At 37.0% G+C, this 115596-nt stretch overlaps 2 protein-coding genes across 3 annotated transcripts; one reads left to right on the top strand and one right to left on the bottom strand.

Annotated features, from left to right (window-relative positions):
- Positions 1-6532: 6532 nt before the first annotated feature.
- On the top strand, positions 6533-6975 carry LOC103110829 (cystatin-B). Its single transcript, XM_007520031.3, is given in 1 exon segment — positions 6533-6975. A coding segment is annotated over 1 exon segment (297 nt). The 5' UTR covers positions 6533-6584; the 3' UTR covers positions 6882-6975.
- Positions 6976-10357: 3382 nt separating this feature from the next.
- Positions 10358-96410, bottom strand: HBS1L (HBS1 like translational GTPase). Of its 2 annotated transcripts, XM_007520032.3 has the most exons (18): positions 96206-96391; positions 90206-90271; positions 87448-87561; positions 82302-82496; positions 45201-45309; positions 37109-37368; positions 36478-36643; positions 32776-32893; positions 31321-31467; positions 28552-28626; positions 27871-27988; positions 26933-27001; positions 23211-23315; positions 21690-21780; positions 20767-20875; positions 14919-15019; positions 12125-12269; positions 10358-11015 (listed from the first exon to the last, which is right to left on the bottom strand). In XM_007520032.3, the coding sequence occupies exons 1-18, from the start codon at positions 96246-96248 to the stop codon at positions 11004-11006; spliced, it is 2043 nt and encodes a 680-aa protein (XP_007520094.1). In that variant the 5' UTR covers positions 96249-96391; the 3' UTR covers positions 10358-11003. The 2 variants fall into 2 exon arrangements, with proteins under 2 accessions (XP_007520094.1, XP_007520095.1); XM_007520033.3 differs by lacking the exons at positions 10358-11015; positions 12125-12269; positions 14919-15019; ... (9 more) ...; positions 37109-37368; positions 45201-45309 and adding an exon at positions 70677-79133 and having other exon boundaries at positions 96206-96410.
- Positions 96411-115596: the final 19186 nt, after the last annotated feature.

Raw genomic sequence — 115596 nt, 5'->3', positions numbered from 1 at the left:
CTTTTCCAAGTTACTATTTTTCTTTTATGGTAGCCATTTCTATTGTAATAATGTATTCTGTTGAGCACCTCTTCTTATATATTTTCTAAACATACCACATATAAACAAAAGTAAACATATCTAGACAAATACAACCATTCAGGAAAACAAAATTAGGGTGGATATTTCAAAATGTAATTAAAAATAGTTAAATAAATGGAAGACCAAAAGAGCGACTCAGATATTTGTTTTTTTATTTCTAATTTATACTAGTGATTAGTAGCTATTAGGTTAGAAAATAATAGGGGTATAATTTGGTACAACTCCCTCCACCAAAGATCTGTGTTCCCAACTTCCACCAAGAGTAATCATAATTCCCAAGGTCATAGATTTAGGTTGATTATACTTATATTTTTTTCACTTTTCAAGTTCATGTGTTTCAATTCTCTACATCCACATATGAGTGGAATCATCCCACTGCTGTCTTCCACTTCCTTTATTCAGCATAGTTACCACCAGTTTCATTTTGTCCCAAAGGACACAATCTATTCTTTTTAATTGTTAAGTTGTACTCTAATGCATGTATACTCTCTAATGAGGTATGTGTTTGTGTGTGTGTGTGTGTGTGTTTGTGCGTATGTGTGTGTGTGTGTATTTATAAGACTCCAATGAACCCCCCCCCCCCCCAGTATTTGCCATTTGGGCAAAGATGGATGACCCAGTGTGGAAGCTGATGTCCATCTTTATTTACTTCTAAGACCTCACCTTCACATTCCTTTCTAAGCTGCACCTACACCTATTACAACTTCCTCAGATGTTCTTCAAATCTCTTCCCTCTCATAGGACAAAAACAAAGATTCTTAGTCACAAAAGATCTGGAGTTCAGAGCTCTCTGATCATCTTCTTACATGTTCCCCCTCTTGAACCAAAATTCTTTTTGAAGTGCAGAAAGAAGGAATTCTAGCTTCTGTAATTGCTTCTTTCTTGGACATGGAAATCGACCCGTTGATCCATATTCCCAGCCTGTCTCTATCTTTCTCTAGTAGGGTAGGGCTCTGGAGGACAAGATCATCTTCACAGTGAAGTTAGGATGGGATCATATTAGCATCTAGAACTTAGTGGTTAAAAGGCAGTAAGGTATAAAGTAGGACAAAATACTTAATAAACAGGGAACAGAGAGTACAATGAGAGCTGGAGAGCCTATGGGAGAAGGGACTCTAGAGTGGAGAGAAGCTAGGATGTCTACTTTGGGTGTGTTCCTAAGAGCCCAGAACTTTAGTAATCCTTGCTTGAGTGTATTAGCTAACATCAAAGTGGGTTAGAAATATTACCTGGGAGGATGATGTCAGGATCGGAAATATTTCTTGGACACTTTTACAGTGTTTCTTCTAAAGATTGGGAAGTGGTGACAATAATGGTGCCCTCCCACATGAGATTAAAAGATGGAAGAATGAACCTTACTTACTCTCTTGTACAGTTAGTTCAATAGATAACAAGTATGAAGGTGGTGAAGTCGGTGTAGGAGAGGAAGATGTCTAGGGCTAAGTAATAAATACCTGGTTGAAGAATTTGTGGTGCCTCCTTAGGCCATCCTACTAGGATGCCAAGGTTTTTAGGTCTAAGTCTAGTCACAGAGGACTATTAAGCAGTTTTACTGTAAAGGATAAGAACTGTCCCTAACTTGAGGAGACATGAACACATGTATGCAATACCATAGGCCGTAGCCTCTCTCTAGGATCCGTAACTTTGTTGCAACCTAGACATTTACAAATACAGACAACAATTTTTTCCACTTTATTTGGGAGTTAATAGTTTACAGTATAGTTGTTGACACATAGATACAACTCCTCCATGATAAAAGTCTCCAAGATGCTCTCTCACCCAACCTAGGGCCTTTTCCATCATCATGTGCCATGACCCTAGAGTCCCTCCATCCTATTCCTTTCCCAGAGTCCTTTGCATTGGCACCATACAGCCACTAACATTTTTGAGACGGGAACAAAAAGGAGATGGTCTAGCAAAAACCTTGAAGCCAAGAGGTCCTTTCTCCTGCCCCCAGTTTGAACTGCCACTTATGGAGGCCTGTGCTGGGCTGCTGCTGACGAGACCAAAAGCAGCTGGGAATCTGGAGCAGGAGCTGAAGGCTGTTGCTGGAGAGACGCTGACAAACTGAATAGCATTATCTTCCACCACCACCACCCCCACTTCACTCGTTTTCAGGCTTTCCCTAGTGTGCCCCCTGGCAGTGAGCCAGTTTACAGGGCAATGTGAAGAATGCAGTTTGCCAAGACTGCTCTGGTTCCCCAAGCAAAGTACCACACAGGGAGCTGGGAGTCAGCAGATGACGAGTAAAACAACCTGGTAGAAGCTCACTCTTCACCCACCCAAGCATTTCGTACTCAAAAAGAATATATCTTTCTTTCCCCCTCCCAAGCGAATGAGGAAAAGGCCAATTCTATGGCTGAAGTAACTGAAACTCAAGTTATTTTTCAGGATTTGTCTGTTTATATAGTTAGTAACCCAAAGGATTCTATTTAGCTGAGATATTTTTTTAAAGAAAGAAATTTTAGGGAGTCAGGCGGTAGTGCAGTGAGTTAAGGGCATATGGCGCCAAGCGCAAGGACTGGCACAAGGATCCCGGTTTGAGCCTCCGGCTCCCCACCTGCAGAGGGGTTGCTTCACAAGCAGTGAAGCAGGTCTGCAGGTGTCTTTCTCTCCCCCTCTCTGTCTTCCCCTCCTCTCTCAATTTCTCTCTGTCCTATCATCAGTAACAACAATAATAATTACAACAGTAAAACAAGGGCAACAAAAGGAGGGAAAATAACTGATTTTAAAAAATAAATAAAATAAAATAAAATAAAATAAAAGGAATTTCATGGGGCTAGGTGGTGGCTCACACAACAGTGCACACATGTTCCCATGCATGAGGATCCAAATTCAAGTCTTAGTCACTCCCCCCACAGGTAAGGGAGAGAGGTTTCACCAGCAGTGGAGCAGTGCTGTAGGTATCTGCCTTTGTCTCTTCCCCCACCGTCCCAAACACATTTCTGTCTCTCACCCTCTATTAGAAAGGAAGGTCTCCATTTTGTAGATAACTAATAGGCCTATTTTAGTTGTATTTCAAAGGGCCCATCCATGACTATACTAGTTTTTCTTTTTTTTTCCTGAGCCTGACATCTGATATGCAGGTGGACCCAAGTTATTGTCTGGGGAGATGATGTCATGGTTGGAAAAAGGAGCAGAAAGCTGCATCAGGGAAGAGAGTAGCCCCAAATATGGGAAAGGTGTATAAATATTGTTGACTGTAAACACCATCGATTTGATCAGGGGCCCCAAACCTAGATATAGACCAGGTCCCATAAGATAGGGCATATGTACATATGTATCTATAAGTTAGGACAAAATATATACCTGAAAGCACAGCATATCTTTCTAAGACTTCCTCAGTCTTCAGTCAGATCTAATTTAATAAAGGGGAAGATTTTGAGGATGAGCTCTCATAAGAAGAGTTTAACTTAAACAATGGTCTTTTCTTATTGTCCAAGAGATTTAAAAGAATTTTTTTTCAAGCATATCTGGGATAGAGGAGAACATGGGCTTCTCAGTATGAAATTCACCAAAATGATTACACAATTTTTGTTTGTTTCTTCATGTTGGGAAGGAGGCATGTCTATTGCCAACACACATACTAACATCTGAGATTAAAAACATAACATCTGAGATTAAAAACAAAGGACAGATGCAGAGATAAACATAAAGGAACAAGCTGTAGGCAGATTTCAGAAGTATACATGTACTCATAATGCCATGAAAATTAGATAGGATCTCCATAAAATGTGGGATCCAAGGGTAACATAAAATTTTCCAAAGAAGGGGGTCAGGTGGTAGCACAGCGTGTTAAGTGCACATAGCACGAAGTGCAAGGACTGGCATAGGGATCCCTGTTTGGGCCCCCAGCACCCCACCTGCAGTGTATGTGGGGAGGTCACTTCACAGGTGGTGAAGCAAGTCTGTAGGTATCTATTTTTTATCTCCCCCTCTCTGTCTCCATCCCCCATTTCTCTGTCCTGTCCAACAATGACAGCAATGACAACAGCAATAAAAAAATGAAGAAATATGAGAATATGGAAGAGCCTCATAGTTGTATTCATTTAATCAAATATTCATTTAAACCTTACTGTACAGTAAGGAGTTGTTATAGAAGAATGAATGAAAAAATTTTTTTTCCAAAGAGAGGCTTCAAATCTTGAAGTAACTTCTTGAAGGTTGAATTTATAAAGTCTTGCTAGAAAATGAGTCAGGCAGGGGCCGGGTGGTGGCACACCTGGTTGAGTGCAAATGTCAGAAAATGAGTCAGGCACATTCCAGTTCATTAAGTGATTAAGACAGTGCAGACATCCAAGTCAGGTCACCCTCCAACAGAGAAAGTCAGAGGCATCTTTGTTTTAATAGGTGAAATGTTAATAAGGGCTGATTGAATGGTAGTAGCCCACATAATTTCTTTAGATGATTGTGGCTATATGTAAGAATATGATTTTCTTTGGGAAACTCCTATCTACAGTTGGATCTACTGAGCTTTTTTTTTTTTTTTTTTTTAATAACTTAGCCCTTCAATAGTATTTAGGTTGTTACATTCTTACAAGAAATAAGATCTGTAACTATATTCTCTTGACATGTTTATTATACTTTATTCAAATCCTTTTTTGTTTATAGGATTTATGTGGCAGTGTGGTGAGAATTCCTCCCCTGGAATTGTGTGTCCTTTTTTATTTCTAATAAAAATTCATCCTGCATTTTGATGCCATTTAGTACTTTTTTTTCCTTTTTTATTTTTTATCTTTATTTACTGGACAGACAACTGGAAATTGAAAGGAAGGGGGAAGCAGAGAAGAAGAGAAACACAGACACACCTTAAGCACTGCTTCACATCTTGTAAAGCTTTCCCCCTAAAGGTGGGGACAGGGGGCTTGAACCCGGGTCCTTGTGCATTGTAACATGCACTAACCAGGCGTGCCACCACCCAGTCCTACATTTTTTTTGCACCTATTCATTTTAACTATTGATAAAAAGTGATTATCCCAGTTAATCGAGTTTTATTGTTTGCCTATTCTAAATTCCAAGTCCAATATTAATACAGCTATTCTTAATTTTGAGAGGCATTATAATGAATATACCTTTATGCAGGACTTAAATTCAAATTTTAATCATGATTATGTAAATTACTAATCTTCATTAATCTCTCTGAACTTCAATTTTCTTTTTTTTTAATATTTATTTTTATTTATTTATTCCCTTTTGTTGCCCTTGTTGTTTTATTGTTGTAGTTATTATTGTTGTCATTGTTGTTGGATAGGACAGAGAGAAATGGAGAGAGGAGGGGGAAGACAGAGAGAGGGAGAGAAAGATAGACACCTGCAGACCTGTTTCACCACTTGTGAAGTGACACCCCTGCAGGTGGGGAGCCAGGGCTTGAACCAGGATCCTTATGGGGGTCCTTGTGCTTAGCGCCACCTGCGCTTAACCCGCTGCGCTACAGCCCGACTCCCAACTTCAATTTTCTATGGTCTGAGGTTATTCATGTCTGCCTCATAGTCTAGAAATGTCATATTAAATAAACTACTATGCAAAAAATTCTCTGGTACATGGTACTTTGACAATGTTTTACTTCCTTGATGTTTTTGTGCCCTTTACTGCTTCCCAAATCTGTGACTTTATTTCATATATTTTGTAAAGAGTACACTATTAGCTCTGCAATTTAAGCCTATCTTTTTTTTTTTTTTTTTGGTCATAAACTAAATATTTATTTCTAGTCATTTTCTTTTCTTTTTTTTTTTTTTACTTCATTGGGGAATTTTTATTTATTTATTTATTTAAGAAAGGAGACATTAACAAAACCGTAGGATAGGAGGGGTACAACTCCACACAGTTCCCACTACCAGGTCTCCATATCCCATCCCCTGATAGCTTTCCCATTCTCTATCCCTCTGGGAGTATGGACCAAGGGTCTCTGTGGGTTGCAGAAGGTGGAAGGTCTGGCTTCCGTAATTGCTTCCCTGCTGACCATGAGTGTTGACTGGTCAACCTATACTCCCAGTCTGCCTCTTTCCCTAGTAGGTTGGGTCTCTGGGGAAGCAGAGCTCCAGTACACAAGAGTCTGCAGAGAGTACCCCCCAACACTTCATCTGCACTAGTCCAGCCTTTAGGTCCATGATTGTTCAACAATTTGTTTGGCTTTGTATGTTAAGCCTATCTTTTTAAGGAGAAAAAAAACCAACTTTTTTTTTTTTCTCCAATTTCTGCTTTTATCACCATTTGGCTATTTTGTTGTTCTTCTGATTCTTTTTATTTATTTATTTATTTATTTGCTTTGCTCTGTAGACTAAGTTTGCTGTTGTTACATACATTCTATTAGTGGATACCCTAAATACCTCTGAAACATTGTTTTATGTAATTATCAGAAAAAACAATCAAAATAATAAGTGAACTTCCTCTTAAGAATTATAATCTTGGTCGCCATGTGACCGTCACGTGACGGGCTGCTACTTAGGGCACCAGTTCCCTGCACCGCAGACAGACCGCCCTGTGCCTCACCACCCGCCGCCAGGATGACGTGCGAGGGGACCTCCGACACCCGGCCTGCCACCGAGGAGACCCAGGCCCTGGCCGACCAGGTGAAGACCCAGCTGGAGGAGAAAGAGAACAAGAAGTTCAGCATGTTTTAGGCCACTGAGTTCAAGACCCAGCTGGTGGCCGGGACCAACTACTTCATCAAGGTGCAAGTGGGCACCGAGGAGTTCTTGCACCTGCGCGTGTTCCAGAGCCTCCCGCACGAGAACAAGCCCCCTGCCCTGCACAGCTACCAGACGGGCAAGGCCAGACACGAGGAGCTGACATACTTCTAGACCCGCGCCCCTCGCTCCTCTGCACCTCCCCCAGCACCCCCTGTCCTCCCAAAGGTGGTCCTGTTCCTTCCAAAATACAGATTTCTTACGTCTTTGCAAAAAAAAAAAAAAAAAAAAAGAATTATAATCTTTCCTATTCCCTCACTTTATGCCTCTATTTTGAGATATGAGTGACTTCCCTATTTGATTTACACTATACATATTTACTATTCAGATTTGCCTAGATGGAAAAAGAAAAAGGGAGGGAGATTCTGAGAGTTAAAGTTGGCACTAAAAGTCATGTCCAAATGCTCTCCTTTGAGCATGAAAAGTTCCTAACTTTCTGACATCAGACAAGAGCACTCTAGAGTAGCCCTAGTGAAATCAAATACTCTGGTGAGCTCTGAGCACACAAAAGCATCTGCCAAGTTTGAAACCTTATTGACCACAAAATGACTAGACATCCCCATCTTATGGTTAATAGGAGTAACTGCTGCTTTTGCCTTATTTCACTAGGTAAAAATTAAGACACCTATTTATTACTTTCACTTTTGACTGTACCTAATGCTGAAAAAAAAAAAGCACTCATTCGAGCCTTCTTCAAAATTGCCCACATGAGTTCAAATTCTGCAAAAGGGTCCCCTTTCTACCTTACCAAGAAGTGCCAGTACTTAAAATTCTAAGTGCTAAAAAGACTGAACTATCTAGCTGTTGGGCTCAGGGAAAAATTAGTTGTACCTAAGCCAGAGATGAGCAATGCTCTGGTTAAAAAAAAAAAAAATTACTCAAATCATGGGCCCCTTGGAATATACAAATATATAGACTTCCTAGCTTCTTCCAACTTGAAGACCCAAATCTCATCTGCTACATTCTAACCTTTTGGTTCCTGATTATTAAACAATTTGTTCTGCTTTATATCTTAATGCTTTTCAGCCACCAAATTGCAGTTGCTACCATGATGCCAACCTGACTTCCTTGGGCAGACCTCACCAAAGTGTCCTGGAATCCCACCTCCCCAGAGCCCTATCCCTCTAGAGAAAGATAGAAGCAGGCTGGGAGTATGGATTGACCTGTCAACACCCATGTCCAGCGGGGAAGTAATTACAGAAGCCAGACTTTCCACCCTCTGCACCCCATGAATATCTTTGGTTCATACTCCCAGAGGCATAAAGAATAGGGAACCTTCTGGTGGTGGGAATTGTACCCCTATTATCCCCCAATCTTATAAATCATTATTAAATCACTAATAATAAGACTGAACTATTACAGTATAAGAAGGAATACATAAACCCCCTCATTTCTATCCTGCTACTACTAAAATTCATAATTCTCTGATGGTCTTATAAACTGAGTGTTTCTTGTTTTGGCTCACCCTATCCCTAAATCCATTACCTGCTGCTGTACAACACCCTGAATTTTCAGCTTCCACAATTCTCAACTATGTGCTCTGGGTGATTTTCACTTCACATCCTATTCCGAGGCTGCCCCAAGGAAGAAATTAAACTCAATTATAGTAGATGAGATGCTTCTGATTTTTGGAAAAGGCACACTCTTTTGTCATAGCCTTGCCATGGGCATGAGGTCTGAGAGTTTTAGCCAGCATTGTGAGAGCTGCTCACTCAAAGTCAGGCTACTGCTAGTCTTGCTTGTTTAAAATTTTTTATTAGTGATATAATAATGATTAGCAATATTGTAAGATAGCAGTACAATTCCATACAATTCCCACCACCAGAGTTCTGTGTCCCATCCCTTTCATTGGAAGCTTCCCTATTCTTTATCCCTCTAGGAATATGAACAAAAATTCTTTATGGGGCGCAGAAGGTGGGAGTTCTGGCTTCTGTAATTGTTTCTCCACTGGGCATGGACATTGGCAGATAGATCCATATCCCCAGCCTGTTTCTGTCTTTGTCTAGTGGGGTAGACTTTGGGACACATAGGTGAGGTCGTCTGAGTTAGATTTATGTCCCATGTATCTATTAAGCTATTGTTTTAGTGTTATATATAAAAATTCTTCTGGGAGTCGGGCAGTAGCACAGTGGATTAAGCACAGGCAGTGCAAAGCGCAAGGACCAGCCTAAGGATCCCGGTTCAAGCTTCACAAGCGGTGAAGCCGATCTGCAGGTGTCTAGCAGGTGTCTTTCTCTCCCCTCCCCCCCATCTTCCCCTTCTCTTTCCATTTCTCTCTGTCCTAACCAATGACAACATTAATAACGACAATAATAACTACAACAATAAAACAAGGGCAACAAAAGGGAATGTTTTTTAAAAAGCCTTCCTTACCTTAATAACTTTACTGTGAAGTGATAAGTACACAAATACTTTTTAGTAAGCCAATGCATTATAGAAATATATTCACTTTATGCTCATTTTCATATGATCATACATATGGTCAGCATACGGATGATGTTTGTATGCTTTACCATGTAAATGTTACTCATAAATTAAGAAGAAATGGGCCAGCAAAATAACTCACCTGGAGAGTGTACCTGCCGTGTTATACATACAATCCAGGTTTGAGCCTAGAATCCAGTGCACTGGAAGAAGCTTTGGTGCTGTGGTATCTTTCCCTCTCTCCCTGTCTCTTGCCTCTGACTCTCTCTTTTCCAGTTGCTTTTCTTTTCCTTTTTTAAAAAATATTCCTTTATTCCCTTTTGTTGCCCTTGTTGTTTTATTGTTGTGGTTACTCTCAATGTCGTAGTTGTTTGCTGTTGGATAGGACAGAGAGAAATGGAGAGAGGAGAGCAAGACAGAGGGGGGGAGAGAAAGGTAGACACCTGCAGACCTGCTTCACCACCTGTGAAGGACTCCTCTGCAGGTGGGGAGCTGGGGCTTGAACCGGGATACCTGCACCGGACCTTGCGCTTTGCACCACATGCTCTTAATCCACTGCGCTACCACCCGACTCCCTCCAGTTGCTTTTCTTTACCTGAAAAAGTCAACCTGGAGCAACGAAACCCCAACAACAAAGAAGGAAGGAAGGAAGGAAGGAAGGAAGGAAGGAAGGAAGGAAGGAAGGAAGGAAGGAAGGAAGGGAGGAAGGGAGGGAGGGAGGGAAGGCTCTTATATGTAATATGATAAGTCACCAATATACACATTACAACATCTCCCAACTAAAAAAATAAGTTTATCATAATTGTCTATATGTCAAAAAATTATCTATCAGTTCAGAGGCCCCATATTAGTTGAGAACATCTACTCTAAAATTTCTCCTAGTCAGGAGGAAATTCAAGAAATATTAAATAAACCTTTGAGTTTGTTAAATTTTTAAAGAAAACATGAATCTTATAAAGGATTTATAGTGAGTATGGTATGCAAGATCAAGCCATCAAATATGTCCTAAGAATGTCATTAGGGTAAAAAAAACCAAGAATTCATAAGAAAGAGCAGGAAAACTCTTAAGTGAAAAATATTCCACAAAACTCCCAACCTATATTTAGTGAGAATCACTAAGGGGGAAAGAAAAACCACACACTAAGGGGGAAAGAAAACCACACACATTTTGCTGTTATGCTCAAACTAAGGCATTTTATTAATTGGTTTTAAATCTTAAAGAAAACTTGATTGTGAAGAAACATTTTCCACTAATTCCAAACTAAGCTTTCAAAAATTTACTTATTGAAGAAAGAACATTCTTATGCATACAAGAAAATGCCCTTAATTCAGTACATCTTAGAATACCAAAAAAAAAAAAAAGCTCAATTCAAACATAAACTACCTCAACAAGCCAATTTAATTTACTCTTTTTTCTTAATGTGCAGTATTTTGAAAATCAAAAAGAGAAAACTGTAAACATTTTGTGATTTGGCTGAAAGTAGAATTCATTTCATGATGAATCCATGTCTCCTAATAAATATTTCTGATATTTTCCATAAAACTCGGTAAAGTAAATCCATTTAATAACATTTCAAGGGGAAAGTTGGGTTTTTATGAAAGTGCAATATTAGCCTTTCTTTGCCAGTTGGCAACTGGAAATTTTTGCAGGAGTGGTATTATTAATACTTCTTTGTAGCTGATAACTTTAATCTTCTTTCTTATTAAAAACAAACAAGTATATATTGTTCCTTTATCTGAGTAACTGGACTCTTTAAATACAGAAGTTAAATATTTCATAAACTTAAAAAAACATGGTGGAATTCAGACCCATCATTCCTTTATCTGTAAAGAAAAAAAAAGTTATAATAAGAACAAATATAAAATGACAGTGAAACAATTACATCAGAAAAACATTTTTCCTTTTTCCTGTTAACATTTTCTCTTTCTACTTATAGACTAAAGATTTACACTCTTCAGATTATTTTCTAATGGAAACAATTTAAGTTTTAGAATAATTTTTTTCATCATTTAAGGATTTCTTATTAAAGCAGGAATTTTGTAATCCAAATTATGTTTCCTTGCTCAGTTATCAATTCTGTTATTTAAAACAAAACCAACATTCCGAGCTGTTCTGTCAGGGTCTATATAACATTAATGAGGATTTTTTTTTTTTTTACTAGTGTGTGTGTGTGTGTGTGTGTGTGTGTGTGTATGCATGTTTAAATCAGTAAGTATTCTAGCATTGTTTGCTAGGTCTAGCATTTGCTCAGTATATAAAATTCAAAGTTTCATTTCCCCTTTTTTTTTAAAAAAATGATTTTATATTTTGCAATCTTCCCCTCCCCACAATATTTAAGTTTTTTAGTATTTAGATTCTTTAAATCTCAGCTATACTTACATAAACAAACTTATTAAACATAATAAGTATGTTTCAAATACATTAGCAGTTTTTTAAATCAACTTAAAAAGTCTTTCTTTATGAATGAGAGAAAAACAAAGCACCAGAACTACGTACGGCACATGTGATGCTGGGAATAGAACGTGGGACCTCAAGCTTGAGAGTTCAATGTTTTAGCTACTGTGCCACCTCCCAAGTTGCCATGAATCAGTTTTTATGCAACTAATAATTTAAAGAAAAATTTTAGTCTGTTAAATAAAATTGCTACCCCCCATCTTCATCTGACACTTAAAGTCTGTATTATCATGATCTGGCTCTATTTTCTTCAGAGAATTTCCTTTAGTTTTGAGCAGTATTAGTGATGGAGAAGACACTGTAAGTTTCACTATGAGGCATCCTAAGACCAAACATTTCTTCCCATCATTTTAAAAAAAAAAAAAAAAAACAGTAAAATTTTTAAATCTTATTCTAAACCATAACCCTGTTGCCCTTATGTCATGAAAATTTCAGTAATCATTAGGAAGTAGAAAGAGAAAGGAGATCATAAAAGTACCTCAGTGACTACACCTGCAGCTATTGTTGAACCACTGTAACGCAGCATGAACCTCCCCAGCTCTTTAAAGTCTTTGTAGAGCTCAAGTGCAATCGGTCTTTGTGTCTGTAGTTCTACCAATGCATTCTGGCCTTTAGTCAACAATCTGTCAAGAAAAAAGAAAGAAATGTATATTCAACAGAGATGAATAATTGCAATGCCATAAAAATAGTTTTTTTCATAATCAGCTGGGTAAGCTAGAAGAAATAAAATCATTTAAGAAACTTTATCTAGTTCCTAGTTTTTATCAACTTCCCGAACACAACTTTCTACACCTTGAAGGATGCTGTAAAAAAAATGCTTAAGGTCCCTCCACCAAAACTTTCCTTCTCATCCCTTCATGAAATCAAATATTCATCTCATACAAAGAATGATCCATGTGCATTTCGCAAGCGTAATGAAATGCCCTAAGTTTTCCCCCAGTTAAATCCAAATTGGTGAATTGTGGTAGGAAGCTGTTTTTAAAATGGATAACCACCTAACTGCCTACCCGGTACTCTAAATCTCTCTCCCTCCCTTATCTATTTTCTCTCAAAGCAGTTCTATAAAAGATATTCACCTCTAAACAAAATCACATAAGATTATTCCATAATAACTGCTTATAGAGAAAGAAGGGTATAGATGGGACTAACTGTACACAGTTTTAAACAAATGAGAAAACAAAAGTCCTTGTGTATGGGTCCCATGAAGACTTACTTAAAAGACCAAAAAGGAATCATTTCAAAAATGTCTTCGAAATTACTGTTGATGTGAAGGAATGGGGACAGCAACTGTCAATTTTCTTTTTAAAAGCTTAGTTTACCCAGAGCCCTGCCCCATTAGGGAAAAGAAAGAGACAGGCTGGGAATATGAATAGACCTGACAATGCCCATGTTCAGTGAAGAAGCAATTACAGAAGCCAGACCTTCTACCTTCCGCACCCCATAATGACCCTGGGTCCATACTCCCAGAGGGATAGGGAAGCTATCAAGGGAGGAGATGGGATACGGAGCTCTGGGATTGAGCACTGTGTGGAAATGTACCCCTCTTATCCTATAGTCTTTTCAATATTTACATTTTATAAATAATTTTTAAAAAAAATTTTAGTTTAGATAGACCAAATAAGCCAAACAAATTTCTTCCAAAACTTCCAAATACTAGAGAGCTTTGGCCCAACAACCCACTACTCAAGAAGAAGTATGTTTATAATTTGCACTCTGGTTTCTAGAAAGTGAAATTCCACATAAAGGAATCCAATTTACAGTGTGTCTAAAGTAGAAATAAAGGCCAAATGGCACCAATGCATACAAAATAACTTTGCTACAGAGAGGATAAATGGAAAAACTAACATTAGTAGATATTAAGATCCAGAATCACTGAGCTAGGACTCTCAAGCAGGAGCAGAGAGGGGAGACTAGTTATGACTAGTCCACTGCGAGTGAGGATTCTCCAAAGTAAGGGCAGGGAGATATCACAGTGGTAGCTCACAGGACTTGCATGTGACAGATTCTATGTACTACCAGAAGCCAGAGCTAAATGGAACTTTGATGAAAAATAATATTACTAATAACTTTCCAAACCAATTTTTTTTGGTCAAACAAACAGACTTTATTTCAAAAAAAAGAAGAAAGAAAAGAAAGGAATTGCTATGAGATGTGAACTGACTAGGTCAAACTCCTGGATCTAAAAATTATAGCTTTTTGACCTTAAACATGTTATAACAACTTCTCAAGTTTCAGATAGCCTGCTTCCATAATTGCTGAAAAAATAAACTATGTGAAAGCATTTATGCCAGAGTCTATAAACTAACTAGTGGTGCTGAGGAAATGCTAGCCATCAGTTAGATCACAGACTGTAACAGCAGACACTCAGAGTAGGAGTTAACCTTAGGTCAAATTTTAAGAGTGAAAATTAACCCTTTTCACCTAACAGAGAAGCAGGCCTAGGTTTACAGTAGCATGAAGATTTTCTATTCCACTTGCAGCCAACCCATTAACCCACTAACCACCTATGGTCTCTTACACAGGTGCAAAGAGGACGAATACCCCAAGACTGAAAAGGGGGGATTTTATGTGGGATTTCCCATAGGGTTAAAGTGAGGAAAACCCCAAAGCTAAAGCAGCCAAGCCAAACTGTTGTTAGTCTTTAGCTGAATTAGATTAAGAAACTTAAGTTCCTTTGAAAAAATCACAATCATGCCTCAGCCTAGGCATTGGTGGCTATCAGAGGTGATCAAAATGATGACGGACCTACGTGAATTTTGAGTAGGAAGGGAAATAGTCTCTGAGTGTGGGAAAAATAGGAGCTTTAGAGAGTGTAGATCTCTTTCTTCCTGGGGTAGTAGTTTTCATTAAAATAATCATTAAAGAGGCGACAAGAAGGCTCAGAAGAACCATCAGCTGGAATCTGGAAGCACTGTCTAGGCATAATGTAAATTTACATCTAAAAAAATTTCTAATGTATTTATATATCATCACTATCCAGGGTTTGAAACAAACATATACAATTATATTTACTTCTATGTTACCATTCATACCCACTCCTAGAATATATGACAGAGATTCTATCTGGTAATCAAACATGCCTAAACTGAAGCATAAAGATTTGTTTTTGTATTTGTCATAATCTAAGTCTTTAAAAAGTTTTATTTTAAATTAAAATAGATTTCACTTACCTCACACACACAAAAAAATCAAATAAATTAATCTGCAAAAAGAAAAAAAAAGAACGAAACCTGCTTACATAGCTGGTACTTATATTTCATTAAAATACTTACTTGGGTTTTTTCTTTGTAACTTCACCTGTGCTTTTGTTTAAGACACTAATCAATCGTTTAATAACAGCAGGCTCACTGACAGTTTGGTAGTGTAACAGCACCTAAAAAAATTACAACAATAAATAAACTATCATAGCATTTTTAGTTTTCCATTCTGGTATTCATATTTATAATTGGCATTTATCTCAGCACTATTGCTTGCAGTCTTTCAGGATCCTCAATAGTCTCCAAGTCCCATAACTCTAATCAGGTTATTCCTTAGCATACTAGAGGAAAAAGGTCACAAAAAAATCCAAATATCTACTCCATACTTACTGTGCAAACTTTAGAAAATTATATATATATATATATATATATATATATATATATATATATGTTTTTTTTCAGCTTTTCCTTCTGTAAAGGTGGAAGGTAACATTTTAGGGTTATTGTAAAGATTTAAAGAATTTATCATTTAGAATAATAGCAATAATAATTATTATTAATAATAGGGATTAGATTAGGATTGAATCCCAATTCTTCTACTTTAACATTTCTGTATCTCAGTTTCTTCAGTTATAATATAGGTAGGTTACTGGGTTTTAATGGGAATTAAACAGGGTCAGACACAGAGCCTGACATAGTATTCAATAAATGTGAATACTTTCCTCACAAAATAAGGGAAGAGGAATTAATTACATTATATTCTATAGTAATCAATGCATTCACCATTGGATAGTGAGAATAAAATACTGTAGATACGTTTATTCAGGTTTTGAAATTTGAAAGACCTGAGTTTTTTGTTTTTGTTTTTATTTATTTATTATTGGATAGAGACAGAGAGAAACTGAGAGGGGAGGGGAGACAGAGAGAGATACCTATAGCATTGCTTTACCACCTGTGAAACTTTGCCCCTGCAGGTGAGGACTGGGGGCTCGAACCTATGTACACTGTAATGTGTGCACCCAACCAGGTGTGCCACTGCCTGGCCCAAAAGACTTGAGTGTAAATTCTGACTGTTACCTTCTAGTTCATGATTTGGGGTCATGTTTTTTAATAACCCTTTTCCCCCAGTATCCCCACATTCCTTATCACTAGTGACAAATCCTAGAAAATGTTACTTTAAAGTGATGCTGAGCAAATGATATTCAGTTAACCGGTGACCTTTGACACTTTCATACCTTATATGTATGAACAGGAAATGCAAAAAGGCTAAGCAACAATGTGGCCATAGTAAAAGATGGCAGAGCTGATCTTTAAGCTTAAGTCTACTAGAGTCAGAGGCAGAATTATCTTCATTCAAATAATAAGCATACAGTGTGCAACATGTCTGTAGTTTGGGTACAGTGCAAAGATCAAATACCTTGGAAGCAGCAAAGATATCAAACTTGAATCACTTTGTAAATACCATTTTATGCTGCTTCCTTGAAGAAATATCTATGCCTCTACTTTGGAATTTCCTGGCTAAAACAGTTTTCACAGTCAGAAAATAGAAACAGAATCCTGATTACGGAACTTTCTAATAACTGAGTTATTTAGTCTGCACTTCTTTAATCCTACCTGTCTATTTTTTCTCATTTTTCTAGAAGTAGTCCAAGACAGTTATCTCTCAGCTGACTTAGAATGTAGGTAGAGTCTTCCTTTACCAGAGACTCCTGGTCTCTATGCCATGCCTTTTGTTCCCTTATAACATATTTTAATATGATTACTACATGACTACTATACTGATTTTTTTTTTTTAAGACACAATAGGGACTAGGGAGATGACTTCGTAATAAAGCACCTGTCTCCATGCATGGATTCTCAGTTCAAAACCTGGCACCAAGTGGGAGCAGCAAGAACTCCACTGATAGTGAAGTGCTGGGGTGGTGCTATGTGCTTGCTCCGCCTGCCGGTCTTGAATTCATATTATGCATAAGCAAAGTCACCCACAATCTAAAGCAATCTGCAGCATACAGTAACAGGAATTAATATTGGATTTTAGAATGAAAAGTGCTGAGTATGAGTTCAGTTTTAATTGCTTTATTTTTTAGACAGTCAACTTCTTAGAGACTCTCATCTGTAAATAGACAATACTAATACAGGTACACAATCTCTTTACCTTCAATTCTAATATCCCAAAATGCTGAAAACCCAACTTTCCCTACATCTGTTCTAAACTTACTTAAAGTAACAAAGTGAAATCTGAAAGCAATTTATAGTACCTTATTTATTTCACTTAGCATTAATCATAAATATAGTAAAGTACAGAAATATCAAAATGTTCAATTAGAGGTTCTTACCACATTCTCTCTTAGGGGTTTTCCATAACATGTATATATCATATTGCCTAACATCTGAACATTTCTGTATCCTGAAACATACTAGTTTGAAGAGTTTCAGATAAGGCTGGGACTTTATTTCCAAGTAGACTATCAGAATTAAATTATCTGGTGATATATAAATATTATGAGGCAAAATCATTATTTTCCTAATCTAAGCCTATGCAACATACAGTTAAAAATTACCAATGTATAAATTGTCCAATTAAATAATGTTATGATCATACAATATGGAAAAGATAGTGGTACTGGTAAAACTATATATTCATGTGCAAATAAAAAAAGGAAAACCTATCTCCTTCAATAAAGAAATTAACTCAAAGTATATCAAAAGCTTAAATGTAAGAAGCAAAATAACAAAATTTTCAACAAAAATAGAAAAGAAAATCTAGCATCTTGCCAATCATTTCTTGGATATAACAATAATAAAAAGAATTGGTAACGAAATAAGGTAGATAAAGTAGACTTCACCAAAATATAAAATTTTGTACATCAAAGGATATTATAGCAAAGAAATAAAGCGGAAAATATTTGCAAATCATATAGAGAAATGCAAACAAAAACCACAGTGGTATACCTCAAAATGTGGATAAATCAATGGCATATACATTCAATCGACTCTTACTCAGCTTTAAAAATAAATGAACTGCTGACACATGCCACAACACAGATGATGTCTTGAAAATAATACTTAGTGAAATAAATGAGGAACAAAAGGACAAATAGTATATGCTTAGGGTAGAGGGAATAAAACAGTTATTACTTAATGGGTACAGAATTTTAGGTTAGGATGAAATTTTCCTTTTTCTTTTCTTTCTTCTTCCTCTTCTTTTTTTTTTTTTTTTTTTTTTTTTTACCAGAGCACTGCTCCACTCTGGCTTAAAGTACAGTAGTACCAGGATTAAACCTGAGACCTTGGAGTCTAAGCATGAAAATCTTTTGCTTAACTTCTATGCTATCTCCTTGACCCTAATCCATTCGTTTTTTTATAGTCTACAATTACATTAACAAAAACAAATATATTATGTAGCATTAAGAAATTAATCCCAAATAGTTCAATTTTGGTTTAGGAAGATTATCTTTAGTTTTAAAAAAAATGACAGAACATAATAACCACTTGTTTTCTCAAACAAATGTTATCCAGGTACTCGCAAGTCAGTATACACCGGCAGAACCTACTTGAGCGGCGCTGAGAAACTTTCAATTCATACTTATTTTTAAGAAACTACGGTAGACAGGAAGACAGTAGTACTATTCAAAGCAACTACTGACCTCTTAACCTCTCTACATCTCCAATGGCAAAAATGAATACTGTTTGAGTAAAAACACATAATAACCAACTTCTCCCCATAGGACACACTGCTTTCTAAGAATGCCTGCCATTTGTTCATGACTATCCGTTACAGCCCCTTGCCTAGTAATAAACACATGAATTTTTATACTTTAAAAATTATATATTTTCAACTATTACAATTTTTGGAAAGAAACCTTTAATTATTTTGAGAAAATAATATAAATTAATATTATAAAACTTAAATAGTAGCTGACAGATATAACTGTATTAATCATAGAACTTACATAGTTACAAAGAATTACAAGTCAGGGCACTTAAGTGTAAAGTTAATTTAAATGAACTAAAAAGATTCACTGACAACAGCACTAACTTAAACAAATTTAAAAGTCTGGTCGGTATCCTGTTAGCATCTGGAACCTGGTGGTTGAAAAAAGAGTTAACCTACAAAGCCAAACAAATTGTTGACCAATCATGGACCTAAAGGCTGGAATAGTGCAGATGAAGAGGTGTGTGTGTGTGTGTGTGGGGGGGGGGTCCTCCATTTTGTAGATAGCTAGTAGGCATATTTTAGTTACATTCCAAAAGGGGTGTGGTTATACTAGCTTTTCTTTTTCTTTTTTCCCATGAGCTTGTTTGGCTTTGTATGTTAACTCTCTTTTCAACCACCAGGTCCCAGATGCTAGCATAATGCCGACCAGACTTCCCTGGACTGACAACCCCACCAATGTGTCCTGGAGCTCCGCTTCCCCAGATCCCTTCCCCACTAGGGAAAGAGAGAGACAGGCTGGGAGTATGGATCGACCTGTCAACGCCCATGTTCAGCAGGGAAGCAATTACAGAAGCCAGACCTTCCACCTTCTGCATCCCACAATGACCATACTCCCAGAGGGTTAAAGAATAGGAAAGCTAACAGGGGAGGGAATGGGATACAGAGTTCTGGTGGTGGGAACTGTGTGGAGTTGTGCCCCTCTTATCCTACGGTTTAGTCAATGTTTCCTTTTTATAAATAAACACTTAAAAAAAATTAAAAGTCAGTTTTTTTTTTTACTACCTTTTAATTCAAAGGTACATCAAATACTGAAAATTATGTTTAAAATTTTGAAATATTTAAAATTTTCAAAGTCACTTAATTCCACTAGCAAACATTTTGTTACTAAAAATAAAATCAGAGAGAGTCGGGTGGTAGCACAGCGAATTAAACGCACGTGGCGCAAAGCGTAAGGGCCAGTGTAAGCATCAGGGTTTGAGCCCTGGGCTCCCCACCTACATGGGAGTCGCTTCACAAGCGGTGAAGCAGGTCTGCAGGTGTCTTTCTCTCCTCCTCTCTGTCTTCCCCTCCTCTCTCCATTTTTCTCTGTCCTATCCAACAACAGCAACAATAATAACTACAACAATAAAAACAAGAGCAACAAAAGGGAGTAAATAAATAAATATAGAATCAGAAACTATTCATTTGTTAAGAGGCAAAAGCAATGTATCAAACTATAATCATTATGATCCTCAATATCTCAAAAAATGACATATAAAACAGGAATTCATTCTATTCATAAACAGTATCTTTTATAAGTAATATTATAATGTAATATCCTCCTTTTTCCATTGATGTTTATATGTTCACATAGTGCTTGATGATGTTGACCTGTAAAACAACTTCACAGTATTCAGGATCTGAGCACATTGTTTCAACACAATTAAAATTTACTATCTTCCAAGGATCTCCAGAGCATACCCATAAATATCAATGAGCAGATCACTCATATACACAAAATTAAGAGTGAAAATAAGGGGGGAAGGTATTTATAGGTTAAGCAATTAAAATTAAGAACATTCTTATTACTTTTTTGTCTTTTGCATAATTTTCTATCAGGATGTATTACTTTTTTAATCAAAAACTACAAATATACATAGTAAAATAAAAACAGAAAAACCCAGCCTAAGAAGATTTGTCATGCAACCTTTAGAATATATCAAAAGTATACACTATCTTCCCTAGATGAATTTAATTGTCATCAGCTTGTATCCTACTGATAATGAAACTTTTTCACAATGTTTCTTGAAAAATATTCCTAAGGATTCCTAATATTCAAGGATCAAAATAAGAGCCAACAGAAAACTAATTTTCAAATTCTAATTTCACTTTTTTCTGAATTAGCTTATTAAGACATTATATAGCAATCTCCCTTGTAAATAAAGTTCCTTTTCAGAATAAATTTACTCTGATTTTACAAAAACAAGGAAACATTTTGAAACTTACAGGAAATCCTTTAGTGATGGGAATTTCTATGTTAAAGATGAGAATGCGGGCTCTGAAACGCGTGCAAGCTTTAATGGGTTCTTTGGGGCCACAGAAAATGCACCCAACACTGGAACAGGAAACCAAAAAGGAGAGAAGGTGGTTGGGGGACAAATAAATTTGCATCTAGGAATATATCTAAAATCATTTACAAAGTAAAACATTCAAGTAAACAGGATAGAACACGATGGCAAAGGACCTCGTGGGGGTTGTATTGTCATGTGGAAAACTAAGAAATGTTATGCATGTTCAAACTATTGTAAAACAAAATAAAAGAAGAATTGAAACACATGAATTTGCAAAAAAATTAATTTAATTTAAAAGTGAAAAAAACATTCAATAGGGGGCATTTTCATTAATACTCCCTTTTGAATTAAGTATGACTTTCTATCTTTTTTAGTTGTACATCAATTTGATATTACAGCTTTCCACACAAAAAAGGATGTCAAATATGTGTGTTTATATACATTAACTTCCCTTTTTATATTTTATTGTTTGACTTAACACTGGCTTACAATACTATAAATCTGGGAGATACAGTTTCACATCTATATAAGTATATAAGATTCAAGACACCCACAGCTGAAGTCTACTCCTACAAAGGAATCTCTCTATCTACCTCCTCACACCCCCCAATCCTTCTTTCTTCATGCCACTTAGTGTTACTGTAGCTGTTTTATTTTTTGGAAGTTCACTTCCTTTAGTTATTTATAGTCAATACTTTAAGTAGGTTTTGCTTTTCATCTTTATACTTCCATAAATGCTCTTTTGGACAAATGGAGCTCAGTGCTCATTGTCTTATTTACATTAGTGAACTGCAAACTCTATGTGTTCTGAGATGCCATTGCCAAAACAAAGTTGCTTACACTCATTTGCTCACTCACTTGATTTTGATGATATCCATCCCAACCAATGTAAGGCTAACATGATCGCCTGCTGCAGCCCAATCAACAGGCTCATCGTGCAGAGTGATTCCTGAAAATGAGTAAGAACCAAAGAATACAATGACACACCTCACTATCAAGCCGTAACAACTAAGAGTTTGACTGATTTGTGCCTCATCAGTACTACTCATCATTTTCAGTATGAATGCATTGAGAGTGAGAAGTGTAACTGCGAACGTTGAGGAAAACACACTTCCTCTAAACTTAACTCTCTGGAGCACCACCCTGAACATAAAGTGACTTGCATTTGTCCACAAATGGCTAGCTTCTGGCTATTTAATCAAAAATTTCAAAACTTAGTCAGAAAACTGGTATATTCTTTGCATAGCCCCCATTCAAATACTTCTCTTGTAACAGATACTGGCATAATAATAACACATCTCAAGTTACTTTAAGTAAATCCTTATTTTCTTAATAATGAGAGAAGGCTAGACTAGAGCACTGCTCTATCATCTGCAGTGTTGATTACTGAGCTAGGAACCTCACAAGGAAAAAGATCAAGTAGAAATAGTTTTGGTTGTCATTGTATTACTTAACTTTAAACTTAGATCGAACTGTTATCTAACAAGTATTTGTCCTACTTCTTATAGTAATTAATGAATTCACTACTAAGAGTGAATAAGCCAACTCAAACAAAAATGAAAAAAAATTATAAGTTCATCAGGTATACTATAAAGTAAGAGTAACAGAATGTATCGAATTTTTAAGAAATTTTGAACAACTGCAACTAGTCAAATCTTAGCTGAAATGTTTAAAATAATATTACTCTATAGTATAAAATAGATCTGCAGTTTTATGTTGAAGTTTAACTAAGGTAAATATGTAATTATAAGCTTTTAAACAGAATTTAGAAAGGATAATATTTAAGGTCAAACAATTAGAAGACAAAAATAATTAGTTATTTTAAAATAGCTAACTTCTTAACACCAGGCTTTCTGTATTTGCATACCATTTTAAAACTTGCTTGCTATAAAATATATATTTTTTAGTATAAACATAATCAAAACTATTAACTTATGGACATTCTGAAATAGACACTTCAAAATAGCAGTGCATAGCAAGCTGTGTTGTCACTGACTACTTAGTGGAAGGCTGAGGTTACATTTAATTTTTAGTTACTAGTGATTACTATTTTGAATATATCTGTCAAGTGTCTACACACCTGGATAAATCCTAGCAAGGCTTCTCAAATCATTGTTAAGATAGGCCACCACAGTTAGTGTGATATATATATATATATACACACACACACACATACCGGCTCACATACACAGTTACAACAGAAAAAAAAAAATCGTTTCATGTTTTCACATGTTTATCTTCAACAGTTAGTATCATTTTGACAGTCAGTAACTGTTTCAGTAAGAGGTTATTCACTCTGGAGTTAATAACTAAACCTCTTTTTAAAAGTCTGCCGTCTCAATATATGGGTTGATGAGCAAAAGAATCTTGTAGGAGTACCTTTTGCAGTACAAGTTTCATTAGGAGGCATTGCTAGTAGTCGATCACCAGTTTGGATATAGCCAGCTTCAATTTTACCAGTGACACAAAATCCAGATCCTTGATCTGCAAAACATGCCAAAATCTTATGATTCATATAGCAAGATGATTTGATAAATACAGTTAGATACTGAGTTCCCTTAAGTTATATTGAACTAGTAGTACATGAACATTACTCTTTCAGAATTTTTATTCGTATTCAATATAGCATTTCATACTACTTTTGATTTTCCTACAAATAAAAAGATTGATGTTACAGAAAGTGAGAATCCATTTTTTTTTCCAAATATTTACTGAACTTTCACTAAAGTGGCAGGTATTATGCTGAATTCTGAGGATAAAGGGATAAAACAATAAACCCTATTCATACAGAGTATACACTAGTGAGGAAAAAGACAGAAATAACTGCATTATCTATCCTAAGACAAATGCTGTCTATAATATACAATGGAAACAGAAGAAGGTGCACTAAAGAATCTATGAGAGAAACAATTAGACTTCTGCTAGGTAGCAATTTACCAAATAGCACATATGGAGGAGGGGAAGGAGGAAAATACTGCTGAATCAGGAAACAGTGCATAGGCACAGAAGAGCTGGAGGATATGCTAAGGCTTGTGTGTCATTTATCTCAATGTGGGATGTGCTAAGACTCATGTGCCATTTATGCGGGTGGAACATAAGGAATAATGACGGGAAGGCAAGAAGTGAGGCATTAAGAAGCAGATAAGGGACATATACTAACGGACTCTCATAAGTCATGACTAGGGGTTAAATAACAACCTTGGCTAGGCAATGAGAAGACCAAACAGAGAAAACTGAACAGAGAAATGTGATGATGGTATTTCTATGTCAGAGCAGAGGGAAGGCTGTCTGAAATGCATACACTAACTATATGATACGAATATATTCAGAAATTTGCAAATAATCCATACCAGATTAGAGTAGTAAGTGGGGGATAATAGCCAAAACAGAGCAATATGGCATGATGATACATTTACTGTGAAACACAAAAATTAAGGACCAAGATCCATTTTAGTTTGGATAAATCTGAAGTGTTTATATAAGACATACATGTAGAGGAGAGAATTCCAGGGGGTGCCAATCACATCAAATTCCCTGACAGTACCCTTAGAGTACACATGCTTGGATTTGGCTAGCTATAGTTAATATATTTACTTGGAGAGAGAAAATAAATTTAGGTTAAAAATACAGATTGGATAAACAACAAGATCTCCTCCCACTAAAAAAAAAAAAAAAAAGATTTAAGGATTGTGGGCTGACTACAGAACTTGGATAGTGTACATCTTTTTTTTTTTCTTCTCACCTCCCCCATGTGCTTCTTTGCCATGTGAGTGACTCAAATTCAAGCCCAGCCCCCACTGCACTGAAGGAAGCTTCAGTGTTGTAGTCTCTCTCTCTCTCTTTACAAATATATAGGTACTTAAGGATTCTGACTAAAATTAAAATAATCAGAGAGTAAGAATAGGATTGAAGCAACAGAACCCTAGCTAAGAGACTCAGAAAGAGAAACCCACAGAGATGACAGAAATCAAAGAAATAGGATAGCAGGAGAAATTAGGTCACAGAAACCAAGGGAGAAAAGTTTCAAGGTGGATGTGGCCACCAGTCTGAGAAGCAGCACCAAATTCAAGTAAGATGGGAGTGAAAAAGAAAAAAAAAAAAAACAGAAAAAAATGTGCACTGACTGGCAACCAAAAGAAATCACTTGATAACCTCAATGGAACATATTGAGGAGAGAGGTTTAAGTGGGAATTAGAAAGCAGCCTATCGTGAGAACAGGAGGTGAGAAAGCTAAGTTAGCAAACACTGCTAATCACAGGAAAATTACGCAGCTTCTGTATTTTAAATAGGTAATAGGTATTTTAGAAAGCACTACTATATTTCCTCTACTACTAGAATGTTGGAAGCCAAAAAAAGTAACGATAAATTTTAATTTCATCAAGCATTTTAAAAGAAACAAGATGCATTCATTATTCATTTATTAAAGATGTATTATATGGCTGGTACTATAGCTATGTCGTACAGCTATATAGCTATAGAAGAGACGGGGGGGTGGTCGATGGTAGCGCAGTGGGTTAAGTGCACATGGCGCGAAGTGCAAGGACTGGATTAAGGATCCTAGTTCGAGCCCCTGGCTCCCCACCTACAGGGGGATCACTTCACAGGCAGTGAAGGGTAAAGCAGGTCTGCAGGTGTTTATCTTTCTCTCCCTCTCTATTTCCTCTCCTCTCTGTCATATCCAACAACAACAACAAAGACAACAATAACAACAAGGGTAAAAAGGACAACAAAATGGGGAAAATAGCCTCCAGGAACAGTGGATTTATAGTGCAGGTACCCAGCAATAACTATGAAGGCAGAAAGAAGAAGAAGGAGGAGGAGGAGAAGGAGAAGGAGAAAGAAAAGGAGGAGGAGGAGGAGGAGGAACTTGACATCTTAACTGTACTAATTATTCAATATCTTCTATTCCATTTCCACTTTGCAGTTTTTCTCCATAGGGTCTTGTACACTCTGATACATTCACAATGATGAATAAAAAGATGTATTCTTAGGTATCTAATATAGCATCTTCTCCAATAAGATTTGAACCCCACTTCTAAGTTAGTCTTTCCTTGGCTACTACTCCTTAGACCAAGGAGTATCATATAGGATTTTCCTTACATCTAGTGGTTACTCTTTTCTCATATTCATGCTTCTTTGTATTAAGCTTTCTATTTTAGGGCTAGAGAGATAGCTAGTAGCATGTGAGAAGTGACACATATGCAGACCAGGTTCAAGTACCACAAGCACTACCTAGAAGGTGCCAAGGAAGCTCTCTCTGGTGCTGTGGTATAGCTCCCTCTCTCTGTCTCTATCAGAATGAATGAAAAGGCAGCTCAGGAGTGGTGAAACAGTGTATATGTCCAGCTCTACCTCTCCTAAATAAATAAACTTCTCTTTCTACCTAGTTGTGGTATGTATCTCTGGTCTAGAACTACACTGCTACTGATGGGCCCCAAATGGACAAATATATATATATGGCGTGTATACATTCAAAACAGGAGTGAGGAAGATAGCATAATGGCTGTGCAAATAGACCCTCAGGCCTGAGGCTCTGAGGTAAAATCTGAGAAGACCAAAACCTGGATAGACATAATGGCACTAATTCATATGGATACAACCTAATGGATGATCCAAACTGGTTGAAGGATATGGACACTAGAGAGATTTGATGAGTGAGGCAGGGGGAAGAGGATAGAAATCCCATAAATATAGAAACATAAAGACAATAGTTTGTTTTTTTAATATCAGGAAGGAGTATAAGGTAGAAAATAGTAAATTGAGAATTTTCTAGGCATAGGAGTTTAGTGACTAGAACTGTGCATTTTAAGATTAATTTGACAATTATTCTGATATTGGCATAAATACAGCAGAATCTGAAGACAGTATTACATTTTTTTCAATTTTATTCAGTTTTATAAGAGAGAGAGAGATACAGATGAGAGCCCCTCAGTTCTGACATGTGCAGTACAAAGGATGAGACTGGGGTTTCGGGTGGCAAGTTCTAGGCTCTACCATGAAGCTACTTTTATGGCCAATATTATCATTTTATCAAAGAGGGTAGACAGATTTAAAATGCAGAGGCTGAATTTAAGAAAAAGTACTGTAGAAGCAGCACTTACCTTTGAATACATCAGAAACGCATAATCTAAAAGGTTTATCAATAGATCTTTGAGGAGGTTTGAAGGAATCTGGGGGGAAAAAAAAGAGACAAAATAATGTTTGATTCTAGCTCTATGTTTGTTTGTTTGCTGTAGGGATTTCACCACTCCAGGACAGCTTTTTCAGTTAGAAAGTGACAGACCATAGTACTGAAGTTTCTCCCAGTGAGGTAGGTCTGGGAGGGTGGGGATTAAGACCTCAGGTCAAATGCATGACAAAGCAGGGACCTTCCCAGGTAAGCTATTTTACCTGCCCTACAAAGTTATTTTGAGGGGTCAGGCAGTGGAGCACACCTTACCATGTACAAGGACCTGGGTTTATGGCCTTGGGTCCCACCTGGAGGGTAAAGTTTAAAAAGCAGTAGAACAGTCCTGTAGGTATCTCTTTTGCTCCCACTTGCACCTTCTCTCTCTTCCTCCCCCCTTTCTGTCTATATCAGGGGGAAAAAACGGGGGGGGGGGGGGGGGAGGCTGCCAGGGATGGGGAGGTCCTAGTGCAGATACTAAGCCCCTCTCCGACAACTGATATTATGGCTGGCAAAATAATGATAACGATGTTATTTTGATTCATGGTCTATGAATCTCATTATAGTCTCATGTCTCCTAGAAAATATTTTTAGAAATACTAATGGAAAACTGTCATTTATAAAACACTTTGTAGTTTATAAAATGTTCCCCTTTATTATCTTATTTAAGATTAATCTATGAAGTAGATAGGTCAAACATTATCAAGAAGAACTAATTCTTAAATGTCGTATGCAACTTCAAAACTGGTAACCTAGCTCCTCTAAAAACTAATATTATATTTCTTCACATATAGCATTATTTCTCATAAAAAACTCTGAATAATAATTAATATAGAGTTTGTAACAATAAAATCAGCATAGCAGTATACTTACCAATCTGTTCTAATAAACACAGTCCTTTATACCATTTTGTAAGTTCACTTGATTGAGATCTTTTGATTAGATTTTCACCACTAAGTCCACTGGTAGGAATAAAAGCTACATCACTTTCCTATTAAAAAATAATGGGTATATGAGACTTAATCAACATAGTTAAAAAAGGAGTTATAAGATTCAACATCACCATAAATAACTGCAGTCAACCACAAATGCAACAATAATGCATTTCTAAAGAATTTAATAGAAATCACAAAACAGCAGCTTTGCAGTTAATCTGATGCAGCAATCCTCAACATGTTGTGTGCGTGTGTAAAAATAATATATTTTTTCCAAAGCACTAAAACAGTAATATGTCCTATGATACCTGGCATCATAGGACATTTCACTTTTTTTGTCAGATATTACTCTCAACTAGTTTCCACATTCCTGTGTGACCTCTAAAAACTTATATACCTAATTTAATATGTGAGGAAAGTCTCTTACACAATGTATATGCAATTTTCTAAGGTGAAATAAACTAAAGAACAACAAATAAACATAATAACAAGAGGGATGAAAAACAGAAAGAATCATATTAAGAATTCACCAAAGTAAGAATACCAAAGCATTAGCTTTTACTCTCTTTTCAGTAAGATGAGATTTAAAAGTAGCCAGATGATTTCAAAATGATCTTACCTTAAAACCTGCTTGCTTAAGAAAGTGCCCAAGTTTTCCAGTAATCTCTTGAAACCTTTCTTGTTGCCAATTAACCTGAAAAAGATCCAATTTAATTTTAAAACTATTCTTAGGCTATACTATAAATTTTAAATTTCTGAAATGAAATATAATCAAGACCACAAAATATAATTAAATGTGAGTGTATAAAGTTAAAACTTAGAATATCAGTTGGTGTATTGCACCAAAGTAAAAGGCTCTGGGGTAGGTGGGTGGGGGGAGGTCCAGGTCCTAGAACATGATGGCAGAACTCCTAGTGGGTTTTATTTTTTTTTAATATTTTATTTTTTTATTTTCCTTTTTTTGTTGCCCTTGTTGTTTTTATCATTGTTGTGATTATTATTGTTGTTGCCAGATAGGACAGAGAAAAATGGAGAAAGGAGGGGAAGATAGAAATGGGGAGAGAAAGATAGACACCTACAGATCTGCTTCACCCCTTGTGAAGCGACCCCCCTGCAGATGGGGAGCTGGGGGCTCAAACCCAGATCCTTATGCCGGACCTCGAGTTTTGCGCCATATGCACTTAGCCTGCTGCGCTACAGCCCGACACCCCTAGTGGGGGTTTTATTGTTATGTGGAAAACTACGAAATGTTATGCATGTACAAACTATTGCATTTACTGTCAACTGTAAAACATTAATCCCCTAATAAAAAAATAAACCAACAAAAAACTTAGAATATCACATTTTACTACTAAGTAATTCTTCCTACAACAGAAAATCTAGAAACAGACATCTATAAATACAAAAATTTCTGCACATATAAAAAGTTTGTATATATTTTTGAATCTTTTAATATTGTATTATATATGAACTACATGTACTCTACATATTTTAAGCTGGGGGAAGTAAATAATTTATTACTTGTGCTTTGCCCAATTGTTGGCATAAAATAAAATTAGTGACAACCCACCAAAACTAAAAACTCATAATGTATATACAATATGAACCCTAGGTAACAACAGGCATGCTATCATATTTAGAGTTCAATGTAGAAATGTCTATGACTTTCTGGGAAACTCAAGTTGATCTCAAAAACAAATAAAAACTATTATTAAAAAAAAAAATCAAGGACAGGGGCTGGCTGATGGTGCACCTGGTTGAGGGCACATATTACAATGTGCAAGGACCCAGGTTCAAGCCCCTAGTCCCTTACATGCAGAGGGAAAGCTTCCCAAGTGGTGAAGAAGTGCTGCACGTGTCTCTCTCTCTCTCTCTCCCTCTCTATTTCCCCTTTCCTTCTCAATTTCTCTCTATATATCCAGTAAATAAATAAAATGTTCAAAAAAATTTTTTTTAGATTTTATAGATATACAAACAGAATGTTAAATTATTAAAGGTGGGAAAGGGAAATTTGAACATAGATACCTCCACTTTAAACCTATGAGGATGTCATATATTAAAAAGGACAGTAACAACAAACATTAGGAGAGGATAAAGGGAGAAAGAGACACTTCTGAACTGCTGGTAGAAATTTAAAATGGGGAGTGGGGCGGTAGCGCGGTGGGTTAAGTGCACATGGTGCAAAGTGCAAGGACCAGCATAAGGATCCCGGTTCGAGCCCCAGGCTCTCCACCTGTAGGGGGTGTCGCTTCACAGGCAGTGAAGCAGGTCTGCAGGTGTCCATCTTTCTCTCCCCCTCTCTGTCTTCCCTGTCCTCTCTTCATTTCTCTCTGTCCTATCCAACAATGATGACATCAACAACAACAATAATAACTACAAAAACAAGGGCAACAAAAGTGAAAATAAATAAATATTTAAAAAAAAAAGAAAGAAATTTAAAATGGTCTAACCCTAGTGGAAACCGGTCAGGAGATTTCTCAGCAACTAGAAATGAACCTACCATTTGACCCAGAAATTCTCTCCTAGAGATTTACCCAAAAGAAACAAAAACACCTATCAGAAGAGATCTATGAATACCTATGTTCACAGCAATATAATTTGTAACAGAAAAAAAAAACTGGAAGCAACCCAGATGCCCAATGTCCCACAAGTGGCTAAAAAAATATATATATATATATATATATATATATGGCATAAGTATTGGAATACTACTCAGTTGTTAAAAATAATTAGTCATTTTGTTGCATCATCTTGGATAGAGCTTGGAAGACATCAAGAGAAATAAGCCAAAAAGTTTAGGCAAATACCAAATGATGTCACTTATAGCTGGACATTTAAGAACTATGGAAAGAGAGGGAAAACACAAAGTAATACTTGGACTGAGTGTGGTCTACTGCACCAAAGTGAAGGACTAAGGGGAAATAGGGGAAGGGAAGAAGCAGAGAGAACCTGGGAGGGGCGGGTGATGTATGGTAGTATAAAAGGCCCTAAACAGTAGATGAGAGTATTCTGCAAGGAACTCTCACTGGGGGATAAGAAACTGTATTCATGTGCTAACAACTACATTGTGTACCATTAACTCCCCAATAAAAGAAAAAACAAACAAGCAAAATGGTATCTCTAGGTTTCTATTTAACACATTAAATAAATTATTTATACCTAAAACAAATGATTAATTTAACAATTGACTAATTTAACAATTTAACAATTAATTGATTAATTAATTAATTTTGAAAATGGGAAGGTATCTTCATGCTTACAATATACCACTTTTCATTTACTTAATATAATGATTAAGAATTTAATTTTCAAATATCCAGTTGAAATAGATGGCAAAATAACCTCTCAATTAGTACCTAGCATGCATGCTCATCAAACTTTCATATACCTGATCCATTTTATTGACTGCAACTGCCAGCTGTGTTACTCCAAGAGAACGAACCAAGAGGCCATGTTCGCGTGTCTGTCCGCCAGTTTCAAATCCAGCTTCAAACTCTCCCCTGCTGGCATCTACAACTAAAATAGCTACATCTGCCTAAGGAAAAAAAAAAAAAAAAACCAGAATGAATGTAATAGCATTTATAACTCAAACTAGAAAATAATTAATTGTATTGGATTTTAAAAGTAGACTCTAACCTGATCAGAAACATCATAATAAAGCAAAATAAATAAATAAAACCACAGTGGATTAACATTTTATAATATCAAAGTAAAATTTTCCAAAAATATGGGAAAAGATAGAGTTCTGTAAGAAGCCAACTAGAAATACAGACAAATTTCTAAAGAAACATAAATGGCCAATAGTTTTTGTTGCTGTTGCTTATTTTGTTTTGTTTTTATTCTTGCCACCAGTGTTATTGCTGGGTCTCAGTGCTGGCACAATGAATCCACTGCTCCTGGTGGCTCCCTCTGCCCTTTTTTTCCCTTTAATTAAAGAGGACACAGAGAATTTGAGAGAGGAGATAGAGAGGGAGAGAGACAAAGAGGCACCCACTTGTGAAGCTGCCCCCTGCAGGTGAGGAGAAGGGGCCTGAACCTGAGTCTTTGTGCAGGGTAGTGTGTGTGCTTAACCAGGTATGTTACCACCAAGCCCAAGGTCTTTATGTTACTCTGGACTCTAAGGTTCTATGACTTAAAACATATTTACCATGACTTCTTATTCTAAGGTTTGTCTCTCTCATTAAACTATCAAAATGTGCTTTGTAAATTTAAAAAAATCTTTTATTATCTTTATTTATTTGGTAGAGACAGCCAGAAATTGAGAGGGAAGGGGATGAGAGGGAGAGAGACAGAGAGACACCTGCAACATTGCTTCCCCACTCGTGAAGCTTTTCCCCTGCAGGTGGGGACTGGGGGCTCAAACCCAGGTCCTTGTGCACTGTAACATGTGCACTCTACCAGATGCTCCACTACCCAGCCCCCAAAATGTGCTCTGTAGTTCATCATGTTCCAGAGCCGCCTTGCACGATCAGTATCCACAGAATGAAACTGCATATAGTACACACCCCAAAGACAGTGCATAGGAGGAAAAGCAAAAAGAAACTGTATCCTTTGGTAAAGTCAGTGAGATGTATATTAACGTTAATGAGGATAATAGGCACTTCATCATTATAGAGATTAAATAAGGAGCAAACAAAACACCTAGTACAAAGTACCACAACACAAGAGGAAGCTTCATGGATAGTGGAGTGGTGCTGTATTGACTCGCCCTCTCTCTCTATTGCCCTCTCCCCCTCTGGCTCTCTCTGTCTTACCCTGTCTGAAATTAAAAAATAAGTCAGCCTGGAAGCAAAAGAATCATGCATGTAAGAGGTCCCAGTACAAAAAGCAAATTATCTGGTACCTGAGCTGCTCCAGTAATCATATTTGGAATGAAATCCTTATGGCCTGGGGCATCCATTAGTGTAATAACTTTGGTTGTAGTCTCAAACTTTGTCATTCCAACATCCATTGTTACTCCCCTTAAAGAAAACATGAAATAATCAGAATATACTCAGTATAAAAATATTAAGTTATTTAACACTATAGGTTAAGTGACAGTCAACATTCTTTCATAATAGAAATGTTATTACATAGACTATTATTATTATTATTTTAAATAATGAAGCTATCAGTGGGATCTCTGCTGTCACAAAATTATACCTGTATGGCTTTAAAACAAGGTTGTAAGAAGTTGTGCAGACTTTGAACTAAGAAAGATCAAAGGGAACATCTTCATAGGGAGGAACACTAAATACTGCACATGGGAAAAGAGATAAGATAACCACTACGAAGAGATAATTTCCTCATCTATTTTTATGTTCCACTAATTATAGAAATAAATGTGTAAAACTTCTTCTACTTGTAAACTGGTAACAGAAAACAGAGGGGAGACATGAGGCACAATTGTGTCTACGACCATACCATCCTGAACACGCCCAATCTTGTCTGATCTTGGAAGCTAAGGAGGGTTGGGCCTGGTTACTACTTGGATGGGAGATGCACAGTTGTTCAAGGTCTGAAAAGATGAACAAGGCTGAAATGATAGCCTAATGGCTAGGCAAAAGAGGGTCTGAGGCCCCAGATTCAATCCCCACTCAGCTCTACCATAAACCATAGCTGAGTATTGCTTTAATCTTTCTCTCTGTATCTCTCTCTCATTAAAATAAAAAAAATATTGAAAAGAAAGCAAAGATGAACAGTAGTTTGTTTCACACTCAAATGTGTTATTCTTGGAGACCAATGTGGTATCTCTCTTTAACCACCAAAATGTAGACTCAGGGTATAGAAAAGCCTGGGGAGGGTCTAAAAGGGTAATGAATGCATCATTATAGATCTTAGAAATGTAGACAGAAACATCTGGTGGGCAATAAATCAGGTGATTATTCATCCTGGCTAGCCCAGTAAAATGAGAATTAACACTCCCTTTTATTACCAAGTGTCTCAATAATTGTAATGATAAACTATGTGGTCACCCTAGCAGAAAGGTAATTATGGCTTCTTTCTGTTAAGTTTTTCTAGTCTAAATTGATACCACACATAATTTCGGTTTACCAAAATGATAATTCTCTTTAACAATCCCCAAAAAACAGTCTTCAGAATAGTGATGAACTAAAACTTATTCTGAACTTGTCTCTGACCTGCTTTGACCAAGGTATATGCTTTTGACCTAGATTTTTAAAACACTAAGGATATGAAAACTTTGCTCATTTTACAGACATCTATGCAACATATGAGCAAAGTAGAGGATTTATAAATTAGTAAAATGGAACACCAGTTTGTCATGCAGCAACTGCGCTATATAAATATTACAGTATGAATGAAGAAAGCTTTACAGATATAATGTCTATTACTGTTTGCATTTCTCTCTAGTTCTCAATAACTTAAATGGGATCAAACCCTCTGTACTTTGTGAAAAAAAGCAGGCTTTCCAGGTGACTATTTTGGTGAGTGTCAAAATAAAAATTTATGGTGTATTACTGTCTATTCACTTTTATATATAAGCAAAAAGAAATAAATAACACAATGAGACAGGTGACATACTATATGTTTGGAAAAACTATTCACAGTGATAAATTATTACTTTCATCAGATATCTGGAAGCTCTGATTATCTAAAGAATGAAGAAATATTCTAAATAGTTTATTATGCTGAGTGAAAAAAAAACTACCAGATACTTCCATCCATTAAAATAGAAAATAAAAAAAACACCAAACTACCAGAAAAAATATGATAGCAAATTCACTATTTATCAAAATAACTATAATTATTGATTATCCTAGGAATGAGAAATTATTTATAGTTCACCTACCCATTTAGCTCCTTTATTAATAAGTGAATTAGAATAAATAATTATAAAATTATTTTTCTCAAACTCTACTATTTAATAAATGATACAATACTAAAAACAGTTACATGCTTTGATAATCTGTTGGTAAGCTTATAGGAAGAAACTGTTTTTGTTTCTAATGTGGAGATCCTGCAAAATTTGCAACTGCACAACTAATTTTTCTTACTGGCTTAGAAAATAAGCTTGTCATACTAAACAGAATTTAAAGGGGGGGGGTAGACGGTGCTATACCTGGTACAGTGCAAACATTACAGTGCACAAGGACTCAGATTCAAGGCCCCATCCCCATCTGCAGGGGGCAAGCTTCACGAGTGGTAAAGGAGTCCTGCAGTTGTCTAGAGAATCTAGGTGCCTCTCTTTCTCCTTTCTAGCCTCAATTTCTGTCTCTATCCAAAATTAATAAATATTTTTTAAAAATTTAATTTCTAAAATACAAAAAAAGCAAAACCTCTATGTTTTAAAGTCCTAACTGCTTATAAGAGTTTTATTAGGAATGATCTCATATATTATAATGCAGGCTATCATTACTCCAAGAAAAAAATATACAATAAAAAAGAAAGAAAATTCAAATACATTCCTTAATAATATTCAGAAGGAAAATACCAAGGAACACAGAATAATCTTTTTGTTGATCTATGATTTATCGAGGACTTCAAAGCCTTTAGTTATATTTGACAGTTGGTATAGCTGCCATTTCACTTAGTTATTAAGGAGTTTCCTATCTTTCTCTTGTTTTACTTTCAAGGTACCATTGGCTTACCCACCTCTAACAGTTCTAACATGATCTGTCAACACTCTGAGAAGACCTCATAAAAAGCATTTGGCCAAAGAATATGAGCATCTACATACTTTTATAAGAATTTCCTCCACATTAGCACTGGACACAGCTAAGAGATATACAAATAAGTGACTAGATTAAATCTGCATGGTAGTTTTATTTATTTATTGACCTTATCGTCACATAAAAACCTAGTAAGAGGAACAGGAAGATAGCTCAGTATTAGATCAAATGATTTTCATTTCTGACTCCCTAGAGGCCTCAGGTCCAACTCCTAGCATCTCCACATGCCAGAGCTGAGAAGTACACTAGTGTCTCTTTCATAAAAGATAAAGATAAAACCTTAAAAAATGAAGTATGGAAAGTATAAAAATTAATTAAGTCTGATAATCTGGATTCCAAAATGAAGAGTCTATGGAAGAAAGGAAGGAAGGGAGGGAGGAAGGGAGGAAGGGAGAAAGAGAAAGAAAGAAAGAAAGAAAGAAAGAAAGAAAGAAAGAAAGAAAGAAAGAAAGAAGAAAGAAAGAAAAAAAGAGAGAGAAGGAAAGAATTAAAGGAAGAAGGAAAGAAGGAAATTTTAAAACCTCCCTTTATTTAAAACCTGACATAAAAACCTTATTCATAACTTGAAATGTAAGTCAAGACAATTTGACATGTACTTAGAGAAGTTGACGACTGAAACTTTTGCCACACCTAGCTGATAGTTTTTACTGCTTTTTCCCTAGGAGTTCTTATAAACACGCTTCTGTGTTTGGAAGAGTAAAAAATATAAATGCTGATTACACTTGGAAGTTATAATAAATGTCTCTCATAATTAAAAACTTATCCAAAATTTATCTCTAAAATAATTTCATGCTTTGTATCAAGCTTATTTAATATGTTACATAGATCCAAAAACTACGTATTTTAAACAGAAATTTGTGAAATACATTAACTACCTTTCCCTTTCTTCGCCAGTCTCATCCAAGACCCATGCATATGCAAATGAAGCCTTGCCAGCCTTCTTAGACTCTTGTTCATACTTGTGCATAATTCTTTTGTTTACATTACCCAGAAGATAAAGCATATGTCCCATCAGAGTACTTTTCCCAGCATCAACATGACCTAAGGAAAATTGATCCAGCATTAATATAAGATATATATTCCAGATGTTCACATACAGGCATTGATTGCATGAATGCATAATTTAATATTCCACATCCATGTTTAAAGTGATAAATAACAATTTTTACCCAATGTATTAAAATAAATTTTAAGTGGAAAGACAGCATTACTTTTTAAAAGGAGAAACTGTCCTTGTTTATGGAATTTTAAAGTATCAATAAGACATACCATTTTTAAATTGTTAACACAATGAAAATGTTGAAGTCAAGTCAAGCCACCTGCTTAGTAACAGCATTATTTCACCCAAGCTACCAGGAAAATGCTATTAATCAACACCTCCTTGCTTTGTCTATTGTACCCTACAGAAACTCAACAGAGAATGAGTGTTTTCATGTTGCCACTAGAAAGTTGTCAGGCAAAAACACAGCAGACTGTCAAACCAGAGGAGAAAAGAGCATTCACTACCTATAATCACTAAATTCAGAAGTTGTTTCCCTCCTTGTCGCTTCTCCAACTCTGCTTTGACATCTATTTGCTGCCTCACTTTGCTAGACTTTTTCACTGATGTTGGTGTTGTGTTCTGCTCTTCTGATGCTTGAATGCTGTGGGATGGAAGAGCTGACTTAGAAGCGTTCTCAATAACCACAGAAGTAATGCTGCTGTCTTCTAGTGGATGCCCTTTTTGAGGTGTGTGGAAAGCATGACCATTTTCTTCAGCAGTTCCTCTACAAAAAATAGAGATAGAAAAAAAAAATTAAACCAATTCTACTGATAACCTATAATGTGTCAAAAGACAGTCTTTTCATTTTCCTTATACTTGCAGGACAAATGAACTCTGCTAAATCGCTAGAGTCTGTTATGGTAAAAGTTATAAATAGTTCTATCTAACCCACTCAAATACAGACTTGGAAAACAGGAGAAAAACAGAGGGAAGAAAACAGCCTATAAAAGATAGACCTTTAACATAGAATTCTATCAAAAGAGGTGGCAAAGAGGAAGTATTTTCTAAAAATCAGCACCACATGTGCTCCTGGACATAAATTAATACTAGACATATAATTTATCCCTAACATGTTTCCACCAGGGCAGCGATCTGGAACCTTTTTGCTAAAATATAAGGGCAATATCTCTCAGTGTCTACATATTTTTAACACTCTTGGCAAAGGAGTTTTAATATTAATTCTACAAACACCTAGCAAACTAAAAGCTATAGTTTATAGTAGGTACTAATGTTGACAAAAAGAGATAGAGAAACAAGAACTTCAGGGGGCTTGGGTGTGGTGCACCTGGTTAAGCACAGACATTACAGTGCACAAGGACCCAGGTTCAAGGCCCTGGTCCCCACCTGCAGGGGGAAAGCTTCATGAGTGATGAAGTAGGGCTGCAGATTTCTCTCTGTCTCTTTCTCCCTTCTCAATTTCTCTGTCTCTATCTAATAAATAAATAAATAAATTTAAATAAAAAAGAAACACTCACTGCCATTAAAAAACAAACTTTGTTTACTGTTCCCACAAATGCAGTGAAGTACTCAAGTAAAGTAGAAACAAAACTACCTAACTTCAGCTCTCCATAGCAGAAACTATTTTGTAAACATCCATCTCAATTTTTCATTAGCTCTTTGGCTATACTACAAAAAAAAAAAAAAAAATCAGTGCTCTGTCCCATGGACATTTATAAAGTATGTGATCTAGTTTAAGCAAGTCCCATAGATAGACATACTAAATGTAATTTAATCTAATGTGTAGACTATTATATGCCAGATATTTCAACTACTATGTAGATAGAACAGTACAAAAAACAGGTGGAATGCAAGCTATTAAGGATGATGGCAACTACCTCCAACTCATCATGGAGCTAAAATAGAGTTGCTTATACAAATCACTTAAGATTATAGCATGATATAAATGTGTGAGAATAGTAAATTGAGAGTCAGGAAAACAGCTCACTAGGATAGTACACTGCTTTGCCAAGCTCTCAACCCAGGTTTGAGTCTGGCCCTAATTGCATTGAAGGAAGCTTTAGTACTGTGTGATGCAAACAATGACATAAAGAACAGTAAATTAAAATTTTCTTCTTTTGACTACAAAAAAAAAAAAAAAAAGCCAGGTTAAGTTTGGCTCTTAGGAAATTTTTGCTCTGAGGTGACAGATCCAATCCCCAATACCACCATTTGCCAGAACTGAGCAATGCTAATATCTTTCTCTCTTGCTCACTCGTTCTCTCTTCTGCCTCTCTCTAATTAAAAGTAATGAAGATGGGGTAGAAACTACAGGACTGGTGATCCAACTGACCAGGTAGGATGCCACGTGCTTGGCCCAAGTTCAAATCCCAGTATTATCCAAGAATATTTGACCCCAGTGGAAGGTCTGGTAGTGTTGTTGGTGGTGGTGGGATGTGTGTGTGTATGTGCGTAGAGGGGGGGAAAAAGTGAGCCTGGGAGTTGTGAAATTGCATGTGTATGAGACTCTTGGCTCCAAAAAAAAAAATCAAACAAAAAAACACCTAACTGGTGGTGCAGCAGGTTAAGTGCACGTGGCGCAAAGTGCAAGGACCAGCATAAGGATCCCGGTTCGAGCCCCAGCTCCCTACCTGCAGGGGGGTCGCTTCACAGGCGGTGAAGCAGGTCTGCAGGTGTCTGTCTTTCTCTCCCTCTGTCTTCCCTTCCTCTCTCGATTTCTCTCTGTCCTATCTAACAACAACGACATCAATAACAACAACAATAACAACCACAATAAAAACAAGGGCAACAAAAGGGAAAATAAATATAAAAAAGTATTTAAAAAATTAAAATTAAAAAAAAAATTCTGTAAAGCTTTTAGGGTAAGGTGGAAAAAAAAACTCTTGGAGCTGAGTGCTCTAAGTAGTGACTGCTATAAAAGGAAAAGTTGATTGTTTCTTTCTGGTGTTTTCTTACTTTGTGTCTTTATCTATGATTGTAAAATGAATGGTATTTTCATTTCTTTTTTTAAAAAAAGATTTACTTGTTTGACATCTATGACACTGGGGATCAAACTCAGCACTCTAACCCTGAGTGGGAATACTTCTGAGTTTAAAGGTTGATTATTTCCTTAGTCATTTTTCCCTACAAGCATTTTCTAGAGAGGGATTTACTCTTAGGAATATAGTATGCTTTACTGATAGTAAACAAAATATAAGCTGTGCCATATATATATGTAATTAGCATATGATAGATGTCATCAGCTTACTACAGATGTATGGTATAGTACATAAGCTCCCTAGAAATTACGGGAACTGGAAGTTATTTAAGGAATGGTCTACCAGAAATGGCTCTCTGTTGACTGTTGCCCTTAGCCTGATCATCTTCATCTTCTCTGGGAAACCAAAAGTGATGGAAGCTAGTGCTGGCGAATATTTAAGGACCCGTGACTAAGTAGTCTTTTCTCTTTTGCTGATTTTCTACATCAGTTTTTGAGAACCTAATAAATCTGAGCATTTGTAAACCCTCAGAAAAAGAGCTGTTGTTGTAATTTCCTACTTCTAATGAAATTAGGTAAGGAAAAAGTGTCTCAGCTTCCTCAAAGTAATGCATCATCTATTTTTCCCTCCTAAAATGTCATTTGGAACTATACAACGAAGAAACTAGCAATACTGAAATCTTTGACGTAGAGTGTTTCCTTATGTTTCTCTATACATTCTTAAGAGCGAATCAAAACAACTTAAGTATCACCCTTACTATAATTTTATAAAAATATCTGATGCAAATATAGCTTACTCTTTGATCCCTATTATGTATTCTGAATATCCTGGGCTGTATCTGTAGACCTTTTTATTTTCTGTTATCTTCTCTCAGTGATACATCAAATGTGTATTAAGGACTGGGAAAACAGCACAGTGCAGTGTATAGGTTTTGCACTCAAGAGTTTCTAGGTTTATTCCTGATGGGCACCACCCATGACTAAAGCCAAGCAGTGTTGTGTAAGAGGGAGAGAAAGAGAGAAAGGGAGAAAGGCTGACTCATAGGCTGCTTTCAAACCATTACACTACTTTTAAGTTTTTATTTTAAGAATTATTTATTTCTAGAGAGGAAGAAGCCAGATAACCAATCATTCTGGCATATGCTGACCTGGAATTGAACTTTTAAGTTTTTTTTTTATGTATATTTCTCCAAGAATTCGATCAATAGTTAAATAACTACCCCATTAAAGGAAAATGATGGACATTAATTTATCTGTTTCTTCATGAAGCACACAGTATTGTAAAATTCGAAAAGGCTTCTATTATACTTATAAAGTACAAAGTTGAATTTTCAAGAACCATCTGAGGATCCAAAGTCCCAGGTTCAATCCCCCACACCACCATAAGCCAGAGCTGAGCAGTGCTCTGGTAAAATAAATAAATAAATAAAATTCAAGAATCATTCCCTTATATTTACTATTTATTATATTGGTTTATTTTTTACTGTTTTCACATTTATACATTTGCATGTTGCTTTAAGAGTTATGAAACAGTTTGCATTAAAAATATAAAACCCTGATGTCTCTAGACACAGCGTGAAGTGAAGCTTGCTGAGGTGGTACTCCTTGCATTGATTAGGTTGGGATCGGTGAATACAATATCATTTGGTATGAGAGAAACATGCAGGAAAGTGAGCCCCACCCTAGAGGTTCCAGGACTGGGGTAAGGCTCTATAGAGGAAGCGGAAGGTTCCTGCTTTCTTAGGGTTTAAGAAGGCAACTGATAGTTATTGCTATAATCAAATTATTTGGTAACTGAGTTAACTTTGAAATAGCCCTTTGTTAGTTTAGTCAACAATTTTTTTGGCTTTATATGTTAACTCTCTTTTCAGCCACCAGGTTCCAGATGCTACATGATGCCAACCAGACTTCCCTGGACAGACAACCCCACCAATGTACCCTGGAGCTCCGATTCCCCAGAACCCTGCCCGACTAGGGAAAGAGAGAGGCAGGCTGGGAATACGGGTCAACCTTTCAACTCCCATGTTCAGCAGGGAAGCAATTACAGAACGCAGACCTTCCACCTTCTGCATCCCACAATGACCTTGGGCCTATACTCCAAGAGGGTTAAAGATCAGAAAACTATCCAGGGGAGAAGGTAGGATATGAAGCTCTGGTGGTGGGAATTGTGTGGAGTTGTACCCCTCTTGCTCTATGGTTTTGTCAATGTTTCCTTTTTATAAATAAAATATAAAACCTTTAAATAAGGAATTTTATTGTCTATTTTCCTTTCTAAATGGAAATATCCCATTTTTGGATGAAATTAAACAGCATCCAAGAAATAAAGGTTTATGAGGTGGACAATCCAACCTCAATTAGCAGTGGGAAAACATACATCTGAGTTTTCTGTCTTCAGTCAGGATTCAAAGCTACTTTTTTTTTTAGTTTAACAATATCTTTATTGATAACAGATAAACTGATAATTCAGTCCTAATCCAATATTTAGAATTATCAAGTAAGCTTTAAGAATACCAAGTACAGATAACATCTCAAAGATTCAATTTAACTGATCTCCATAAGACCCAGGTATCAATCAGTTTAAAAGCTCTAATCGGTTGTTCTAATGGGTAGTCATAACAGCTGTATAATTTAGCTTTCAAATAATTTAGAGGGGTTGGTTCCTAAGGATTTGGCCACAGCAGGCTTCACAGGTGATCATTTACAGAGCATGGCTTCAGGGTTTCCAAGTCTCCCCACCTGTGGTGATTTCCCCTACAGAAAACATGGTCAAAATACGACCACTGGACTCTCACTCCTTTGACTTAACACTTTAAAAAATAAACATTTAAGATTGCCTCGTTTGTCTTATTTATTTATTCCCTTTTGCTGTCCATGTTGTTTTATTGTTGTAGTTATTGATGTTGTCATTGTTGGACAGAGGAAAATGCAGAGAAGAGGGGAAAACAGTGAGGGGGGGAGAGATAGACACCTGCAGACCTGTTTCACCACCTGTGAAGCGACTCCTCTGCAGGTGGGGGGCCGGGGGCTCAAACAGGGATCCTAATGCAGGTCCTTGCGCTTTGCGTGGTGCCACGTGTGCTTAACCGGCTGCGCTGCCGCCCGACTCCCCCCCCCCCCCGTTTGTCTTCTACACCTTGGAATAAATAGAGTTATCAAACTACAAGAGTAAATAAATAAATAAAAGCTAGCAATAACCAAGCAGAGTGGAAAGCACAGGAGCTATTTCTCCTGATTAACAACGAAGAACTACAACAAAGAGCTAAAGGAGGAAATGGCAATGAAAAGCATTGCTTCTGAGTGGGTTTCAAAATGTTATACCATTAAATCTTGCCTTCAAAGAGCGAATACACCCAAACGAGCAAAACTTTTCCACTTATTCAACTGTGTGAGTAACATGAGTTTTATTATGACTGACTTTTTACTCTCATTGAATTTGATATCCAGTGAATAAAGCTCTCATTTTTGTAATATCCAAAAATACAAATAGGTAATCGCTACAATTCTTCTCAAAGCTCACAATACTTTTATTAATTCACATAGAAGAATTCTCTTAGGAAGAAACAATAAGATCATTCAGTTCATATTCCTGAAGATCTTTAAAAGCCTCTACTATGAAAGGCTACTTATACATGTAAAATTAGTATAAATATATGTATAAATATTTTATGTGAGTATGTGTAACATTTACATATACATGTAAGCATAAGTCAATATATAATCATAAAGAAAAATACTGAAGCACTCCTACTGGAATGCTTGCGTAGATTTCTTTCTTTTAATTTAATTTAATTTTATTTATAAAAAGGAAACACTGACAAAATCATAGTATAAGAGGGGTCCAATTCCACACAATTCCCACCACCAGAACTCCATATATCATTCCATCCCTTAATAGCTTTTCTATGCTTTAACCCTCTGGGAGTATAGACCCAAGGTAATTGTGGGATGCAGAAGGTGGAAGGTCTGCCTTCTGTAATTGTTTCCCTGCTGAACATGAGAGTTGACAGGTCGATCCATACTCCCAGCCTGCCTCTCTCTTTCCCTAGTGGGGCAGGGTTCTGGTGAATTGGAACTCCAGGACACATTGGTGGGGTTGTCTGTCCAGGGAAGTCTGGTTGGCATCATGCTACCATCTACAGTCAACAGTATTTATACCCCTTTCCCATATTTGGGAACTACTCTCTTCCCTGATCCAGCTTTCCGGTCCTTTTTCCAGCCATGACATCATCTCCCCAGACAATAAATTGGATCCATCTGCATATCAGATTTTACGCTCAAAGGAAAAACAAACAAACAAAAAAAAAACTAGTATTTCCACAGGCCCTTTGGAATATAACTAAACCCTTCCTTCCTTCCTTCCTTCCTTCCTTCCTTCCTCCCTCCCTCCCTCCCTCCCTCCCTCCCTCCTTCCCTCTCTCTATCTTTCCCTCCAGGATTATCGCTGGAGCTCAGTGCCTGCACTACTAATCCACTGCTCCTGGCAGCCATTTTTTCCCCATTTTTGTTGCCCTTGTTATTATTATTGTTGTTATTGCTGTTGTTGTTGGATAGGACAGAGAGAAATCGAGAGAGGAGAGGAAGACAGTGACAGGGGAGAGAAAGACAGACATCTGAAGACCTGCTTCATTGCTTGTGAAGCGACCCCCCTGCAGGTGGGGAGCCAGGAGCTACAACTGAGATTCTCATGCTGTTCCTTGTGCTTCACACCATGTGCGCTTAACCCACTGCACTACCACCCGGCCCCCGCTTATGTAGATTTCCAAGGGGTTGTTAGTGGGAAGTAAAGAAGAGTAACATGGAAAAGTCAGATTAGCAAGGACAAGGAAAAAGTACACATACCTAGTGCATATGATTACTCATGTCCTTATATAAATTCAAGGAAAAGAAAAAAACTATTTTTTTAATTTGGTAATATTATTTCTTCTCTAGCAGACAAACTACATTCACTATGCAAGCAATAGCTCTGGTTTTCTCTTTTCACACCCCCTCATATATATACATGTATATCTTTAAAATAAAAAATAAATTCAGAGAAAGATGAAAAAAATCTATTTCCTTTATCACTTTATTAGTCTATAAAAATGGGCAGAGTTCTACATACTACAGTAATATAATAAGAATATATATTGCATCTCTTCAGTGCAATATATACAGTGACACAGTTTATTAAAATAAGTATTTAGAAGTTTGAAGATAATAGTAAGAGCTCTATGTTGTTGTTACTGGAGTTTCACTGCTTAGAGCCTTTTGTTTTTTCAAGATGCAGAAAAGGAGGAATTTTGAATTTGTGTTTCACCAACTACATACACTTCATTCCCAAAAGGCTGTTTACCTGCGCCACCTAGTGGTATACGACTTCCCCTCACACTCCAGATTTTATACACACACATTTTTTTTTAAGTAGCTATAGTATATGAGGAAATTTACAGCAAGAGAGATACCACAAACACATATAAGTCTAGATAAAACGTAGTTTATCTTCTCTTTGTACAATTCCATACTGGGAACTTGTAATATGTTATTGCTACAGATATATAATGCAAAATTGAAATACTCATTTTCTTATGGTGTAACAGGAGACAATATTGAACACACAAAAAATAAAGTAGTGTTTACTTTACCCAGGTACTTCAAATCCCATAGTTTGTTTCTTCCCAGATACAGTCATTTTAGCAACTTTTGGCACAATTTCAGATTCATTTCGAGGAGAGTGGCAACCTATTGATTTTCCTAAAGAGTAAAAATATGCCTAATTAATCCTAGTTTCCAGAAAAACATTCATTACATATTATACAAACATACACAGCGATAATTAACTTGTGCAGGACTGATGTCTTTATGAACATATTCCTTTCTCTAAGTTAGTGTAAAATGTTGAAAGAAACTCTTTTGTTGCGCCTTACTCTGGGAAATCCCCTATTGTTAGGGGTGTGCCATGCTTCACTTCTACCAAATCTCTTCCTAATTTTGAACTGACTCTTAAGTTTCACTATTAAAGAGGTTACAGAGTGGTTTTCACACTGAGCCTTATTTGACAATATACCCAGGCCCTGTATCTCCCTCTCCTACCACCACAATCTTTCACAATACTAAAATTGTTTGGTCAGTTAACAGATGGCTCAACTATTTTAAATTCTGTGATAGCTACAAACAGAAGAAAAAGTTGAGTCTGCTGCACTGTGCTGGAACAATGCACTAATTTTATTTGCACACAATACAAGATTTAGGAAGGGAGCTAATAGCTATAAAGAAAATGAGGAAAGATTTCAACGCAGAAGTGAAACAAGAAAATGGAGGAGAGTAAATTCTGAGAGTGATTGAGGCAAGACTTTTGTATATATGGAATTATTCAAAAAGCACCTTTGTAATTTTTAGTAAGAATACCACATTAAACTGCAGTAACTGCATTTGCTACAGTGATATATATATACAGACTTTTTTTTTTAATGGCCACCAGGGTTATCACTGGGGTTTAGTACTGGCACAACAAATCCACCACTTCTGGAAACCCTTCCCCCCCTTTTTATTTTATTTGCTAGGACAGAGAGAAATTGAGAGGGGAGAGAATACAGAAAGATAGACACCAGCAGACCTGCTTCACCACTCCTGAAATACCCACCCACCCCCAAAGGTGAGGAATGGGGCTTGAACCTGGGATCTCTGCACATGGTAATGTACTCAGCCAGTTGTGCTATCTCCTGGTGCCCAGGCAGACTTTTTTAAATTGTACGTAGCTGTACATAGCTCATTTTAAATGCATACCATTGTCTATTATATGCCAAGAACTATACTGGAAATGTATGGCAAGCAAAAGTAGATATAATATTTGCGCTGAGAGAGACTAATGGAGAAAATGCATTGGCTACTTCTTACAAAGTAAAATTAAAACTATTATTGTTGCAGTTTGCATACAGTAATACATATTTTGGTGATAGCACACATGAACTAGAAGGCTTCCATAGGAACGTGAGAACTGAACAAAGGTGTAAGCAAATGAACAGGAATTTACGACATAAGAACAGAGTTGTAAGTAGGACAAAGTTTAACAATCTCCCTTTTGTAGGAGGCAGCATGGTACCTCAGAAGGAGCAAAAGCAGAGATAGTGGAAACATAGGAGGGGGCACAATGGGTATAGTATCTAACTGCAAGTATGAGGTCCCAAGTTCCAGTTCAATCCCCTAAGTCATATCATATCACAGTAATGCTTGGGCTGTCTTTCTCAGTTGCAAGGAAATTAAAAAATAAAATAAAATAAAGCAGAGAGGGGGAGGAAGGATAGTTATATGAAGATGAAGCATGAGCAGTGGTCAGAAAATGAAACCTTACAAGATAAAAATTCATAAAGTAGCTTTCAAATAGAAAAAAATGGCTGGAAAGGGAATAGTATAGGGAAACAATAGCAAAGGGAGAATTGGGGATCAGTTGGTGGAAGTGATAAAACTGAATGGGAGTAGCTGAAAATGTAAGGGAAATATGTAGACCACAGAAAACTCAAAATGTTGATTCTAAGGGAATGAAAAGCCATGGAAATGGTATTAGTGCGTAGGGGGTGAAGGAAAGAGAGATAGCAAGATAGAGTAGAAGGTCAAGCTTAATAAGAGATCTGAGGTGGAGCATATATTTCTGACTCATGAGTTCATAATTACAAGTTGAAAGCACAGGAAGCAATAAGATCACCAAAAGAAAGAATATATGGTTAAGAGAAGAAGTAGTTCTAAGAGTTTGGGAGTAGATCAGCATTTTATCGAATGACAGCGGGCAATAAACTTACAAAAAAGTAAAGGGAGAAAGACAAGGAAGGCGATGCCAAGGAAGCTAAAGGTGGTGCCACATGGGCCATGGCATCACTAAGTCTGAAACTGTGGTTTTAGTCAAGTGAGATGAAAACTGAAAAGACTCACTTGTGACACGATCCCCTAGGTCATTTGTAGAGTCAGCAAGAGTCATTTGTTGGTGAAAATGGTATACCTCAGACTGGTTTGAAGGTGAGAAAACAGCAAATAACTACCCATCAGTGTTCCCTCATCCAGAAGCTCTAATTCCAAGAGCTGTGAAAAAAAAATCAAGCACCTAGGAGGCCAGTTGGTGGCACACCTGGTAGAGTATACACATAGTGCAGAAGGATCTGGGTTCAATCCCTCAGTCCCCACCTGCAGTAGGAAACCAATACTGCAGGCATCTTTCTCTCTCCCAATTTCCTTTTCTCTCAATTTCTCTCTATCTCTATCTATTCTAAATTAATCAATTAATTTACTTTAAAAAAATAAGTTTATTTTTTCAATAATTTCCCTGGAAGCATAACCTTACTTAAACTGACATTAGGCTATTCATAATCCTTAAGTTTCCTATTTAAGATGAAAAGCTGTATGTTTTAGTATAAGAAAAACAATGTGGGGGCTGGGCAGTGGTGCATCTAGTTGCACACATCATCAAGTGCATCTAGTTGCACACATCATCTAGGTTCAAGCCCCTGCTCCCCACATGCAGGGGAATGCTACACAAGTGGTGAAGCAGGTCTGCAGATGTCTTTCTCTTTCCCTATCTTCTTTTCCCTCTCAATTTCTCTGTCCTGTCAAATAAAGATAAAGTAGGGGAAAAAAAATTTTTAAATAGCCTCCAGAAGCCAAGGATTAGTAGCGCTAGCATTGAACCTCAACAATAACCCTGATAGCAATAGAAAGAGGAAAAAAATCTATGTGATTATTAAAAATATTACCTCACACCACAATGTGGTTACCACAACACATATTAAAGCTTTATTAAACTTACAAAAATCTGAATTCTGGAAAAGGAAAAAAAAAAAAAAAAGAACTGGTCCCAAAAGCTAACTTCTATTCAGTGACTCTTTTTAAGTTTGGCTGAAGAGGAAAAAGTATGGAAGAATAAAAAAGGGGGAATTTTGGGCTCAGCGGATGAAAGGGACAAAAATTGAAAGTATGTGATTGGATACATAAGAACATTTCAGATACTCTGGAATTTTTGAGAAAGTAAAAAAACACAATTAAAACATGAACTAAGAGAAGAGAAAAAGTTTTCTTAGAAGGTAGATATTTATATTAAGTGCCTGGAACATGAAAATTCCTAATGGACTCTTTCTGCTTTTTTTCATAACATAGTAGCTACTTACCTGCTGAGACAGAGGATGGATGAAGTAAATATTACCTCACACAACTTTAGTGAACTTGTTCAATAATTGCACACACACAAAAAAAATGATTTTGAAGATTTTAAAAGTGGAGGAGTTAGGCCACCAAAGTAAAAATCTCTGGATTGAGTGTGAGGGCGGAAGTTTAGCTTCACTTGGGAGGGGGTGATGGGATGGGACACAGTCTTTTGGTGGTGGGAATGGTGTTTATGTACACTCCTATTAATTTATAGTCATATAAATCACTATTTAATTAATATGAGGGGAAAATTGATTGAATTATCTCAAAGATTTTAATTCACAGAACATAGGCTGAGTCTTTGATAATGTTGACTCTCTTAAAAGATTAGACCAGGGAGAACAGAAGCAATCGGTGGCACAGCTATATACAAATAATGTCAAAGGACATTAATTATGGTGATGTTGGGTATGATACAGCAAATCCTAATAAAGGGATATTTCAAAGTTAACCCAACTGTCAAATAATATGATTATAGCAATAACTATCTATGCCTTCTTAAACCCTAAGACAGCAGGAACCTAGCACTTCCTCTATAGAGCCTATATTTCCCTGTCCTGGAACCTCTAGGTGGGGCTCACTTTCCTGCATGCTTCCCTCAATTCATACCAAATGATATTGCATCCACTGATCCCAACCTAATCAACGCAATGAGTACCACCTCAGCATGCCTCACTTCAGACTGTCCAGAGACATCAGGCATGGAATGTCAACCCTTCAGCCTCATTACTTGGGTGAGACCTTTCCTTTCATAGGATTCTCTAATTCCATTCCAGATGGTTCACCTCCTAACAAAGTCCCAAAACCTAGATATAGACCAGGTCCCGTGAGATAGAGCATATGTTCACATGTATCCATAAACTAGGGCAAATATATACCTGAAAGCAAAAATACACAATAGTCTGCAGTGAGTCAGTATAAAAGTTCATAATGGAATAATGTCTACTTAGACTTAGATATCCTCCTCACCTACTTCCTATTATACTTCCCTCAGTCACTCCAAAGCTAACCTTATCAAAGCAAGGACTGCAAAAGCTGAATAACGGCAAGAGACTGGCATACTTTAAGGATGACTCTTTAGTTATTATCAGGCCACCCCAACAGCTGGGGCTCTAGTCGGGGAGTCCTGAGATTCCCAAACAGATATGATGGGCCTAGACCTCAAATAAATCCCTCTCCCCAATATTACCAGTCATCTCTATAAAGAACACCAAAATAGACCCCTTTGTGGGCCCCCATAGGACCTTGCCCTTAACTTGGATCAACAATGATAGAGAATGTCCTATCCTCCCTTCGGAGGATGGACAACATACTCTATGCTCCACACTGAATTCAGGGCAGCTTGGAACATTCCTACTCATGACCACAGAATGTGAGCTCAGATCTACAGGGATGCAGAGGTCGCATGGGCTCCTAAACTGAATATGGGCCCCAGATCATATCAAATCGATGGTGTTTACACTCAGCAATGTTTGTACCCTTTCCCATATTTGGGAGCTGCTCTCTTCCCTGATCCAGCTTCTAGTCCTTTTTCCATCCATGACATCATCTCCCCAGACAAAAACTTGGATCCACCTGCATATCAGATTTCAGGCTCAAGGGAGGGGGAGGGAAGAGGAGGAGGAGGGGAAAGGAGAGGAGAGGGGAGGGGAGGGGAAGGGTAGGGGAGGGGAGAGGGGAAGAAGGAGAAGAAAGAAAGAAGAAAAAGAAAGGCCACCTGGAGCAGTGGAAAGGTAGTGCTGGCACCGAGACCCAGTGATAACCCTGAAGACAAAAATAAATAAAATAAAGTAGAAGTAAAGTGATTGAAGGTATTGGTAAAAGGGGACGGGGGTGAGAGATTTCATAAACTCTAACCTGGGTTATAATAAGAAACAACTAAGAAATGATAAAAGAAGAATACTAGGAGAATAGAGGTCAAAAAAAAAGGTGAAATGAGAATGACTGCTACGTTAGTTGTGGTTAGAATGAGATGAGGAATTCACGATTTTGAAGGATAAAAACTTAAAATTGTGGGGGCTAGGCAGTGGAGCACTAGTTGAGTGAGTGTTATAATGCTCAAGGACCCCAGTTCAAGTCCTCTGTCCCCACATGCAGGTCTATGCCCCCTTTCCCTCTCAATTTCTCTGTCTCTATCCAAAAGAAAGAAATAAAAAAAATATTTTAAATTAAATTGCTGATGAGAGGTGAAAATGACTAAGAAAGAGACATAAAAAGAACTGAAAGTTCAAGACTTGAACTTACTGGTATTTGTCTATATAAGTGTAAAAGTTGGGATCATGAAGAGTTAAAGATGGAGAAGAAAACTATAAGACAGCTAGCCGCCTTTCTTTAATGAATAAGAAAGGGAATTAGTTTAGTAGTAGAGAGCTATGATGACCAAATAAATGGCCAGGCAAAAAAATAAGAACTTCAAGAAATAGGGATTTAAGAAGTGATTGGAGACAGAGAAAGTAGAATAGTGATTAAAAAAAATAAAGGTTGGAAAAAATGCAGCAAAGAGAATAAAGCTGATCTTCCAGACTCTGGTTTGAAAGAATGTAAGTGAAGAGAAAGAAGTAGCAAAAATAGTGAGAGTTATAGGTGTTGTTTTCATGGAAAAAAAAAAAACTAGAAATACTGTAAAGGTAGAAAGAAATTAGATGTGAGGGAAACTGAGAACATAGTAATATTGTGGGTATGTGTGGGGATGGGGTATGTGTGAAAGATGATGGGCAAGAGAAACCCAGATTAACAGAAAGAAAAGTGTTATGGCACATTTTGGTCTGTCAAAAGAACAGAGAAAAACAAGCAAACAAATAATAATAAAAAAAAAAACATGAGGCATAAAAATGCCTCAATTCTGACTACAAGATTAATTCCCACAATAATGCACTGTAACGTTTTCCAAGCATTTTGAATGCTAAAATGTTCTTAACCTACTTACACATTTAGTAAGTTGAAATTTAATTTCTACTTCAAGGAGAAAAAAAAACAACTAAGATCATAAAATGACACAAAAGTTCCCCAAACATAGAGGAAAATCACTACATGATCCACTAACATTTCTAAGGATATGTAATAATTTTTTTTTCATATCTGGTGACTCATCTGTGTATTCAAAAATTTAGTTAAATGAAAGTCTCTTTTAGAATGGGGGGGGGGGGGGAAGCCTAGTACTACGGATCTGAATACTACCCATTAAAGCAGTAATTCTTAAATACTTTCATTTTATTCCAGATAAAGTTGAAAAATTTTAACAAAAATGTGGAACATAAATAAATGGCAAATTCTGGACACACACACACACACAAATTGCATGCTGTCTTAGAGTGTTCAATAATGCAATTTTAGAACCTTTTTATACTTGAGAAATATTTTGACTGGGCAATGTGAAGTATGTTATCTGATGAATTTACTCTGATGTTATCTGTAATGAAAGAAAAAATACACATATTCAACATTTCCTATCAAGTATATTGCATCAAAAAGAACTCCAGGGAGAAAGGGACTGAAGAAAACCCTGAGGTCCGTGGTCCCGAAGGTGGCGCAGTGGCTAAGGCACGAGACTCTCAAGCATGAGGTACTGAATTCAATCCCCGGCAGCACATGTACCAGATTGATGTCTGGTTCCTTCTCTCTCTCTCCTCCTAGCTTTCAAATAAATAAATAAATAATCTTTAAAACAAAAATCCTGAGGTCCTGGCGCTTAATGATATAAAAGGAACCTAGGCTGTGGGTGAGCTGCTGAGAAGTTTCACAGGGAGATGAGAAACTGTACCCCTGTAGCACTGTAAACCATTCACCCCATCCCCAATAAAAACGCAATTTTTAAAAAATCCCACCAAGATGTTAACAGCAATGTTGATACACATCCATACTCAACTACACTGCAAGCTAGCATCACGTGGATAGTCAGCAAAAAACACTGACAATCCAAAAATTAACTAGTGACAATAACCAGTCCAGGGTTAATAAGAGGTATGTATAAACATGCAAATCTATCATACAAAAGCATGCTCCATCTTCCCCAAACAACTAGAAACTCATTCACTGTATAACAATGTCAATAAAATGAGCTTTAAAGTTTCAAGGTCTTTGAAAATGAATTAAAAAAAAAAACAAGAGCTTGATTCTGGTTCCTGATCTGCTAAGTTGTTGTTACCTAACTTTATAGTTTAAATAACTGGTTTAATTTTACTCACTTTTCTCATCTATATATAATATAATGAACTATTTGGTTGTCATAAAAGGCATGACATATACAAAAATGCACCAGGACTTTTCTGACAACCCAATAAGTTAAAGATTTTTGGTTGTGAACATACGTGGCAACGAATCCTAAGATCAAATAGGCCACTTTGAGAAGTAAAATGTGTCATTCCAAATGAAAATTATCAGGGGCATATAGAACACAGCAAAGATGTAAATTCTGAACTGATTATCTACATATCTACTTCACTTTACTAATACTCTAGTTGTCCCTAAAGTTTTTTATTGCTAGTAGTATCCTTCCCTGATAGGCTAATTTCTTCAGGATTCCATTTCTTCCCTCCTAGAGCTAAGATCTAAATTCCATGGAGTAGGTTTTCACTCGAGGATAAAATTGTCAAGAACTCTTGTTCTAAAGATTATTTTCCAAAGCATATTCCTTTATAAGGAAGTCAAAAGTCTTGCTAGCACCACACATCTATCCAGATTCCTGCTGAATTCAATGCACGTGAGGACTGTAGGCTTGAACCTAGGGCTTTGGCACACTGTAATATGTGAGGTTAACCAAGTATGCCACTGTCTAGCCCCCATAAAAAATCTGTAAGAATGAGAGGGAGCCTATGCTGTTATCAAGAACAATGAACCCACCTTCTCTGACCCATCTTGGACAGAGCTAGAAGGAATTATGTTAAGTGAGCTAAGTCAGAAAGATAAAGATGAGTGTGGGATGATCCCACTCATCAACAGAAGTTGACTAAGAAGATCTGAAAGGGAAACTAAAAGCAGGACCTGACCAAATTGTAAGTAGGACACCAAAGTAAAAACCCTGTGGTGAGGGGTAGACATGCAGCTTCCTGGGACAGTGGGGGGTGGGAGTGGGTGGGAGAGATGGGTCACAGTCTTTTGGTGGTGGGAATGGTGTTTATGTACACTCCTAGAAAAATGTAGACATATAAATCAGTAGCTAATTAATATGAGGGGGGAAATAAATTGTATGTCTCGAAGTTTTTCAAAACACAAACTGAATCTTTTTAATATATAGGCTGTGTATTTGATATGCGGACTCTCTCAAAAGCCTAGACCAAGTAGATTAGAAGCATCCAATAGCACAGCTATATACAAGATACTGGGTACTGTACAGCAAACTCTAACAAAAGGACTTTTCCAAGTTAACCCAATTACCAAATAATGTGATGATAACATTAACTATCGATTGTCTTTTTGAACCCTAAGACAGCAGGAACCTCACATCTCCACTATAGAGCCCCTACTTCCCCCAGTCCTGGAACCCTTGGATAGGGTCCACTTTCCCGTATGCCTCTCCCAATCCATACCAAATAATACTGCATCCGCCGATCACAACCTAACCAACGCAACGATTGCCACCTCAACATGCTTCACCTCAGACTGTGTCCAGAGACTTCACGTGTGGAATGACAACCCTTCAGCTTCATTACTCGGGTGAGACCTTTCCTTTTATAGTACACTCTAATTTCATCTCAGGTGGTTCACTTTCTAACAAAGTCCCAAAACCTAGATATACACCAGTTTCTGTGAGAGAGAGCTTATGTTCACACGTATCCATAAACTACTGCAAAATATATACCTGAAAGCAGAAGTACACTAGAGTTTGCAGTGAGTACCTCCCTAACACTTCCTCTCCACTATTCCAAGCTTTGGGTCCATGATCGCTGAACAATTTGTTTGACTTCGTATGTTAACTCTCTTTTTCAATCACCAGGTTCCAGATGCCATCAGGATGCTGGCCAGGCTTCCCTGGATTGAAGACCCCACCAATGTGTCCTGGAGCTCAGCTTCCCCAGAGACCAACCCTACTAGGGAAAGAGAGAGGCAGACTGGGAGTATGGACCGACCAGTCAACGCCCATGTTCAGCAGGGAAGCAATTACAGAAGCCAGACCTTCTACCTTCTGCAACCCTCAATGACCCTGGATCCATGCTCCCAGAGGGCTGGAGAATGGGAAAGCTATCAGGGGAGGGAGTGGGATATGGAGATTGGGTGGTGGGAATTGTGTGGAGTTGTACCCCTCCTACCCTATGGTTTTGTTAATTAATCCTTTCTTAAATAAAAAAAAATTAAAAAAAAAAAGAATGAGAGGGAGCCAAGAAAAAAAGATTTCTCAGTGGTCAATAAGCTTTTAATGACTTTGCACTGTAGGATGTTTGTAGTGCCCCAAATTTCTCCATATTCAAAGGTTGCCTGCAGTAAAAATCACCTCCACCAGAGTTGTTAGTAAACAAATACATAGTATCTTAGCATATTCCCTACAGACAGACCTCTTTAATATATATAGATATATCCTCAAAATGAGTTATATTATATAGATATATTACTCAAAATGAGTTCCTGCTATTCTTTTCCTATCTAGATAAGTTAGAAACATCAAAGTCAATGATTTCTGGTTTCCCTTTCTCAAATTCTTTAAAGCCAATTAGAACATTTTCTACTAGTTTTTCCATCAAAAACTTCAGATCTATCCTTTCCTTTCCCTCCTACCTTAAACAGATCTTTGAGGTTTCAAGCCTAAAGTGTTGAATGAGATTACCTTACCAATTTCCATGTTCTGCCTCCCAAACCATGTATTATTACCAAAGATGCTAAGCTTTCTGTCATTTCACCCATCTGCTAAAATATATTCAGCATTCAGTGGCTGTGTATAAAAAACAATTACCTTCATATAGTCCTTTGAAACTGCAGTTTACCTTCTAAGACCCTTTGCTTCCTTACCACTTGTGTAAGTAGACTGGTAAACATTCTTGTTTTCTCACATCCATGGCCATGTGATTTGATAATCTTTGCTCATGTAAATGCTACCGCTTTTATAAAAATTAGTACTGATTGTTTTTTGTATTTCAAGATCTTCTAAGGTTATAGTTAGAGCCCAGGAGTTAAGTCACTGTTTATCAAGAGTTCCTGTTTTCTACACTTTTTTTTGTTTCGTACACTGCTAATGGAAATTAGAAGCCTGGGCTATTCTTCAGACACTTAGTACTATCTCCTTACCCTTTTGCTTATGTTGATTGTAGACAAGGAAAAGTGATAGTTAAGCCCAAAACTAAAGCTCATAACCTAATGGCATCAAATTTAGATCATCCGTGGTAATCCCAAATCTTGTTAACTCCAGACCAAATTATAGCCTATTATTAACCACTTTTAACTTTGTGTAGTATATACTTCTTATATAACAAAATATCAATATAAAACATGTACCTTATCTTTCCAAAAATGAGCTTAAGAAGGGTATTTTGTATTATTTTTCATATCATTGTCAGGTTAGTGCTTATAAATATACCAATGACTCAAATATTTAATATGACCATGCAATTTCATTTATTTATTTATTTATTTATTGGGCCAGGGCACTGCTCAGCTCTGGTCTATGGTGGTATGGGGACTGAACCCGGTACTCAAAAGCCTCAGGCATGAAAATCTCTTTGCAAAACTATTATACTATCTACCCCAGCCTCAAGCAATTTTATATATGGGAAAAGGTACTATTAGTTAAAGTCAGTGATTCTCAACTTGTAAAGAGAAAGCAAATTAAAAGAACTAGGACAACCTTGCCCAACCCTCCTTGAAGATCATCAGATACTGGAACTCTGATATCTTTTAGATGTCCTAAGACAGAAAGAAAGGGAAAAAAAATGGTAATACTACAAAATTATTTTATAGTGACAAATGAAGTTCCTATAAGTTAAACAATTCATTCAACATAACAGTCTTTACAAATTATAACTGTCAATTACTTTCTGTTGATAAGTTTCAAGTTCAGAGGTAAAAAGACCTGCCTTGAATCAGGAAACTAGTTCAAATAACCTTTTAACGTCATTATTATAATTTTCTTTTTAAAAAAATAATGACTTAGTCTATTTAGTGAGCATCACCCTCAAATATATTACCTACCAATCTATCTATCAGGTGATACATCTATCTAGGTTTGTAAATATAACACATACATGTGTTACTAGTATTTAACATCAACTATAGAAGTTTTGGACATTTTATACTGTCATCTATACCACATAGGATTACCACAAGTGAAAATTGTTTTTTAGGAAATGTTCTTATATGCAAGTAGAAATCAAAATTTGTTTTGTTTTTCACATCAAGTTTATAACTACATGAGAAACATTAAAGGAATGATGTAAATGTATCTATCTGATGTCATTACGTAATTTCAAATTTGAATAGTACCTATAAAGACGTGAAAACACTAGTACGAAACACTACTTTCTTTTAAATTAAAAAATACTTGTCATGATTTTGTTTTTAAAACCAGAGCACCAAGAGTTAGGCAGTAGCACAGCGGGTTAAACACACATGGCACGAAGTGCAAGGACTGGCATAAGGATCCCAGTTCAAGCTCCCAGCTTCCCACCTGCAGGCAAGTCACTTCACAAGAGGTGAAGCAGGTCTGCAAGTGTCTGTCTTTGCCTCTCTGACTTCCCCATCTCTCTCCACTTCTGTTCTATCTAACAACGACACCAATTAACAACAATAAAACAACAAGGGCAACAAAAAGGGAATAAATAAGTAAATAAATATATATTAAAAAAAACCCAGAGCACCACTCACCTCTGGCTATGGGTGGTGCCAGGATCAAATCTGGAATTTAAATTTTCTTTATACAAGTTCTGTGCATTGCCACTGTGCAATCTCCCACCCCTTAAGTAGTGTTTAAAAAAGTCTTTCTCTGCATCAGATTGAACCTAAAATCTGATTCTTCAATTAAAAATATGACTATGTATATATAATGGTAGATTTAATAGAAATAAAATATAGGATATAAAAGTATACATGTAAGTATATGCACAAATATTAACAAAAAGAATAAAGCTATATAAAAAAAACTAAAATTATGGTAAAATACAAAACCGTTGTCTTTGGCTAAGAAAAATCATATGACTACTTTTCCCCTTTTCTACATTAAACTTCTATTTCTTCGACACTGAGAAAAACATTATGTAATTTGAAACATTTTATAAAGAGAAAATTATCAGAACAATGTCAAACAAATCCACAATTCAGAGTCCAAACACCTTGAGTATAAGAAGCACTTGAGGTTATATTTTCAAAGAAAACTAATTTTCCAGGTAAATATATCAATTACTGTTCTTGTATATATAGCAGACACACCAAAATTAGGATTTTCAGAACTTCAAAGAAATCAGTTAAACTTTCAGTAGAAAAACAACTACTTCAAGTATGTGATCAATTCATTGAATCTGATTACCATTCAGATTCTAGTTACAAATGAGGATTCAGAAAGCACACTAAATAGGCTAGAGATTAAACCACTTCCTTTGCTATATTACAACCGAACAGTGATTTATTAGTATAATTTTTTCACCTTAAAACAGTTTTATAACATAACTTGTCTCATCAAATTCATCATGCAGTATACAATTCCTATTAAACCAATTAAAAAAATTGAACTCAAAAACATTTAGTAGAATCTTCCCCTCCCCCCCAGGGAGACAAGTATTTATTGAAGCACAGCAGGGAAAAGAGACATATGCAGACATATGTAGGAGAGAGAGAGAGACAGAGAGAGAGAGAGAGAGAAGTCAATTTATTTTTCTCTTAAGTATTCCTAAGTAGAATTTTTTTAACTTGAAAACCTTAGATGAACAGAGTTAAACCTAAACAATCGATTAGATTACATGCTTTACAGTTATACAAACAATTCATAACTTAATAGAAGTAATAAAACTTAAATTTTATTTGGAAATATCACTGCTGAGATTTTTTTAATTGCTAATTAAATCAGGATAGCCTATTATATAAAGTTTTGTGTTACAGACAAATATGTTTATCAAATTAAATAAGTATTTATAGCAAACAAATCAATGAATATTTATGTCAAAACTTTTCACTTATTATGGACTCCTAGAAATCTCCATTCTACCCCAGAACATCATCTTTAACAAATCATACAGGAGAAGGAAGGAAAGTGAAACAGAGTTGGGAGCCAGTGCTGTAAACTGGAAGAAAATGACAATTTGGTGGTGGGTGAGGTGTGGTGACACCTATCTTGAAGAAATGTGAAATGTTTCACCTGTGACAACAACAGTTTTGTAAATCAACATTTCCTCAACAGAGTAAGTTTTCAAAAAGTCAGTGTTATCCTTCACATCTTAAGCTTAGATGTGGCATTATGATCAAATCAAAGTAAGTACATTTAAGAAAGTGTGTGCCTGGACCAGGTGGTGGAGCACCTAGTTGAACACACAAGTTACAATGTTCAAGGACACAGGTTCAAGCCCTTAGTCCCCACCTGCAGGGGGAAAGCTTTGCAAGTGGTAAAGCAGTGTTGTAGGTCTATCCCTCCCTCTTTCTCTCTTTCTCTCTCTCTCTCTCCCTTCCCTCTCCATTTCTGGCTGCCCCATCCAATAAATAATTTTTAAAAAAAAATTTTTTAAAAAACCTGTGTGTCAATGAATGTACTGTAACATTAGCTCCCCCACAGTGATGATAAAAAAATTAATACACCCTCAACAATACAGAATAGTCTAAATTTAATGAGCACCCAGTAGATGTCAAGAAATGCAATAATATTTTACATATTAATTCATTTAACAAAACACCTAGCCGAGAAAACAAGTGCTATTATCCCAACTTTGCAAATGAGGAAATTGTGAAAAAATGACATTAAGTGTTAAACTCACAAAGACAACAGGTGCTAAACAGGAATATAAATCCAGTCTAGCACAAGTATTTGTGCTCTTTGAAATTACTGTAGAAACTGTGATATGAGTAACTTCTATTCCTAAAGTTTGAAGGGAAAAAAAAAAAAAAGAACGGACTGGGTGGTGGTGGTGCACCCAGTTAAGTGCATGTACTACCATGTATTAGGACCTGGGTTCAAGCCCTCAGCCCCCACCAGCCAGGGGAAAAGTTCATAAGCAGTGAAATAGTGCTGCAGGTATCTCTCTGTCCCTCTCTCCCTCTCAATTTCTCTCTGGTCTGTCAAATAAAATAAAGTTTTAAAAAATAAATAACAGTAATAAAAAAACACTGAAAGTCTGGATATAATAAAAAGATACAGATAATAATAAAAGATAAGTGGTTCAGAGCAGGGGAGATAATGAAAGGGTATACAAAGATTTTCATGCCTAAACTCTACAAGTCCCACGTTAAATCACCCACACAGGGTCTAGTTATCAAGATATAAATTAAACCATATTAATCAAGTTAGAATGCCTTAAATTTCACAAATGTTTTTATTAATTTAGTGCTATTTAAGTTATCTTAGTGAGTAGAAAATGTATATATGCATAGTTATACAGGCTCCATAGATACAACTTAGGATTCAATTCCATTCCTAAATTCTATTCTTGGGATTTTGAAGAATGTGACAAGGACATGGGAAGGTTACTGTATTAAAAAAAAAAAAGTAAACTAAAATTTTTTAGTAAATCACATACTATTAAGTTTTTAAGAGATCAAGAGGCCATGAAAATAGCTTATTCAGAAAGTGTTCTATTTTGCCATGTATTAGACTCAGGATCAATTCCTGCCCCTGACACTAGAGAAAGCTTTGTTGCTATGGTCAGTCCTGTCTCTGTGCCTGCCTGCCTGCCTGCCTGCCTGTCTGTCTGTCTGTCTGTCTGTCTGTCTCTCTTTCTCCTGGAGAGGTGAAGCCCCAGTGACTACAAAAATATGAATATAAAAGAGGCAACATGCCATCTCTTGATAACATCTTAAATTTATATGTGGGAGGAAAAGTAATTCCTAAAAGGTATCAGATATAGTAGTACACAATATTATTCAATATTCACAGTATTATCCAACACCCAATACTCCAGAATAAGAAATGTAAACTGAAAATAACTAGGAAAGGGAAAGTAACATTGTTTTAAGAAAGTATGTGATATATGCTGAATGAAAGGGAATCAGAATGTTGGGCCCAGTGGTGAGACCTGGCTAAAAGAACCTGTTACAATGCAAAAGAAGCCACATTCAAGCCCCTGGTCCCCATCTGGAGGAGGAAAGCTTCACACAAAGTGAAGCAGTGCTTCAGGTGTCTGTGTTTCCCACCCTCTCTGCCTGCCCCCTCCCTCTCCTCCTCTCCCTCTTAACCCACCTTCTCTCAATTTCTCTTTGTCCTATCAAATACAATTTTAAAAATCACAATGTTTTAAGACAGATCATTACTGACATTTTAAAGAAGAAGCCAAGGTTTCCTGACACCCAGTAACCTTACCAAGATCAAGCAGACAGAAAATGGCAAAGCTGAGGAGCAAAGTGATAGTGATCTCATTTGCGAACTACTATCACATTCTACTATGTAATACTACACACCACCATTTGCAGTATGTAATCTGATCCTTCTTTAAGTCTAACGAAAATCCTGAAATAAATAAAGTTGGCTCTTGTTTCCACTCTACAAAAAAAAAAAAAATACTTGAGTTATTGGCAATATTAGGAAGTATTTTTACATAGGACAAATACACCATGACCTTTCGAACAGTGCTGTATTTCAGAGAAATTACAAATCTTATAGAAAATATACTAATTTTTCTCTAAAGTCAGAATATGTGTAAACTAAGAGTTTTTTTTTTTTTAAGTTACTTGTTTGTTTACTCTATTATAAGAGAATCAGAGGAAGAAGCTCGGAGCACTGCTCAGCTGGTGCTCGATATATATTAAAAGTCTTAGAAATGCTCCATATCTCTCCATCCAGAGGTCCTACTCCAGAACTGTACATTTTATAAAAATAAAATAAACTGAAACACATAAATGTATAAAAATGTTAACTTTTTTCTTTCAGTAATAAATTGAAAAGCTAAGATTCCTAAAATAAGTGTTTGGGGAGTCGGGCTGTAGCGCAGCGGGTTAAGCGCAGGTGGCACAAAGCACAAGGACCGGCATAAGGATCCCGGTTCGAACCCCGGCTCCCCACCTGCAGGGGAATCGCTTCACAGGCGGTGAAGCAGGTCTGCAGGTGTCTATCTTTCTCTCCTCCTCTCTGTCTTCCCCTCCTCTCTCCATTTCTCTCTGTCCTATCCAACAACGACGACAACAATAATAACTACAACAATAAAAAAAAAACAAGGGCAACAAAAGGGAATAAATAAATAAAATAAATATTAAAAAAAAAGGGAAAAAAAAAGTGGGATGTGCTGCCTCTCCCACGCAAAAAAATAAAAAAATAAAAAATAAGTGTTTGGCTAAATAAAGAAACTGAGTATCATGAAATTTATTGGCAATAAGAAAAAGGTCTATTGGTGGTTGCAGAGCATGGGAGAGGGGAAACGGAGAGTAGCTGAATCAGTACAGAGTTTCAGTTTTATGAGATGAAAAAATCCTGGAGCCTGATTGCACAACATAGCTGGCCCCGCTAAAGTATAAACTTAAAGGCAATTCTGTTATGGTAAGCCAGTGTATTTTATCACAGTATGAAAGAGAAATTTAATGAAATGCAAAAGATTTAAACAGGTTTGTAGCACATAATTAAAGACAGGCTCCCTTTTTGAATAAAATGCACTGATAGTCAGAAAACATAGAAACTAAGTACAAAAGTGAGGAAGACTTTGGTATTAGAAATTTCTTATTCAGTATGTTGACTCTACCATTTACTAATTATTTTGGTCCAGGGTAAGATGTCATACCCATAAAATTCTCAGATAAAAATCAACACCCAATAAACCATCATTGTGACTATAGAGTGAGATAGCAGACACAGTTCAGTACAGTGTTAGAGTATATTAACTGTTCATTAGTACCATCTACTATTATTATTAAGTGTACTAATATGCTAACAGTACTACACTCTGGATAAAGGGGTCAGGTGTTTCTTATCTTTCTTTGGCTCATTTGAATTTCCAGTTCTACTGAATAAACATTATTATTTCAGCTAAGATTGCAAATGTCACCAAGGTAGTAGTTATAAAAATATTAGGGGGCTAGGTGGTGGCAGACCTGGTTAAGTAATTATAGTTCCAGGAGCAAGGACCTGGGTTCAAGCCCCCGTTCCCCATGTGTAGCGATGAAACTTCATGAGAGGTGAAGCATTTCTGCAGGTGTCTCTTTCTCCCTATCTCCCCCTGCTCTCTTAATTTCTCTGTCCTATCGAAGAACACAGAGAGAAAAAAAAAAAAAAAGGCCACCAAGAGCAGTGGACTCATAGTGCCAGCACCAAGCCCCAGTAATAACCCTAGAGGCAAAAAAATAAATTAAATTCCTTGCAATTTTTAATCAAATAGAATTGTTGCTGAAATAATAAATCAAAGACTACAAAGTGGTTTAAAATTAAAAGGATATCACTTCCTAAGCCTTATTTGGAAGGCTTTAGAAATTGATGTAATTATATATTGATGGCAAGGTTCCTGGTTAAGTAGTATTAGAATAAAATATTAAAAGTACATTTTAGAGGATCAGTGGCATAATGGTTGAGTGTACCTGCTACAATGTGAAAGGATAAGGGTTCAAGTTCCCAGTCCCCACTGTATGGGGAGGTGGGGAAAACGGCATGGTGGTACAGCAGTGCTGCAGGTGTCTTTCCCTCTTTCTACCTTTCTCTCAATTTCTCTGTCTCTATAAATTAAATATTTTGGAGGGGGATTATCAATAAGAGACATCTCAGCAAATGCTAAGTGAGGTTAAACTATTACAGTATAAAACTGTTGTAATATATAACACCAAAAAGAGTGCTGGGGAGATACCACAGAAACAATGCATAGGACTTGTAAACAAGAGGCCAGGTCCAATCCCTAGCACCATCAGTAGTCAAAGGTGAGTACCGAGCTGGTTAAAAAACAAATAAAATAAGAATGCTGAAGTTCAGTACAACTGTTTGAGCTACAATTTGCCTCCTAATTAATACCTGTGCCAAATAAGGTAAATTATTTTTGAGACTGCTTTACTTCTAGCTATGGCATAGATCTGAGTAATGACCATGAAAAATGTACACATACACACACACATACACACACATAATTTCTCTTACTGTTCCTTGAGAGGTTGCAGTTCTCAGAATACTCTACACATAGTTTCAAAGAACACAAGTAATTTGTTCATAGTATAAACACCTAACTCTATCCACTACACCTATTAAGTCGACTCAATCACTGAGGGGTAAAGAAAGCTCTAAAAAAAAAAAACATGGGGACGGGCAGGGAGTAGATAGCATAATGGCTATGCAAAGAGATTCTCATGCCTGAGGCTCCAAAGTCCCATGTTCAAATTCAATCCCCCTGCACCACCTTAAGCCAGAGCTGAGCAGTGCAGTGGTAGGGAGGGAAAAAAAAGGAAGGAAGGAAGGAAGGAAGGAAGGAAGGAAGGAAGGAAGGAAGGAAGGAAGGAAGGAAAAAACATAGGGGCAGAGGTGGTGGTGCACCTGGTTGAGTGCAAATGTTAGAATGCACAAGGACCTGGGTTCAAGCCCCTGGTTCCCACTTGCAAGGGAAGAACTTTCCAAGTGGTGAAACAGTGCTACAGGTATCTCTCTGTTTCTCTCTCCCTATCACCCTCTTACCTCTCAATTTCTGGCTGCTTCTATCCAATAAATAAATAAAGATCATTATTTAAAAAAAAAAAAGGAAAAAACATGGCTTAAATCAAAATCTGGAAGCAACCCAGGTGTCCAACAACAGATGAGTAGGTAAGCTGTAGTATATATACACAAAGGAATACTACTCAGCTATTAAAAATGATTTCACTTTCTTCACCTCATCTTAGATGGATCTTGATGGAATCATGTTAAGTGAGATAAATCAGAAAAAGAAGGATGAAATAGGATGAACTCATGTATAGACAGAAGTTGAAAATACTACCATGATGCCAACCTGTCTTCCTTGTGCAGACAACTTCACCAGTGTGTCCTGGAACACCCCTCTCCAGAGCCCTGCCCCACTAGGGAAAGGTATGGATCGACTTCTAAACATCCAGAAGAGAAACAATTACAGAAGCCGGACCTATGACCTTCTGTGCCCCATATCTTTTTGGTCTATACTCCCAGAGACATAAAGAATAGGGAAGCTTCCAGTAGAGGGCATGGGATATGGCATGCTGATGGTGGGAGTTATGTGAATTGTGCCCTTCTTATCCCACAATCTTGTCTATCAGTATCAAATCACTAATAATAATAATAAATATAAATAAAAGGAGAGAGAAGCTGAAAAATAAGAAAACACAAAGCAGAACTTGGACTGGAGTTGACGTATTGCACCAAAGTAAAACACTCTGGGTTAGAGGTGGCATGGGATGGGGGTGTGGGTTTCAGGTCCTGGAACACAATGGCAGAGGAGAATCAAGAGGGGTTGAATTGTTATGTGGAAAACTGAGAAGTGTTACACAGGTACAAATTACTGCATTTTACAGTTGACTATAAACCATTAAAACCCAATAAAGAAATATATATATATATATATATATATAGACAGAGAGGGAGAGATTAAACATGTCTTCAACAACTACTAAACTTGTCTGATAAAAAGTGACTTGAGGGCATTAGGAGATGGGTCAGTGGTAAAGTGTCACATGGATGAAATTCTGATCCCTGACACCACAAGAGAGCAACAAGAACTCCATGAATGGTAGAGCAGTGTCTTGTGCTTGTGCTTTTTTATACTAAAAACAGAAGGGAAAAAAAAAAAAAATGGTTGTAGAAGTGGTTCCTGTTAATAAGCATGTGTTAGACCTGCATTTTATTTGTTTAATAGCTTTATTTGCTATCTCCCCCCATTCTATGCCTTGCTAAAAGCTTTAGTAATGCTTAGTATGTACCAAGCTCTCAAAAAAGTCTTAAAAGGAGTTATGGTTGTCTTAAATGAAACAAGGTGGTCTCTACAATTAAATCTAAACTAGTTATGGTTTCTTTGGTTATAAAAAGGTAATTAGGATTAAAAGAAAACTCTACATTTAACATTCATGTAATTTCTAATGTGGTACTATCTGTGAAGAAGATAAGCTGTTTTGAGAGTCTAGAGCAAATTATTTTTAAATAAGGCAATTAGTGTTTCAGTTTTTCCAGTGTAGGTGGGTATACAAAAAGAATCCGAGGACATATCTGAGAACATTCTGAACTACTTAAATTTCTTCACTGAAACAAACCACTTCCTTTCAAAAGGCCACATAATTGTAGAGTAGACAGCCAATAAATTCTGGTTTTCTGTTCAAGTATAAAATTCTTCTAATCACTTGAATTAGTGATAATTTCAAAGAAAAATGTATTTCAGAAGGAACATGATAAAATTATAAATATGCATTTTAAACTTCCTCCAATAATGAATTTTAAAAATTAAAATAGATTTCAAATACATTAAGCAAAAGTTAGTATAAATTTAGAAATTGTTTGAAACACCTGATATGAATAATTTTTCTTTGTGACAAGACTATTCAAATTAATAACACATTTCTAGGGGTAAGGACAAAAGTCCCAAAATAAAACTTTAACCTGAAAATGGGAAAAAGAGATATCAATCCCACTTAAGTATCTAATATCGGGACCAGTGGTGGCACATCTACTTAAGCACACACATCACAATGCACAAGAAGCCAGGTTCAAGCCCCTGGTCCCCACCAGCATGGAAAAAGCTTCATGAGTGGTAAAGTAGGGCTGCAAGTGTCTGAATGTCTCTTTCCCTATCTCCCCCTATCTTTTCAATTTCTCTGTCTCTATCCAATAATAAATAAATAAATAAAATGATTAAAAATCTGGTTATCATTTCAGGTAATAATGAAAGAGATAAACACAAGAAATCTTTCTAGCTCCAGTTTTATTTTTTTAGTTTCATACACATACTCGACATACTCTAAGGAACTAATTTCCATTAATACCAGTATCTGATAAGCATCATTCAAATATAGTTATAAATAATTATGTATAGCAATGGTATACAGATATGCCATATAAAGGTTAATAGACACTACAGAACAAGAAAAAGAATACTAGAATATGACTATATTCTCATTCTGTAAAATCAGATGTAATTTTCTAAATTCACTTTAGGGACACAGCATAGTGTTTATGCAAATATATTCTCATGCCTGAGGCTCTGAGATCCCAGGTTCATATCCCAACACCACCATAAGCCTGAGCTAAGCAATGCTCGCTCGCTCGCTCTCTCTCATGTGTGTGTCACATTAAAACATGTAAAGAAAATATTAAATAAAGAAAAAAGATGGCATTCAAAGGGGAACTATGTATATCAAATTTTATAAATCTATGGACAAGTCTTAAGGCTAAGTGTGTTTATGTCTCAATATTTATAAAGAAAACATTAAATTATACTAAAGAAAAATATGACATTCAAAGGGAAAGTGTATATATATATATACTTTTATAAATATATATATTTAAACTATATATATATATATATATATATATATATATACTTTTATAAATTTTATAAATCTGTGGACATAAATCTTAAGGCTAAAGCTTATCAAAACAGTAGCTCAAATACAGAGTATCAAAGTATATTTTTCCAAAACCTCCAGTATTTTTTTTCTTTTCAGCCTCCAGGGTTATTGCTAGGGGTGAGTGCCTGCACTACTGGAGGCTATTTTTTTCCCTTTTGTTGTCCTTGTTGTTACTGCCGTCATCGTTGCTGAATAGGACAGAAAGAAACAGAGAGAGATGGGGAAGACAGAGAGGGGAAGAGAAAGACACATGCAGACCTGCTTCACTGTTTGTGAATCGACCTCCCCCGTAGATGGGGAGCCAGGGGCCCCAACTGGGATCTTTACTGCACTTAACCTGCTGTGCTACCCCCGGCCCCCAGCTCCAGCATTTTTAAGAAACCAATTCTCATCATGACCTCATTAATATATTCACTACTTTATTGTGAGACAATGCAAATATCAATCTTAAGAAGTATATAAATGTTAAACCTAGATTACAGGATTCCTTCCTGGATATATAGACAATAAATTTTTCCTTAATGTCTACTTATTTAGATCAACTGTTAAATCAGAATAGAACAAGTGTTTAAAAAAAAAAAAAAAGCTTCAGTGGGAATAGATTCAAACACACATCACACAATATCCATTGTGTTGAAACTATTTCTCGTCTAAGTTAAACAAACAAATTGTAAGATTCTTCTGCTAAAAAGTTCTCTCACAAACAAACAAAAAACTACATGTATTTTAATTTTTGGTTGAAAAAAATTGTCTGTAGTACTCAGTTTTAGTTTTGAGAATATTTTCTCCTATAGCAGGTTTAAAAAAATGTCATTGGGGAAAAACAAAACAAAACACCCTCTGGAAGAGGGGGAGGGAAGAGAAGGGAGTAAGGGAGGGAAGAGGAGAGATGAGAGGAGGTGAAGAGAGAAGGCATGGGAAGAGAAGGGGGAGGGGAGGGAAGAGGATAGGATAAAAGGATAATAAAAACAAGGGCAGTGGGTTGAGGGGAGGGTTCAGGTCCTGGAACATGATGGCAGAGGATCTAGTGGGGGTTGTATTGTTATGTGGAAAACTGGGAAATGCAATGCATGTACAAACTGTTGCATTTACTGTCAACTGGCCTGTAAGACATTAACCCAAAAAAAGAAATAAAAATAAAAATAACACGGCCAAAAAAAACTGAAAGTAAAGCCAGCAGAGTTTAGGGAAAAAATAAAGAGGGGGTGAAACACTACTAGAAAAATAAAATCCGTATTATAAGTAGCAGCAGTATCTGGCTAGGTTGCAACCTACAATAATAGAAAAGGGTACACTCATGTGTGTATATATATACTCTATAAAAGAGACACTCATAGGCTCCTGTGCTGAATATGAGCCTCAGATCAAATCGATGAGGTTTACAGTCAACAATATTTATATGCATTTCCCATATTTGGGAGCCACTCTTCCCTGATCCAGCTTTCTAGCCCTTTTTTTTCCCAGCCATGACATCATCTCCTCAGACAATAACCTGGGCCCACCTGGATATCAGATGTCGGGCTCAGGCAAAAACTAATGAAGTCATGGGCCCCTTGGAATATACCTAAAATAGACCTACTAGCTATTTCTAAAACGGTGACTCCAAATCTTCATTTGCAATACTGCAGCCTTTAGGCTCAGGATTAATCAACAATTTGTATGGCTTTATATGTTAGCTTTTTTTCTACCACCAGGTTTCAGATGCTATCATGATGTCAACCAAACTTCCCTGGACAGATGCCCCCCCCCCCCCCCAATGTGTCCTAGAGCTCTGCTTCCTCAGAGCCCTGCCCCACTAGAGAAAAAGAGAGACAAGCAGGAGTATGGATCGACCTGTCAATGCCCATGTTCAGCGGGTAAGCAATTATAGAAGGCAAACCTTCCACTTTCTGCATCCCATGGTTACCCTGGATCCATACTCCCAGAGGGTTAAAGAATAGGAAAGCTATCAGGAGAGGGGATGGGATACAGAGCTCTGGTGGTGGGAATTGTATCCCTATTATCCTATGGTCTTGTCAGTGTTTCCATTTTATAAATAAATCAATTAAAAATAAAATAAAGAGACATTCAAGACTACTACTTGTCAACTACAGTACAATTATTGACACATAATCACTTACAAAGTCATGACTTAGGAAATATTTCATACATGAATACTAGGGAGAGAATACAGAGGTGAATACAGAAGTTAAAGAAAAATAAGAGAAAATAAAGTCATAATCATGAGAAATCAATCTTTTAAAATTAAGATTGGTTTAAAACTAAATACATGTTGTGGGGAGAATAAAATGAAAATGCTATGTATCATGACAATAAGTAAAATGACTATAAATGTCAGGAGATAAAGGGAGAGAGGAGGCAAATATAAAAATGTATAATTCAGTAAAGTTAGCTTTGAAAGTCAAGGCTCTGTAGCTAGTTTTTTGTTTTTTTTTTAAGATTTTATTTATTTACCAGGGGGCTGGGTGGTGGTGCACTTGGTTAAGCGCACATGCTACAGTGCACAAGGGCCTGGATTCGAGCCCCCAGTCCCCACCTTCAGGGGGAAAGCTTTGAGAGTGGTGAAGCAGGTCTGTAGGTGTCTTTCTGTCTCTCTCCCTCTCTAGCTTCCCTCCTCCTCTCAATTTCTGGCTGTCTCTATCCAATAAATAAATAAATAAAGATAATAAAAAAATTATTTAAAAAATTATTAATGAGAAAGATAGGAGGGGGAGAGAGAGAGAGAGAGAGAGAGAGAGAACCAGCATCACTCAGGTATATGTGCTCCTGGGGATCGAACTCAGGACCTTATGCTTGAGAGTCCAGTGCCTTAGCCACTGCGCCACCTCCCAGACCACTGTAGCTAGTTGTTTAAAGTTAATTCTGGTAACAGTTTTAAAATATTATAAAAGAATTAAGGAAAGCACCTTAAGCACTTAAAACAGCATATCAATAAGAAGAGATGGTAAAATAAATGTTATATCTCTTCATTCAAACTTAGATCAACACATTACTTAATGTCTGCAATTTAATTTTTTTCCCCAATTTGCTTGTTTACTGGTAAGAGACAGGGAGAACTGAAAACAAGAGATACCTATAGCATTGCTACAGGTGGAGCCCAGAAGGCTTGAACCCAGGTCTCTGCACACAGTAATACCTACACTCTGCCGGATAAGTGATGGTTAAGCCATCACTTGGGCTGAGGAATTTTTTTTTAATTTTAAATTATGTTATTACAAAATTTCAAATTATGGAAAGATATATATAAAATCCTAACAAATACAAACCATCTATCAAAATATGCATACATAAAAGACCTTTTTTGTTGTTGTTCATTACCAGGGCTTCACAGCTCTGAGCCATTTTTTTCAGAAAGAGATACAGAGAAAGACAAAGATATCATGCACCAAAATTCCTTCCAGTGGAAAGCCAGGCTAGAATCTGGGTCAGTATGACAAAGCAGGTATATTATCCAGGTGACTTATCTTGCAAGTCTCCAAACCTCAGTAGTTTCTAATATAAAACATCTATCAATAGGAAAAGACTTTTTTTTTTTTTTTTACCTCCAGGGTTATTGCTGGGGCTTGGTGGTTGCACTACAAATCCACTGCTCCTGGTGGCCATTTTTGTTGATGTTGGACAGGACAGAGAGTATTTGGCAGAGGAGGGAAAGACAGAGAGGGGAGAGAAAGACACCTGCAGATCTGCTTCACTACTCCCTTTTTGTGGGGAACCCAGGGCTCGAAACAGGATCCTTGTGAAGCTCCTTGAGCTTCATACTACGTATATTTAACCCAGTTAAATGCTACCGCCTGCTCACCTTCCTTTTTTTTCTAATGAGTGGGGATCAGAGGTCCTGCTGACACAAGAGCAGGCAGAACTCAAAATGCTTTTTCCATAATAACATTAAATGCTAATTTTTCAGTTGGCAATTTTTGTATGGTCCAAGAATGATATTATTATCTCAGTGGTTCTTGACAGAAAAAAGGCTAATCTACCTCTGTTTTTCTTTTTAATTTTATTTATTCATTAATGAGAAAGATAGGAGGAGAGAGACCCTGAAAGAACCAGACATCACTCTAGTACATGTGCTGCCGGGAATTGAACTCAGGACCTGCTGCTTGAGAATCCAATGCTTTATCCACTGCACCACTTCCCGGACCACCCTACCTCTGTTTTAAAACAAAATAATGAAAACATAAAAAATAAATAAATAAATAAATAAATAAATAAATAAATGACTCAAGTTCAAGACAGTGAAAGAAACAGCATGGATGCCCCCCAAAACAAAGTCAGATAGCAGCAAATGAAATGTTACTTTAACAAACTGAATTAAAAAACAAGCTAAAAAGAATTTCACATTAACAAAAACTTAAAAAGACACAGAAAGATGATGCATCTTTAATATATCCAAAGAAACTGAGCAAACCTGTATAATAAAAGGATGAAATAAAAAAATGCAAGTATCTATTTCAAACTTACTTGCCTCAGACTACACTCAATCAAATAAACATAATTTAATAAGATACTAAACTCTGATGTGAACACTTTTTAAAAAATAACATCTTCTATTTCCAACAGACTTGTACTTTTGAAAAGTGCCTATAGAAGCATTCTAAAACTACACTGGACAACAAAGAAAATCTCCATTAGAAATTTTAAAGTACCATTAACTATGGGGCTAGAATTCTGACTAAATAAGGAATGTTCACTTTGGAATAATTAGAAATAACAGTGAATAATAAAATGCTTACAGGGGGTTTTCAAATGGCACAACCTTATTATGGAATCTTACCATTTTAAAAAGAATGAGGTAAATATTAGGGAAAATCGGCAAGATGTTTTAGTGATGCAGAAACAAAAATATTATCTAACCACTTATATTAAAATATATGTGAGGCCCCACCTGCAGAGGAGTCACTTCACGGGCGGTGAAGCAGGTCTGCAGGTGTCTATCTTTCTCTCCCCGTCTCTGTCTTCCCCTCCTCTCTCCATTTCTCTGTCCTATCCAACAACAACCACATCAATAACAATAATAACTACAACAATAAAACAAAAGCAACAAAAGGGAAAATAAATAAATATTTAAAAAAGAAAAAATATATATATGTGAGGGTCTGGCAGCAGTGCACTAGACTGAGCACATGTGTTAACATGTGCAAGGAGCTAGGTTCAAGCCCTATCTCCCCACCTGCAGGAAGCTTCACTAGTAGTAAAGCAAGCACTACAGGTGTCTCCCTCTCTGTCTTCCCACCCCCACTCAATTTCTCTCTGTTCTATCCAATAAAGAAGGAAAAATGGATGCCAGGAGCAGAGGGTTCATCGCGCAGGCACCAAGCTCCAGTGATAACCCTGGTAGCAATAAACAAATAAAAAAATTAAATTATATGTGCTAGGATATTGTAGTAAACACATGAAATTCCAAGGAAAAGGGATCAGTGTATGAAAAAGAAGAAATGGCTTTGATTTTACATGGGACTGCAATGAAAAGAATACAGTGTACTACTAGTACATGCCAAGTCCCCCTTATTCTAGAATTGGGAGTAAAGTAATATATAAACTACAACTTGAAATGAATAAACACAAGGATAAGAAGTGTGTGGGGGCAAGTACTATATAAGCAGGAGACTCATAATAGGTATTAAGGCAGACTTTTTAAGTGTGGGTGAGGGGATGCAAAAACACAAACCAGTCTCAAGATATGTTATAAAATAAATTAGCTTCTAGAAATTGTTTTGAAAGATATAAAGAAAACCAACAGGGCAGGAGGGATAGCATAATGGTAATGCAAACAGATTCTCATGCCTGAGGTTTCACAGTGCCAGATTCAGTCACACCACCATATGCCAGAACTGAACAGTGCTGATAAAAAAATTAAAAAATAACAATAATAAAGAAAGCAGATAAATATTTAAACAGTCCTGCAAAAAACTAATGAACATAACAAATGAAGTAGAGGCCAGTGATGAACTAATGAACATAACAAATGAAGTAGGGGCCTCTAAGAGTAGTACTTAAGTGCTAGTTAGTGTCCCAAAGTACAAAGCACCTGTGATCTGCCTTACAAATAAAAGATGTGTTAAGATTAAGTTTGTCCAGACATGAGGACACACTGTTGACCATGAGTTAAATGCTAATAGAGAAAATATAAAATATGCATATATTAATAAAGTATTATGTAAGGCTATGGACTGATTGGGTGGTAAAAATGTTGTCATCAGAGGATCAAAGCAATTGCATTTCCTCTAATAGTAATGATTCAAAACCTGCTAAGTCAGTCTTGGTATATTTTGTTCAGTATTCACAAGTTTATCATTTTAGGCAACATAAATGCTACCAATGATAGGAATCTACTGGGTTGTCAGAAAAATCATGATATAGGAGGTAGGAATTTAGATCAGAAAGACAAAGACGTCAGCTCTGGAGACTACAACAAGTACAGTTATATGTCTAAGTAGTCATACTACCCACTCCAATCAGACCTTTGTTCATTTTGGTATATCTTCTACAACTCAAATGATGCTCTCCTTTAAGTGATAAAATGTAAACCAAAAATATATACTTCAACTTCAGAAAGATGTTATTGCTTTTACTCACTGCCATCTTTGCAATAGTATCACCAATATTCACAAAAACCTTTAATTCAGTAACACTTCCAACTAAGTCCCAAACAATGTGGGGGGGGGGGGGAGTTACCTTTTAGAAAGCAAGAAATCAGGGGATAGGTGATGGCACTTCTGATTGAGCACACATTATTACCACGTGCAAGGACTCAGGTTCAAACCCCTGGTTCCACTTGCAGAGGGGAAGCTTCACGAGTGGTGAAGCAGTACTGCCAGTGTCTCTCTCTCCCTCTCTTCCTTCCCCCTCAATTTCTGTTTCTATCAAAGAGATAAATAAATGAATAAACAGGTAAAATTAGGAATAATTCTAAATAAATCTCTTAGATGAAATTCTTCACCACCAGTACTCTGTTCATAGTTGCATAAAGCAGTAGCTGCATAAGTTATGCACCATTCTAAAATATCAAGTTTGTATAAAAAAAAATCCTAATGGATAAATGGACATGTTTTAGAATGATTTAAGAAGTTCTCAAAATCATAATTTATTTCAATGTAGTTTTATACAAAAATGTGACACTTAAAATGACAAATTTTATATACCCAAAAAATAAATTTACAATAAAAATTGATTAAATCTTACATGATCACATGAATATGGACTTTTTTTATTCCCTTGTGTTGCCCTTGTTGGAATATAGATTTTTTTTTACATTAACAAACTTATTAATCTCACCACCCCCCTAATCTGGTCAACTTGTTCATATACATTCTATCATTTATGAAGTAATAGAAAAAATTTCTAAGAACTTCAACTAAGTTTGAAACTAAATATATATGCTTGTGAACAGAAAACTTACACTCAAAATATAGTTACATACTTGTTCATTGGCAGTGATTCCAATATAAATCCAGGATCAACTTAAGAAGCAATCACACATATAAGAATCCAATAGTTTTTCTTTTAACAATGTTTATCCTAATACTGTTTCCTTTTACACGCAAAGAAAAGCACTGTTCTACTTTTGTCCTGATGTGACTACTAGTTGCAAGACTTCCCACTGACTACTACAAATTAAATATGAGATACTGGGAATAGGTATTACTGCTTATCTAAGAAGAAAAGGGTGAGATAAAAGCTCTAGAAAGAAGGATTCAAAACTAAGAAGAGTGAGAATGAAAGTTGCTAATAGTAAACAGGAAAAAGAATGTAAAGCGAAAGAAAACTTAAGCAATGTGTTCTGAACAGAAATGAAACCCTGCTTCTTGGCCTTAATGATAAAGCCATAATCAATGTCAAATAAAGAACTTAAAAGGCAAAAGGATAAAGCCTCCATGAACATTAGATCTTTTAGTAAGGGAGAAAAAAAGGGGGGGGAGGGAGAGAGAAAAGCCATCACCTTAAATTTCTTTTGTATTTTATATAATTGAGGATACAATTATAGTATTATTTCTCAAGCAAATTACTAAGACACTTGATTATAACAAAAATTAAAATGGTTTTGTGGAGGGTGAGGTGTATTAACAACTATCTCGAGGAGCTGTGAACTGAAGGCCCACAATAACAACAATCTGTAACTTAACATTTACTCACTAAAGTGGCGTTAAAGTTGAAAAAAAATTAAAGTAGCTTTGAAGCATTTAGAACTAAGATGGCAAAAGGCAAAAGGGTGGGGTTCTTTTTGATTCTACCTTCTTAATCTGAGACCGACAGTTCCTTAGTCAACAGAGCGAGTGCATGTCGTGTACAAAAGCAGGAGCTATCAAGGGGAAACAGCTAAACGCTATTGCCTTCATCCTACAATACAGAATTTTTCCTTCAAAGAAATAATTTATTCAGTTTGTTACAACCCGAATTATCAATAAAGGGAAATATGAGGCATTCCACAAGACCTACAGTAAGGCCTAAGAATATATATTCACACTTGAAAAGTCAACGTGTTATAAGAGAAGACAAAAGTAGCTGTATCACTGTTCCTTTAATATGGGTTAAGTAAATAGCTGCAGACTCATGCAAAACAGACAATTTGTTTAGTATTATGAATATATCAAGCTTATCATCAGTTCATACAAACTTCGAGTACAGTTTACTTTCTAAGTTGGAAACTGCCTATATATAAATCTAGTTGGTGAGTCATAGACTTGACAGCTCAAAATTACTAAAATGTTAAGATTCAACACTAGAACAAAGTCAGCCATTGGGTTAATATAAAGTTTAAAATGGATCATAAAATATAACTTGTGATTTATAGGACCTAAGCATTATAAGGAATGCACAGTTTTTGACTAGACTAAAAAAACCTGAGACATCACAAGAACTTCTTTAGGCAAGAACAATGAAGACATAATGCTAACAAGTGTTCCCACCAAAACACTAAATTAAAAAAATACAATACACACCAAACCCAATAATACTGTTACTGGAATGTCATAATAAAAATGAACAGAAACAAGATACATAAAAAAATTATCTAATTCATGGCAAAGTAGCTGCCAGAGGAAAACACTTCCCAGGAAAACATAACCCATCTATTTTACTTTCACTAAGAAGTAACAATTTATATACAATTTTTAACCAAAAAAAAAAATTAATAATAGCATCCCTGTATGCAGATGACCAATGACCACAGTCCCTAACTAGCAATTTTCCTTGTTATTCCTGATTGTAAAAAAAAAAAAAAAATCATGAACTATACATTCAAGTTTGTCAGATATTATTCTTAGAACTACCAGCTCCTTTCATTCTATTCATTTCTTTAAGGCAATGATTCTCAAACCTTAGGGTCTGTTTGAAAATATACAATCCAAAGGATATCCCTCAAAAATTGATTACCACATCTGAAGTGAAGTCACAGTATCTATGTTTCAAAAAATTCTCTCTGCTATTCTAACTGACAGTAGAGGATCACTGCTTTAAGAGATTAACTACATTCTTGGCATTCTGATTAGATGCAGCCTTATTTGTTCTGTAATGGCTAAAACTTTGTCAGTATAGTACATAAAGGTGTCAGTAGAAAAGAGGAAAACTCCATCATTTATTACAGTAAAAAGTTGTATAAAAGACCTGATCAAATAAATTGTCTATACAAAGAACATGCAACCATACTTGAAAACACTTTCTAGGTATTTATTTTAAAGTGTGTACTTAAGACAAATGGCTCCTAAAATGCATAAAAAAATAGATTATTTATTAGTTCAGCTTTAATATTTACATGGTCCCTTAAAGGATCTCCATTTTATTATCATCAAAAAATGTAATTCAGTCACTTCTACCATCCTCATAAAAGTCAGGAAGTTCAAGAGTTTCTAATAGGAAAAAAAATAGTATTCACTTACAAAAAAATAATGAAACTGGGAATGATAGTACTAATATTTTAAAATATAGTTATGTCTTAGTTATACTATGTCGCATAGCCTAAGAAAAAAATTCATCACTAAGGTATAACAGGCCCAAGTCAAAGCATTTTTGTTTAAGAATAAAAACCAAAAAATAATAAAAATATCTTACTGTAAAAATTTATAAAATTGAATGCTTCAACAAAAATATCTGAGGTTTTATTTCACAATATTGAGTTTTCTTATGCACTCTGTAAACATGCACCCATTATAGGATGTCAAAGTCAGTTATCACTAATTGTAAAAAATTTTCAGTGCAAAAATAGATATTAACTAAAATTGTTAACTGACTTAAGACAATGCTGTATAAAAATCACAACTTAAATCCCATAATATAAAGCAAATCTAGAGACTTTAAATTAATTTCAAATAAAAAGCTTTACAACAGTTATCAAGTTGCCTTTTGTTACTATTCTCTAGTAAAAACTTTCTTTTGGTTAGCTTTTACAATGTCATCAGGAGATGCTGATTTGAAGTCAAAGGGTGTTATTGCTGTAAGAGGACTTATTTCTTTGTCCTTGACATCTTGAACTTGTCTACTGTACAGAAAAGTCTTATAGAGGTCAAGAGTGCGTCGCTTGCAGCTTTTCAATGGGTAACGAAGACACAGTGTTGAAGCAAAAGCTGAAGGTTTAGCAGCAAGGGCCTTGGTCCAAGAAAGAGAGAAAGGTGATTTCCTTGTCAGAGGGTCTTTACTGCTTTTCTTATCCTTAGCGGAACTGGAATTTTTTCCTAATTTTGAATTTACAAGTTTGGTTCCTAATATTGGAGAAAGTGGTTGATCTATTACAGGTTTTGGAACAAAATTGGGGTTTTTTATAAGGACACTCAGGTCAATATCTGAATCTATTCCAGGTGAACTGATTTCAGATAAACTGAATTTAAAGGGATCTTTCTTAATCTGTGAATTGTCTATGTCAATTGTTTCTGCAATCAAATCAGAGAGTGACAGATTCTCAAGGTCTCGTGTAGGAGAAGGTTTACAAAATGCCAAAGATGACAGAGATCCTGTTAATTCTGACACTCCAGTTGGAGAATGACACCGATTTGCTAGTTGTGACAAAGGAAAGGACCCCAAACTTAGATCTGTGAAACTGGTAGATGACTGGTTACAAATAGCGGATAAAGGAAAGCATTGGCTTGGATTATTTTCTTTGTGTTCCTGAAGCAGTTCAGCTAGGGATGGATTTTCACATTGGGAAAACTGTAAACTGTCTTTTTTTAAAATGTAATTCTTGGCACGCTTTTCAACTGAAGAAACATTTCCAATATCAGTCATTTTACTAGCATTTAAGTTATGAAGAGCTGTATTTTCCAATGAGTCAGTTAGGTTCAAAGGATGGTTTAAACTTTCTAAGCTGTTCTGAAGTGGAATGGCTTGTAAATCAGGTAGTGAGTTATTTTGATTAAGGACAGAATTGTTGGGTGTTGTGTTCTTTACCATTAAAGATTTTAAATCTGGTATTCCTTTGAATGCAGAATCATCTTTGGAAACACATTCAGATGCATGAGATCTTAACAAATCAGCATCTTGGTTCTTTGAAAGTAAACCTTCCAGACTGTCTGTAGCTAATAACCTAACTGTTGACTGTTTATAAGAATTTCTTGGCACATCATCCATGAGGTCAACTAGTGACAGCCCTTTTGTTAACTTACATGATTCTAGTTCCTTTTCACTTTTAGGTCTGTCAAGTTTCTTTTTTTTATGGAATAAATAGTGACTTGGTACAACTGAAGAATTATGATGTAATCCGTATTTTGCTACTGGGCTAGAAAAATCAAGTGGTTTGCCACTGTATTCCATATGGTTTACAGATTGAGGACAAGAGCTCTCAACATTATCAGCTGAAATTTCAGAGGAAGATAATAAGACGCCTTACCTTACAAGAGCCATTAGGTTTCAGACGAACAGGTTGACATATGCAGAAGACAATCACAGCAACCAAAAAGAAACATGAAATGAGGCATTTAATTACTAAATGTTTCTCATAATCATGACAAAAGTTATAAAGTGATACTTGTTCATATTTAATGTGAACACTATAAAACAATAGCTAAAAGACTTAACTTTCTTACACTCATATAAAATGACATGTAAAATACTTTGTTCACTGAATATTCAAATGTAAATACTAAGTCAAAATTCTAGTTTACACAAATCTTAAAAGTGCACAGTTTTAGTACACTTTAAATTAGTCAAGGTTGCCCCAAACTCAAAACTCCTCAAAATAAAATGGAAAGAACTATGTTCGTGTTCTACATTTTTAATTAATTAAATGAAAATAATACCCAGGGGTCAGGCAGTGATGCATCTGGTAGAGTGCACATGTTAGAATGAATAAGCAACCATTTCAAGCACCCAGATTGCCACTTGTAGGGGCGGAAGTTTTACAGAATCCCTCTCGCTCTCTATATTCCCCTTCCCTCTCAACTTTTTTTTTTTGGTAGTCTTTATTTGATAGAGACAGCCAGAAATTGAGAGGAAAGGAGGTGATAGGGAAAGAGAGAGATACCTGCAACACTGCTTCACCACTCGTGAAGCTATCCCCTTGCAGGTGGGACCAGGGGCTTGAACTTGGGTCCTTGTGCATTGTAACACATGCACTCAACTAGGTGTGCCACCACCTGGCCCCTCCCCTCTATCCAAAATAAATAAAATTAAGTAACATTAAAAATATCACGGTATAATTACTACCATGATCTGAGATTTAGCTACACACAGATGATAAATTACAGCTACATTATCATGTTCATCATCTTCAGTTAAAAGTGCACCTTCCCCGAAAAAGAAGTATTTTCATTTTATTTCCTCTGGTTTGGTAATGAGAATCAGACCCAGAGCCTCATACATTCTACCACTGAGTTACATTCCCTGCCCCTAATATGTTTAAAAGAAAATAGGGGCCAGAATATATGGCTCACTCAGTAGAGTGATATCTCAACATGTGTGGCCCCCTAGGTTCAAGCCCTAGCACCACACAGGAGTAATACCACGGATGGTAGAAAAGCATATGGAATTTCTCATTTCTCTTGCTGCTACTCTCTCCCCCATTCTCTAATTAAAGAGAGAGAGAGAAAGACAGACAGAAACTGATCTCTGTAGGTCGCTCCTCATTTTTCTGAATACGTAAGACCCTGAGTTCATTCCTGGCACATGAAAAATAAATAGGGTAGTGGCACACCTGATAGAATATACATATTCCCATATACAAGGATCAAGATTCAAGCCCTCAGTCTGCAAGCCAGAAAAGTTTCACAGGCAGTGAAGTAGTACTGCAGGTATCTCTCTGTCTCTCTATGTCTTCCTCCCTTCTCAACTGTTCTCTGCCCTCTCAAATAAAAAAGAGACAGAGTGGCGGGGGAGAAAATAAATGGACACTGGGAGTATTGGATTCATCATGCAGGCACTGAGCCCCAGGAATAACCCTGGTAGCAATAAAAATAGGAAGGAAAAAAAAAAGATTAAGAAAACAGAAAATCAAAACCACTTCTGTGACAGACAACACTTAGCTAGCTACATCACAGTTAAATACCTAATCCCGAGCTTACCAGAAATATTAATCTAGTTATCAAATAACCATACTACTAGTGAGAGATATTACACAGATTAATATAAAAGTACTTCAATTTCCTTCTATGTTGACCAGACACCAAACTCACCCCTCAATTCTATAAATTTAAAATTAAAGCTCTGGCTATAAAATACAAAAGTACTATCACTGCAATATCTTTGATCCTGAAATAAAACTAAAACATAAGCATAAATGTTATAAGCATAAAGGGATCAATTGATATCAACTGTTAGGCTATTAATCTCCACCCACTGTCTCACTGAAGTTGATAAACAATAATTTAAAAGCTCTCTAAGCTGGAGCTCAGTGGTGACTCACCAAGTAGAGGAAGCACAGTAACGTGCACAAGGACTTATACTCAAGCACCAGATCGCTACTGGCAAGACGGAGTGTGTGTGTGTGCGTGTGTGTGTGTGTGTACGTGTGTGTATCCTTCTATAAAAGAAAGAGAGAAAGAAGAAAAAGGAGAGGAAAAAAAGAGAAAGAAAAAGGAAAAGAAAAGAAAGGAAGAGGGAAAAAAGTAAAGAAGGGGGAGTTGGGCGGTAGCGCCGGGGGTTAAATGCAAAGCGCATGGACTGGCATAAGGATCCCGGTTCAAGCCCAAGCTCCCCACTTTCGGAATGAGTCACTTCACAAGCGACGAAGCAGGTCTTCAGGTGTCTATCTTTCTCTCCCCCTCTCCTCTCCATTTCGCTCTGTCCTATCCAACAATGACATTAATAACAGAAACAATAAAAAAAAAGGGGGCAACAAAAGGAAATAAATGAATATTTAAAAAAAAAAGTAAAGAAGGGATAAAGAACTAGAAAAGCTTCTAATGAAGAGGATGGGATATGGAACTCTGGTGGTGGGAACTGTGTGGAATTGTACACCTCCTATCCTATGGTCTTATTGATCAGTGTTAAATGAATAATAAAACGAATTAACTTTAAAAAGTATAGGTAAAAAAAGTAATTCAGAATGGTGGAGTCATTGTGCAGGCACTATGTCCCAGAGGTAATCCTGGTGACAAAAAAAAAAAAAAGAAGAAGAAGCTCTCTGTCACTAACAAGAAACAAAAACAGTATCATGTGTTGTTTTTATAGTATCTTTTTTTTTTTCTTGCACTCTACTAATTCACATAAATGAGCAGAGAAATACTTTAAAAACATTTTTAGCAGTCCAAGGTGGTGTAATGGGGAAAGCAATGACTAGGAAGCATGTTCCTGAATTAGCATTTACCTGAGTGATGCTCTGGCTCTTTCTCCCCCATCCCCATCAGTCTCTCTCATTCATCAATAAACCAATCTTCTGTAAAAATCTTTCTTTACCAGAGAGACAACACAATGTGAGGCTTAATTATTTGAACTAGAAAATCAATTGGTGGTAATCACTGTACCATGCATGTGAGATTTTCTGCTCATTTTTCATAGTACATCAAAGCCTACTTTAAAAGCTACTTGTAAGACAAGTAAATCAAGTAAAAGCATACCTTTTGATATCTTTTCTGTAGATTCTGCCCCCTCACTATTGACCTTCAAAGTCTGCATGGTATCTTGTTCCAGAACCATTGACAAAGCCTTCTGCACATCAAACTTGTTCTTCAAAACTGCTTCAATCAATACATCATCTGGTACAGCTTCTCCAAGTATCTCTCTTAAGTGATCAAGACACGAATAAAGACGAGCTAGAAGAGATGACAATAAATGAAATTGTGGTATCATGAAAGTCAAAACTTAAAATATTTAAACAGTACAACTTTGTTTTTTTGACAGACATTTTTAATGGTTACACTTTTATTCAGTCTCTTGCCTTATCAGAGGATGAATTTTATTAGACAAGGTCACTATAACAAGTATCTCCTAGACTGCCAACCCAGATGAGAGTGGAACAACTAAAATATCTTGCTTTCTTTTGCCACCACTGTTTGAACAACAACAACAAAAAAAAAAAAAAAAATCAGGAAAATGAGCTTGGAAGTCAGATGGTGGCATACCCAGTAGAGTGTACATGTAACTGTGCACCCAGTACCCAGGTTCAAGCCCCAGGTCTCATAGGAAGGAAGCAAGCTTCATAAGTGTTAGAACATTGTTGTAGGTATCTCTGCCTGCCCCTATCCCTCTCTCTCTCTCTCTCTATCTATCTATCTCTATTTCTGTCTCTCATCCTCTATTAAGGAAAAAGGAAGGAGAAAAAAAAAAATCATGGCTCTCAGGAGTAGTGGAGTCAGCATGCAAGCACCAAAGCCCAGCAATAACCCTGGTGGGAAGCAGGTAGGGGTAAAGTAGCAAGACAGAGCACTTGCTTTGCCATGCACATGACCTAGGTTCGAGCCCAGCCCCTCCATGCTGAAGAAAATTTTAGTATCTTTCTCTGTCCATCACTGACTTGGGGGAAAAAGAAAGAAAGAAAGAAAGAAAGAAAGAAAGAAAGAAAGAAAGAAAGAAAGAAAGGAAGGAAGGAAGGAAGGAAGGAAGGAAGGAAAAAAAACTGGCCTAGAGCAGTGAAGCCAAAATCACAACAACAATAAAAAGAAAGAAGAAGAAGAAAAAGAAACTTGAAACTCAGGAAACTAACAACACTAAAGACAGGCTCAAAATCCAGGTAGCAAGGAAAGAGACAGTCACAAGAAAGGTTAGCTTCAGCCTGGCTTCCAACTTTTGCTGCCATTTGGTTCTAGCTAAGTTCCTGCCACCCACTGTGCCTGTGACTTTACTACTGCAGAGTAATCTATGCTCCTGCACAGATTATTAGAGCTCTTCAGAGATTCAAACATACTGGAAATACAAAGGAAATCACTTGCAACAGCAGATGAAGACAGGAGCTTGAAGAAAACCACTAATTCAGCAGAACTGTATAAACCTCCTGATGAAGACTTTAAAGTGCACAAAGCTCAAAGCATAATGACCTCGGTTTGAGCCCCTGGCTCCCCACTTGCAGGGTGGTCGCTTCACAAGCGGTGAAGCAGGTCTGTAAGTGTCTTATCTTTCTCTTCCCCTTCTCTTGGTTTCTCTAGGTCCTATCCAACAATGACAGCAATAAACAACAAGGGTAACAAAAGGGAAAATATAGCCTCCATGAGCAGTGGATTTCTAGTGTAGGCGCTGAGCCCCAGCAATAACCCTGGAGGAAAGAAAGAAAGAGAGAGAGAAAGAAAGAAAGAAAATAGTGAAGTGAAAAAGCACTAAAACAAATGAAGTTAACATTTGAGATAAGAGAATTATTGGACAACATCAGGAACGTTGACAATACAAAGGTGGAAGACAAAAAGGGACAAAATTCATAGCTGAAGAATTATTAGCAGGAGCTAGGCAGTAGCACACCTAGTTAAGCACACACATTACAGTGTGCAAGGTCTGGGTTCAAGCCCCTGGTCCCCACCTGTAGTGGAAAAACTTCACAAGTGGTGAAGCAGGGCTGCTGGTGTGTCTGTCTCTGTCCCTCCCTAATGCTTCTCCCTCTCAATTTCTCTCTGTCTCTACCCAATAATAAATACATAAATTAATTAATTAAAAATAATTTCTGAAAAAATATTAGCAAAGAATTTCCCTAAATAAAGATATAGAGCCCCCGTCCCCATCCAACAAATTTGAACAATTCCAATAAAAGTCAATCCAAATCTACATCTGTCAAGGTACATAATTAAAATAGCAAAGATCAAAGAGAGAATCCTGAAGGTACCAGAGAAAGAGTTACCATTAACAGAAATTGCATAAAACCATCAGCTCATTTTTCTACAAAAACACTAAGGACCAGAAAGGAATGGCAAAACAATTACAGTTTTGAATAGAAAAGACTTCTACCCAAGAATACTTTTTTTTTGGATAGACAAAAATTGAGATGGTAGGGGTGGAAGAGAAAGACACACCTGCAGCATTGTAGCACTGCTTCACTGGTCATGAAGCTTTTCCCCTACACATGCAGAAAGTACCAGGGACTTGACCCCAGGTCCTTGTCCATTATAACACATGCACTCTACTGGGTGTATGACTGCCAACCTAATTTTTCCAAATCACTTTACTGAGAAATAATGGTTTACAAGGCAGTTGTCACATAAAGACTTTCTTATGTCCCCATGTTAGGTGTCTGTGTACAACTCCTACTACCACCAATGCTCTCCCTTCCACTGTGCATTTGGCCCTTCCCCCAGCCCAAACTCTCCCTACCAGTCTTCCCCTTTTTAGAGTTTTTGGCTCTCTTGCATTAGACCACAAAGTTGCATTCTGTGTTTTCCCTTACTCTGTTTCTTAAGAACCACAAATGAGTGAGGTCATCTAGTATTTGTCCTGCCTCTGGCTTATCTTACTTAAGGCAATTCTTTCAAGTTCCATCCAAGATGGATAACAAAAGAGAAACTGTTATCATTTCTTAAATTATATAGACCACTGAAACTTTACGTGTCTGAACTGACTTTTTGAGAAAGAGAGACCAAGACTACAGCAGCATAAAGCTTCCACCAGTGCAGTGGGAGTTGGGCTAAAAACTTGGGTAGCACATATGGCAAAGCACATTCATTAGTCAAGTAAATTATTCTTCTGAACCTTGACACAATTTCTCATTCTTTAAAAAAAAAAAAAAAGAGATGCCCAAACACCACTGTACCACCCAAAGAGTTACCTTGGTGTTGTTCTCTCGATGCCTTCACGTGGTATCAGGGCTTATAACCAGATTCTCATGTATAAGGTACTTACTCTACCTGCTGAGCCATCATCTTATCTGCCAAGTATTATCCTTAAACTTCTTTTACTCTTAAAATTCTTCTGCTGCTATTTTTGTTATTTTGTTCTGTTCTGTTTTGTTACCAGAGCACTACTCAACTCTGGCTTATGGGAGTGCTAGGATTGAACCTGAAACCTCAGTGTCTCAGGCATAACAGTCTTTTGGATAATCATTATGCTATTTCCCCAGTCTGGTTGACAAACTTCCCAAATTACTATTTAAATCAAATACTATTTAATTTCCATTAATTTAATTTGTAATTACTATTTTAAGAAGTTATTTTAAGTTAACATTAGTCATCCCCAAGATAACCTAATATAAAAATGCCATAAAAGCAAGCAAGTATAGTACATTAAAACAGCATTCATTTTAGAATATTTAAATCTAGAGGACTAAAATCTTTAAGGATATTATTTTTCTCATGACAAAAAAATCATTATAAAAAGTAATTACCTGGGAGTCAGGCGGTCGCGCAGCAGGTTAAGCGCACGTGGTACAAAGCACAAGGACCAGCGTCAGGATCCCGGTTCGAGCCCCCAGCTCCCCACCTGCAGGGCAGTCGCTTCACAGGCGGTGAAGCAGGTCTGCAGGTGTCTGTCTTTCTCTCCCCCTCTCTGTCTTCCCCTCCTCTCTCCATTTCTCTCTGTCCTATCCAACAACAACATCAATAACTATAACAATTTTTTTTAAAAGGGCAACAAAAGGGAATAAATACTAAAAAAAAAATTTTTAAAGTAATAACCCAGCCTGCTTCTCTCAGTTCATATCAACTGATACTACACTTGCTGGTCCCAGCCTAATCAATATAACTAGCACCACCTCAGCATGTTTCATTTCAGACTGTCCAAAGAAGCCAGGTGTGAAATGTCAACCCTCCAGCTTCATTACTCTGGTGAGACCTTTCCTAGCTCATAAGATTCTTTAATTCCATTTCGGGTGGTGCACTTCTTAACAAAACCTCAAAACCTAGATATACACCATGGCCCATGAGATAGGGCTTATGTACACATGTATCAATAAGTCAGGGCAAAACACAGACCTTAAAGCAAAAGTGCACAAAGGCAGACTTTCCACCTTCTGCACCCCATAATGATCCTGGGTCCATGCTCCCAGAGGGATAAAGAATAGAAAAGCTTTCAAGGAAAGGGATGGGGTACAGAGCTCTGGCAGTGGGAATTTTGTGGAATTGTATCCCTCTTACCCTATGGTCCTGTCAATATTCCCATTTTATAAATAAGTTTAAAATAAAAAAGTAATTACTAGGGCTGTGCACAATGGTTATGTAAAACATTTAGGCCTGAGGCTTTGAAGTCTCAGATTTAGTCCCTAAAACCATCATAAACCAGAGCTGATCAGTGTTCTGACTTCACTCTTTCATTAAAATAAATAAATATTAAAAAACAAATAATTACCAGTACATTTATGAAAGATAAAAATTTTACTACATCAGAGGTTCTATATCTCTATATTTTAAATAGTATATGGTATCTAGAAATCACTGAATAAAAATTGATATACATGTTAATTTATTTTTTGATAGCAACAGTCTTTAAAATAAAAAATAAAAAAACTTAAGTTACTATATGGTAGCTACACATTCTTCAACCACAGAGTAAATTTACTCCTCAGAAAATATAATAAAATGCAAATTATCTTTGAAGATAAAAATATACTGTACCATTACTACCTGCAACTAAAATAAAACTGAAAGCCAACAAATAGTTCATTTGGACAGCGTGCTGTTTGCCATATACACAAACCAGAATTTAACTCATTCCCCACTAAATCTTTGGTACTGTGGTTTATCTCTCCCTCCACACCTCCCCCATCTCTCTCTCTTCTCTGCCTCTATCGTAAAAATAAGCAAAATAAAACTGCTAAATTTAGGTGTACTGAATACCATTCTTTTTTCACTATACCTTGATCAATTCCACTCTGTTGGTGACTCAAGAGAGAATTGGAGGAATCCTTCACATCTTCATAATCATATCCTTCTGATGGGTTGTCACGTCGTGAGTAAATAAACTGAGCAGCTAGAACAGAAAATGGTTGAAAAATGTAGTAATAGTCACATACCATTTGCTTTTTTATTTTTTTTTTTACACCGGTTGAAGTAACAACTCAACAGTTTTAGCTACCACCTATAGTCATTTGCCCACATTCTGTAGTGAAAATAAAAGCAGACTTGAAAAAAAAAAACCCAAGGCCAGGTGGTGGCATACCTGGTTGAACAAATACATTCTGAGTGCAAAGAACTCGGTTCCAGCCCTGTCTACAACTGCAGGAGGGAAGCTTAACAATCAGTGAAACAGTGATGTTGATGTAGATGTAGATGTCTCTCCCTCTCCCTCTCTCTAACAAGTAGTGAAACAGTGATGCAGATGTCTGTCTCTCTCTCTTGCCCTCCCAATCTATCTGTATCCAAAATATAGTTTTTAATTTTTTATTATCTTTATTTATTGGACAAAGACAGCCAGAAATTGAGAGGAGGGGGGGGAGAACAAAGGGAGAGAGACAGACAGATATCTGTAGCACTGCTTCACCACCTGTGAAGCTTTCCCCCTGCAGGGGGCTTGAACCCGGATCCTACGCACTGTACTGTGTTTAACCAGGTGCACCACTGCCTAGGCCCTAAAATTTTTTTTTTAAAGTAATATCCAAAATCTTGTTCAAATGTTCTTACTATTTAATGGCCACTTAGTAAATGATCTGCTTTCTTTCCTCCAAATGAAAAACCAATTCCAATGAACCCAAATCGTTTTTAAAAATCTTTCATAATATCTCATAATATCCTTCCTTAATTTTCTTTTGGTAAATTTCAAATCTAAAATAAAGCCTACCAAGCAACCCAGGTGTCCAACAATAGACGAATGGCTGAGCAAGTTGTGGTATATATACACAATCAATGGAATACTATTCAACTATTAAAAATGGTGATTTCACCATTTTCAGCATATCTTGGATGGACCTTGAAAAATTCATGTTAAGTGAAATAAAAATCAGAAACAGAAGAATGAGTATGGGATGATCTCACTCACAAGTGAAGTTGAAAAACAAGATCAGAAGAGAAAACACAAGTAGAACCTGAACTGGAGTTGGTGTACTGCACCAAAGTAAAAGACTCTGGTGTGAGTGGGGGGAGAGTACAGGTCCCAAAAGGATGACAGAGGACCTAGCGAGGGTTATATGATTATGTGGAAAATCGAGAAATGTTATGCACGTACAAATTATTGTATTTACTGTGGACTGTAAAACATTAATCCCCCAATAAAAAAATTAAAATAAAATAAAGCCTACCAATTTGCATAATTAAAGAAAACACTAAAAAGAGACTAGGTTAATTTACACTTTATAAGAAATGCTATTATTGCCTGAAGCCAAGAGCTGACCAAAATGCACAGTTCAGCTGACAACAGGGTAATCGAATTGTATTTATGTTATACATAATATACAACTACATAATATTGTATACATAATATTGTATACATTGTATACATAATATACAATGTAGCTGTACCCCTTTTCTGGAATAGTAAAATTTTGCACAGCATTTTAACCAACTGTTTATAGTTTGAAGGAAAAAATAATGCACTGTTTGATAAATTAGTAAGTAAGATCTGGATCAAAGAAGTCTTTGCTGGAAAAAACAGGGGGAAAAAACTTTATATGATGACAAAATATTTTTTGGCAGAAAGGACAAAAGATACAGCTATGATGTGGAATCATACCAGAATTAGAACTCTGGAACAAACAGTGGTTTTATCTGAGGTTTAAGTGACATTATTTGGTTCATTTGCTAAATTATTTAACAGCAGATAAGCCAAAGTAGTATGTGAGGGCAAGGCTACACATAACACTATAATGTTTCTGATAGTCAAGAGACTCCTTCGGATCTACCTTGAGAAATACCATTTCAGTAAAGCTCAGATTAAGTGAATATTGTAATGAATACTGGAAAAAGGGGGTTTTATCCTGACTGTTTAAAGCCAATGATAGACACCAACCTTCTTTTTTTTAAATATTTATTTTATTTATTTATTCCCTTTTGTTGCCCTTGTTGTTTTATTGTTGTAGTTATTATTGTTGTTGTCGTTGTTGGATAGGACAGAGAGAAATGGAGAGAGGAGGGGAAGACAGAGAGGAGGAGAGAAAGATAGACACCTGCAGACCTGCTTCACCGCCTGTGAAGCGATTCCCCTGCATGTGGGGAGCCGGGGTTCGAACCGGGATCCTTATACCGGTCCTTGTGCTTTGCGCCACCTGCGCTTAACCCACTGTGCTACAGCCCGACTCCCCGACGCAAACCTTTCAATTATTTTCATGTATGTATAAAGTTAAAAATGACTATCTTTTTATAGTATTAAAGTAATTTTATTTTACTTAGTATTTGATAAAGACAGAAATTGAAAGGGGAGGAGGAGGTAAAAAGGGAAAGAGACAGAGACACCTGCAGCCGTGCTTCACCACTCGCAAAGCCTTCGTAGCTGAAGGTGAAGACTGGGGGCTTGGGCCTGGGTCCTTGCGCATTGTACTGTGTACTCAGCCATGTGCACCACCACCCGGTCCCTTAAAGTACATCTACCAGTATTACAGTCTTACAAAATATTATAGTCTTAGAATTATGATACTTCTTCTACATTTTTAAATACCCCCACCAAATCGTTTTTTAAAATTCACCTGTTGATGGAGAAATACAATAATCATCCTCTAAAGACTGGCTGTAGAGATCATCATCTTCAAAATCTAAAACAAAAATGCAGGAGACGTTAATTCATTAAAAAGTTCTTTATATATATATATATATATATTTTTTTTTTTTCCTCCAGGGTTATTGCTGGGCTTGGTGCCTGCACCATGAATCCACCACTCCTGGAGGCCATTTTTTCCCTTTTGTTGCCCTTGTTGTTGTAGCCTCGTTGTGGTTATTATTATTGCCATTATTGATGTTGTTCGTTGTTGGATAGGACAGAGAGAAATGGAGAGAGATGGGGAAGACAGAGAGAGGGAGAGAAAGATAGACACTTGTAGACCTGCTTCACCACCTGTGAAGCAACTCCCCTGCTGGTGGGAAGCTGGGGGCTTGAACCCGGATCCTTATGCCGGTCCTTGCGCTTTGCGCCACGTGTGCTTAACCTGCTGCGCCACCGCCCGACCCACTCTTTTTCTATTTTTATGTAACTGACAGATCACCTGGATAGTGCATTTGCTTTGTCATGTGCATGACGACCCAAATTCCAGTCCAGCCCCCACTGTACTGGAAGAAGCACTCACTGAAGCTTTGGTGCTGTGATAACTTTTACTCTCTCCCTCTCTCTCTCTAACTGGAGGGTGGGGAAACCTGAATTATCCCAAGAATAAAGTTAATTTAAAAAAAAAATCAAATAACTTGGATTGTCTACTTCAAAAAAATATTTTACTTGATATATGACATTAGCTTCAGGCATGGCAAACGCTAGAAGAAGAAGAAGCTTCAGGCATAAGACATAATGATTCATATTTTAAAATTCTGGCAATTAGATAGATAAATAGGTATCTCTTAACAAATGAGAATTGTGCCCACAAAACAAGTATCACTAGATACTAGTGACTTTCTCTGTTAAGACATATACATGGCCTTTTAAACTTTTAAACTAATGACGTTCTATTAAGTTTTTCCAAGTTTTTACCTCCTCTGATCCAAAGTAATCTCATAGATGACATACTCTCTTTAGCTTTGACAAAAATATGAAACAAACCCTCCATCCATTTTTTTACCAAGTGTTGTTTAGAACCAACATATTTCCTGCACATCTGCCTAGTACACACTATACAACCATGTTGGATACTATGCCAGCTCCCCCTGGCTTCTTCTTAACCATATGCTATATAGGGATAGATTTAATCCCATTCAAAGCTTTGGTCTATTTACATAAATCACTTTTACATTTACTAAAGCACCACACTCCCTCCAGGGCATTGGTGGTTTAGTGGTAGAATTCGCACCTGCTCCACCCCCTCTCCTTGTCACACCCTGATCCTCTCTTTGTCACACTCTGATTTTCACCACTTTTCGCTCCACCCTCTCTATATCACATCCTGTTTCCACCCTACTTGGAGAGTATAAAAACAGCTGCTCTTCTGATTAAAGACACTTGGAAATTGCTTTCCGGCTCTGAGAGTTCCAGAGTGTATCTCCTGTGAAGTTAGTGCAGCACGAGTTCCTGATCCCTCTCACACGCAGCAGCCTAGATAGGCTCCAGTTGAGTTCTCTCCAACCCAGAGAGCACTGGCTCGGGAAGAAGTACCCTCAGGCTATCCCGGCACAACCAGACCATGAAAATAGGTTTTTATTCATATAAAGAAGGTAATCTCGATTAAAAAAAAATTGATCAGTCCTGGAGGTAGCACCTGTTGGATTCTAAAGCATTAGATCATTATTTCAAGCCCCAGCATCCCATGTGCCAGAGTGACACTCTACTTTCTCTCTCTCTCTCTCTCTCTCTCTCTATTTCCTTCCCTCCCTCCCTCTCTAAAAAATAAATAAATCTAAAAACATCAGTTGGTCTTAAATTTCCTTACAGTCACACCTCTGTTCATGTTCACTGACTTTCTTTTTCTCTTGGTCCAGACTGTCCTAAAGCATTTTCTTCTCCAAGTTAAGGTTCCAGGTCAAGGGCCACGTATTTACAAAGTCTTGGTCAACTGGAGCAAAGCAGCAAACCTTGCCATATTTACTCTCTAGCATACTACTCCAAGTGTCTTCAGAGCACTATACAGCAGTTTGCTGGATTGCTCCATAAGGACAGTTATGAACATATGTACATAGTGATTCCCAGCTGTGGCCACCGTATCAAGTGTGCACTTTCTTTCTGAGTGTACACAGGTTTTTCTCTGGGTACTCCAGTATCCTCCTATACCCCCCAAAATGTTCAGGTTAGGTTAACTGGTGGAGGTGGTACAGAAAGTAAGTAGAATGCCTATCTTCCACATCTAAGACTCTGAGTACCACATAAGTGCCCCCTACCCCCAGCACCAAATGACAGCACCAAAAAACCAAAGCAGTGGAGCCCTATGTTTTTTTGGTTTCCCTCTCCAAAAGTAAAAAATGTTGACATGTTGATTAAATGGTATCATACATCTATGAGCACCTGGCTTCAACCCCAAGCAAACCACTGTCCCAGTATGAATGAGTGTAGGTGTATGAAATGTACCTTCCTAATGGAAGAGCATCCTGTCCAGAGTCAGTTCCTACCTTGTACCCTGGCCTGCAGTGATATCCTCTAGCTACCCAAAGCTCTAAACTGAAAAAAAGTGAAAGGTAAAAGGAATGAATAGGGTGGGGTTAGATAGCATAATGGTTATGCAAAACCTCTCTCATGCCTGAAGTTCAAAAAGACCCAGGTTCAATCCCCTACACCACCAAAAGCCAGAGCTGAGCAGTACTTTGGAAATGAATAAATGGAATGAATACCAATTATTGTTTATTAGTAGTTTGGGTCTTTATTTAAAATGTTGGAAATGTTTTTGTAATTGGAATTAAACCCTAAGAACTGGAACTTAAATCTGGTTTATATCAGTTAGTCTGTGTCAAATCTGGTTTCACCATATATTCTTTTGCTTAAAGTCAATTTCCATAAAGCTACTGTACTAATTTTAGTCTATGAGATTATAAACTACTTCAGGGTAAGCAACTGACCATCTGGCATACATTGGTGACTAAATTTACATTGATTTTATTATAAATTAATGAAGCTAAGAATTTAAAACTAAAAATCAACATGGAACCTATGTCTATTTATATAAACATTTAGTCGTCAGTCAACAAATATTGAATACTATCAGTATACCAAAAACTACTAGAGACATTTGCAGTATGTTAACACGTGACAAATTCCCAGATTTCTACAAACTTAAATTTAACAGGAAATCAGGCAACTACAAAAATTATATGAGGGGTGGGGGGAGATAGCATAATGGTTATACAAATGACGTTCATGCCTCAGGCTCTGAAGTCCCTGGTTCAATCCATACTACCGGTACTAACATAAACCAGAGCTGTGTAGTACTCTGGGGAAAAAAAAGAAAATAAATTATATAAGAAGTTTTTGACATCAGACGGTGCAATTTGGAAACACACATATGAACAATAATAGAATAGGAAAGATGCTAAGAATTTAGAATTTAAGCCAAACCCAAAGGGTATTCTAGCTTCTGAGAGTATTCATGGAGTTTAAAAAAAAAATTCAAAGACTGGACTCAAACATTCATGATAAAGAATTAAATTAAATACATGCTACAGATGACTACAAATGTGCAACACAACAAATTACATCATAATCCTAAATTAATTTATTAGTAAATAAATGAGTCATTCACAATTTCTTTGTTAACCAGCTCATCTTTGCTTTATGGTGGTGCTGGGGATTGAACTTGGGACTTTCGGTGCCTCAGGAATGAAAGTATTTTCCATAAACATTATGCTATCTCCCTAGCCCTTCACAAAATTATTTTAAGATACTAGAGACACGAATCTTTAGCGAGGTCAGCTTTTCAATATTTATATGGATTCTAAAGTGCAAAAAATACAAAGATGAAGAGAACCCTTTCCTGATATTTTTGTAAAGTGGTTCTTGTTCTCAACAAATATTTGTAAAAGCACTGTGTCAGCTACTGAAGTAAATATGAAAATAAACTAAATGACTTTGCTCACCTGGCACTTTTAATAGCTGAGACAGTCTATACAAGGTACATCCCAAATTGCAGAGATGAACCAAGTGAGAGTAATAAGAGAAACCAATAGGTTTGAGAGCACAAATTCTTCCTAATTAGGTTATTAACGTTTTGCTAATTTTTAATTATTATTCTGATAAAAGAAAGCTTAACTGGGATGAAGGGAAGCAAACTATACACTTAAAATGAGTGGAACTTTGATGAGAAGGAAAAGGGGTAAGACCTTCCTATGCTATAGTAACAGCTTGGTTATGATGTCATCAATTTTCTATAGAAACATAATTTGATCGACTGACAGTGGGAAGATACTTTTAGCACTCAAGTCCCGGTCAACCACTGTCCCAACCAGGAAGTGTTTTCCTTCACATGGAAATCCAGTTTTGACAGGGAGATAGCATAATGGTTATGCAAAAAAAGACTTTCATGTCTGAACCTCAGGCTCTGAAGGTTCCAGGTTCAATCCCCAGCACCACCGTAAGCCAGAGCTGAGTAGTGCTTTGCTCTAGCTCTCTAGCTCTTTCCATATACCTCTTCATTGATAAATACTTTTCAAAGAAATCCTGTTTAAACTCCCCCAACCCATTATAAATAAAGTGCTCTCACTTACAGATACCACAGCACTGAGTACTTTGTGTAGCATCTCATACTCCATAATCATTTAAGTGAGTTCCCTACAGGCTCCTATAAAAATCTGTCAGTTCCCAATGCTTAGAACGATACTCTCCATATTTATGAAGAATAATCACTCAGTGTGGACTGGGAAGATGATAAACATCTAATAAAGTAATAAATTTATAATTAAGTTTATTCATGTCTTATAGCATACTGTAATATATATATATATATATATATATATATATATATAGTCATTCAGTTATGTTACTTCTCAGCTAACAACAGCCCCCATGGAATACTTAAATTCCATGCCTCTGTTCTGAATACCAGGAACCTAATATGTACCAGGCTGCCTGGGTCACAATCCCCATATGTAGCAGAGTTACCGAGTTACCTGCCCACACTATGGTAAGAGTAGGTTAATAGCTGAGAAACTATACCTGCTGGGTGTGCCGATAACTACCACCAACATATTAGGTAGGCACTACATATTCTGCACTCTAGAAAGTAATAGGTCTTCTTCATTTTTCTTTAGAATTTATTTATACAATGCTTGGTGACGCCTATGACTACTTAATCACTGCATAGAGACACTGTCCTTAACGAAATTCCAACTCTCTTTAAGCTCCTAGAGAAAACTCATATACATATTTAAAAGATTTTAGTAAGTTCTTTCAAAGCTCCGTTTCTTCTAGTAACTTTTTTTTATTACAAGATATATATATATATTTATTTATTTATTTATTTATTTACAGGGAACACTATCAAACAAGAATTGAGTATACACCTCAAGATCATCTGGTCGACTCATTCCTTTGGGCCTACACTGAAACTTCTGAAACTTGAAAGTCATGGGAAATAAGGTGATTCATCACCTAAAGTCTGGTTCTGAACCAAATACGTACGAAGTAAGGATAAATCACATATATCAAACAGTTACAGCTGAATGTAAGCATTCAGTCGATCCGTCTTTTATAAGTAAAGTTTCACTTTGAGGGTGGGAAAGGTTGAGAGGGAATGTAGAAACACGCAGGTTTATGCCCCACCTGGGAGAAAACAATGAGGGAGATGATACTGCTTACGCGCAAACATGCCACCGGGTCCCAATCTCGCCGAATGTCCAGCCCATAAGACGCTGTACAGCACTTCTCCCTCCATATAATCAATCCCAGAGCAGAACTCGGGGCTTAAAATAACGCCATTTGCTGGCACTCAGATGCCTTATTTTCGCCAATTGAGTCTCCTCCATTCTAGCACTATAGACCAGAAACTCACTGATCTAAGTGGATGCCAACCAGCTGGGATCCCACTGAAACCGCAAACATGCCGCACCACCATATCCCTGTCACCTACCTTCATCATAGTTATAGCCTCGAACATTCCGATGTCGTGCCATGGCGGCGGAAAGGGCTTATGCCACGGTCTTTTAGAAAACACCGGTTCACATACAAATACGGCGCCAACTTCGGACTGGGAAACACATAAACGCCATCTTAGCTTCCGGCAGGCCAGCGCGAGAAGGGCCTGCGCACGCGCGACTTCTTTTTCTGCTTACTAAGCGACGGCAACCCCTCAGGGTCATACTCATTCCTGCGGACATTTGCGTACTCAAGCGCATGCGGACTGCGACTCAGCGTGGCCCCGCCCACAGACTAGTAAACTGATCGGAGTCGGGAAGGTCAGAATACCGAAGCCCCCAGTTGATTTGCACTAAATAGGCTGCGGAAACTCTGACTTTAATCGGCGTTACTTATTATTTTACAATTTTTCAAACTTGATTATGGTAGTATGAACAGAAAGCTAGGTTAAAACTGAAAAAGTAGTGTGGTTATTTTATTTAATTTTCATATTTTGGGATTGGCTACCAAGTATTTGTACTTCTACTGCTATTCAGTGTAACGCCACAACAAAATTTTACACAAAAATGGACAAAAATATTTTATAATTCCTGTGTTATATTTATTTTGCACTCTCAGGTGATTCTCAATTTGTTCCCTTGTCTGTAAATGGAGGAAATAATAGTATCTAACTCCGAAAAAGTTGTAGCAGATTAGTTTTTCCACAGGAGATTGTACATGGATATTTGTAGGTGCTTGGAAAAGGATGACAGGACCTAATGGGGGTTGTATTGTTATGTGGAAAACTGAGAAATGTTATGCTTGTACAAACTATTCACTGTCAAATGAATCCCCCAATAAAGGAAAAAAATTGAAAAAATAAAAATCATACAAAACACTAAGTGCTATTAACATAAAAATGGTATCTCCCACCCCCCTGCTGTAGACAACTTGATCAATTCACCAAAATAAAAAGTAGTTGATTTACAAATTCACCACACAAAAGACAAAAAGAGCAATGAAGAAAAATAGCTTCTGCCTGAGTAATAGAATAATACTGAGTAATAGAATACAATTTGCTTTCGGGTTATCAGTTATGCACTTTGGTAAATTTCTTTTATTTTTTATTTTTTTATATTTGTTTTCCCTTTTGTTGCCCTTTTTTATTGTTGTAGTTATTGTTGTCGTTGTTGTTAGGGCAGAGAGGAATGGGAAGACTGAGGGGGGGTGAGAAAGACACCTGCAGACCTGCTTCACCACTTGTGAAGCGACTCCCTCAGGTGGAACACCAGGGGCTCGAACCAGGATCCTTATGCCAGTCCTTGCACTTCGCGTCATGGGTGCTTAACCCGCTGCGGCCACCACCCGACTCCCGGTAAGTTTCTATATGTTAGCTGCTTTGAGCTAATTTTCTTCATGTGTAAAAGAACAGTATTTGTGATGACAACTGTCTTGACGATCATTATTCCCCTAATAAAATGATTTTTAAAAAAATGTCTTCAAATATACGAAAACTAATTGAAATGATATCAAAACCGTTACGGTGTACAAGAATGGTATAGCTATATTATTTAAATAACCCCAAAGTGCAAACAAATGTTTATAAACTAGAATTGTTGACATACTCATTTACTAAGAAGAAATAATAAAAAATCAAGGGAAGTTTTATACTTATGAAAAATTATTGTGCTACATAGTTAATATTTGTATGTATTGCAGTATAAGGTACACCTTAATAAAACTAAATAAATGATCAGTACTTGTAGGCATAAGGTCCGGAGCTCAGTGCCAGGCACCACACATGATAAAGTAATATTCTAGTTATTTCTCTTTCTCTCTTTTCTCTCACAAAATAAAATTAAAAAAAAAAAAAATCCAGTGGTCCGGGAGGTGGCACAGTGGATAGCACATGTGCCAGAGTGATGTCTGGTTCTTTCTCTCTTTCCTGGTATCTTTCTAATTAATTAATTAGTTAATTAAATATTCTTTAAAAAGTCCAAAACTGAATTTAAGAATAGCAAAATAACCCATGGAATTTTCAAGCTAGCTTTGATATGAAATATACATATGTACAATATAGTTTAAAAATGTTTTCTTTGTCCTCTCATCAGGCCCTGCCTTAAAGATATGAAGGGAAACTAAGAACCCTTTAAATATAAGGATTAGAATTCATTCAACAGTATTCCAACAATTTCTGGAGTGCAGTACATTTTATTTCCTATTATAAACTATGCAAATACAGATCATTTGGATTAAAATTTTGCTGTTATTTTTGAAACAGCATTTCTCTTCTTGTAGTAGTGATTTAATGTTGATTTACATTATAAGATAATAGGGGTATATTTCTATATAATGCCTACCATTAGTGTTCTGTGTCTCCATCCCCCTACTGGAAACTGCAGTAGTTCTCCCAAGGTCACAAATATGAGCTGATTTTGTAACTATATATATAGACATTTTTTTTTCCTTTTTATCCCCTACAGTCCTGCCTTCACATCCTTTCTAAGTCACACCTACACCTACTTCCAGGTGTCTTTCCCTTTTCCCTCTTCTCTTTTAGAAATAGTGCCTGAGGGAGTCGGGCTATATAGCACAGCAGGTTAAGCGCAGGTGGCGCAAAGCACAAGGACCGGCATAAAGATCCCGGTTCGAACCCCGGCTCCCCACCTGCAGGGGAGTCGCTTCACAGGCGGTGAAGCAGGTCTGCAGGTGTCTATCTTTCTCTCCCCCTCTTTGTCTTCCCCTCCTCTCTCCATTTCTCTCTGTCCTATCCAACAACGACGACAACAACAATAATAACTACAATAAAAAAACAAGGGCAACAAAAGGGAATAAATAAATAAAATAAATATTAAAAAAAAAGAATAGCTTTAAAAAGAAATAGTTCCTGAGTTTCTCTGGTGTTTTCCAGATTCATTTCCCTCTCAGTGAAGGTATGAAAATAAGATTTCTGGTGACAGATGCTTTGGGTTCTGCTGGAGTATGAGCCAAATATTTTTTTGGGATGTAGAAGGTGGGAGTTCTGTAATTCCTTCTCCACTGGACATGGACGTTGGCAGGTAGAGCCATACCCCCAGCATTACTCTTTTTTATATATATTTATTTTATTTATTTATTCCCTTTTGTTGATCTTGTTTTTTATTGTTGTAGTTATTATTGTTGTCATCATTGTTGGATAGGACAGAGAGAAATGGAGAGAGGAGGGGAAGACAGAGAAGGGGAGAGAAAGATAGACACCTGCAGATGTGCTTAACTGCCTGTGAAGCGACTCCCCTCAGGTGGGGAGCCTGGGCTTGAACTGGGATCCTTATGCAGGTCCTTGTGCTTTGTGCGACGTGCGCTTAACCCACTGCGCTACCACGCAAGACTCCCTCCCAGCATTACTCTTAATAGTTGCATAAGTATAGATATAAATTCTGATGGCTTCTGTACTCAATTCTAAAAGGGGGGGGGGGAGAAATTAATCTTTACTGCTAAGGAATTAAAAAGTAGAAGAGAGGAGTTGGAGAGATACACAATGGTTATGCAAAGAGATTCTCAAGCCTAAGTCTCCAGAGTCCCAGGTTCAATCCCTGACCACCATAAAACAGCTGAGCAGTGCTCTAGTAAGAAAAAATAAATGATAGTTATGACTGAGACATTGGATACAACACATAAGAAAAGTTATCAAAATTGTGCGGGTCATCTGGCTGCATTATCTGTCACCATATTTGTCACCTGGGTTGATTCCACAGATCCGACTTACTAGGCATTTGTCTCCTACCTCCCTTACTGCTTCATGTGTCTTCTTCCCTGGTCTCACCCACCCACCACCACTCTCAAATTCATCTTCACCACCCTGGCAAGCTTCATAACTGATGGATGAAGTTGACTTCCAAATACTGAGTGATCTTCAGTGTATTGAATGGTCTTTAGTGGAGAGTATGTGAATAGTTCTGCTCCCCTGCTAGACCACCAAACAAGATCTCAAGACAAGTTAGAGTTTTTCTAATTAAATACCTAGGAAATATAATCTATACTGAAAACTATAAAGTGATACAGGTATATTGACTAATCATTTTGTGTTCCATTGCAGATTTATGATTATGCTAATAACTCAATTCATCTTGATTATTGTTACCAAATGTCTATAAAACTATAATCAAATAACTTTTTTCCTACTTATCTTCTAAATTAGTTGCATTTTACCCTTCTTTACCAAATTTCCCCTAACTTTCCAATATACTATCCTTTTCATCGTTCTGTATTTTTTTTAATGACATAAATTTCACTGAGTGAAAATTGGCAAGATCCACTGAACAGGTCCATTAAGAAAATGCTTTGCCGCAAAGGACTTAAGGACATACAAAGATCCCCTGCTTGGCAGAAGCATTGAGAGTGTAACTAAACAAACAAGTTATTCAAGGAAGCTGAAACAGATCTTCAAAGAAGACTTGGTGGGTGATTTTTAATTTTTGTGTAGCATGATAGATGTTAATGGAGAATATATCAAATGCAGAACATATCAAAAGGCGATAGAGAGGTCATGAACTTCTTAAGGCAGAATGATTACCTTAAAGATCAAAACAAATCAAAGAGCTCATATTTAAATAAGACCTACTAAATGGAAAATGGTATCAAGACAATAACCCCTGCACAGAAGTATTTCGCTTCACAGACAAGTTCTTATATCCACCAGTCTTGAACTCCAAGTGCCAAGAATTTATCGTTAAGTATAAATTTAAGACTGCTCCTAATTATGATCACAGAATTCGAGCTCAGACCTACAAGGATGTAGATGTTACACACACTCCAGCACAGAATACAGGCCTCAAATCAAATCGATGGGGTTTACAGTTAACAATATTTCTATACGTTGCCCATATTTGGACGCTACTCTCTTCCCTGATCCAGCCGTCTAATCCTATTTCCAACTTTGACATCATCTTCCGAAATAATACCTTTAATCCACCTGCATGTTAGCAGTCTGGCTCAGGCAAAAATTAGTAAAGTCATGGGCTGTTTAGAATATACCTAAAATAGACCTACTGACTTTTTCCAAAATGGAGACCCCCAAATCTCATCTGCTGTATTCTTGTCTTTAGGTTCCATATTATTAAACAATTTGTTCTTATTTACATCTAAACACTTTATCAGACACCAAATTGCAGATGCTGCCACAACGCCAACCTGACTTCCCCTAGCAGAAGACCTCACCAATGTACTCTGGAGCTCCACTTCTCCAGAGCCCTGCCCCACTAGGGAAAGAAAAACAGGCTGGGAGTATGGATTGACCTGCCAATCCCCATGTTCAGCGGAGAAGCAATTACAGAAGCCAGACCTTCCACCTTCTACACCTCATAATGATCCTGAGTCCATGCTCCCAGAAAGACAAAGAATAGGAACGTTTTCAAGGAAGGAGATGGAATACAGAACTCTGGTGGTGGAAATTGTTTAGAATTGTATCCCTCTTATCTTATGGTCTTGTCGATATTTTTTATTTTATAAATAAATTAAAAATATATTAAGACTGGTTTGTAAGTTCTAAGATTCCATTTCTTTTCAAAGCTCCATGTCTTAAGTGTTCTGAAATTATTAATCTTTTGGTTTAAGGTCTTTCAATAGAGCCACATTACTTATTGTAAATAAGCCCAAATCCTTATTAAGATGCTAGAAGGATTTTAAAAAGTGGGACTATTTGAAATGTCCATTTCATTTATTTCTTCATTAGGTAGTGAACATTTCAAGTAGTGCTACTTTTTATTATTTTGATCAATATTGCTATTAACGTGTGTACAATTGTTATATAATTTGTGCATATACTTTTAAGAGAGTGAGGTGGTACAGCGGGTGGCTCAGTGAATAAAGCATTGGATTCTCAAGCATGAAGTCCTGAGTTTGATCCCTGGCAATACATGTTGGTACAGAGTGATGTGTGGTTCTTCCTCTCTCTTCTCCTATCTTTCTCGTTAATAAATAAACAAAATTTTTAACAAATAATAAGTAACAATAAAAGACTGGTTAAATTTAGAAATCTTATTTAGTCTGTATTTTCATATGTATATTATCTCTCATTCTTTGCAAAAAAAAAGTTTTCTTTTTCCATAATTATTTTATTATGTACTTTTTTATTTATCAGAAGGAAACAATGACTAAACCACAGGATAAAACAACTTCACACAATTCCTACCACCAGAACTCTGTATCCCATTCCCTCCCCTGATAGCGTTCCTATTGTTCCTATTCTTTTTTAAAGAGATACATTTTGTGCCTTCTTTTTTTTAAATTAATTAATTTATTTATTTTCCCTTTTGTTGTCCTTGCTGTTTTTCATTGTTGTTGTAGTTATTATTGTTGTTATTGATATTGTCCTTGTTGTATAGGACAGAGAGAAATGTAGAGAGGAGGGAAAGACAGAGACTGGGAGAGAAAGATAGACACCTGCAGACCTGCTTCACCGCCTGTGAAGTGACTCTTCCTGCAGGTGGGAGCCAGGGGCTCGAACCCGGATCCTTATGCTGATCCTTGCACATTGCACTACATGGGCTTAACCCACTCTCCTACCACCCGACTCCCGCTTTCCTGTTCTTTAACCCTCTGGGAGTATGGACCCAAGGTCGTTGTGGGATGCAGAGGTGGAAGGTCTGGCTTCTATAATTGCTTCCCCGCTGAACATCAGCGTTGACTGGTCCATCCATACTGCCAGCCTGTCTTTCTCTCTCCCTAGTGGGGAAGGGCTCTGGAGAAGTGGAGCTCCAAGGCACATTGGTGGGGTTGTCTGCCCAGGGAAGTCTGGTTGGCATCATGCTAGCATCTGGAACCTGGTGGTTGAAAAGAGAGTTAACATACAAAGCCAAACAAATTGTTGAGCAATCATGGACCTAAAGGCTGGAATAGGGCTGATGAAGATTTGAGGTGGTCCTCCATTTTGTAGATAGCTAGTAGGCATCGTTTAGTTATATTCCAAAGGGCCTGTGGCTATACTAGTGTTTATTATTATTATTATTATTATTATTATTATTATTATTATGCCTGAGCCTGAAATCTGATATGCAGGTGAATCCTAACTATTGTCTGGGGAGGTAGTGTCATGGCTGGCAGAAGGATCAGAAAGCTGGGTCAGGGAAGCGAATAGCTCCCAAATATGGGAAAGGTGTATGAATATTGTTGACTGTAAACCCCATAGATTTTATGTAATATTCAGCTTAGGAGCCTATGTGAACTCTGCATCCCTGTAGATCTGAGCTCACATTTTGTGGTCATAAGTAAGAATGTTCCAAGCTGCCCCAGTATCAGGACCCATCTTCCTCAGGTGTAGCATAGAGTATGTTGTCCAGCCTCTCTTCAGAGGATGGAACATTCTCTACCATTGTTGATCCAAGTTGAAGGCAAGGTCCTATGGGGGTCCACACAGGGGTCTATTGTGTTGTTCCTGCTAGGAATGACCAGTAACAATGGAGAGAGCGATTTATCCAAGGTCTAGGCCCATCATGTCTGTTTGGGAATCTCAGGACTCCCCAAGTTGGGCCCCAGCTGATGGGATGGCCTGATAGTGACTAAAGAGTCATCATTTAAGTATGCCAGTCTCTTGGCCTTTTTTAGCTTTTGCAGTCCTTGCTTTGATAAAGTTAGCTTTGGATTGACTGAGGGAAGTATAATAAGAAGTAGGTGAGGAGGGTATGTAAGTCTAAGTAGACACTATTTCATTATGAACTTTATACTGACTCACTACAGACTATTGTGTATTTTTGCTTTCAGGTATATATTTTGCCCTAATTTATGGATACATGTGAACATATGCTCTATCTTATGGGACCTGGTCTATATCTAGGTTTTGGGATTTTGTTAGGAAGTAAACCATCTGGAATGGAATTAAAGAATCCTATGAAAGGAAAGGTTTCACCCGAGTAATGAGGCTGAAGGGTTGACATTCCATGCCTGATGTCTCTAAAGTGAAACAGTCTAAAGTGAAACATGCTAAGGTAGTACTTGTTGTATTGTTTTTCCAGAATTTTATTCCTTGATATTGAGGTTTTCAAAGTCATAACATTATTCTTAGAAATTATTTTACATGTTATAATTATCTAAGTATCATTTAACAAAGTGTATTTTATTTATTGAAATTTTGTCTCAGTTGCCACATTGGATAAAATAACGTGTCTTTGCATATATAGACATTACACCTAGATGGGTTGATAGCAAGGGGTATAAGGAAATATAGACAATTAGAATATTAATATGTGATATAGCAAAAACAGTGTTCTCAGGATACAAAGTAAAGGTGCTTATTCTGTCAAAATAAATTGTTTTTTGCCACCAGGGTTAAAGTAAATAACTTTATGTTATAAAGTAGATTACTAGGGGCTGAGCAGTAACACACCTGGTTAAATGCACATGTTACCATATACAAGGATGTGGGTTTAAGTGTCCAGTCCCCTTTACAGAAGGAAACTTCACTATGTTGTCTCTTTATCTTTCTCTCCCACTCTACTGCCCCCATCCCTCTCAATTCTTTTTGTCTTTCAAATAAAATAAATATAGTTTTAAAAAGTCATAAAAATAAAAAATTAGGTGGATTACTATTTGATAGTAAAAGAAGTAGAATACTGATAATATGCTATGTCACCGATAAGCTTTAAAAATTATTAAGTAAAATAGACCATAGAAAAATGTATATAACTCATACATTGCATGGTTCCATTTATGTGACATATCCAGCATAAGCTAATCTATAGACACAGAAAATTGATGAGTATCAATTGAGCTCAGGAAGTGGAAGGAAAATGAAGAGTGACTACTGATGGACGAAGGTGGTGGATCCTCTTGGGTCTAGTGAGAGCTTTTGAAAAGCTTGATAAGGGCCAGGCATTGAGCACAGTTGAGCACACATAATATAATGTACAAAGTCTTGGTTCAAGTTTCTGGTCCCCAGTTGCTGGGAGGAAGCTTTACAAGAGGTAAATAAGTGCTGCAAATGTCTCTCTCCCTCGGTATTTCCTCCTTCCTTCTCTATTTCTATTTCTATGTTATCAATCAATCAATCTTGATAATGGTAACAGCTGGGGAGACAGCTCAACTGATAGAACACTGAATATTCATGCCTGAAGTTCCTGGCTCTACATTTATTGTAGTAGTGCTCTCGTTTGTTTCTACCTATCCACCTCTCTTTCTGCCTCAAATAATCCTCTCTCATAGTTAATAAACAGATATTTAAAAAATATCAATGATAGTGACACAATTGCAAATATACCAGAGATTCTCTTTTTAATTGTTATTTATAAAAAGGAAACACTGACAAAACCATAGGATAAGAGGGGTACAACTTCACACAGTTTCCACCACCAGAACTCCGTATCCCATCCCCTCCCCTGATAGCTTTCCTATTCTTTATCCCTTTGGGAGTATGGATCCAGGGTCATTATGGGGTGCAGAAGGTGGAAGGTCTGGCTTCTGTAATTGCTTCCCTGCTGAACATGGGTACTGGTAGGTCAATCCATACTCCCAGCCTGTCTCTCTCTTTCTCTAGTGGGGTGGGGTTCTGGGGAAGCAGAGTTCCAAGACACGTTGGTGGGGTTGTCTGCCCAGGAAAGTCCGATTGGCATCATGTTAGCATCTGAAACCTGGTGGCTGAAAAAAGAGTTAACATATAAAGCCAAATTGTTGACTAATCATAAACTTAAAGGCTGGAATAGTTAAGATGAAGAGTTGGGGGGTTTCAGTTTTGTAGATAGCTAGTAGGCCTATTTTACAAAGGGCCCATGACTATACTAGCTTTTTGTTTATTTGTTTGTTTTGTTTTGTTCCTGAGCCTAACATCTGATATGCAGGTGGATCCAAGTTATTGTCTGGGAAGATATGTCATGACTGGAAAAAGGACCAGAAAGCTGGATCAAGGAAGAGAGTAGCTCCCAGATATGGGAAAGGTGTATGAATATTGCTGACTGTAAACCCCATAGATTTGATCAGAACAGGGGCCCATATTCAGCTTTGACAAATGTTTGTGCATTAATTATATATCAGTAAAGTGTTGTTTTCGACGGGCTATGTTGTTTTTGCCGGGCTGGCTTCACGGGTGGGTAACAGACGACCAGGGACATATGGCTGGGCAGGGAAGCTGTATTTCTTTATTCAAGTGTTGCTGAGGAGTTATTCTGATGCAGTCTCCGCCCCCAGGTTTTACTACGCCCCCGCGAAATCCTAGCAGTGCCCCTTCAACCAATCCTGGCCCTACACGTCACCCCTGGTTGTCGCCCTATAAAAAGCCCCCTCACACCCCCCCCCCCCCCCCCCCCCCCCCGGGCTCTCAGCTCTCCCTCTCTGAGGTCTCGCTCCCTGCTCTCCCCCCCGTGGTCTGCCATTGCCGGCTGGCTCCACATTTTTGTCTGAACCAAACCCCCCCATCCTATAATAAAGATTTGTGTACCCCTTTGCTCTGGACGTCCGCTCTCTTCTCCGCGGTGCAGCCCGACACCAGACCACCACCACAACATTCAAGAACAACGATTCATAAACTAAACCAAACTAATCACCAAACAGAACTCTGCTCTCTTTGCGGCGGCGCAAGCACTCTCTCTTACTCTGCAACTCTGGAACTCTCTCTTACTCTCGAACTCTGTAACTCTCCAACACTGTAACTCAGGAACTCTCTAACTTTGGAACCCTCTCTCGGGGTTCCTCGGGGTGGGGCTAAGCGGGCCCGCGAAACTAACAGGACTGATCCAATTCTCTTGGCGGGGGAGAACTAGAACCCAATGTAAAGCATACAACAGTAAAGTTGTTTTTTTTTTTTTTTTTTTTTAAGAAAAGGCTCTCTTTGAGTGAAAAAAAGTCTCTTCTGAGTAAATATTCTGTCAGTTTGAATCAGGTCAGAGTTTCATCCTCCTAGTGGACAGGTAGAATGAGAAGCTTCTATACCTTTACAGAGGACAAATATCTAGCATTTTTCAAGTGACAATTTATCATGGTGATTATGAGCCTCCAGGAAGAAGATACTGTTTCTACTATTTACTAATTATATACATGAGTTGGTTGCTTATTTTTGGTGCCTATGTTACCACACTGTAAAGTGTTGGAAAGGATGTAGAAAAGAGAGAACCTTTCTACATAGTTGGTGGGAACATGAATAAGTGTAGCCCCTGTGGAAAACAGTTTGAAAAGTCCTGAGAACACTAAAAATCAACCTACCATATGATCCAGCAGCTCCTTTCCTAGGTATCAATCTGAAGAACATACAAATAACCTATCCAAAAAGATCTGTGCACATCTATGTGCATAGCAGTGTTATTTATAGTAGTCCACATATAGAAACAAAAGTGTCCAATGAATAGTTATAGAAGTTGTGGCATATATACACAATGGAATACTACACAACTCTAAGAAATGACTGCATATTCTCTTTTATTACAGTTTGGATGGGCCCAGCGGGAATCATGTTGAGCAAGGTAATTCAGAATGGGAAGGATAATACTGGCTGATCTCACAGATGGGATCTAAAAAACAAACAAAAAAAAACTCTGGGGCACCCGCGTGAATAAAGATTTGCATTCCCGCCTGCCACAAATTCCTGGTCTCTTCTCTCTGCCCCACGACACAACCTGACAATTTGTTGGATATAAACAGCCAGAAATCAAGAGGGGAGGGGCTGATAGAGAGGAAAACAGAGAGAGACTTGCAATACTGCTTGACCACTCATAACGCTTTCTCCTTGCAGGTGGGGGTTGAGGGCTTGAACCCCTGCCCTTGCACATTGTAACATGTGCGCTCAACCAGGTGTCCCACCACCCAGCCCCAATTGATTGATTTTTAACCAAAGAACTGCTCATCTCTGGCTTATGGTCGTTCTGGGGATCTCTAGTACTTCAGACATTAAAGTGAGGACAGTGGTCCAGGAGGTGATGCAATGGATAAAGCATCCGACTCTCAAGCACGAGGTCCTGCATTTGATCGCTGGCAGCACATGTACCAGTGTGATGTCTGGTTCCTCCTCCTCCTCCTCCTGCTCCTCCTCCTCCTCTCTCTCTCTCTCTCTTTTCTCCTATTACACTCATTAATAAATAAAGAAAATATTTTTAAAAGAAACTGAGGATAGCTTTATTTATGCTTAGTGGAATACTTAAATAACCTACCAACTTTCCCCATTTTATTTTTATGTCAGGGATCAAACAGCATGTTGTGTGTTTGTATATGTGTGTGTGTGTTTGTGTGTGTGTGTGCGCCCCCGTGTGTAGTAGATAAATGAAAAATAAGGATAAAGGTCTCTACCTTTCCGGAAACAAGGAATAATATATAACAGTTGGGAATTTGCCAATTAATAATAGGGTGGGGCTTTATTTCAGTATTGTTGGAAATTTTATGACCAAAGGAAATGTCTTAATTTAAACTGGAAAATTAGGGAAAGTTGTATAATGAGAATATTTCATTTGGAAAGATGAAATATTTATCCATCCTGGTGTAAATTCAGGTTTTCTGGACATGCATTGTTAGTCTAGGATCTATTGACAGTTGATTTCTCTGCATCATCCTGCATATTCCTGATGTTATAAAGTAGGGGCATGTATGACTCCTTATAGTGGGAAGTAAATGTATCTGCTATACAAAATGCTCCAAGGCATCCACAGAATATTGATAATAAATCAAAGGACAAAACATTTGTAACCCCTGGGGGAAAATTCAAAGCAAAAGAATTTGCAAATCAAATTTAAAGAAGAAAGCATAAACATAAAAGGTAGGGTTTGAAAAGGTAAAATTGACTTTCATTAGAAGTCATTTAGAACACAAAACCGTTTTAGGAATTTCCCCTCCTTGCCTTGTCATGCTCTGCTTTCTTTGAAAAGGCAGAAAATGGAACAGAATATACTGTCACTGTGTTATTTAGGAGGCTAAATCTGAAGAAAAGACAAGGGGGGAAAAAGACATTCAAAAGACTTTAAGTCACTTGGGATAGTGCTAGTTTAATTTTTCTTAAGATAGACTTTAAAGTTGGAAAATGGAAAGGCAAGAAAGCAGGATTATATTTTTGTTTCAGTTTATGCTGAGCTGGAAGGCTTGGTTATCTTTGGAACACTAGGACAGGCACACTCACACGGTTGCCTGTGCACTTGCATCACAGATTTCACAAGCACATCAGATGTGTTAGCAGTTTTGAAAAATGAATCATACTGGGGGAAAAAAAGCCATTTAAGAGTGATTATCTTTTGTGTAATTATACTAAAGGTTATTTAGAAGACTTTTGGCCCCTTAATTTTATTTCTCCCAGTAAAAGTTTCAATGTGATTAGTCATTTCTCTCTTTAAAAAACTTTTTTTTTATTCCCTGACTTATGATTCTTAGGAGTAATTCAATTAAGGAAGGATTTTTTTTCTCCAGTAGAAGTAAAGGTTATTGATATAACTAGAAAGATTATAGCTGTATTTACAATTTGGTCAATCAAATAGGCATCCATTCTTTCTAAGTAGAACCCTTAGTTACGATTAATCCTAATGATTTCCCATCTCTATGGTAGTAGATCATAATTTTCTAAGATGTTCACATCATCAAGCTCTATCCAACATAATTTTTCTTACAATGTGAGGCTGACACCACTCCATAGAGAGATAGAAGTCTGTACTTTCTCACTTAATAGTTGTGACTATAGTGGAAACCACTTTTTTAAAAAATATATTTATTTACTCCCTTTTTGCTGCCCTTGTTTTTTTATTACTATAGTTATTATTGTTGTCTGTCTTCGTTGTTGGATAGGACCGAGAGAAATGGAGAGGGGAGGGGAAGACAGAGAGGGGAGAGGAAGAGAGACACCTACAGACTTGCTTCACCGCCTGTGAAGAGACACCCCTGCAGGTGGGGAGTCGGGGGCTCCAACCGGGATCCTTATGCTAGCCCTTGCACTTTGCGCCACGTGTGCTTAACCCACTGCTCTACTTATAGGTCTTCTAAGGATAGTCATAAAAGGTGATACAGCTTCCACCTGATGCACTAGGGATGCTTACTCTCAAAATTTAGCCATCATTTATGAAACAGCCAAATGCCACATGAAAAGGCCATATGGAGATGTTCCAGTGCCAGCCTTAACTATGAAGTTTCATATGATCCTAACACCTTCCTTCCAGATGGCTCCTATATTGTTGAGTGAACCAGAGTACCCTGTCATCACCAATCCTACTCAAGTTGCATATTTATAAACGTCAACAAAAATATTTTCAAAATTTTCAAGATTTACTTATTTTAGGAAATAGAATCAGAACATCACTCCAGCATAGGTGATGCCAAGGAGAGAACCTTGAGTTTCACAGCTGCAAATTACCTCGGTGGTTGCGATAATTTTAATTTAATTTAATTTTTTTTTTAAATTTTTTATTTAAGAAAGGATTAGTGAACAAAAGCATAAGGTATGAGGGGTACAACTCCACACAATTCCCACCACCCAATCCCCATAACCCACCCCCTCCCATGATAGCCTTCCCATTCTCTAGCCCTCTGGGAGCATGGACCCAGGGTCGTTGAGGGTTGCAGAAGGTAGAGGGTCTGGCTTCTGTAATTGCTTCCCCGCTGAACATGGGCGTTGACTGGTCGGTCCATACTCCCAGTCTGCCTCTCTCTTTCCCTAGTAAGGTGTGTCTCTGGGGAAGCTGAACTCCAGGACACATTGGTGGGGTCTTCAATCCAGGGAAGCCTAGCCAGCATCCTGGTGGCATCTGGAACCTGGTGATTGAAGAGGGTTAACATACAAAGCCAAACAATTTGTTGAGCAATCATGGATCCCAAGCTTGGAATAGTGGAGAGGAAGTGTTAGGGAGGTACTCACTGCAAACTCTAGTGTAATCCTGCTTTCAGGTATGTATTTTGCAGTAGTTTATGGATACGTGTGCACATACGCTCTCTCTCACAGAAACTGGTGTATGTCTAGGTTATGGGACTTTGTTAGAAAGTGAACTTCCTGAGATGAAATTAGAGTGTACTATAAAAGGAAAGGTCTCACCCGAGTAATGAAGCTGAAGGGTTGTCATTCCACACGTGAAGTCTCTGGATACACTCTGAGGTGAAGCATGTTGAGATGGCAATCGTTGCTTTGGTTAGGTTGTGATCGGCGGATGCAATGTTATTTGGTTTGGATTGGGAGATGCATACGGGAAAGTGAGCCCTATCCAAGGGTGCCAGGACTGGGGGAAGTAGGGGCTCTATAGTGAAGATGTGAGGTTCCTGCTGTCTTAGGGTTCAAAAAGACAATCAATAGTTAATATTATCATCACATTATTTGTTAATTGGGTTAACTTTGAAAAGTCCCTTTGTTATGGTTTGCTGTACAGTACCCAGTATCTTGTATATAGCTGTGCTATTGGAAGCTTCTAATCTACTTGGTCTAGGCTTTTGAGAGAGTCCGCATATCAAATACGTAGCCTATCTATTAAAAAGATTCAGTTTGTCTTTTGAGAACCTTTGAGACATACAATTGATTTCCCCCTCTCATATTAATTAACTACTGATTTATATGTCTACATTTTGCTAGGAGTGTACATAAACACCATTCCCATCACCAAAGGACCGTGACCCATCCCTCCCGCCCACTCCCACCCCCCACTGGCCCAGGAAGCTACATGTCTACCCCTCACCACTGGGGATGATCCCACTCATCAACAGAAGCTGACTTAGAAGATCTAAAAGGGAAACTAAAAGCAGGACCTGATCAAAATGTAAGTAGGGCACCAAAGATAATTTTAATTTTAAACCATTATGTTTGGGTGGTGTTTTTTGCAGCAGTAAATAACTAGAATAATTATCAACCAAAAAAACATCTCAGAGGGAATTAAAAAAATTCATTTTACTTATGTAAATTTACTATGTTGTAATAAAGAGTTCCCTTCCTCTAGACTCTCAGAACTCATAAAAACATTTATGATGGTAAAATAAAGTTAAGGACAAATATTATTGGTTAAGATAGTTTATTTGAGAAAGAATAAAAACTTAAAAATTCTATTTTGGGTCTGCAAGACAGACCACTCTGAAGGTGAGCTTACTATTTCATATATATGAAACAAGAATCTCTTGTGTAAAACCACTGTACTAGCTAATGGGGCCCCTAGAGTTTCCTTTAACCAAGAGTTTTTCTTTGTAAACCTCTAGCCACAATTCAGAAAACTTCCTCCCGGTACATCATTCACAGTAACAAAAGATCTTCTTACTCCATTTGATTGGCATTTCATCCTAAAATGACATAGAAGAACACGCTTTTTTGACTGGGAAATTTGTTGTGAAATTCTACAGTCTACATTCTTTAACATAACCAGCACATCTGAAAGGTTTTTAAGGAACAAACACTTTATTCAAAGATATACATTTTTTAAATGATAGCTCAGGGAGTCCGGCGGTAGCGAAGCGGGTTAAGCGCACGTGGCACAAAGCATAGTGGTTTAAGTAAGAAATTATTTTTTAAAAATATTCACTTTTGTTACCCTTGTAGTTGTATTGTTGTAGTTACTATTGTTGTTGTGTTGGACAGGACAGAGAGGAATGGAGAGTGGATGGGAAGACAGAGAGGGGGAGAGAAAGATTGACACCTGCAGACCTGCTTCACTGCCTGTGAAGCGACTACCCTGGAGGTGGGGAGCCGGGGCTAGAACGGGATCCTTAAGCCAGTCCTCCCGCCTTGTGCCACTTGTGATTAACCCGCTGGCTACCGCCTGACTCCCAGTAAAATACGTTTATACCTGAGGCACCAGAGGTCCCAGATTCAGTCTCTAGTATTACGTCACAGATGACCAGTGTTATGGTTAAAAATAATAATATTAGTAAAAAACAACATAGGAATTTAAGCAGCATGGAACTAACCATGTTACTAAAATAATCATAATAAAATGAAGTAGAAACATTCTCTGTATGAGAAATTTTTTTAAATCGTCAATAAAATGCTTAAGAATTATCACCTTCTATGTATTTTAGACCAAGAAAAGGAGGTAAGGCACTTGAAGTTCCAGTATTCAGTGTACACACATATATGTGTATTAGTGTACATGTATCTGTCTTAATGTAGAGGTTAATATATAGCATTCTGACAATAATAAAAAAGATGACAATAAAAAATTAAAGAAGAAAATCATATTGAACATAATTCAGCAAACAGGACCAAGAGGAAGAGCCAAACATAGACAGGCCATTAAACTGGTTCCTCTTTCATCCACCCAGCATTGAACCTAGGACTATTGGTTTGATGAATTCTGAACTCTTTGTATAGCAAATTCTTTATATTTCAGGAAAAGAATTTTCCTGTACATAATGATGCTGAGGGAGGGGATGTCCCAAAAGGAGAAAGATGTGAAAACAAGTTATAGTTAGTGCCTAAGGACAGATACTAAAAATAGTTAGCATAAGCATAGGCGTTAAACAGGAAAGACAGAAAGAATCTAGGTAATTCTGAGTGTGGGTGGACTGAACTCTGAAGCTCTTCTAGTTATAACAAACTTTCAGTATTAGTGTATATCCCAGGGCACCTAACTTACCTAACTTACCAGTACAAGTAGTGATGAGGGAACATTTTTTTCCAAGGATGAATAAAGTACATGGGGAGATTCTCTTGTTCCCATTTTTGTGATTTTCTTAGTGATTTCATAGTTGATCTGTTTGTTTCTTTGTTTGTTTGTTTTGTTTTTAGTTAGTTTGTTTTGTTTTTAGTAATACCACCTGGGATCAGGTGGTATTACAGGTGGTTAAGCCTACATGTTACCATGCACAAGAACTAGGATTCAAGCTTCCAGTTCTCACCTGGGGTTGGGGAAAGAGGGACGTGGCTTCAGGAAGAGTGTGAAGCAGGTCTCTCTCTCTCTCTCTCTCTGTCTCTCTCTCTCTACCTCTCTCTCTCTCTCTCCTATCTCCCAAGTTCTCTCAAGTTCTCTCTGCCATATCAAATATAATAGAGTTCAAATATAATAAAAATAAATTTTAAAAAAGATCATAGGAATATATAGTTCTACACTGAATCCACTGCCAACTTTCTTCTTGTCCCCCTCCCCCTACCATACTTCTCTAGTTTTGTTTCCTTTTAAGGAGGAACTTGGTGCAAAGGAAAGAGTAACTGACTGTATTTTAGAGTTCTATTTTATATATATATTTATTTATTTTCCCTTTTGTTGTCCTTGTTTTTTATTGTTGTTATAGCTGTTGTTATTGATGTCATCGTTGTTGGATAGGACAGAGAGAAATGGAGAGAGGAGGGGAAGACAGAGGGGGGAGAGAAAGACAGACACCTCTAGACCTGCCTCACCGCTTGTGAAGCTACTCCCCTGCAGGTGGGGAGTCAGGGGCTCAAACAGGGATCCTTAAGCTGGTCCTTGCACTTTGTGCCACGTGTGCTTAACCCGTTGTGCTACCGCCCAACTCCCAAGAGTTCTATTTCTTATCCATGGTATTCGTCAACAATAACTGTATGTCTTAGAGAAAATTACTTTATTTTTGTTTTCATTTCATTTATTTATATTTTTCAGCTTTTCTACAAAAACACTGTTCAGCTCTGGCTCATATGGTAGTGCTGGAGATTGGACCTGAAACCCCAAAACCTCAGGCATGACAATCTTTTGCAGAACAACTGTCCTATCTCCCCAGCCCCTTCTTCTTTTTTTTTTTAAATAAGTTCTACTATATGACTTTTAATTTTTTTCCAGTTTAAAATTTCTATGACTTTATACAAATATTTTTAACTGGATAGAAACTGCCAGAATTTGAGAAGAAGGGGGAGACAGAGAAAAGAGGCAGAGAGATACCTGCAGACCTACTCCACTGCAGGTGGGGAGTGGGGACTTGAACCTGAATCCTTACACATAGTAATATTAGCACTTAATGGGGTGCACAACTGCCCAGCCCCACAAATAAGTGTTAAAATTGACGTAAATGCTGTCTGGTAAGTCAATGAATAGGAAACAGGGGAATCAAATAATTATATAGAGAGCTTAAAGACTGAAAGTGGATTAGAAACCAAAGGGCATAAAGTAGGCTGGGAACATAGGTCACAATTAGAGCACAGTACTTGCAAGCCTGAGACTCCAAAGAACTCAGTTCTTATGCCCTCTTATGCCAGAGCTGAAAAGTGCTGTGGTCTCTCTCATAAAAAAATAATAAAAGTATTACACACATTAGCATAAGAAGATGAATACTACTATGCTTTAAGAAAAGTGACTGAATGGTTTAGAATTAGCAATCAATCCTAGAGAAGATGAGATCATAAGAAAACCACTGTATCAAATATTTTCAAAACTATGTTATATGCTATAGAATCAAATTATTGTGTATTGCCCTATAAAGATAAATGTTGGAGAGACTGTGGAGAAAAAGAGACACTTCTACAGTTCTGGTAGGAGTATAAATTGGTTTAACCCTTCTGGAAAATAGTTTAGAAATATCTCAGAACAGTAGCCATGGATCTATCCTTTGATGTAATTCCTTTCC

This window comes from Erinaceus europaeus, chromosome 4 (genome assembly GCF_950295315.1).
Source record: "Erinaceus europaeus chromosome 4, mEriEur2.1, whole genome shotgun sequence".
In the NCBI taxonomy this organism is placed as follows: Eukaryota; Metazoa; Chordata; class Mammalia; order Eulipotyphla; family Erinaceidae; genus Erinaceus; species Erinaceus europaeus.
The sequence above is the reverse complement of the archived record's forward strand: the minus strand, read 5'-3'. Positions and strand labels throughout refer to the sequence as shown.

Bases quoted from the DNA above. Each gene is read 5' to 3' on its own strand.
- HBS1L (XM_007520032.3), bottom strand. From the start codon at position 96,248: ATGGCACGACATCGGAATGTTCGAGGCTATAACTATGATGAAG. The intron at 36,644-37,108 runs GTAGTGAATGCT...AATTTTCCTTAG, and splicing joins TCTGAATTTAGTGATTATAG to GTCATGTTGATGCTGGGAAA. The intron at 32,894-36,477 runs GTAGTTAATGTA...GTTTTCTTTAAG, and splicing joins ACTGGCGAAGAAAGGGAAAG to GGGAGTAACAATGGATGTTG.